This window comes from Populus trichocarpa, chromosome 13 (assembly GCF_000002775.5).
Source record: "Populus trichocarpa isolate Nisqually-1 chromosome 13, P.trichocarpa_v4.1, whole genome shotgun sequence".
Lineage (NCBI taxonomy): Eukaryota > Viridiplantae > Streptophyta > Magnoliopsida > Malpighiales > Salicaceae > Populus > Populus trichocarpa.
Window position 1 is genome coordinate 11642304 of NC_037297.2, and position 144179 is coordinate 11786482.

Here is a 144179-nt window from a genome sequence, read left to right on the forward strand (position 1 = left end):
AATCTAACCTAGATTGATTTAAATCTTTTTTTTTATTCTTTTTTCTAAATTAAATGTTTTTTTGGTTCCACCATCCAACGGTTTGTTAGTTGGTCTTTTTTTTCTAATTTTTATATGAATTAAAAATGTATTTAAAATATTATTTGATTAAATTCCATTTTATTTATTATTTATTATTAAGGAAGATTATGGAGATTTTTTAACAAATTAACAAGATATTGTATTAATAATATATCATCCAATATATTATCATGTTAAGATTTTAAATGGATGTTATTAAGTATACATCAGATTTTGATTCCATAATTGAAAAACAAATTTGCTAATAAACACATTAACAACATTTTAAAATTTTTTTATATTTTAAAAAAAATTAATCCAATCCGCAACACGTGGGATCAGTGAATATACTACTTTACATTGGGATCAAAAACAAAACTCAACCGTGAAACCTTGACCAAACGAGTCTTTTCCTGCAACTCAATAAAGGGATCATTTAAAAATTTTAAATTTTTGTTCTTATTATTTGAGGGCCTCTAACCCCCCCCCCCCCCCCCCCATTTACCATTTTACACTAGGAAATACTGAGTTGTTCATGATTTATCTTACTATGTTAGCATATTTGCTTCTATATCTCACGACTTCCATAATCTCTGAGGCTTTCAACTCATCATCAAATTCTAGAAATATTTAATCTTCTTGGCATTCTTAACAATGGGCCGCAGGAAGGTAAAACATGAATTGATTTCCAATGAATCTGCCAGGAAAGTGACCTTCAGGAAGAGGAAGGCTGGCCTACTGAAGAAGCTTGATGAACTCGCAACTCTTTGTGGGGTTATTGCTTGCGCTATTATTTTCAGTGCCTATGATGATCAACCAGAGATCTGGCCTTCCCCCGCAGAAGCATTGTTTGCGTTTGAAGAGTTGAAGAGATTACCATCAAGAAAGCCAGGAAAATACATGGTGGACCAAGAAGCTTTTCTCAGCACAAACGTATCCAAGCTGAATCAGCAACTGGAGAAACAAAGGCGGAAAAATCTAGGGCTTGAGTTGGAGTTAATGATGGCCGGCTGCAAAGAAGGTATGGATTTACATGATTTAAAACGCATAAAAAACCCGTCTGAATCAATTCAGTTTCTGGAGGAAATGATTGCGTCTGTCACCTCTGAGATCGAGCATGCTGAGAATGAGAATAATGCTTAATTGTTGGTGGTTTAGGGAATGGATTGATTAAAGACTAAACCTTTCAGATTAAGGCTGTTTTAGAATCTTGTTTTCCATAAGAGAACTCTCAGCAGTTCATATGCTTTGCTCATCTTTATATTTTCTCCTTCTGTTGAACTGTGACCCTTTCATCTCATCTGGTTGAATATATATCTTTAATTATAGCAACCCTTGACATAATATGATAAAAGAAGAAGAAGAAGAAGAAGACAAGAACTCTAGTTAGGTTGTGATGGGAAAAAAAAAAATGTTCTGATTGAAGAGGTGACCTTCTGTGATAAATTATTGGAAAAGGATTGGATTCCATCGAAATATATGCCGATTTTTTTACGAGCTCAAATCTGATGATGATGATGATGATGCCATACAGTGATGTTGCGGTGGCCAAGAATGTATAGCACGAATGCTTTATCTGTCATGAGCATTATTTATATGGAAATTAAAGCAATTATCTTCTTAACAGAAAAATACGATGCATACAAATTCTTCTGACCAAGTTGCCTAAATTGAGAGATTGCTATTATTATTTGTTTATCATTTCGCGGTCCAATTATATTTTTAAAATTTTTTATGTTTTTAGATTATTTTTATATTCTAGTATTAAAAATTAAAAAAAATTAAAGAGGAAACAACAATCTTGGCTCTATAAATTTATCAATGTTTCATTTCTACTCCCATGAAAATTACCCTTAAAGACATTGAATATAACTTCATTTGAGCAAATGCTGCAAAAGTTATGAACGGCGTTTCAAAATGACTAACTTACAAGAAGCATTGAAAATTGCCATTAAAAAAATAATTGTGTTGTCGCGATTATTGCCTTAAATAGGTTTCAATTTTGCCATTTACTACCTAAATTACTAACAAGAAGCATTAAGAAATAACAAGAAGCTAAACTTTTTCTTGATATTTTTATTTGTTTTTCATGTTTTTCTCTCTTTTTTTCCTCTCAAATTCCCATACATATTATATTATCTTGCAAAAACAATTAAAAACATTTAATTAGGGATAACATTACAACTTTTATGAAATTAGAAGGGTGACAATGGAGAATTGTTTTTTGATTCATGTGGATATCCGAGCCAATTTGCGCGTATCTCGACTAATTCTACGGGCCCTGAAGTTAACGACCATGTAAGCTTTTAATGACCCGAGGAATAACATGGGTGAATCTAATTTTTTTTTTTTTTTGGAGGGGGGGGAGGCATCATTTTGTAAGTTTTTTATTCATTAGTTTATGTTACTCGCAAGACATTGTTATTCACTACTATCTAATTTATCCCATTCCCTTTTCATTTGGGAAGATTCTAGGTTAACTCTGTGACGGTTGATATTGGTAAAAAGTGCTAGTGAATATATTGTGTAGTTAACTAATTGGTTATATGTAATATTGATTTTATTTATGTAAAATATATTTATTATTAATAAAAAAATTATATTTTTTATATTTAATTATACGTGAATAATGAATCTAGAATAAAAATAAAGTTTCAATGTTCATGTGAACCATTGTTAGATTTCCTAATTCTTTTAGATGTACTAGTTTATAAATCATGTTATGTTATGGGTTGAATTAAAAAAATAATATATAAAAAAAATATTTAGACTATAAAAAATTATTTGATATTATTATTAAATTTAATCTATTACAATTAGAATTTTTGCCTAGTATTGTAGGGTAATTAGGTATTTTTCCAGGCCTGGAAAATGACAAAGCACAGCAATAGTAAGAGATAAGGAGAAAGTCCAATTGCGGCAGCCTACGAAGAAAAGCTAGCCCACTAACTGCATATTTTTCCCACTGCACCCTGGTGGATATTTACTTGGTGGAGGTGATGTTTATTTTTGTGATGGTATTGTTTTTTTAAAAGATATTTTTAAAAATTGAATTTTAAAAAAATATATATTATCTTAATATATTTTCAAATATCTGTTTCTAGACCTATTTCTTTTTTTTCCTTTATTTCCCTGAAAATCAAATGAACCTCTGCAAGTACCTGATTCATTGAACCAAACCAATCAGAACAGTAATATTTTCAAGGTTCTTTATTTTATTACGGATATGCCATCTTATCCACGCAGATCAATCACAAAGCAATAATGGGAGGATTATATTTTTCAGAGAAGATAGATTTATTTATCAGAATAAAAATAAAAGTCATTTTAAATAAAAAAGAAATATAACCAAGTAACTAATGTAGTTATTATTTTTATCTTACATTTAAGAGTTTAGATGATTGTGTTTTACGAAACTCAACATCTACAACCAATTTAGATTTTTTTTTTAATATCGGTATAGTAATTAACAAGTTTGATTTTCTGCCTCCACATCGCTGGTAGAAATTCAAATTAATTTTTGAATATAATAAAAAAATTATGTTAATGTTGCAAATATCATGTTTTTTTAATTAAAAATATACAAAATTCAACATTTATCACCGGTATAAGATTTGTTTTTTTTTTAAAAAAAAACTTACATTGGATGTGTGGTAACGGTTGTTTTTTAAAGTACTTTTCATTCCAAAACATATTAAAATAATATTTTTATTTTTAAAAAATAATTTTTAATAACAATACTTCAAAATAATTTGAAAATATCAAAAAAAATATTAATTTAAAGCAAAAAATAAAATAAATTTTTTTTTAACCTTTTAAAAATATTTTCAAAACATAATGGAACACAAAACCTAATAGTGTTTAGGTGATTGCGTTTTACAAAACTCACATCTATGATTATGACTAGTATAAGAATCTTTTTTTCTTATTTTTTTACAAAAAAATCTATAATGACTATTATAGAGTCTTTTATTTTTAATATTTGTACAGTTTTAACAGTTTGACTAAAATCTATTTAATCTATAAAAAATACATAATTGTGGCTTTTTTTATTTATGTATATTGTTTTTATCAGCTTTATCTGTTTATTTCGAGTTTTGATTACAAGATTGATATTTATATTTTATAATCAAAATTAATTTTTTTTCAATTTCTTCTCTCAATATTGAGTTAATTAGGAATTATGTTTCATAATTTATTTTGATTTATTTTCTATACGGTTATCTTGGTCTATGACGTGGGTCATGGATTTGAAAGGTTAATTAGGGTTGACTTGAGTTTTTTTTATCAAATTTAAAATATTAAGCATAACAAACATTTTGTTCTTGAAGATAATTGTATTTTGACTGAGTTATTAATATTCATATAAAAATGGATATAAATTAATATTAATATAAAATAGAGTTAAGGTAGACAAAAAACTTTAAACTCAGCCAATCAAAAATCCTTCAATTATCAGCTAAAAAAAGAATAAAAGAAATCATATTTTCATACAATATCTTAATGAAATTCTATATTATGATCAATAAATTCAGTTTAATTCTATATCTACACATATCAAAATATTGGGTTTATTGGGAGATGGGATAATTTGATAGTTTTTTAAATGAGATTAAAGTTTTTTTATGGTAATATTAGCAATTACTTTATGAATAAATATGTATTAATACAATATGCATATTTAAAAAAAAAACAGATAACTCATTAATATTCAAAGAAAATAAAATATCTTTTTTATTTTTTTAATGTGAACTTTTATATAATTGTTTTTATATATATTATCATTATTATTATTATTATTATTATTATTATAGATGCATAAAAAATGAAACTCTCTCCTCATCATATAAAACCCTTTGACATCAAATTTGGTTATTTTTGTTGTCAAAATCATAACAAAAGTTTATCTCACTTCTATCATTTTTTAATGAGTTTTCCTCTTCTCCTTCTAACCTACGGACTACCAAATACATTTTCATACCAAAATAAAAATTATTGTGAATTTGATGTTAGCCTTTGCTTTGTACTTTTTAGTATTTTATCTTTTAAGTAAGTATTTTTATCATAATTTCAAACCATATTTCATCTAATAAGACCATAGAATGATGCAATTAAAAGGGGAAATTTTTGAAAAAAAAAAAGAAAAGAAAATCAGGTGTTTCAATTTTCATGTGAACCATTGTTAGATTTCCTAATTCTTTTAGATGTACTAGTTTATAAATCGTGCTATGTTACGGATTGAATAAAAAAAATATTTATGCTATAAAAAATTATTTGATATTATTATTAAATTTAGTCTATTACAATTAGAATTTTTGCCTAGTATTGTAGGGTAATTAGGTATTTTTCCACTAAACAGGAGGCAAATATCTATTTCATATAGGGCTAAAAGGCCTGGAAAATGACAAAGCACAGCAATAGTAAGAGATAAGGAGAAAGTCCAATTACGGCAGCCTACGAAGAAAAATAAACATCACCTCCAATTTACTTGGTGGAGGTGATGTTTATTTTTGTGATGGTATTGTTTTTTTAAAAGATATTTTTAAAAATTAAATTTTAAAAAAATATATATTATCTTAATATATTTTCAAATCTCTGTTTCTAGACCTATTTCTTTTTTTTTTTTTCTTTATTTCCCTGAAAATCAAATGAACCTCTGCAAGTACCTGATTCAGTGAACCAAACCAATCAGAACAGTAATATTTTCAAGGTTCTTTATTTTATTACGGATATGCCATCTTATCCACGCAGATCAATCACAAAGCAATAATGGGGGGCTTATTTTTCAGAGAAGATAGATTTATTTATCAGAATAAAATAAAAGTCATTTTAAATAAAAAATAAATATAACCAAGTAACTAATGTAGTTATTATTTTTATCTTACATTTAAGAGTTTAGATGATTGTGTTTTACGAAACTCAACATCTACAACCAATTTAGATTTTTTTTTTTAATATCGGTATAGTAATTAACAAGTTTGATTTTCTGCCTCCACATCACTGGTAGAAATTCAAATTAATTTTTGAATATAATAAAAAAAATTATGTTAATGTTGCAAATATCGTGTTTTTTTAATTAAAAATATACAAAATTCAACATTTATCACCGGTATAAGATTTGTTTTTTTTTTAAAAAAAAAAACTTACATTGGATGTGTGGTAACGGTTGTTTTTTAAAGTACTTTTCATTCCAAAACATATTAAAATAATATTTTTATTTTTAAAAAATAATTTTTAATAACAATACTTCAAAATAATCTGAAAATATCAAAAAAAAATATTAATTTAAAGCAAAAAATAAAATAATTTTTTTTTAACCTTTTTAAAAATACTTTCAAAACATAATGGAAACACAAAACCTAATAGTGTTTAGGTGATTGCGTTTTACAAAACTCAACATCTATGATTATGACTAGTATAGAATCTTTTTTTTCTTATAACTTTTATCTTATATTTAGATGATTGTTTTTTACCAAACACAACATCTATGAGTCTATAATGACTAGTATAGAGTATTTTTTGTTTTTCTAATATTGGTACAGTAGTTAACTAGTTTGATTTTCGTAGAAATTCAAATTAATTTTAAATATAATAAAAAAATACATTAATATTGTGGATTTTTTTATTTAAAAAATGTATACGTGTTGTTTTTTAATCTTAACTTTTCTGTTTATTTAATCTTGGAGGTTTTTCTTTAGCAAAGAATTTATGAATTTTATTTTTATAAATACATCATGGAAATAAAAATTATTTATATAGAATATGAAAAAAAATACAGCAATCTCTTTGAAAGATCATCAAGTTTTAAAAACATATTAATTTTTTTTTTAGGAAATTCATTTATCAAAATATTTATTTGTTGGACCAAACAATTATGAGAATCATTAAAGAATATTTTAATAAAAAAATATTTTCTTAATTATGTTGTATATGTATTAAAAATATAAGAATAATACATTAGTTGAGTTTATTTTCAATGTAATTATGTGATAAAAAATGCAACGAAAAACCAAAAAATTAAACTTAAGAAGAAAAATGATTACAAATCTTCACTCAATAATTTTATTTAAAAGAATATCATGTTAATATTTAAAAGATATTTTTAAATATGTTAAAAAAATTATTTCAAATCTTTGAAAAAAAAGTAAACATTCCAAAAAAGTAAAAATAAGCTAAAAAAAAGAGTTCAGGTGCTTGAGTCTAGTACATTGAGAGATAAGAGCTTCATGTGCTGGCCTGCAAAGCCAAGCCCGCGTGCTCAGATCCTTTCCATTTTATTATTTGAATGAAAGGGTAGACAATGCATTTTTCAATCATTTTTACCCGGCAACCCTAAAATCAATAAAAAAAAATCAATCAAATCTATGAAATAAAAATCAAACCTAATCTAACTTCTCTGTCATGTTTAGAGAAGAAAACCATCTCTATTGAATTCTCTCTAAAAGAGGAATTCGTTAACACCAAAATCTTCATTTGTGATTGTTGGATTGTGGTCGAACGATAATTTTCTTTCTTCTTCTTCATTTATCAACATGTTTCTCTATCTTTTCTCTAACACAGGGATTGAAAAATAAATAAAATGAATTTTTGGATCAAAATAATAATTCTAAAAATTTTGAGATCGACCATGAATTTTATTTGTGTTTTCATTTTAGTCATCTCACTTTAAATTTTATTATTTAAATAAAGCATTTAATAGCTCTTTGTTAAATTTTAGTCTCATTCTTATGAATTGTATTTCTAATCCCACTAAAATCTTAATCTTGCAAAATCATAACCTAGAGTTTGAGATTTCCCATGAAGCTCGAATATTTTTTTTTATTTGAGGAAACTTGAGATGTTTTGTGGATCCAGGCGAGCGAGTAAAACCTTGATTGTTCTAAACTCTTATAAAAGATGCACGTCCTAACTCGAACTCAAGATCTGCTTTACAGATATCAAGCCTTTTATCATTATGTCACGCCTGCCCTTGAGAAGCATGAACAACTTTATGCTGAAACTTTATGCTGAAACAATTTTTAATCAAGGAAGATCAATCAATACACTATTGAATTTCGGAAAAAAGACAAGAGAAGAAAGCAACTTAATTTGGAGACGAGAGAAATAATTAATTACTATACTAATTTGTGTTTAAAAATAGAGAGCTCCACCCGCTGCTGATGCACCTGTAAGTCAAAGGCCAATCACTGAAAATATTGGAAAGCAACCGCCTCCACTCAGTACCTTCTGATGCAGACTTTCCTTGTCCCATCGCATAATCTCCCACCCTCCTTTTTTATTTCTGGACCTTCCTCCTCAAATTACTACAATACCCTTGTAACAGTATTTTCCCGTATTCGCACAGAAAAAAAATTGATTTTTAAATTGATACAGTGAAAAAAATAATTCTCACTATATTACACAAACAGTAATTATACATATATTACATGCGCTATCTTTTATATTACACAATTTGGGAACACGATACAAACTATATTTTATAAAAATTTAAATTTTTATAATTAAAAATTAAATTTTTAATTAAGTTTAAACGCCACCACCAATCATAAGCTTCTTATTTATCTATTAATTTGTGATTTTTTTAGAAAAAAAAATTTAGGGTTTAGATTAGAGTTTTTATTGATTTTGCCTAATTAAAGATTAATTAGATATAAAACATAAGCAAAAATTAATGACAACACTTATTTGACTCCTAAGTAATACAAATGTAATAGAAACAAAACGATTTGGTCGAAACAAAAATAGACAAACATGTTTTGAAATTTAACGCAAATCTGAATTGTTACGCAATTTTAAAGCACTAGAATTGAAATCCAGACCTAACAATATTAGAATGACCTTAAGTTCAATATGTAGTGTCCTGATACTTAAAAAACTACAGATCTCAGTTTATAGGTTTTTCTCTTATGCCTAGGTATTGAAACCCGTGTATGATTAGTTTGTAGTAGAATTAAACCCCAAATTGAAATCTCAAGAAAACGATATCAAAATAAACCCAAATTTAATATGTAGTGCAATTTCACCCTCATTAAGCAGTATATAAAATTTCAATTAACTTTGAGGTGGTTTGTTTAGGGTTTTCAATGAGTTGTGTTTCTGCGACAAAATTGCAACAAGTTTTGAATAACGTCTTTTATTTTTATTTTTTTTTGTCTTTTATGCTACCGATATGTTTAGAGACAGTAACAAAAAAATATTAATTTTTTTATACTAGGTTGTCATAGATGACACAAAGAAGAAGAAGAAGAAGATTGATGCAAACATTGAAAACTTAAAGAACACTAGGAAAATAAAAAGTTTCAAAAAGATATAACTTGATTTCGGAGCCTAGCTCTGATATCAACCGACGCAAACCTCGTGATCACATGGTCACGCAACTCACAATCAAGACTGAGATTTGATACTGGAAAGCCAAAAGAGATCTGTTATGAGCGTGATACAATGAGAATATGTCCCAAGGCACCAATACTATTGGAATGAAGTTGAATGACGCCATAAAACTAGTGAATCTTTGATAAGTCAGATTTAGTTCATTTAAGAACCAAAGAATACAAGAACCTCTCTCACACGTTAAACTAAAAAGTTCAGAAGTATTATTGATAAAAAAAAGTGTCGAAACTTAGGCTTACAAAAGTTTAAGCAATTTTAAAAACTTAACCCTAATGGATCTATCATTGTGGACTGAATTAATACACTCACAAAACTGATTCAAAACCTAAAACTAGCAAGCCCAAAACTTGATCCAAACAAGCCTTGAATCCCAGCTGAAAACAAAATATTAATTAAGTTTAAACAAGCCTTGGGCGATGACTGAAATAATAAAAATAAAACCTATAAATTAATTTTCTATGTTGTTGTGAGAAGAGAGGAAGATAACAAAATAATACAAGTCTGATATAAGGCTAATTTTTAGCCTACAATTCTGTCCAATGAACCTAAAAATTAATTTGTCATTAAATACCACCGACCCTTATTTCCTTATATGGATAGGATGAATAAGGAATCTTTGTAAAAAAAGAATTTTGGAACATTAATGAATCACTTCCACACTTGAAAATTATATTGCAGTCCATTAAAGATCCATGTAAGATTAAGAAATTCTCAAAACAAGCTGCCACATCTTTATAGGGAAATGATTTTTGTCAAATAAAAAATCCACAAGTCAAAAGAAAGTAAATAACAAAATTCGTATAACCTGTTTTAACCAATATCGTAAGGCATTCCTGAATTCTGACCCATTTGAAATTTTACCCCAACATATAAGAATACCTCTAAAATATTATGGTAAAGTTTCAGATCTATCCAACAGTTTGACTTGGAGTTATGCTCAATAGTGTAAAATTAGATAATAAAAAATTTTACATTAAAATTTGAATCTAACCTTATTTAAATAATTTCAAAGTACTCAATTCAATTAGTTGATTTTCATTGAGAAATTAAGATCTCAATTTAGTTCCTAATTTATATACTCATCCTTTATCCTTAGTTGGACATAAATATTTAAAAAAATTTCAATCAGGTAGTTTTGTTCATGCTCATTAAAATTTTTATGGAATTTTTAAATTAAGAAGGATCAAGTTGACAAGTGTGAGAAAAACCTAATTGATAAAAGCTATAAATCAAGAAAAAAGGTATATAGGCTAGGGACTAAATTGAGGTTTTTCCTTTATATTATTTACAGTTTGGATTTTTTTCCAAGGGATATTTAAATTGCCTTGGGATTGTGTTTAGGAAATAATTTTTCTTAAATGCATGTTAGCATTAGCGATTAATATATAGTTAATGTTAACATCAGTATTTTGTTAAATTCCAATCCTAAAAAATGAAGAATTTTATTTATATATAAACCAGGCCAGGCACTGGTTGCTGGCTGGAGGAAGGAAGGAAGGCTATTATTGGTATCATAAATTTTGTAATTGTCGGTAATATGGCTCCAAATAGAACAAGCTGTAGACTGTCTGATCAGCTGACAATGGTTGTTAGACATCAAGGAGTATGCCTAATCAATGGCTAATAATTCCTTTTTATTTTTACGTTTTAAATTTTTCTTTTTACTTTAAATTAATATTTTATTTTGATATTTTCAAATCGTTTTAATATATTAATATTAAAAATAATTTTTAAAAAATAAAAAATATTATTTTAATATATTTTTAATTAAAAAAATACTTTAAAAAACAATTTTACCCATCCTACCAAACATTCAATAGGTAACCAGTAATTGTCAGAATATTTATGTTGAATGACAGAAACTATATTAAATTCTACCCCCAGATTATTCCCTTACCACATAGGAAAATTGGTGAAAGGTTGGGGGACCCTTTGGACACCACTTCTAAAGATGCCTTTAAAATAATGCAGATCAAAAGAAACAAAGAAAAAGAGAAAAAAAATGTGAATATATATATATATATATATATATATATATATATATATATATATATATATATATATATAGAGAGAGAGAGAGAGAGAGAGAGAGAGAGAGAGAGAGAGAGAGAGAGAGGTTGCCTCCATGTTAAGGTCCTGGCAACTAGCCTAAGGCATGTAAAATAAATAATTTATAATTTACCATTAACAGGTAAGAAAAGTATATTTACTAGCTTTAATTAGATATTTCTTAATGAAACATGTTGGCAGCAAGCAGCAAGGGCAAAAAAGGAAAGAAAATAAGAAGAAGCTTGAGTTCTTGTGTAATTTGGATATTATTGATTATTCCGGGTGTCTTTAGAAGTGCGATCAAATTATATTTTAAAAAAATTTTAATTTTTTTTGTTTTAAAGTAATTTTTTATGCTTTTAGACACGTTGATGTTTTAAAAAAAATAAAAAATATTATTTTAATATATTTCTTAATAAAAATATTTTAAAAAATAATATCTACCGTGTTAACAAAAATACCCTAGATAAATATCATCTTTATTAGTCAAAGCTTGAATCTCGAATATTATGAATTTGAATTTGTTTAACTAGCAAGGACGAACGGATGGTGGACAGGTCATGGGTGGTAATAAAAAAGAAAGAATCTACACTCAATCAGAGTTAGAGAAATTTCGTCACAAAATCCCCTCTGTTCCGATTTTCTCTATCCTTTTAGTCCTCGAAGCCTTTCAAGCTAAGCAAATGTTCAGATGAAGTCTTGAATAATCAAGCTGACACAACAAACCTGGTTGTTGACATGCTACCAACACGTCTCAACTAGGGTTTTGTCTGTTTTTTTTTTTTAAAGACAAAAGCATAATAAAGAGGTCAAAGAAGTTGGGCTTGCTGAGTTCATAACATTAACGAGAAAGAATTCAGGTAGATGATTAGTTTACAGAATTACCCTCGTGCCTCAATTCACCGACCGATATCAGTAGGGTAAAATTTAACTTTTTTTTAATTATTTTAATATTAAAAATAACTTTTTTTAAAAAAATTACTTTAATATATTTTTAAATTAAAAATATTTTAAAAACAACTTTCACCGTAATCTTTTTTTTTTAATTTAACATGGATGTCCGGGTTAGCTTGCGCGCATCTCAACTAATCCTACAGGCTCTGAAGTTAACTGACCATGTAAATCTTCAGTGACTATCATATGAGTAATCATAAGGCTCGAACCTGAGACCACAAAAAAAACAAATCTCTTAATCCTAAACTCTTACTACTAGATAATCGTATAGATGGTTAACTTCCACCGTAATGCTTGTACAGAAAGGAAGGAGTGTGGATTCAATATTATGCAAAAAGAAGGGCAGAAAGTGAATGTGATGCATAAAGGGAGAATCAATCTGCTTTGGTGACCTTTTAGGCTAAAGGACTAGACAATCTCCATGGATGAATTAATAATGGATCTGCCTAATACCTTGAAAACGAGAGATCCTATTGAAAGAAAAGGAGGGATTGCTTTTAGAAAAAAACCTCCATCAGGTTCATTAATAATATGAATTGATTATTTTCAACTCAGAGAGTTAATTTGCACTTGTTCCCCTCACCTAGGCGTTATCTTCATCTTCATGAAGCCAGTCCCCACATCATAATTGCATAGGAAGACTAACACCAAGAAACACAGCCTCTTTCTCTCCCCATCGAAGAAAATCAAGACCCTGCACTTAGTAAGCTCGCAAATGTTAAAATGTGCCCACCAGAATCTGCCTCTATCCCCACTCATGTTCCTGTCTTCGTACTCCAAAATTAAGCGCCTCATCTCCAACCCCCACTCTTTCACCACCCACCACCTCCATTCCTTTCGTTTTTAGCTAACAAATTATTGTCCGAGCAGATCTTACGAACCCCTTCAAGCCTCTCCCTCAACTACCATCACACCATGACCATACTAGTAGTGGAAGTTCACGATGCTTGTGACCTTATGCCCAAAGATGGCCATGGTTCAGCCAGTCCTTACGTAGAGGTAGACTTTGATGAGCAAAAACAGAGGACCCAAACCAAGCCTCAGGAGCTTAACCCTATTTGGAATGAAAAGCTTGTTTTCAGTGTAAGAAACCCAAGAGATCTTCCCAACAAGACCATTGAAGTTGTTGTGTACAATGATCGAAAAGGCGGCCACAACAAGAACTTTCTTGGTTGTGTTAGGATCTCTGGAATCTCTGTGCCTTTATTATCTGATTCCGAGGCCATTGATCCCCAGAGATACCCTCTTGATAAACGTGGCCCCTTTTCGCATGTCAAAGGTGATGTAGCACTCAAGATTTATGCAGCACATGATGGTAGCCACCCTCCTCCTCCTCCTCCTCCGACAAATGCTGGCAATATTGAGACTGAAGCAACTCCAGTATTTCAAGAAATCAAGACCACCATGCTTCAAGAAGATGTTATTGATGATCACGAGAAGAAAAAGAAGAAGAAGAAAAATAAGGATAAAGAAGTGAGGACTTTTCACACTATAGGGACTGCAACTGCTGCTCCCGCTGCTGCTCCGGCTCCTCCTGTGTCTACCGGGTTCGTATTTCAGCCTCAAGTTATGAAAGAAAAGGCTCCTACAGTTGAGACAAGGACTGATTTTGCTCGAGCAGGGCCACCTACTGCTATGAATATGCAGATGCCTAGGCAGAATCCTGAATTCTTGTTGGTAGAGACCAGTCCACCGGTGGCTGCACGTATGCGATACAGAGGATGGGACAAGATGGCAAGTACTTATGATTTGGTGGAGCAGATGCATTACTTGTATGTGAGTGTGGTTAAGGCCAGAGATCTTCCTGTTATGGATGTTTCTGGGAGTCTTGATCCATATGTTGAAGTTAAGCTGGGGAACTATAAAGGAAAGACTAAATACTTGGAGAAGAACCAAAGCCCGGTGTGGACGCAAATATTTGCATTCGCAAAGGATAGATTGCAGTCCAATTTACTTGAAGTTACTGTGAAGGATAAGGATTTTGGCAAGGATGATTTTGTGGGCAGAGTTTTTTTTGATCTATCGGAAGTCCCTCTTCGAGTGCCACCGGATAGTCCTCTGGCTCCTCAGTGGTACATATTGGAGGACAAGAAGGGGGTCAAGACCAGAGGAGAGATTATGCTTGCAGTTTGGATGGGAACACAGGCTGATGAGTCATTTCCTGAGGCATGGCATAGTGATGCTCATGACATTAGTCATACGAACCTTTCCAACACACGATCGAAGGTCTACTTTTCGCCGAAGCTGTATTACCTTCGAGTTCATGTCATTGAAGCCCAAGATCTTGTCCCCTCCGATAGGGGCCGCATGCCAGATGTGTATGTAAAAGTTCAACTTGGTAATCAGTTAAGGGTCACTAAGCCTTCGGAGATGCGAACCATTAATCCAATTTGGAATGATGAGCTTATATTTGTTGCGTCTGAGCCTTTTGAGGATTTCATAATTGTGTCTGTTGAGGACAGGATAGGACAAGGCAAGGTTGAGATACTGGGAAGGGTCATTTTATCAGTTAGGGATGTACCAACAAGACTTGAGACGCATAAGCTCCCAGATCCTCGCTGGTTAAATCTCCTCAGGCCTTCGTTCATAGAAGAGGGTGACAAGAAGAAAGATAAATTCTCAAGCAAGATCCTACTCTGTCTCTGTTTAGATGCAGGGTATCACGTCCTTGATGAGTCTACGCATTTTAGCAGTGATCTGCAGCCGTCATCCAAGCACCTGAGGAAGCAAAATATTGGAATCCTTGAACTTGGGATTCTCAGTGCACGAAATCTGCTGCCATTGAAGGGAAAGGATGGCAGGACTACTGATGCGTATTGTGTGTCCAAGTATGGCAACAAATGGGTTCGAACCAGAACAATTCTCGATACTCTGAATCCTCGTTGGAATGAGCAGTATACTTGGGATGTTTATGATCCTTGCACTGTGATCACCATTGGTGTCTTTGACAATTGCCACATTAATGGAAGCAAAGAAGATGCAAGAGATCAGAGAATTGGGAAGGTAAGGATTCGGCTATCAACTTTGGAAACTAATCGAATATATACACATTATTATCCATTGCTAGTTCTTACCCACTCTGGATTAAAGAAGCATGGGGAACTTCACTTGGCATTAAGGTTTACATGCACAGCTTGGGTTAATATGTTGGCTCACTATGGCAAGCCATTGCTTCCCAAAATGCACTATTACCACCCAATTTCTGTTAGGCACATTGACTGGCTCCGCCACCAGGCAATGCAGATAGTGGCAGCAAGGCTAGCAAGATCTGAGCCACCGCTTAGGCGTGAAGCTGTGGAGTACATGTTAGATGTGGATTACCATATGTGGAGTTTGAGGAGAAGCAAAGCTAATGTTCATCGCATGATGTCAATGCTTTCAGGGGTCACGGCTGTCTGTAAATGGTTTAATGACATTTGCTACTGGAGAAATCCAATAACAACATGTCTAGTGCACGTGTTGTTCTTCATACTGGTTTGCTATCCAGAGTTGATACTGCCCACAATCTTTCTCTATCTGTTTGTGATTGGGTTATGGAATTATCGGTTCAGGCCAAGGCACCCTCCTCACATGGATACTAGGCTTTCACAGGCAGACAACGCCCATCCAGATGAACTTGATGAGGAATTTGATACATTCCCAGCATCCCGGCCATCGGACATTGTGAGGATGAGATATGACAGGATGAGAAGTGTTGCCGGTAGGGTGCAGACAGTGGTTGGAGATTTGGCAAGCCAAGGGGAAAGAGCTCAGGCACTACTAAGTTGGAGGGATCCAAGGGCTACGGCAATCTTTATCCTCTTTTCATTAATCGGGGCTGTACTTATTTATGTCACTCTATTCCAGGTAGTGGCAGTGCTGGTTGGACTCTACGTGCTTCGACATCCCAGGTTCAGGAGCCGGATGCCCTCTGTGCCTGTCAACTTCTTCAAGAGATTACCGTCCAGAGCAGATATGTTACTTTGAGTTGGAAACTGCTATAACTTAAAACACCTTATTTGCTTGATTCTGGACAAGGAAATACGATCTAGTAAATAATTCCACCAATGTCATGACAGCAGAAGACAGGAGGAAAGCAGCTAGGGTACTTTCTGCCTCACACCCAATCCACAAAACAATCTCGCTCTTGCTGGATATGCATATCCCACATTTCTTCAATCCCATGTATGAAACCCAACTATTCTTTTTGCTCTTTATTCCAGATTCTGTACTGTCTATGAGCAATCATATTTTATACTTAATGACTGGTAAACAATGCCCCAAAAAGCTGGCAAAACAAAAGCGACGGCTACACAGTGTGAAGCAGTTTCTAATATCAAGTAATAGATTTGTATGAAAAAACTGAAGTGCTTACATATTAATCATTGCAAAAGAAAGGAGTGCCTTACACAATTCCCAAGGGATTTGCAATATGTAGCTATTCCTCAACAACATTGTAACATAACTCTGGCCTTTTACAAAACAAAAATTTCCCATATTCGTCAAATCTTTCATGAAAATCCTCCCACAAAGAATTGGATAAGTAAAACGCAACACATGAAGCTCACTTGGATGACATGGTCTTAAATCCAAGATGTATTAGTATAGCTACAGTAGTAAAAACGCTGACAATTAATCCTCCTAGGAGTGCCCTATCCACAACACCCCACTCCTCCGGAGCTCCTTTGGCCCATTCTTGCTTTTTCTGGGATCCCGACGCAATACCATTCTCCACCATTTTCTGTGCCTGATTTTTCCGCTTTCTTAGTAACCATCCAATGAGATTTCTTCTATTTTGATCTTCTCGAAGCACTTCATTCTGCAAAACATCACTTTGTTCTATAGTACTCTGTCCTCCACAGCTCTCTGGTCCACAAGCACAAGGTTCTGACTCTCCGGAACATGCACAGCTGTCACATGGGTCGGAACAGGGAGAACATTTTTCCTCGCTGAGCATTTTCTCGACGGACTTGGATTTCTGATTTATTTGGTTGAGAGTCTCAATCACTTCTCCAAAAACTGACCACCTTCCAACGGAGGTTATCTTAACAATAGCTGAAGTACCCAGCATGCTTTCTTGAGCAACTATGAGCACCTGCACGTATGCTTTTGTGTGGCCAACCTTGGGAAATGAAAGAACTAATCAGAAAATGAAAATAGGAGGCTGAATCATAAGCTAATAAAGTTCTCCATTCAATTCAAAAAAAGAAAGGAAAACAAAAGGAAGCAAGTTCTCCATTTGAACTAAGCTAGGAAAGGAAGGAAGTGAGGGTGGGGGGGGGCTCTCAAATTTAAAGAGAAGCGAGCAGAACATACGAAACATATCAGAAAAACATTTAACATGCAATCCTAGTAACCTTTCCATGACGCCTTAGAACCAGAGTGTTTCATTTAGATGCTTTCATCTTACCAAGTGAATTCCATCAGCGGCGATATCTGTTATCCATATTCTTTCCACTCTGCCCTCCATTCCATTGTAAGGAGTGAAAGCTTCAAACACAGAAGTCAATTCACGGCTTCTTTGCTTCACTATGTTACTTGGAACCTTCTTCATCCTTGCAGCAGGTGTCCCTGAAATCAGAAAGCAGATTTAAGATAGAAAATAACCACAAAGTCGATGCAATTACACACAAAGTCCATTATGGCACGGGTACCACATAAATTTTCACAATACACTCACAGTGAACAGGACATACTAGATGTCAAAGTGAAATAACAGAGAGACGAGCTTTCATAACAGAAAATGCTGTTTTTCATAACACAGCAGTCGCTCACGATACAAAAAGAAATAAATGCTGTTTTTCTTCCATGAAATATACAACTTTTCCCAATTGCCACTCATTGTACATTTGATGAAACCAAAAGAAAAGAATAAAAAAACAAGTACACTGAGCAGCACCAGGCTAAAACATAATTAGAAGGGTAATGATAAAATCTAAGCAAAAGGTGAAGTCATCAACAGCATACCTGGTCTAGGATAGAACTGCGAGATATGAACTTGAGCAAACTTGTACGCTTTAATAAGGTTGACTGTTTGAGAAAAATCTTTATCTGTTTCACCTGCAAAACCCAAGAAAAGTCTGTCATGTCAAGGACTATCCAGCTAAAACACCAAATACTTTTTATAGAGGGTGTTGTAAATGAATACAAACTCCTGACAAGGTCTTGGATCTTCCAACTGTTTTTTATCTCTCTATCACCAGTAAATAATTCCTCCAAGTAATGTCAAAACCACTCGTAAATAATCTGAAATAAGAATTGGGGTCCTTCATATCCAATATCATCGATACCCTCAATAATCAAATTTCTGCTTCAATTGTTCCTGAGTTATTCTGGAAAAATAACCAAAATAACAAAAAGAAAAGGAAAAAGAAAGCCTAGCTTCCACAATACTCCCAATGCCCTTGCCCTCATAAATTCCATGAGTCAACAATGTTTAACTTTGACCTACTCTTTTTAATTGAATTTTTTTGACAAAAAATTTTCAAAAATTAAATTTTAGAAACTTTACAGTTAATATTTTATTGCAATCTTTTTGTTAAAGATCAACTAATATAAAATTGAAAAGAAAAAAAAACTAATCAAAGTTATATTGACTTTGAAAGGTTAGAAAGAGTCAATTGTTACCGAACCGATGGAGTACCAAAAATTCTAGTGACATATATGATTTCACAATCTAGAAATTACAAATGTCATATCAGGATAATTCACTTGAGCAATTTCACTTGAAAGGGGCCAATAACTTCTATGTCATACTGTTCTAGAAATATACAATTAGCAAAGTGAGACTTAAATAAAAGTATGCAAAAAGGACCTAGAAGTGGAAATTGAGTTGCAAACTAACCAGGGAATCCACATATTATATCGGTAGCAATCTGCATCCCTGGAACTAGCTCAGTCAAGGTATCAACCACAGTCCTGAATTCATTCACAGTGTATTCTCGATTCATTGCCTGTCAACAAGAACAGTTATATCAACATAAGGGCTCTTATACAATGATATTCTCTAGTAGCTACCCTTACATAAATTATAGAATTACAGCTGGAATGACTGTTACAGGGTAGGTAGAAGCTACTAGCAGCACTAAAAAGAAAAGATTAGCAATATTGGGACTTACAGTCAAAATGGCATCACTACCAGACTGCACTGGCACGTGAAGAAAGGAGTATACACATGGATGGCGCAGAACTTCTGCTATCTCTTTCAGGTGCTCCAGAATAAAAGGTGGATTTGTCATCCCAATTCGAAGCATTGTGCTTCCATCAGAAGGAAGTTCAGCAACAATAGCATTCAATAAAATTGGAAGATTAACCCCAATGTCACGACCTGTAAGATTTCAAGAAATTCAATCTGTTCAACACCTTGTATTGTGAAGAACTAGTACAATTAACATCTCAACTTATTTATTTTTCTAAGCATGATAGATTTTTTCACGAGTCATGGAACAAAACTCCGTCTGCAGAGCAGCAATATTCTATTTCACTGGATGATATGAACATGGTAAATTTTATAATTATTTATCCTTATTAGTAAGCAGTAGATCTATTTCTCACTTATTATTTCTCTAGTTTAAGGATTAGAAATGTAAATGATCAGCAGCATCTTCAAACAGTAACATGGCAAAAAAGAGCAATGGTTGCTAATAGACCATTGAATGATGTGTAGCAAAATCATTTTAATAAAAAGTCCTGTAGAAACAAGATTTCTAAATAGAAAAAATTTCAGATCATCAACATACACAATAATAGAAACATCAAAATATTACCATAAGCTCCTGTATCTTCACTACTCAACCATATTTCCTTTACTCCATCATCTATAACTGTTTTTACACGCCCTGCCTGCAGATGGAATTTTAATAATAAAACCAAAAAAAATTCAAACAGCAGCAATATGTATCAGTTGTCCATGTCATGAACTTACAAGGCTATCGACAGTGTAGCTCCCTAAATGCCCACGGGCATGCTTTGTCTTGCAATAAGTACAGGCCCCCAAACACCCAACATTAATGGGAAGAATCTCAACAAATTTGTTCTTTCGCACCTGTCATGAGAAATAGAGCTGCTCATTAAAAAAAAAACCAACGTTAAAGAACCTCATTGAAGAAAATGTAAAATTTGCACCTTGGGGAGGTCAAGTGCTGGCAATGTCTTGCGGTTCAAAAGCCGCACTTCATGACCTTTTAAAGTCTCCTCTACAACTTCAACTACACGATCTATTTGCTGGACTCCAACTATACTGACTCCTTCTAATTCTTTCACGTTCCGACTTCCTTGAGGCACACACCCAGCCACCACAAGTGGTTTTTTTGCACTTTTACCCTTTGATATTAGAGTGTCCATGGCAGATTGACTTGGTGATTTTACAGTGCATCTGCATTAGGAAATATGAATCATTTGATACTCCAGTAATAAGAAGAAGTTGAATGAACAAATAGTGTTTTTCTTTATGCTAGAAAAAGGGTAGGATTCATACTGGCAAAGGAACACAGAACAGAGTACCTATAACTATTCAGCACTATGATAGCCCTGACAGACTGAGGGCATGAATTCTACCCCAGATCTCTACAGGCATATCCAGATAGCTAGTAACTTAGCCAATTTGAGACTTTATTTAAAAATTTGATAATAAATGTGTGAAAAAGATGAAATGAGAACAGCAAAGACAAAATTTGAAGTTCCACATCTGTCAATGCATAGACATTCAAAACTATTACAATTAGTCTATCAAACAATTACTTGTGGGCATCATCAATCACCAACCATGGAACAATATAACAGTACAAGAAACATATAGTCCACCTGATTGCAGCACAGTTCAATCATTCTCATAAAAATTAATAGATAATATGGGACAAATGAAGAACTCACGTATTGATCAGCCACAGGTCTGCCTCCTCAGGACTATCACTTAATGAATAACCAAATGATGAAAGTTGTCCGGCCATATATTCACTATCACTCTGCCACCATTATCAACTGTGAGAAAACTAATTAACAAGAACTAAAAAGGAGTTCACACTAGCAAATTCTGATACACAAAAACTGCTGGGGAATGGTTATATGCATAGCCAACAAAGAAGTGCTTAACTTATAGTTCAAGCTCAATAATCCATAATGCTAAGACAAGCCGGTATTTTTTACAGTATAACTACTAAAACACTTTATTTATGACTTAATTGCCATAAGATTACAATCGCAACAGCACCTGGTACTGCCTTTCATAGCAAAACACAGCAAAGCTTCACCTTTCCCATGGTAAATAGTTTCAGATCCGACCTTCATTAATCATAGCAAACTAGTAACTTATAGATCAAAACAAAATCCACCAAAACAGATTGAAAACTTTAGTTCTTCACAAATTGGAAGTTCAGTTTAATATCCCAAAATAAAAAATCTTGGTATCCATAAAAATTGCTCTCGATATTTCCAACAGAATTCTTCATGCAACAACCCCCCAACCCAAAACCAAGATAAGGTCCTAACTACTGGAAATTAAGCATCCGCCAAATCCGTGTAATATATCTCTTGTAAAGCATCAATAAACCACTTCATAAAATCTAAATGGAAAAGATTAAAGAATTCGAAAGAAAACCATAAAACTTGCCTGGTTATGGGAGCATCCAAAAGTCTTGATATATATTGTCTGGACCAAGACAACATTTTTTTTAAGGAAAAAAAAAACATAATAAGACCAACACATACTCATAGAAAAAATATAATGAACATGCATAAATTTAAACACAGAGAGAAAGGACCTGAGTGCCAGGAATCTTGGAAGAGATAGGGGTTTCAGAAAGTTGCTTGGCATGCAGTTTCGGCTTATTCTTGTTCTTCTTGAGGTTTACTCCAACTGCGTTCAGTGGCAACCTGAATCCAGGAGGAGACCCACTTCCATTACCAACCAGCAAATCTTCAATGTCTTCCATTTCTTTGATTGATTGTTTCCTCTCACCTGGAAAACTGCAGCAGCAGTGGCTTAGCGAGAGGTTTATGTCAGAGAGAAAGAGAGTAAAACTGGTTTATCAAATTTGGGCCCGGGTTGACCCGGAGTCATACCAGATTGGTTTATTAAGGCCTATTTTGAATGTAATTTTAAATTTAAGAGTATATTTGAGAGAGTAATTTTAAATTTAAGAGTATATTTGAGAGAGTGGTTGTAATTGTTTTTTAAAGTATTTTTATTTTAAAATGTATTAAAATAATATTTTTTATTTTTTAAAAATTATTTTTGAAATCAGTATATCAAAACAATCTAAAATATAAAAAAATATTAATTTTTTTTTTAAAATAAAAAATTTAATTTTTTTAAAAACACGAGGTAACTCATGTTTTCTAAACGCTCTCAAACCCAAACCAGCAAATTTACATTTCTTTCTTGCCCAAATTTGGCCCTAAAAAACATTGGCCGAATGTTTTTGTTGTCCAAAAAAAAATTAAGACTTTTTGTTGAATGTGGTTAAGTATTTGATATTTAGAATTTCAAAAATGCTATACAAATTTTGATAATTCATAATTAAAATATTTAGTTTTTTCTAAGTATAGAATAATCAAAATTTATCTAAAATAAAATTTATGAATATAAGGCTAAATTACAGCCGATATATAATATGTTTATGTCACAAGAGCTTTTAAAATACTTATTGTTATTGTCATAATCCATTATTTACCACCGTTTTAATAAGAAAACTTCAAAAAAAAAAAATTGTGAGTGAAATGATAGAAAAGTAAAAAAAATAGGGACCAAAATAAATATGAGAGTTTGAGCTTCCTTCTGATTATTAGAGATATAACCACTAAAGCAATTACTTTTTTTTTTCTTCTAAGTTGTGATATAATAACCTCGATCCCCCTTTTTTCTCCGCCACTCACATAACCATTTATGATAGCAGCAACTATAACAACAACCTATAAAACCTTAACTAGGAAAAAGAAGTAAAAAAACTTGAAACTTCTCATGTGATGTTCTCTTTTTTCTGGTAAAAGTAGACTTGATAGCCAATACATAAAGGAAGAAGAGAAGAAGGTACACCTAATCCAACAAGTCATGCTCTCCAACCCTTATCAATGTATGGATCCATGTGTCACTAGTAGCGACATCTCATGATTCTTACATGATATTATCCATTTTGTTTCCAGTGTTTTTTGAAAGACATTCGTAGCCTTTAAAGGTCTTTTTTAAACCCTTAATACATTGAATTATCTATTTCGATTATTTTTTAACTTGTTATTGGTTTTTGAATTATGATGAATTTGTTTTTGATTTGATTGATCTATGAATTTGTTCTTGTTGTTTTTACTTGGATTGTCAATTGATTTATGTTTTTCATAACTCAAAATTGGTCTAAGATTTGTAAATGCTATTCAGGCTTCTTCTCAGATATTGCATTAAGAATAAATGATTTTGTATTGCAAATATTAATGTAGTGTATATATTTTTATATTTTTACTTCTTGTATGATTTGCATTTTTCTCGTAACTCAAAGTTGAACTAGTAATTGTAAATCATAATTATATTTTTTCTTTTATGTCACATTAAAGGTAAGCAACTATGTATGTGAATGTTGATTTTTGTGTTCATGCCTATCTTAACTTGAAAATGATAAACTTTCTTATCACTCAAAATTGGCTAGCGGATTGTAAATCCTAATTAGACTTTTCCTCATATGTCGCATTAAGGGTAAACAAGTTGATTCTACATCCATAATCCTATTTTCATGTTTTTGACTTTTGATAGGATAAGTATACTTAGGCTAGATCAATATGATTCCATATAAACCCATTAAGAGTGAGTAACGACATCAGGCCCACTTCAATTGTAACCAAAGAAAACGAACCAAAGCTTAATTGATTATTACCATCCTTCCAGGTCCAATGTTTACATTCTAAAAGTGAGGATTAAGTCTTGTTGCCAAGCTCAAATCCTAAATCATTGTCTTATAATTAGTAGTCTTTTACCACAAATGCATATACTAGTTTAGGTAAATTTTAACAAGAGTATAATAAGTACTTTTATTATTAAAAACAAGCATAATATAACTTACTTAGCTTAGGTATGGGTATACCCATCTTGAGGTCTTGCTAAGCTAGTATACCTTATTATTACTCATAGTTCCCTCCATTCTTTTATCAAAAGGACTTTCTCCTTATGGTATTTTTTATTAGTTCATTTTGCCTATTGACAAAACTAAAAAATCAAGGGATTGAAGGCCCCTCTTCAATGCTATTGATTAAGGTATAACACTATCTAAATACTCTGACCAAAGGCTCCTCGTTCCAAAATCCTTAATGATTTTTCAAGTGAGAATAAAATAATCCATCTATTGGGATGAATTTGAGAAGGACTAAGATTGTAGTATCTCAGAACATCCCTTACAAATCCCTATAAAGAAAACGAGTATCCAAACTCATATAGACATATAGGGGTTGTAATTATAATATTACCCCCATCATATTTGCTGGTGACTTGAGAGATACAGTCACCAACTTCAGGGACGACCATAGTATAATCTTCTAGCTGACTAACATTGGTCCCAAGTCACTAAACTCTATGTGTTGTCCACAAGAGTCCTAGGCAGTCTTAATTGTCTCCTTAGGTTTGAAACCTCTCGAGGAACATCCTCATCTCTTCTTTTAGCAGAAGAAAGTTGGGCACCATCCCTCTCATATCTAAGACCAATTCTTATGATCAGAGATCTTCGATGAGTGGCTTCAGTTTCAAGCCTGAAATTGATATCACATTCAGGAGATATATTTCCTTTTCCTTTTTTAGAAGTCATAATGGTAGAAGGAAGAAAAGATTAAATAAGGTTTTATAAAAGCACAAGGAAAAAAGATTTGGTTTACCTAGTCAATAAATTCCTTTTTGCTGTTAAATTGCTCTTTTTTTTTTTGTAAAATATTGGAAATAACTAAGTCAAGAAATCTTGGAGAAAAGGTTTAAGAAAAGTACAAGAAGATGGAAAGATAGGAATGCAAGAAATATGACAACTCATCTGTAACCCTAGAAAGACCAAAAGCCTGCAATATTTAGTGTGCGTCATCGAGTGGTCTTTCCAAAATCCCTTTTCTTTTATCTAGAAATCTTTTTAGATCTATAAAGTCCTATTGTCTCTTTCCAAAGAAAGACAAGATGTCTATTGACTGATTGTTTCCCTCAAAATCTCTTAAGCCTTTAATACAAGATTACGCATTAAAGTCTTTGAGGGGGGGGGCAACTGATGAGTTAAATTTTGTTAAAGATTTCTATGAATAAAAATATTCTTAAATAAAATGGATTTGACAAACATGCCAGACCCAAAGTATTTGAGTTTGATAGTTAACCAAACGCAAGGTAACGTGGGTTTGACGAATATGCTAGACCCAAAGTACTTGGGTTTGACATTCACCCAAGCCATAAATAAATGTGGGTCTAACGAGCATGTCAGGCCCAAAGAACTTGGACTTGGCCGTCAACCAAGTGCAAGGAAACGTGAATTTGGTGAGTATAGCAAACTCAAAGAATTTAGACTCGACAATCAACAAAGTGCAATGAAACGTGGGTCTGAAGAACATGCCAGACCCAAAGAACTTGGACTTGCTAGTCAACCAAGTCCAAGGAAACATGGGTCTGACGAACATGTCAGACCCAAAGAACTTGGACATTACCAAATCTTAAGGCTATATGCCTAATCCTGAATGATCCTCTAAAATATAAGTATTCAATACATGATAAACCGTCATGCCTATCCATTTAAAATAATCATTCATATTTAGGTAATGATTTTCCTATACTTATAAGTGCATACAAGGTCTCTTAAGGGACCTACCATGCTTACTATCTCATTAATATATATATATATATATATATATATATATATATATATATATATAAGAGATATTTGCCTCTCATTAATATCACCGAAAGCAAATGACTTTCTAGTCTTTCTCTTCTCTGAAAACAACAAGGTTTAGGGGGTATAAATACCTTCTGAACCATCTAGGTAAAGGGTTCATAACTTTTTATCTTTTAAGATAAAGATACATAGATTTCAGAGCATTAATTAACTTACGATTCAAAAACAAACATATTTATTCCTTGAATTTAAGACTTTTTAAAATCATTTATTGTCTTAAGTTATTTAATACATTTCTCATAAATATACTGACTTTATTATCAGGGAGTGTCTTTTAAGTCCCCTTATTGGAACTATTTTTGTAGGTATTCAAGCTTTTACTATAAGCCTGGAATTCCTTAGATTATGAAAAAGAAATTCAAGCACTTGAATATATTAATTAACCATTATCTCAAATACTAAATAATTTTTTAATTATATATTTTGAATTTTAAAACATCATCATGGATGATCTATGTTTATTTTTCAAAGAACAAAGGGTTCTTGTTAATGCTATTGCCACTTGCTTTTTTAGCAAAGCCTGTGCGATTTTGCCTCATTAAGAAAATAATTTTTCCTAGTTTATTTAAGCAAAGTCGGCTAGGTTGCTTGAAATTATTTTGCTCTTTGTTTCATGTAGAAGTTATCATTTTTGGTTCAGTTTTTATCTATAAAAACAATTAAATAATTTTTTTTTCAAAAAAATTTAAACCAAAACTGAACCGAAACCGGTTCAAACCGACCAATTTTGGTTAAGTTTGGTTCGGTTTTTAATGTCAAGAACTGAAAAACTGAAACGGATTTCCATTTGCATTTGGAACTTATTATGAAAAAAATCAAGAAATAGGTAAATAAAACAAACAATGCTCCTGCTAGAAGTGGTGGGCCTTTTAGGACATTGGAATTCTGACAATTTTTCTAAAGAACTTATACAGAAGTTAAATTAAAAGGATTGTTAAGAATTTATGCAAATCTTTGTAAACAGATGGAGAAATCGTTCCCAAAGCAAGAGAGAAAAAGGGGATCAAAATTTTTCATTGAAGTTCATCATTCCATTAATGGATTACGGACTACAAGACTTTTAAAATAAGATGTAACATTAATAACAAAGTCTATAAAAAAAATATTTTAAATACAAAATTTTCAAGTAACAAAATTCTTTTAAAAACTCTCAGGTCTCTTTTATACACATTTAAAATCTACAAAAAATAAAATTTTATTGGATCAAATTTAAACATTTCATAAGAATTCTTCAACAATATTTTATTTTTCAAGATAAGCTTTTTAAGAAAAGAAGCTTTCAAGCCTTGTTTATCTACGTTTGAAGTCTACAAAGAATGAAATTATGTTAGATTAAGCCTAAGTTGTCACAGCCCAGCCCAACCTGCCAGATATCGTCCGTTTTGGGCCTTACCGTCATTATAGATTTGTTCTTGGTAGCCACGCATGATCCCAAAACGCGTCTGACAAGTCAACAACCAGCACTACTAATAAAGCTAGCTACCAAATCCTCACCCACCGATGTGGGATCTCTTAGATCTCAGAGATAGATGTAGGTATACTTTGACTTTGAAAAGTCTTTGTCGTTGATCAACTCGACGGCTTGGAGAGGCTTATATGAGCATGCTCACCTTAAAACACATTTTGAAGCCATGCGTGACTGTTAGGGGTGAGCAAAAAAACCGATAAACCGATTAAACCGAGAAAACCAAAAAAAAATAACCGAAAAAACGGAACCGAAAAAAAACAGAATTAACCGATTAAAAAATCACAAAAAAATTCCGGTTCGATTCGGTTTCTAAAGTCTGAAACCGATTGAACCGAACTGAACCGGTTCAACCAACCAGCACTTAAAAAAAAACAAGTATAAATATGACGTTTTCTAACCCTAAAGTAACATTCAGCCCCCCCCACCCCCCTCCCTTTGCTCTCTGCATATCTCTCCCCTCTCTCTGCATCTTTTCTCTTTGATTTTTCTCTCCTCCCTTTACTCTCTGCAACCTAAAGTTACAGGCTTACTCTCTTTCCGGACCTACTCATCGAAAGATGCCCAAGCTCTTTGATAGAAGAAGCTTCAAATGCGCAGTTAGGATAAAAGGTTGTTTGCAAGAATAGGCTCTGGGACTTTATCAAAGGTAATGATTGGACAAAGAGAAGTCTGCGGCCTCTGGTTTGACAACACAGTGAGATCTGTAATCATGCTTGTACAATGTTGATGTTAGAAAAGTAGTGGTCATGGGCTTGGCTCCTCTAGGTTGTGCTCCCCACTACTTGTGGCTACACAATAGCAGAAATAAATGGAGATGATGAGAAAAATTGTAGGGATTTTTTTGGGAATGTGAATAAATTTTGTTTGCAACTGGAATAATTTCGGTTTGAACCGGTTTGGAAGGGAAAAAAACCAAACCGAACCGAACCAAAATTAATCGGTTTGAACCGGTTTTCGGTTCGGTTCAAAAACTAAAAAAAATTTCGGTTTGATTGTTTATTTTGGTCCAAAACCGGACCGAACCGAAAATGCTCAGCCCTAGTGGCTGTCAAGAACAAATTCGCGAGGCACGTGGGCCAAAACGGACAATATCTTGCTAGTGGGGTGGGGTGTTACATTGGCCTGATACCAAACTGTAACACCCCATTCCATTAGTAAGATATTGTTCGCTTTGGCCCACGAGCCTCACGGATTTGTTCTTGGCAACCACGCATGACCCCAAATTGCGTATTACTAGTTAAGGTGAGCATGCTTATATAAGGCCCTCTCTCAAGTCCTCACCCGTCGATGTGGGATATTACAATCCACCCTTCTTAAGGAGCTCAACGTCCTCGTCGGCACCACCGAACAACCAGTGAGCCGGGCTTTGATACCAAACTGTACACCCCACCCCACTAGTAAGATATTGTCCGTTTTGGCCTATGAGCCTCACATATTTGTTTTTGGCAGCCACGCATGACCCCAAAACACGTCTGACAAGTCAACAACCAACACTACTAATAAGGTCAGCTACCAAATCCTAACCCACCGATGTGGGATCTTACATAAGCGACCCATAAAAGTTCTTCAACAACACTTTGAAGACAAATTAAAGGTACTCTTCAAACCATCAAATCTCGCTATGCAATACATGTATAAATTCGTGTTTTTACGAAGCACAAATGTTGGTTTGATTTCATAAATAAATCAAGGAAGAATCATATGATTTTTTTTTTGTATGAATATTTTAAATAGAGATTATACTTAGTCATATAATTTAATAAAATAAAATATTTTAACACGTGTGCATATTTTAATTTCATGTGCTTAAAATTATGTCTACAACAACCTATAAGGGAGAACTAAAGCAAATTCTAATCTATTTATATAATAAAATTTTAAGTTTTAAAATAATATATAGATAACCTAGCTATGTTTAAAAATAATTCTTTAATCAAATAGTAATAGTAATTTGTTTAATCTTGATATTTTTTTTATTATCAATTAAAAAACAACCTCATATATTCTACATGGAAGCATTAGAATAAAAAACAAATACCTAGAAACTCTAAAAAAAAAAAATTCATAGAACTTAGCAAGATTTAATGTGTGTTTCTTAAAACTCAATTTGGCCTATATATATATAATTGTTTTTTTCCTATATATTTTCATAGGGATAATTGATAGCTTTAGGAGTTGTCTTTGTGGTTAAGGAGGCTTGCCTTTTTAGGTTTGTTCTCTTCCTAACTTTTCAGACCATTCAAATGTTATTGTCAAATAAAAATAATAGGGTTGATCCATTGATTTTCTGTTCCTTATACATGCTCTAATCAACATAATAATTTATTAGTTATTTTCTTTTATATGTGGGCCAATCAAAATAAATTTAACATTTTTTTTTAACAAATGTTTAGTTATCTAGACATTTAACATTTTAAAACTATATCATTTAATATGTGCACTAATAAAGATGACTTGATTAATAAAGATAATTTATCATAATATATATAAAGCAATCTAGTAAAATTTTCAGTTAAGTTATTGCAATTTTCAGTAATATATGAGGGAATTCAAAAATAAAAAGCAAGCACAGAAAGGAAACCAATCGGACTGATAAAGGCCAGGGAAGCAATGAAGAATCAACTGTCTATCAATGCTGGATTATTATTTGATTTTACACCATTGTGTTTTTGTTTTTATTTAGCAAGCAGTTGGCTTTCTTGTCTTGCGAAAGGGATCATTAGATTTTGGAAAATGCTGGATCGTCTTTTATGATATAGAATGAAAAACAGGAAACTTTTGAAACAAAAAGGAAGGAAATGAAACAATGTTTTCACCAAAAGTCTGTGTTATTAAAATGAGAAAGGTTCTGACAGGTCCTAACCCTGAAACATCATTGGAAACTCACAATGGGGGCAAAAGAGAGGTTCCGACCGGTCCGAACTCAGGAGCTTCTCCTTCAACTTCCTCAAAAGCGGTCCTTGATCCCCCCTGATATCTTTTCAAAACACACTCACGGAATAAATCTGATCAAGAGCTTATATATATATATATATAAAGAAATTTATAATATGTTTCTACATCCAAAACAAAAATTATAGTTATATTACCAAGATCTTCCATTCATTCGTATAGCAAGATGAGGTTGATGTGCCCCGGATGATCTGAGCTCCATAGTTATCCGAAGATTTATAACTTCACATTTTATCATTGAACAAGAGCAACACGTGCTAATTAAACATATTTCAAGCACACCTGAAAACTGTCTATAGGAACGGCAAACTAAAACAAAGATTGCCAACTCATCATGTCATCAAAAGCATACATAAAGAGAAGAAAATCCCAACTAAGATTCTGGTCTTCCGAGTCAGAATAAGATCTTCATCTGAGTTTTTGCTGGATTCACATCATTATAGGCCTTATACTTTCATAAGCTTAATTTCTGTGGTCTTGTCAGGTACCGTAGGCATGGGTTTGCTCTGGCAATAACAGGCATGAAATGAAGGATGTCCACCTTCATTCAAACACAGTGACTAATAGTATTTGTAAATGCCATTTTGCACTAGGGAAAGAGCAATTGCATTCTCTGAGATATGTACTGACAAGGGAGAGTTTTAATGGACAAACGCAACAGTGACTTTGCAGTCGATTGAAGTTTCCTCTCAAGAGAATGTACATGTTAAGGCTACATATACAAAGATGAGTTTCTTGCCCCAATCAAGATAGCATTCTTTTACCATTTGCATATTTTAACAAACGACTATATACTTTGCTTCTTTTTGGTTTTTCTGTATAAACAATTATTTACCTTTTTTCTGAGAACAAGAAACTTTTGTGTGCTCACAACAGTCATATCACGCATGCAAAGGCAGAGACTTTAGACCTTTGCTGTCTTCTCTTCCCCAATAATCCATCTTGTCAACCAACTTGGATCTGTGGCGAAGGACTTGCATGACTGTGGTAAAATTCCAAGATCAGCACCAATGCGTTCGTAATCCATGAGGGCAGCTTCCATCTCTGCTTCAACACCAGAATCATCTACAAAATCGATTGTGCTCATGCGTAGAGCATTGGCATAGTGTTTCTCCTTATCCAGATCATGCTCAAAGGGTTCCATAGCTGGCTCCTGTTAACACAAATACTGTTCATTAAAAGGTGTCCAGTTCACTAGAAAATAAAGACCCTTTATATATATATATATATATATATATATATATATATATATTCATCAGGTTGCAAATGCAATTTCCACCGGTAGTACTCGTGAAAAAAGAAGCCTAGCCTGTCCTATTTGCCAAGTACTCTCAAGCGTGCTTCATCAAAGAGCTTATAAATCAATTTACCTGGCATAATTCAGTATAATGTTTATATATCTCACTGCTTTCATCTGGATCACCTAGTAGTAGGGTACCACCATAACAACCGCTGGCTTCATCAACTGAGGTCATTGTAAGGTACCTTGAAACCAAAAAACAACTTGACACTTGTCAAATCATTTGAGTTGCCACAAACTAAAGGGAAATTAAACAAAAAGAGGGTACAAATCATAGAAATTGCAGCTTCCCGATTAGCATGCATTTTCTATTCAATGACTATAGTTGCTGAATGGGTTAACATTCTTAATCAAGGAACATTATTCAAGAATTTATGCAGGTGTTTAGACTCTTGCTTCAATCATAAGCCATTAATAGAGCTAAACTTTGACTCATATCAAGCCAACTTGGGAAGCATTGCATTGCAGGAAATAAGGTCACGAGCAAGGTGGTCTCTCTGAGAAATGGGGAGACAATATATAAAAGTACCTTCGGAAGATATCCTCTTCATTGTTATCACCAACAGAAGAAAGCAAATTTAATTCCGAGTAACCATCAACATCAATCTCTTTACAAGATGCTCCATTTTCAATTTCACTTTTAACAGCCTTGGAGGCACTTCCACTCTCTTCATACTTTTTCTGGCCAAAGAGCCAATTTGGGGTTTTGAGCTGTATTTCACTGCAAAAAAAACACATGTTCAGTGAATATAGATAGCATTTGCAAAAGATAACGAGTACTACATCTTCCAGACTTTATGCCCCAAGCAACCCATTTCAGAGCAGGCAAGAGGCCAGTGCCAATCAAAATTACAACTAGAAATATGAAAGAACTTTATGATCTATAGACCATTTTTAGAATTTTCTCTAACACAAATACACTTGGGGTCTGAGGGATAAAGACTTAAATCAGCATAAACAACATCAGTTTGTTACTTTCTCCAATTCCAAGCTAAGCATAACACTGAAAAATCCTCAATTTGCTTTCTTTGTTTTGTATGCTTTTGAAATTCAGTATCCCTCAATAAATCCTGATATTCCTTTCTCTCTTCACATTTTCAAATCATTTTATGTCCCAGTACCAAACCTGCCAAGGGGTAGACAGGAGAAAACAAACCAATAAACCATGAAGGAAATGCAAACAGCTATGTTTTCACTACTCTAAAAGGGCCAAGGGAAACAAGCAGAAAGATTCCCGTCTAATGCAGTATAGGCAGTGCTGGAATAAAGAAATACATAAAATTTGTAACTGTAATGTGAGGCACAGCATATCCTGGATAGTTTGAAGGATCAGAAACACTTACAACTGATGATTTTAGAAAGCTGAACCACGCACAAAAAAATGTGTGCACATCAGGGCAAGAGCAGATGTGTGCCCACAAATGCACGCAGCAGAGAGAAAAATGACATAATCAGGCTGTAAGTTACAGCTCCAGTTAAGGGAAAACTTACACTGCATCAGGAGCCACACCTGAATTTCCTGTACTGCCACCTGGTCTGTGATCAGGTTCTCTACAGAGTCTTACATTCTTTATAGCACTACATGTCCGGTCAATCAATTTATCAAATGATGTCAACTTCATTCTTGAAAAGTCCTCCCTGAAAGCTGGAATAGGGGCAAGAGTTATTCCAACTCCTACAGGCTTAGCATTGGTTTCTGAATTGCTGGAAAAGTAAGAAGCAGTAAAATAATCAGAAGTTGATAAAATAGACCCTTCTGGTTGAGTATGCATATATGTGCTGAATTTGAACAAAACCAACACTGATTTTTTTAATTTACCAATTATCTGGAAAGGGGGGATCTACTTCTCCTCTCGCACTCCCATAGACATGAAGATAGTAGTCTGAATCCAACTCCCAAAGAGGAGATTTCCCTTCCTGTGGTTGGAAGTAACCAAGAAATCTGGAAAGCAGCAGACATTGTAATTTGAGAACACACTTAAGGAAAGAAAGCTATTGTGCATGTATAATGCACGGCAAAATAGTATTAATCACAAAAAATCTAAGCAAAATATTTATGATCATATACAAATATAACCAATATCAAAGTATTACTTCGCTAATAAAACATGGAATATAGATCTTGCTTTTTGTGTTAGATTTTTGGTTAAATGTAACAACCTATTAGTGGTTTCTGTATTCCAAGAATTCAGTCAATTTTTTCGCTTTAATGTGTTAGATTTATTTCTCTTAGCCCCACGTATGAAATATTTAACTTATTAAAACTAGAGTCCACAACTACAAAATAACAAGTATTAAGAATAGAAGCTATTCCAAAGAGGAAACATTTCAAATAGAATATGATTCATATTTGCAGGCAAAACACCAATTACTAAACAATAAAAATAAAATAAAAAAATTAAGTGTGTTTGAGCAATAAAAAACATAATGAAGTACTTTTTGTTATCTTTACATAAGTTTACATGCCCACTTACCATATAGTCTCCATAATCAAGTACTAGTGATAACACCTTGAAATAAAAAATAGCGTTATATTTAAAAAGCATCTATTCTCAGGCACTGAAAATTCACCTTGTTTGCTTAGCTATAAAGAAAGTAACCATGCACTCAAATCAAGTAGAAAGCATGATGGAAAGATCTAATACAGATTTATTGCATCTTGCTTTTCACCATCGGTGTATGTATTGCTGTAGTATCGCTTGATAGACTTAATAAACTCCCTAGATTGAGTTGTAGCTTTCCACTTTCCCTGCCTCTCAGGGAACACCTAAAACAAAAGATCGGGTTTTGATATGATGACCGCAGTTATGAGAAAATTAAATCATAAAAAAACTTAAGTTATTCAAGAGAAAACATACAGTGTTATGAGCAGCAGAGCCACCATATTGCTGGGCAAGAGCATCCCCCATGCTTCGATACATATCCATAAGAGCAGAAGCAATGGTACTATCAGGATCAACTTTGGGCATGTCTGTCAGACCCATTACAAGAAGTTGGCGTCCAAAAGCCGCTAGACCATAAGCATACTGGGCAACATTTGTACGATCCAAGCAGTCAATGCAGTTGGTACGTAGAACTCCACTTTGAAAACTTGGTCCTTCAGCACCAACCTTGTCTTGTTTTTTCAATTGACTAGAATCACTCTCCCTATCCCGATTAATCATAGAATTTAAATTTTCATTATTACTTCCAATCCTTGCAAGATCTCCTGAACTAGCTCTTAGATGTCTAAGAGAAGCATCCCTGTAGAGAATAAAATCAACTAAATACAAAATCCAGTCTACCTATTTTCGTTTCTGTCAAGGCAAACAGCCTTGACAGAAAAAAGATGGCCAAACATTATGCTTTTCTGCAACAGAGAGACTAAATTACAAAATGGGAAGAAGACGTCACTGGATTGCAGAACTTACAAGCACAAAAAGAAAGCTTTCTACTTTCAAGGCTTCTTAATGTCCAAGGTTACCATGCTTATAATTGGTTATAGTACTTTTTTTTACAAATGTAATGGACATATATTTAACTGCCATTGTTTGTAATCATTATAAATAATGAAAATCCCACAATCCACCACAGTACATGATCTTAAAGTATGACATTATAATGATAAAGCTGCTTCAAAATCTTCATATTGTGCACTAATCGTGAAGTTTAATGACCTTCAATTACTTATCCGCAACATGGCTTATCCCACCTTGAATGTTTCTTGTTTTTTTTTTCTTTTTTTGGGCAACAAATTCCTCCTAATCCTTCATAAGCCAAGGTTTGCGAATACTTTTCAAAAACCAAAATAAAAGGGGAAAGATGGATGACCCAGCATCTCAACAAAAAGGAATATCAAGCATTGGCAAATTAGGATTGAAGGTTACATGAGGACTTCTAATCATAAAGTATCATGAAAGTTTTAAGTAATTAAATAAATTCAACTAAAGAAACTGGAATACCTTCCGGTGCTTGTTCGACTAAGGTGGTCGGCTCTCCTCTTAACTGTGTTAGGTTTACCACTATAGTAAAAACCAGTCAAATCAAGTGCTTGACTTGCCACAGCACCTAAAACAGCCAAAACATTGGAAGACTTGCTTTGGAAACAGCAATAAAAAAAAATCAGTTCAAGGTGGTTATTAATTATAAAATAGCAGTTGATGTGAAAAGAAACAGATGTCTACCTCTTCGCAAACTTGTGAAAGTCCCAATGGATAAACTGAAGTTGTTTTTCTTCCGGGAGAATTGTGTTCAGATACCCAGCTGCACTGGCAAACTCACGCCTTAGCATCATTTCTCTAGGCCTTTTTTCAACAGTCTGCATTTGAGCATTTAAATGAATTCAGGATGACATGAACATTAGAAAAGACTTCCAATATGTGGTAAGCATGTTTGATAGAAGAAAACTTCTAAAATTAGATAAAGCACTGAAAGTTTAAACAAGAGAATGTCACAGATAAATAAATTTGTCCATGTGTGAAAGCTGAACATTAATTTTGACAAGGCTTACTATAATTCATAATTATCCCAGAAACTAAAACAGATCTGGAAATGGTTTCCATAACTTCAAGATCCTCCATAAACTGACACTTCCTAGGGAGAAAGTGAGAGCCAGTTAACAAGGACATGCCACGTTCATCTGCTTTATCCAAGAGTGAGAGAAGTATGATGGAAAGACAATATATTTTAAAAGGATTATTTAAACAGACACGTCATTGCATTCTCCTCTGAAATATTAACGCTGAAATCAATAAGCTTTTGCTAATTTTGATATATAATGAAGTGTGGAAATAAGCACTCACCATTTTAATATATATTTCCAGTTCAGGAATGAAATAACAAACTTGGGTCACCATTTCTTAATGCCCTTGTTGGTATAGATAAAACATGAAGAAAATGCAAGACAGCCATTTAATGACATTCTAGTTGATAAAGCTGCATTTCTTTAAAGTCCTGTAAGGAACAATCAGAAATACTATAAAAACACGCACACTTATATAAACGAAACTGCCAGGGGCAACTAAATATTATAAAAACAAGAAAACGAACTCTAATCCCATGCATTCCTTTGTAAATTAAATCAAGTGCAATAATTATTCAATTGTGTAAAGTAAGATAATGCAAGATCTATACAACAACCTGTTAACAGACTCTAAAAAAAGCCTTGAATATATTAAGCACAAAAATGAATTTGAAAACAACCTTTATCAAATTAAGCACTATTATGGGATTGCCGTATCTCTTCACCAAGTCTTCAAAATGCAATTTCGTCGCCTGGTAGGTAGGATCGTACTTTTGCACTGATATAGATTGGGAACTAAATATCAGAAGTCTTCTTTATATGAAGATAAATGCTAATTGATCTACATCACTGCAATACCCAACAATAAACTAATCAAATGTGTTGACTCAATGGCCTTACAGATTATATCAGGTTTAGGACTTAATTGTGAAGCTTCTTGTGACCAGAAAAGAGGAATCGAACCACGCATCTGCACAACAGAACTCATTTTCCCCTTGCAACATCCAGCATCTTCATCAAGGACAATTTGCTCAGTTTCAACGTCATTTGCAACTCTTCCCATATCATTAACCCCTCTTTTCAAGTAACTGCACTCAATTAACATAAAGTTATTACAAAAGGTTTGTCTTAAATTTCAAAATAGATTTTACAGTGTTTCAGCACACTCCTCTGAAATAAGTAGATATAACTTCAAAGAAAATGAGGACACAAAACAAATGAAAATCTCTGGTTTCCCACAGGCCATCACAATCATTCAAATAATACCCATCACAATGTAATGGCAGACTACATTAACACAGACCACAATATCGAGATTATAATACGGATAATGTCAAGAGAATATCAGTCTCATTATTCGATCTCTACACTTAAAACATAAGAAGACAAATGAAGCAAAATTGTCAAAATCGAATCAGCAAACCCAGTCAAATACTGGCTGAGCCAGGTGTTTGGACTGCCAACCTGACCAACCCGGACCAATTTTAAAAGGTTGACCATGAACGAATAAAGGCGACCAATTGTAACAGGTTCACCAGGAACTTATAAGGGTGGCAGCCAAATTAATCTGTCAAGACAATTACACTTGGTGGTTTTTTAATTCCTCTGCCCATGTGTCTGTTGAAAGGGAGGGCTCATCCATTTTATTAAGGAGGTAACTTCTTTTAGAATTGTTTTTAAATGATGTGAGACTTAGTTATTTTCTGGAGCATATACATCCTCAAAAATAGATAAACAATAGAATACATAACTTGCAATTATTATCCTCAACCATTCCCTAGGTTCCATCAATGATACTTAACATAATTAGTGGTTTAAGAGTGGTTTGTACTGAAATTAAGAATGAGAGAGAGAGATCTACCAATCTAGGATTATCAAGATAGAGTGGTTCACATGCACAAAATAAACATTACACGCATTTGTAGGGGAGATGTCAACTTGTCACACTTGTTAGCTGCAGTTCCCATCTGTCTTGTGAAGAATTTCGCTATTTATTTATTTGAGAGGTGGAGGCACGACTAACCAAGGAATTGTCTTAGAGAGAGAGAGAGAGAGAAGCGCTAACCAACCAATCATTTTTCAGTCAAGAACCCAAACAAGCAATTTCAATCCCTAATATCAAAGGAAAAAGAGACCATTAGCCTTCACTCTGTCGCATATCTCCTAAACTGACCACATCAAAATCAACTTCAACACAATCCGAAGGCAGCTTCTTTTTGGTAATTAGATACTTTCCCCAACATAGCTCATTGTAAACTTATGAACCAGTAAATTATAAACACACGTATCTCTAAATGTACACCAACAACAATAGAAACTAAGCCTCAATCCCCAACTCGTTGGGATCTCTCTGAATATGCTCTCAATAAAATTACAAACAGGATCCTCTAATTTTGGGACCACTGTCAGTTTAATTCCTGGCTTTTAAATTTCAGCAGTCAGATCCCCCATGATTATTTTATGTTCAATCCAAATAGATCGTCAAGATGTTGAAATATTAACATAAGAACAATACACACACAGACAAACATATATATTGTCTACTTCCCACACGCATGGACTTGTGAGTGTGTGTGTGTGTGTGTGAGAGAGAGAGAGAGAGAGAGAGAGAGCCACAATAAAAGCTTGGAAGCCTCTGGGCAGAATCCAGTGACATAAACCCATTTATTATGCTAGTAAAACATGAGACTTCAAGATGCAACTGAGCCTTACACATAGACAAACTTGTTCAAACCAAAACATACCGGGTACCGGCAAAATGTCGAGAGCGTCTGGAAACCAGTGAAACACTGAAGCCTCTCCCAAAGATTGACAACCTGATCTGTCATGATTAAGTATAGTAGAATTGGTTGAATTGCTTAATACGCATTACACTCAACAAAAATAAATTCATAAGCTATTATCAAGAAATCACATTGGATGAATGTATTTCTACAAGATAACTATGTATTTAGAAACAAAACCCAAATTATCAAGATATGTGTCCTACTTCCAAAAATCAAAATCATATGAGGTAAAGCAGCAAGGGATATAGCAGACCTGATAACTCAGATTCAACCACAGAAACAAAGTTGTTATTTTATCTTAAAAGAAACAAATTATAAAATTTGTCATTTGGGCTAGAGTTCTTCAAAAAGTATGTCCCAAGCATTCTCCAAATCTTCCAAAATTTACCGAAATTCATACTCCATTTCCATTAAGTACTAGTAATGCTTGCCCAGCACAAACTACATTACATCTAAAATTATATTTGAACCATGGCCAAATTGTTTCTTAATATAGTGGATATCAAACAAATAATCAGCAAGAATATGGTAAAGATGTGTGCATATTTGTCATTTGTGCTACATTTCTTCACAAATTATATTCCAAGCATCTCCAAATCTTCCAAAATTTACCCCTTTCTATTAAGTAACAGTGATGTTTCCAATTTTAGCCAGAAAGAATTACATAACGTCTGAAAATGGTTTTGAACCATGGTAAAAAATTTTCTTGAAATACAGAATATCAAACCAAATTAATTGACAAGCATATAATAATGTTGTGTGCATGGTTGAAAGAAGTACAACTTAAGAGAAAACACAAAAATAGAGCAATAGCATGTTAAAAAATAAATTATCTCAAAAAAGCATCTACAGGATTACAACAAGGATATATTGATGCATAAAATTTGTGTAAAATATTTAGCGTGACACATGATCATTGACAGATTAATTAGAGATACAACATATAAAAAGAATTGCATACCTGCTTAAAATTTCCATGCACTAATGCTATTGTCCAAATAGTATTACCACATCTAGACCGTATAGCTTGTGTTAGATATGCATTCCACACGAATATGTTATCATATGGCATCCTATCTCCACCAATTGACATCACATTCTTTTGCAAGCTTTGCATCACAGGATATGTATAGCTAAAGAAAAAATCTTTAGTCAAATCTACACTAGATAATAGCTTTTTGTACCTGCATTTGTGGCAACAGATAGAAGAACTATTCAGAAACTAAAAATCAGACTCATGCTAGACAAGGGATGAAACAGTACTAGATAAGACTGAAAGGAAATACATCAAAGCTTCAAAAGCATATAATGAAAAACAGGTTTTATGCTCTTGAAGTAGATTGTGTTTACTCTTATGCCCTTCCTTTTCCTTTTAATAAAATTCTTCATCCTCTTTATTTCCATCTCTAAGAACATTCATATTTTATGTTGTTTTAACTAGGGGTGAGTAAAAAAACTGACAAACCGATTAAACCAAGAAAACCGGAAAAACAATAACCGAAAAAACCGAACCATGAAAAAAACCGATTAAACCGATCAGAATATTTTTTTAAAAAAATTCGGTTCGGTTCGGTTTCATAAGCTTAAAATAAAAAAACCAAACCGAACCGGTTTAGTTAAGAAATAAACCAAACCGAACCGAAAAGAACCCATTAGAAAGTCCAAAAAAAGCCCAAAAAACAATACAATTTTCAGTTTTTAATATAAAATAATCAAACCAAACCGAAATCGAACTGAATCGAATCAAACCGAACCGAAACCAGTCGGTTGGGTTTCGGTTTTTAATTTAAAATAACTTAACCGAACCGAAACCGGTCGGTTGGAATCGGTTTCGGTTCGGTTTTGGTTTTTTTTATATATATTTTACAAAATTTCAGTTTGGTTGTTTTTATAGGTAAAAACCGAACCGAACCGAACCGAAAATGATCACTCCTAGTTTTAACATATATACATGCATCCATGCATACATACATATACATACATATAGAAGCCCAAAAGCACTGCTCTCAGTCAAACAAATAATTTAAAATGATATGCATGTCAATATTCTCTCAACTAAAGATTTTTTTCCCTGTTGATAAAAGAAGAAATAATTTAAAATGAAACAAGAAAGATATAACTACGAAGGCCGCACACCATTTGTGCTCTGTATTCACTAGATAGTAATAAATAAGGAAATGGAATGCATGTTTGTGTTTTCTTTTGGGGGATTTCTTGTTCTCCTACTCACTTCTTTTCCTCCTTGAATGTTATCAAGTGCTTTGAGAATTGCAAATTGATTATTATTGATCAGGGATTCTCTTGTACATTTCCCACATGCAAGGTTAGAAATATCTTCGGCAATTTCAAGGCTATTTTATTCCTCTAAACAAGTATTCTACTACATGATCTCTCACTTTTCCGGCCATAAACACCATGCTTGCTCGTTAGGATAAAGAAAACAGGAACCATTTTTCATTCATAAGAAACATTAAAGATTGATGCTACGGGAGGAGAGAAAGGGAGTCTACGTACTAAGAAGTATAAAGTAATACAAACTAGCACTTTTCACTACTGATTTGGATAAATTGTCCTTATAAGATTCTCTCAGATTTCACATTAAATTAGCACTTCCCAAATTGAATTGGACAATGAGTCTTAAAAAGCTTCTATAATAATTTTTTTTTTTGTAATTTTAAAATACATGCCTAATAAGTTCTTCATTTCAAGCTAGAAATTGAATTGTTTGAGTCATGCCAAAAGGCATCTTTTCTTAATGATAATGGCAACAATGTCCAACAAATTACCCACATAATGTTGTCTATGAGCTTAAAAATTCTGCAATCATGTAAAAAGCCACCAGTAAAGCTGGTTTTATCATTAGTCACTGATATCATCTGAAGCGTGAACGTGAAATAAGAATTTATTTCCATAAAAACTGTTTTACCTTTCTGGTGAAGTAGGACAGGAGAAGCTGCAAATAAGGGTGATAATTACCACATAACACACACACAAACAAATGGGCGGATGGGGTGGAGTAAGTGAATACCTTATCTCAGCTTTAGAATGAGCCAAATCAGTTTGAACTGATACATGCGGAATGGTAATCAATTGGCTCTCGTCTATGCCATATATCACATGACCACAAATAAATCCTATTTGCCGCCGCTTTGTTACTAGAATCAAATAATAAGACTCCAGAAACTTAATGCAACCTTAAAAAAAACACCAAAAGAACAAAACAAGTAAAACCACTGTCACAAAGAAGTCCACGCATCAAAAACATAAAAATACACAGACAAGAATTGGTCAACCAACACTAACCTGCAATCCCATAAGCCTTCACTACAAAGTTTAGTCCCCCAGTGGCACGATTCCCTTCAGCTATTCGCTGAAGCAAGTTGTTTATTTCTTGTGGAGAATAAACAACTAGATCTTCACTAATATTGAGATCAGACGGCTCTGATCGATCAATCTTCAATACCCGAAACAATTTCCTCTTCCTGTCACTCCCGACTAGATAAAATCTCTGATTAAGAAAAATAAAAAATATTTTTATTAGTTATGTTTTAATTTCTTCCGAAAACAATGAAATTCTTAATTAAACTAAAGATTCAAGAAATTTAAATATCAACCATCAATCAATTCAAATCAATTGAAACCGCCATTACACGAAACCCTAAATACTAAAAATCTCAAAAATTCTACCGTTTTCTAATTTAATCTTCAAATTCCAAAATCCAAGCACAAATTTCAAATCAAAAGAGATAAAAGAATGATTCAATTTTGTTACTTGTCTAGTCTCGTAGAGTCTAAATTTCTCGAGCGAGTAAGAATTGGGGTCGTTGGAAGGTTGGAAATTGGCGGAAGAATCGACGTAAGGAGGGAGTTTCGATTTCGAATTATCCGATTTCGCCATGGAAATGGCGGAGGGGTAGTTTAAGAGTTTAAGAAATGGACACGGCTGACTTGCTAAATCGCCATGGAGGTGTTTGTTTTGAGCTTAGCAGTTAGAGGAGGGGAGAGTGGGAATTCGGAAACGATAAAAGAAGGGTTCGTTTATGGCAAGTCTCCAAAATCTATTTATAGCTATCTTAAAAACGGAACACTGGTCAAAAACCTAATTTTTTTATTCATGCATTTCTTTTTATTTTAACAAAAACATGTATTTTAATGAGAAGCAAAGCAAAAAACTTATCATCATCATGAAAGCAAGTTTCAACTAAAAAAAAAAAAAAATCATGAAATCATCGTCTTCAAGCACCTAGGAAAAATACGAGAATAATAAATTTTAGAAAATAATATAAAAACTCTACCACTGATTGCTTGCTAAACATTAAACCATGATTCTTAAAATGAACATGACAATGAATGAGTTCTTACCAAGAATAATGGCCACATTGACAGCTTACTCATTATGGGAAAGACAGTCGTGATAACTTTCTATATTTAAAATTCCTGTTGCGTTTAGCCTAGCTTTATCACCCAAAGCTACCCACAAAATTTGCTGGGTCTTCGGAATGAAAATAATAAAGCACTTCAATTTTTATTGCTGACAAAAAAACAATTGATATTTGTTCTTAGAAAAGTTCATATAAAACATGAATAAATACAGGCACAGACTCCCCAGCCTCTATCAAAACTCTCTACAATCCCATGCTTCCTTTCTTTGTGCTGCCACATGATTTATTTAGGTTTATCTAAGCTTTGTTCACAAATGCATGCTGTTTTGCGTTCTACTACAAAGGTGTCTTTCTTCTTCAAGCTCCCTTTGCACTGCCACAACTTCCCATCCCTTTATTATCTTCTTCATCTTTTAACCATGCCCATGTATAAAGTTGCCCACTGTCTTGCCATTTATTGTTCCAAGATTGTCATGATTTTAAAGACTTGGAAATCTTAAATCTTTATATTTTAATGCCGTCAATATTAGCATTTTTCTTTATTATAAAAGCAAAAAGAAGAATTTTTCTCTCATAATTTCTTTGTTTTGATCATGTATTGTCCTTTCACCCATTTTTTTCCCTTCAAAAAATGCTTTCTTTCTTCAGCTTTATGCAGCTTAATCTGAACTTTTTCAGTTATTCTTCTTCCAATAATCAGCTTCTCTGATTTCATTTCCTGTAAAAGGCTGTATGGCGCTTCTTTAACACCTCACAGTATGCTTACATTTACTTTCTCAACAGATTAATTTACAAACAACATCGTTTAGGCAGCTTATTATACATCAGTTTTTTCCTTTCCATCAAATTTTGGGTGAAGACATTTTGTCATTGTCAATATAACAGATCTGCGTCTAAAACAAATACCTCCCACTTAATGCAATGTTCATGCTTCAGATGTTATGTTTCCAGCACAAATATACCTTTCATAAATATATCTATGCCTTCAGATATTTGGCCTTTCGATTTTAGATGCTTTTCTATGCGTAACTTGGACTGTTTCTATGATGCAGGATAACTGAGTCCAGACCACCATGTGTATGATAATTACAACCAGCACTATGTGTTCGAGCTACTACTCAATCGATGGCAGCTCTATAGGCACTTTTGCTAAAGAAGCTGGGAGCCCCTTTCTTTATTTGCATATGCTTTTGTTTATACCTTTTGTATTGGATTTTATCACTTTCGTCCTTTTTTTGTAGTGCAAGGACACACAATCATGTTGTTTATATATCTTTTCTAATTACCAAAGTGGCCGCATCATGCACTAACGATCTTCTATTTGTCTTTTGCCTTGCAATTTCAACTTCCAAATCTACCATGTTCGTTCTTACAAGAACAATTTACTTGTTGCTATTTTTTAAAAAAATATCCTCTAAGTTACCAATCTATCTAATTAATATTATTTGAGAATATATATAATATTTTTTTAATTCACATGAGATAATAAATCATCTCTTAATTACTTACATATTTTCATATAATTTATATTATACCAAATATTTATCCATCTATTACCCTTAATTAGGATAACATATAACAGGATCAAAACAAAACATTTTTTTATATAAGATAACTTAGTGATATCAAGTCTAAGAATCACTTACACAAGCGTCACATGAGTCTTTTCATAACAACAAATTATTTTTTCATATGAAACTCTCATATAGATCAATTCAGTGTACATATTATATAACAAACACCTATATCTTAATTCTAGGTGTTTCTTATACCTTAACTTATGAGAACAACTGTTTTTTCAATAAAAAAAAAAAGAAACATAATATGTACTAATTTCAACGACTCTAATTAATATCTAGTTTTAATAGAGAATTGACCGAGAGCATTTAGGAACAATGTTTTGATACAATAATAATTTCATAATTATAGCAACTTTATGATTTTCTTTACAAAACATTTTTGTCCCAATAACTTTATTTTTATTACTATAAATTCATTAAAAAATATTAAAAATAAATAAATTTTTTATTAAAAATTAAATCTATTTATATAAATAAAATCAATATAAAATATAACCAATATATGAGATTCAAAGCATATACAATAACATAAATAACCAGTCATTTCTTTTAAAGCACCTGTGGACCAGGTGAGAAAGAGGATAATGGCCCATAAAAAGTTTGTGGCTCTGGCAATTTCCTGCTATCGTATCACCCCCTTTACCACAACCAAACATCAAGGACCATAAACTGATCACATTTCAAGTCCCAGGGGAAGAGCAACGTTGTTTCATCAAGCAAAAAACAATGACCAAATTATATCTCTTGTGTGGCCATAACTTGATCTGTGCTCCCGCATTAACAATCCATCCCGGGTTTCGTCCCAGAATATGTAACATGTGTCAAGAGAAAAAAGTGAGAACAGTTGCAGTCTTTGCTGCAAAATCTGGTGGATTTTCACTCAACTCGGTAAGATATATATTCCTATGGTGATCTTTTTGAGCTCTTTATGATCCAATGAGGCAAATCCATGATTATTAGTATTATTATCAGATAAAAACACACTGGATAACCAATTTGACTGGCACTCAAGTTTCATTGCAAATTGCAATGGTGTATATTTGTTGTTTAGCTGCTGCGACAGCGTGCATTAATGGGACTAGAGTGGCAGTTTTTTATGATTTTATCAAGGGTGATAACTCTACACACTTTCCCTAATAAAAGAGTGACAACTCTACCCTTCTTGGACCATGCAAATGTGGAGAAATTCATACACTGCTCGTCTTTAATATCCTTCATCACGTGTCATGCAGATTCTGAACGGATGTAAAACTTGTGGAGGCAAAGGTGCAATGGAGTGTGCAGGCTGCAAGGTATTGTCCCTTCAACGTGTCTTGTCAGTGTTTTCATACATGGAGTTGATTTTGTAAAAACCCTAGGGCAGAGCATATTCCGAATTGCCCTGTTTGTGCTGCAAATATTTAACTCTTTCTTAACGAAAATAGCAGTAATAATAATAATTCCACTGATTTGTTGCCCTGATTGTGACTTTGTCTACACCTCCTAGCTACCCTTTTCCTGTCAGAGAATATTTCATTATGAATTCTAGAGGGATATTAGTTCTGAATTGTAACTCATTGAAATGTATGTGCCTTTTTTAGTCTCGTCTGAAATTCTGCAGAACTAATGATTTTTTTCTCTCCAGGGAACGGGTAAAAATAAAAAGAATGGAAATATCTTCGAGCGTTGGAAGTAAGTTTTCACCTATTTTGGAAGAACTTAATTAGTTGCTTATCAATTTATATGAAGGATATTACATTCAATTTTTTTTCTTTTACCTGTTTCTGAGGAAATTTAATATGGTTTCAGATGTTTTGATTGCCAAGGATTTGGCTTGAAGAGCTGTCCTAGTTGTGGGAAAGGAGGGCTGACGCCAGAACAAAGAGGGGAAAGATAATACTCACAGAAAGTCGAGTGTTCTCAAGTTACTGTCGTTTAAGGAAAGGAAAATCATCTTCATTGATTTAGCTTGTACCAGCCTGCACCATCATGTGCGCAAATGCTTTTCTTATTCAAGATTCAGCAATCCTAATGTTTTTCAGAAAAATATATATATCAACAGACCTACTCTTGAGATGGTTTTTTTTTTTTTTTTTTTATGGCAATTAGAAAATTCCATAATGTTGTATATTGCAGATTCTATGACCATAATATTTTATCTCTACTGGGGCTGGAAATTGGGGGTGGAATTGGAGAAGGCAAAGATGTGCTTAGTGCTCACAGGAGGGAAGTGCATCATTCGAAACAAACTGTCTGTAGAATTTGGTTTATAATTTTCTGGCTTACTGAATTCTGTTGCACTGTCTCCTGAGGAGTACAACTATCCCAATCACTATTGCACAACAAAAGCTATTCCAGAAACCAGTACTAGTGCTTGTTGGATGTCATTTTGATGAAGCAATAAAATGTCTTAACGATGATCAAAGTGAGATGCAGCTTCTTACACAGATCTGAAGAGTAAGCCATCGGCCACCATGGAAAGCTTAACACAAAGATCCTGGAAAGCGAGAAGTATGGCTACCATCTTGAGTTGCAGATTAGTTGAGCTTCACCAGCCTCAACTTTCAAATCAAACGCCTTACTACTTTTATTTTTATTTTGTTTCAACTGCGCCTTGAACTATTTTATTAAAACTATTTGGCAGCTTATGATGAAAAATTTAGACACATTAAATCAAGAAAGTGATAATGAATACCAGTCAAGCAGTACACATACATCTGAAACAAATTTCTGACTACTTTCTGGTTAGCGCCACTTTCTTTCATTTACAGCCAGTTTTTCCTGTATGAAATCAAAATCTTCTTGGTCTAATTGAAATCAGACACATCTGATTTACACAAGTGTCCCATGTTTAAGCTGGAGGAAGTATAACGAACCACTCTTCTGGTGAATCTCTGTTTTAGTGTCTGCGGAAAATCTTGAAGCCAAGGTTGTGGCTACGAGATGATAGACATTGTCTGCGTTGTCATCGATTACATCCCACCACTCTACTCCTCGTAATCTCCATCTGCTTGATCATCACTATAGTAATATTCTCGCTCAGGAATTTGAATGTACCCAATGCTATTTCGCAAAGCTAACTCCTTTGTCATCTTTCTCTTTTTATACCTTCTCCAAACAGATTGTATTAAACAAGCAGCCCATGTTCTCCATTGGTGAGAATAGTACCTAAAAGCATGCTGCAACTTCTTGCTTTGCAGTCGCTTGAATTGATGTGCAAAAAATTTAAGGTCTTTAGCTTCAAGTGCAAAAGCTTCAACTTCAGAAAGGGCTTTCACAGTTCGTGTTGAAGAAGGCAGGTTTGCACTTGATATTGGCATTAAGGCCCAAGTGAGTAATTCCTCACCACAGAAGTCACCGGGTCTAAGGGTGATGGAATTGAAGAATCCAGACCTTCCTCCATTAGTGGTTGAGCTCTCTAATTGTCCTCTAATGACAAACAACATCTCATTTACTGGATCACCCTCTCGAACTATGTAAGTTCCCTCGGTACTCAATGATGACACCAGGCGTTCACATATGGCATCGAGTAGCTGGTCGTCCATTTGTGAGAAGAATGGGACGCGACGAACAAGGGCCAGAGATAAGTGTCGCTGAATTTCTCGTCGGAGGTCCAAAGGCAATGAATGCAGTATCGATTCTTCATGAACTCCTCTAGTAGCAAGCCATTTGTGCTGAACAAATCGGCGAACACGTTCTTGCAAATCTGGAGGTAACTGGCGATGCCTCATCCACTCTTCTGTATCCCTCCGCTTAATCCTCCACTCTTCAACTCTCACCGTCATAGATTGCAAGTTGGTCTGCATGTTGCCAATTAACTGTGCCGAGAGAACTAAACCAATAATGCATATGAGAATACAGAACACATTCTCACCCAGAAATGTGCTCGTTTCCAAGGTCTGACCATATGAGCTCAGATTTCTTAAGCCCCACCAGAGACAGTACAAGAACTTCTCAATGAAACGTGAGGAAGCAACATCATTGATAAAAGCATCAGCAAATATTCCATACTTAAACGTGAGAGTGTCGTTACGTGCATCACAATTAGCAGGAACATCGGTAACATTCCTCCAATATTGGCGTTCAGGATTTCCCAAACTATTACAGTCTAGATAGCTATGGATGCAGCCTACAATTCCTGCCTTGTTCTCTTTCGTACATTCTGATTTCCAGCAATAGAATTGCCTCCCCATTGACAATGTATACCAAGAAGCACCTAATGCATGGCTGGCCAGCATGTAAAGAATTAGATTGTATCCAGCTCCAGCCCAGGCAGCCTTGGCAACAAAACCTGTAGATCTTACGATCCTTTGATGCAAAGGAAAGATAAGAAACATTCTGGGAATGTATTGAATAAGAACCATTAGCGAGAGCGTGGTGTTGGCATGGTCAGTGCTGTTGTTTCTTGTGGCCGGAATTACTAACCAGATGACAATCTGAGGAAGCGGAAGCGCAGCAGCCAGATCGATGAGGAAATCAGACTTGAGATAACGCATTGCAATCTCCTTAGCATCAATAACAAGTTCGCCCCGTCCAAAAACTCTAGAACTAGGAGCAACAAAAGCTGTACGAAACTTCATAAGAATATGAAGGGAGAAAAACATGTCTGCTATGGACCTAAAATACGTGATCAACACAGAAAGTTGTTTGTCGATGGATAAGCAAACATAAATATAGTCTGAATGGATAGTCATTCGGTCTCGGTTCTGAGGACCAACATAAGGGAGGTAAAAGTAGAGAGGGTCGATGAAGAGTGCAATGATGGAAGTGAGAAGGAAGACATGGTTCCAATACATTACAATCTCGCTGTCCGGATCCAGTATCTGGTACCGCCATAGGATTTGGAGAGGGTTAGGATCTGTTGTGCTGGTGGCATGTTGGTGGTGGCGCCTGAAGCGGCGGAACTTTGCTGTTGGGGTGTGAATAAGTCTATTCATGATCTAATTCCACGGAAGTGTAGCAGGACTATTGATCTGATCCCAAGATGCGTGGAGGATTGGCTCCTTTTCTGTTTCTTGATCATTGATGTCTATTCATTCATCAAAATATATACATGTAGACACAGTGGGGGAATTCAAAGCAAAATATTGATATTTGAATACAATTTAAACAGGATCGTTGCATAGGAGAGGGTGGCTGGAGGGTAATTGGGGGTGGTGGTTTTTCCTCTTCTTTTAGCAGGTGGTGGTGGTGTTTGGACAAAGTAGATTTTGGTGGGAAAGGAAAGAAAGAGCGTGCAACTAGGAGTCAAGACTAGAAACTCGGGAAAACAAAGTTAAATTTGGAGAAGAGAGACGTTATTTATTGATTTCCTACCTAGCTGAGACCCCCAGGGAGAATGTACAGCAACAACATGATCAGAGCAAGAGTTGTGCCTCCGTGTGTTTCTACAAAGTTTTGTTTCTCTTTCAGCTTGTTTGAATCAATTCTAAACTAAAAAAGAAAATTGAATAGTTGAAGATATCGTGTTTCTTATGTAGACCTAAATTATTAACCCATTATACATCTGAGAAGAAAACATTCAACATCAAATTCATTCAAAAATAGGGAAATACATAAAAGTATGTATTTTGCTAATACAATTGACTACTCTTTGTCATGTGCTTTATAAACCCTACCACGCTCATATATCTCCTCTAGCAAATCTTAACATTGTGCTAGGCAGATCCTAAAATCTTTAGGTCCATAATCTCGCTCTTGATCAGCAATGTACTGGCAGATGAGGCCTTGCGAAGGCTACGCCCCTGACGATTTTGTCCATTTTAGCAGATTAAGATAGCAGCAGCTGCCAAACTTGTATCATTGATATCCATCCAGTGCTCTAGTTACCTTTGTTATTGGCGTTAAACTTCTTCATTGTCCTTTTTTTAGCGTGGCTGCATCATTACTAGCATGTTTTTGTAGTGTTGCGAGACGAGCTCGTTCTTTTATAGCAAAAAAAATGAGCTTTCTCTAACTCCTTATTAGCATTTTAGGCTTCATCGAGTTTATCCTTTAGGCTCTTCACTTACCCTTTGTAATTCTTCTTCAGCCCAAGCTCTAACTATTCTTTCCAATCCCATGTCAACCTCTAGCTTTCAGTACTTGAGCCATAGTCGCTCAATGGTAACCTTTCTATCATGTGCATTACTGTTTGGCTGCAGTTCGCTATCTTTGTATGCTTCAGTGTATAGCTATAACATGAAATGCTAAACAGGAAATCTTGTCTTCAAGATGTGTTTATTTAATTAGTAGGAAGAATATGGATTTTGATTTTCTCCCCTTTCCAGACATTGAAATCGATGAATGGTTACTTAATTGATGTGCAAGTCACGGTGACATGATTTTGCTACTGTATTTTCACATGCTATTTTACATAAAGACAATATCTTCCTGCTCTAATATCTACTTATTTAAGTTATTTTCATTTTGTAATTTTACTCCACACAGTTATCTGTCAACGGTCCAATCCTCTAAAACTTCAATTCCCAAGTCGAGTGGGGTGATTATATTGTAATAAAGCTTTTGTGATCAGTGGTGGTATTAAATGATTCAAGCAACCTTTAGCTTGAAATATTAGAGAAGTGGAAATATCGCAAGTTTCCTTTGAATGTTCGTCATCAAATGATTTTAGTCTTCGACGGAATGTTGAAAAAAAAGAAAGAAAGCTAAAGAGATGCAAGGTGATTTTAATCCGTTTAGTACACAGTAATGGGTGCATGAAGAGAGGATATATAGACAATCATATGATGATGTTCAGCAGATGTTACCATCAAAGAAAGTCAAAAGGGGAAAAAGTAAAAAAGGAGTTCCCAGTAAAAGCACTATCACTTCGAAACAATCGCTATAAGTAATGGAAAACTAAAGAAAATTGAAACAGTCGAGGTTTATTTCATATCTAAAACAACTTTTGTAGCTCTAAAGACTCTTTAAAGTTGTTGGCTTAAAGGAATTAATCATGTTTTTAAAATCTGTGATTCATCAGATATCTTAAAGACTTTTAGTTAGTTAGTTCTACTAGTATTACAATATATATATAATGCTTTTCCCTCTAAAAACTAAAAATTCCCTTCAGAAAGAGATGCCGAATAAACCTTTAAGAAGCCTTAAAAAAGACTGTAACATAAAATGGTTTTTTCTTAATCAATTATATCAAAATTAATATCCTCTCAGCTGCCAGTAGCGCCCTCCAAGGATAGGATATGGTTACACGTCATGCAAACCATATTGGCTAGGAAAAAGCCTAATTAACAGATGACTTTAATTATGGAGAAAACCTCTCTCTTCTTCCCCTCAAATTTCCAAGAAACCAAGTTCCTTTTTTTCCCCTATTCTGGGACAGAGCTTGTGGAGAGAATTCTTCAGCATTTCCTTCTTTTCCTTAGGTATTTATGTTATATTTTCTTCTTACGCATGATGATTTCTTTGCCCACGTTGCATTTGAGATGCGCATGCACATTTAACAATGGTGAATTTGTTTTTTTGAGTTTATGCTCTGCAAAAATTAATTGCACTAGTTGATTGCTTCTTCAGCCAAATTAATTTATTTATTCAGTTTGATTGGCAATACCATGCATGGATATAGAACACAATCCTGTAGAGATTTCTCAAAGAAAAAAAATATATAATGGAGGTCATGTTTCATAATTAAGATCTTGATGCAGGAATTCAAAAGATCAACTACACTGTATTTTACAATCTTTTTTCCGGCCTCGCACCTCTTAACATTCACCATGTGGGGTCTGTGTCTTCTTCTCTACAATCACTTCACACCCTTAGGGCCAAGTGGTGTGTGTCCTGATTATAATATCCTTTAAATTCCCTGGAATTTGCATCCCAACATTATTATTACGTCTTCAGAAATCTTGTTTAGCAATTTTATTTTGTAGTGTGCTTCGAGGAAGTACTGTCATCAGATTCAGGCTTCTTTAATTTATATCAGGTGCAATCCTAAAATTCGAGTGAACCATGCCATATTTGAAGAATCACGCTACATTTGCTTTAATAATTTGGATTCGGACCCCATTTCTGCACTCTAGTTGAAGGTTCAGATCAGTTTTTTTTTTTTTTTTTTAAATTGCTTCTCTGCAATTTGGTGGTTCTGTTAACCAGCTTGAAGGTCTGCTCTTGTTTAGTTTACTTGTGCGTGGAGAACTTTTTTTAACAGGGTGCCCTTTTTAAATGCTTGAAAATGAGAATTTGCTTTCTGAAGGAGTTGTTGTTACTAGTTGAGGTTGCATTGTTACCATGGATTCCAGTCATGAAGGGATTCAGATGCTACTGACTGCAGAGCAGGAGGCCCAACAAATGGTTGCTGCTGCTAGAAACTGTAAGGGGATAATAACACAACCACCATCAAAATAGTTTGAAAAATCTCCTCGTTGTTTTTTTTTTCTTTATTCCTTTACACTTTATTGCACCACCAAAAATCTCACGTTGCTGTTCAGTGAAGACAACAAGGTTGAGGCAAGCTAAAGAAGAAGCCGAGAAAGAGGCAGCTCTTTATCGCTCCAATATGGAATCTGAGCACCGAAAGAAAGTAGATGAGGTATGCATATATACACGTTTCCTGAGCTATATTTATTTCCATAAAGAATACGAATTACAGTTTTGTTTGGATTTGTAAACCATGTAGACAAGTGGGAACTCTGGCTTCACAGCGGAACGACTTGGAGAGGAAACTGAAGAGAAGATTCAGAACCTGAAGAAGTCAGCCTCCGAGGTCCAGTCAGATATTGTTGACATGCTCATCAAGTATGTTAAGGCCGCAAAGTGTTGATGCTTGAAGGAAGGAAGGTTAGTGTGGAGCTTGGACCATGACCTCCTGCTTTAAAAGAGAATCACCATGCAAAAAATATTTGTTATCCGGTCTCAGGTTCAGAGCAGTAGCCTGCAACGAAGAAGGGAAAAGAATGCCTTTATGATTTTTATTTTTTATTTTTTGAAACATTAACTTAATATTCGAACATTATTCCTGTGTGTAAAGCTCAATCTTCCCCTTTTTAACAAATAAAATCTAATATTTTTTGCTGTTAGGTTTTTGACCCTGACATCGGCAGAAGTGGTCGGTAGAAACGAATGCAGGAAAATTGTAGCTTAATATTCTTTACCTATGAAAATAAATAAATAAATAAATAAATAAATCTCAAACCAAGAAAGGACAAACATTTTCCCATCCCCCTCCCAGTATAAATCTTTCCCAAAAACTGTTAGCAAATACCCCATGAAAAGACGATCAGTGTTTTCCATAGAATCAATTGTGCATATCAACTGAACATAGTGTGGCTAAAAGCAAATTATTTACAGTAAAGACTAAAAGCAACATGTTCCGGGCAAATCTGACAGCCGCATTGAGACAGCAGTTTATAGTGTCTTGCCTCTCAGATTATATTTCCGAGTACAGAATCCCCAGAGCATCTGATTGTTGCATCAGCTAAGCATCGAGGGATCACTTCAATAGCAGCGAGGGAAAGTCAACTACCCATATGAATAGTGTGGCAAAATCAAGAATTATAAATGTGAGCACTTGGCCCTCTTCCCGCTGTTAAGTTTTAGTGCTCCATGCAGGTGGAAAGCTTCACCTTGACCCCCATTCAAGGACCTTCTCTCCAGGCAGCAAACAGTAAGCTGTCTGAGTAACCTCTCAAGATGAGGTCGCAAGCAGCTTTGTGCATCCTTCACGTTGGGACCTGTTAACAAAATCATGGCATTTACAGCATCAGCCACAATCTCACGCTGTGACTCCTCAAGAAGATACCCAGCTGAGCTCTGATGTGGTTTTTCATACGCCAGCAAGGCAACACAATCCTGCAAAAGCAAGGGAATATCAACAGTAATTTAGCTATAAACTTGATTTCTATGAGACAGGAGACATCATTAAACATTAGGGCTAGGGGCACGATTTTCTTTCCTCCCTAGTTATGTGTGAAGGAAAAATCCCCATGCGCAAAAAGACAAAAAGAACATAGTGCTTGACAGAAAATCTACTGAGTACCTGAACTAGATCATCAAACCCAGGCAGCTTAAAGAACTTTGCCAATTCAATCCTTCCATAATGGACAGCCTCCTCTAGTGCTCCAGCCTACATACATTATACAAAGTTTGCATGATAAGACATCCAGTCAAGTACTCAAAAGACATGAAATCACGATCATACAGTAGAACAGTTAACAATTCCCATGGAGAACCTAATTGTGAGCTATACAAGGAACACTGGTTGATTGGATGAAAAAAAATCATTGAAAATACATGCATACAACAAAAATAAAATAGTTATAGTAATAAGCATTTCATTATTATTATTATTATTATTATTATTATTATTATTATTATTATTATTATTATTATTATTATTATTATTATTATGAAGAAGAAGAAGAAGAGGCAGAATCAAGTTTCTAGATATGTTGAAGCAACTTTCAGAAAATATACATCCATGCAAGTCTGTATTCATAACTATGAGTTAAATATTTTCTTTATTAGAAAATAAGACTAGCAAATTAAACAGGGAAATAACATATACCCGAACTAGTTCAATAAACTTTTGACTGTGAAGCAGAAAGCAGGTGGCTGATTTTTCATCCTGCAAAAAAAAAAAAAACACCTCACATGTCATATTAATAAAGATAGAGATCACATCAGATAAAATTTATTGATCAACGATGATAGAACATCCAAATTTTGTATTGACATAATGAAAACAAATGCAAGTTCATAATTCAGAACTTAAACTAACACGAACTCATAATAATGATCTCATTTTTTACTGTTATCTAGCATCAACAATCCAATTTAGCAAATTGGCTTTTGGGCACGATGGGATGATGTAAAATAAACCAGATAGCACACATAAATCAAAGCTCATGCACCTCCCAACTCTTTTATGCATTGGCAAACCCATTCCAACAGGCATCACACAATGTGAGCTTTCAAGTAAAGCTAATCACACAATTGCAATTAATACCTATCTGCTCAAATAGAAAATTGAATGCCACAGAAAAAAAATCACATGAACAGAAAAAAACATGATGAAAACCATGTGAGGTTTAATATTGAAATCTCATGACAGAAATTTCAATGACGTGCTTTGGCTGTGCTCATAGATTTTTTTTAAAAAAAAAAATCCTTAAAAAACTGAGAACAATAATGTCATAAAAGGACCAGCAACAATGCAAGGCTAATAAATAATTGAGGATGCCATAAATTTAAGTCCCTACAAGTCCAGGTTAGAAGAGTGAAAAGAAAGGAATTAAAGGTTGCTTTAAAGCTCACGAGATTATATTATTTATTAACAGATATTGATTTAATTGGGAGCCCTTTTAGTCCTTACAACAAAGACAGATAACTATTGTGGCAACAATTGCATGAAATTCGCTTTCATAATCTACGGAGGGTTGTATTAGTTCCCATATACACAGAATGGGCAAGCAACCAATAGAGGACAATTTATATTATGGACCACCAATCACGAGGGAAATATTGACTCATCTAGCATCCATTCAAGGAAAAAGTCATATTTTCTTCTACGTGATTGCGAATCATGCAACAATAACATCTAATGTTTTGAAATTATACTGTAGCGAGGCAGGACAGGGGAAGCTGGGTAGATCAGTGGGAAAAGGGTCCTACAAAAGTTTCCAAAACAAATTTGACTTGAGGTTGATTTAAGCCCCAACCTTCCCAGATGGGGGACTTAGACCTTTGAATCTAACTGCCAAACCCAACTAGAGGTGATAAACTATGCAACAATTATGTCACAGTTGTTAGCCAAGCTGTCACAATGGCATCATGACTATCTCTATTTAACAGGATAATATTGGACAATCTAAATGTACTGAAGTCATGGTGACAATAATTATAATGAACAGGTCATCTAGATGATTATAAGAAATCAAAGAACAATATTTGAAGAAACCATTAGATTAGGAGGCGTGGACACACTTGAAGTTAATGGTTATTAGTACATATCAAGATTACAGAAAATTCACAATGAAATCTTGAATGTCAAAGTCATCTACATACTATGTACATATTAAATAGAAACACGAGACTAAAAACAGCAACCACGCTGTAAATAGTGTTCACCTGAACAATCTGGGGATACCACTCACGAAGTTTACTGAGTGCAGAATCAATCTCACCATTTCTGATTAGCTTCAAAGGAGAAAATAAGTCAGCAAAAACAAATACCATATTCACAATGAAGAAAAGAAACAATAAATAAATAAAAGTGGTTTAAATAGAATAGATATTCCACACGTGTCATAATAGATTGAAGAATATGAACAACGATATCCAGAAGAATGATGATCATCACAGTTGAAGTATTTCTTGAAAGACACCATATGAGAAAAAATTTAACAAATCAGATCCTCTTGAATTTAATCATGACCATCTTAGCATAGTAGAAAATGCTCAACCTAAATGAGGAAACTTATTCTTGCTGCAACCTATCCTTCAACATTTGTGTATACATGGCTGATCTCAAGACTCATACCTACATACTTTTGGAATTGCAGCAAGAACCCATCCCCAATATTTCCAATTAACCCCATGGAATAAATCCAAATAAAGTACAACTCATGTACCAGAAAAGCCTGGTTATGTTATTCATTAGCTGTTACCAGCATCCAATACCACACATCTTTATCAGGTCGTTACATTGCTTGCACATGAAACACGCACAAATCTACTCCTTCCAGATAACAGAGTTAAATTAACATATAGACATCACATTCTCTGAAGCTGATCACCCTCCAGACCCTACCCCAACTGAGCTTAGCACCATTTTCAATGTTTGTGCATCTCAGAAGCACTCCAATATATTCCTAAAAGAATGTCAAAGGGTGGAATACCAAGTATGGGATTCACAAAAGAGAAGCACTCAAAACACACAAGGTGCCCAACGAATTCATAAAACAGCAGAACCTCTAATTATAACAGCAATGATTTGAGAATGCATCATTTAGGGGATCATAAACCGTAGCCACACAAGACATCAATACATAATATCCAAGTGAAACTCTAAAGATGGTAATGAGCTTTTGATCAAAATATCCCTCCAGAGTATCTTAGTTATTCATAATGCCACTTGCATTTGTCATATACTCAACGCAGTGCATAAAGAAACTAAAGCCAGCCAATATGAACTATTAATTTAATATAAACAGCCATTGGCAAACAATTTCATACCTGTCGAAGAGCTTTCCTCTGTGCTAATGCATATGCAATGTCCTGTTCACCAGAGCCATTTTCCTGAGCTATATATATAGGAGGGATAGTACTTCTACTAGCCACATCAAATGCATTGAGTGTCTCTTCATAGCCATTGTGTAATAAGTACGAGCGAACAAGTCTGCCCATTAAATAAAAATAAATAATAACTCAATTATCCAGAAATAATGATAATAGATGATGATTATTGGTAGCGGGCAAGATCAAATACTGTGATCAAGTTTAGCAAGTCTACTATTATTTATAAGGGTAAATTACAATAGCCCCCCTCAGGTATTGTGAAATTACACAAGCCATCCAAAAGTTTGAGGATTTAACAGAAACCCCTTCCACATTTAAGAAAATACTACAAAACTCTCCTGTCATCCCTAAATGCCCTTGATATTTTCAAAATCATCCCCTTTCAAGGAAATTTTAGGTGCAAAAGGGATTTTTGTAACGTCTTCAAACATTTGAGCAGCTCTTTAGGTTTATAAAATCTCGAGGGTTATTGTAATCTACCCTATTTCTAAATACACCAAAGGGCTTTTCAAACTTCTTTCTTTGGTTATTTTATAAGATTTTAAACCAAGGCCACTTCAGCCATGCCCCATCACAAAACCCAAGGTCAAAAATTTCAGATAAACAAAATTAAAGACTGGAAGAAGAAAAGGAGGAGCTGATGATAACAAGAGACAAACAAAGATGAACAGCTTGCCTTGATCCATTCATTAATTCCAATATCAGTTTCCAACTGACTCTTTCATTGTTGAGGTATGGACATCATATTAGAGGCAAGTAAAACTCCAATTACAAGCATATTTGAAAGTTACACAGACCTAAATTCAGAAACTTTTTTATATATATAAAGGAGACTCAAATCTAATGTAGACTTACCCATAACTAACAATTGGCGGTAAAGATATTTTGTCAACTTTCATTTGTTGCTTCATCGTTTCTTGTCTTTCATATTCCTAAGCAAGGATACAAAGTAGTGGTCAGTCTATTGACAAACTAGAATGACTTCAACTTGCGTAAATTAGTTAAATTTGTAAATTCTGTTTTAGCCTAAAAAGTCAGACAACTAAAGCCAGGTGATGAAGAAACCATTCATCTAGAGAATTGTATAAGCAGACCCAGAATGATAAGAAATGGCATGCAACATGTGGATTGTGCCAGGATTACATTGTATTTAGCCTTGTTTCAAAAAAATTCATGAAGTGATATTGTAAGCTGTTTGCTGTATCACCTAAAAGAAATGAAACACCATGTTACAGCAAGTCAGCAAGGTTAAACATAAGATCAAAGCAACAAGTGTCCCTCAACACTAAACTTCCATCTTCTCATTGTTTGTATTATGAACACTCATAAAACAAAGTGATAGATTAATTTCTTCCAAAAGGCAAGCTATGGAGAAACAAATAGAAAGTTATATATCAATATAAGAATACACCACCAAGCACCATTCCAGGTAAAAACCTATGACCATTGAATCACATAACTACTTGGAAAGTGAAGGTCATCCATTGAACTTTATCGCCTACCATACAAAACAAACTTGACCTTCCCAGGCTTAAGCAATGACCTTGCACAGAGAAGAAAAATTTTGCAAACCCACTTAACCAGAAAAAGAGGAAAAAAGTCTATAAGAATGAAGCAAAAGAAAGGATATCTTGCCTTAAGATCAAAAGCAAATGGTTTCTTCCCAAAGTTGACTTCAATCCTGCCAGATTAACATGTATCTGGAGTTATCAGATCCTCTAGCATAATGGTAATGCTAGTACAATTAGCAAAGGAAAGGAAAATAAAATCAAAATGCAGTTAAATTCATTTTTCCATATATATAAATAATTAACTAGAACCTTGCATAGAGAAAAAAATTTCTAGGTGGCAAGAGATGTTGGTAGCACAAGTTCAACAAACAAACAGTGTCCACAAGACATTATTCTATATCTGGATATTTAAATCTTGCACAAGAATCGACAAGCTGTCCAAGAATAATACTAACTAGTTAAAAGAGGTGCGACATACTCCTCATTTTGGCTGTGAACAGCAACAGTCGGAAACAGCAAACCCTTCATGTCCTTATACACTGCCCTAACTAATGCTCCATTTTTACTGATATCAACACAATGAGAACAGGTAATAATGAGAGGAGAAGTAACAGAAGAAGAGTTCACGAAGTAGAATTATCAATCACTCAGAGCAACAAGAGTTTAATTTTAGCAATCCATAAATCATTGTGAGCCAACTTACTTACGTGAAAAAGAATTCCTGTGAAGTATAGTTGATACCAGCACCAACTGTATCATTGGTCGTGAAAGTTGGTCCAAATGCCTCCCCTGTTCCAGGTCCACGATAAAGATTGCCATCATCCCCATGATATCCATAACTGTTTGCTTCCCACCTGCCCAACCAATAAAAAGTGGAAAGAAACAAATAATGAATCACAGTATTACTATCATTAACAAGTCATTGCAATTCAAAACTCGCACAAAGTGCGCAAGAACGTAAACCCACATTTCCAATCAAGCACTTGTAATAATTATACTTTCAAAAGAACATTTTTACAGTATAAGAACCCTGCCAGTGGAGCATTCTGAAATGGAATATTTGACTGCATTTCTAATACACAAATAATTTCCCTTTTCTTTCTTTATATTTACATTTTCTAATGAACCAAAAATATGCCAAAATGTAATCTTAGAAACCCAATTCATTAGCTTCCGTAAGTAGCAACTAAAAATCTCTCAAGAACCAAACAAAAAGCCCTAATTGCATTCCCTCACTGACTCTACATTACAATCAAATTGGTAAAGAAAGAAAAGAAAAGCCGTACCCAGGCTGTCTCCTCATCTTGAAAGTATGATTACTAAAACCAATAGCAATCTGTCCTTTATCACCAGCATTCTTTACATAAATCTCAAAATAATAAACAAGCCGTTTTTCCGGAGCCGGTCTATCGGCTTGAATAACACCAACATCATGACCATGAAGATTGACACTTGTGTATTTAACACTCAATTTATCAATGGAAACCACAAGAAACCCTCCAGAACCTTTCACTGTGTTTAACTCCGTCGGTTCAAGCTCTGTTTCTCCGCCAACTGGTGATGAGTACTGCCGTGCTACGTCTATGAAGTATGAGCCTGGATCTTGATTTACGTTCTTGGAACTCGAGTTGATGGCGGTGTTGTTGGTGGTTGCCGCGGTAGTGCTGGTGGTGGTCATCGTTTAGAGTTAGGTTGATGGAACATGTGAGGGGTGGAATTTGAGTTTGTTACAACAAACGAGAAATGCCTGACGAGAGAGAAATCGTTTTTACTATTATTATTTTTTTTTTAAGAGAGAGAGAAGATTGTGAAGAGTGGGTTGTTTATACTTTAAAGCGAAGTTTGTTGATCTTCTTTACGTCATCTTCTTTCTGGAGATAACGGAAGCTGTTATTATGCTACCTAATTTGTTGATCTTCTTTTTTCTTTTTCTTTTTCTTTTTTTTTTATTATTATTATTATTTTAACAAGAACAAAAGTGAATTTATAGTTGATCTTTGTGACAAAGCAATATTTACTAAAACAAAGCTTTAGATTTTTTTTACGGATTAAATTTTATAATTTATTTTAATTTATTTTTTATAGTTTTATGGATTAAATTATGGATTTATTATAGTTTTTTAGATTTAAAGTTTAAAATCAACACCATGATTATAAAAATTTATTAAATTTTTTTAATGGATGATATTAATGTAAAGGTGTGCATTTGACCATCTAAAAAAAACTTAGTACAAGTTAAGATAAAAAAGGATCTAAAGGTACTTTATTGTCAAAAATAAAATAATACGGCTTAGTTAGCATTTAGATTATGCCTTTTACCTTTATCTAATTACATGCAATTTTATTTTCTTGGTGAAAAAATAACCTTTTATGGCTAACCCAAAGAGCTGGAAGGACTTGAATTAGGATTTTCTAGGTTGCCCTGTCACAAGGAAAGTTTCAATTTTAAAGTATGTTTATGAATAATAATAATAAAATCAATGTCACAGTATATCCTAACAATCAAAAACTCCTACTCGAAAAGGAGGAGAGTAAGATGAAATATGCAAGAAATTATCGGAGTTGGAGCATGTCTTCGTAGTTATTATTAAAGCTTTTGATTCAGCATAAAAGTTTTAAACCAAAAAAGAGAAAATAATATTAAAGCTTCCCTTAACAAAGTAATATAATGATTGAAGAAAGAGTATAGAATAAAATGAGAAAAAGAAGAAGTTGGGAGAATAGTAATTGTAGAAACTAAATTTTCTTGCTTGCTATATTTCTATTACAATGTTATTTATACAATGAATTCTTCACTTCTAACTACCAACCAACTAACAACTTGTTAACTAACTATAAACAACTAACTAACTTGCCACGAGTTTATTCTTTATTAACTAACTCCAATTGTTGCTGCTATAATACATGTTATATTGCTTATTGTTGTTGCCTTCATATTTTGCTAAAAGTGTATTACTAATATTCTTTCAGCTAGTCAATTGGTTTTCATAACAATACTCCCTCTCTATAATATTATTTTCCTTAAGAATTGAAACAAAAGTCAGGGAATTGGCCAAGTTTTTTCAAGTCCTCTCAGGTAGCATTTTCCTTAAACAAATTGGACTATTAGACCAACCTCGTTACCACTGCTCAACTATCCTTCTTCATAAGCTTCATGTTTTAGATAGTTATTAGGTTGATCTTAACTTTCATATACTCATCAATCATTGGTAAAGTTAAAAACATAATTGCATTGTTACTCAGTTTTTTCTTAAATAAAGAAACATGAAAGGAATGATGAATTATATGATAACTAATAAATTTTATGTGTGATTTTATATGGACCATAAAACTTGAGATTCAACTTAAAACTCTTTCTTAATGTCACACTTGTTTGTTTATAGGGTTGAAGTTTTAAATAAACAAAATCTCATTCCCTTGAATTCTCCATTTGTTTTACCTTTGCCAACTATTGGCTTCATTATATACTTAGCCATTTTCAATTGCTTCTTTAGTAATTGATCATGGCTCTCCTTTAAATCATCATTTCCAATGCAACCACTATTACAGTTTCTTGTATGGTTAATCCCTTTTCTAGGTGAAAGATATCCATACAAAGCTTGGAAGGGACTCATCTTGATAGCATAGTGAAAATTGGTATTGTACCACCATTTAGGTAAAGATAATTAGTTATGTCACTTTTTTGAATTATACATTATCATACATCTTAAATAGGTATCCAAACATTAATCCATCTTTTAGTTTGATAACATTAATGTTAGTGGTTAAATTGTTAGTTAGATATGCAAAACTAACTAACAATTTAACCACTAACATTTTGAACACCTCCCTAAAAAATAAGTTGGTAAAGACCTCATCTATATCTATCACAATAGTTGTTGGCAGCCCATGAAATTTGTAAAAATGATCTATGAAAACTTGAGCTACTTCCTGAGCTGTAAATGAATGTGATAGAGTTATGAAATGTCCATACTTGGTGATTTTTTTCAACCACCACTATGATTGTATCATTCCATTCTGTCTTAGGCAATCTTTCTATAAAATCCATAGTGATATATTTACATGTTTCTTTTGATATCAAAAGAGGTTGTAGAAAACCGAGATAAATTATTCTCTTCATTTTAGCTTGTTTTCAAACATAATATTCTATTACAACCATTTCAACTGGTTTCTTCATTGAAGACTAATGAAACATTCTCTTCAATTTTTTTGTAAGAGTTTTGAGTCCCTACATGACCTCTTATATATTAGTTATAAGTAGCATTTATTAATATTTCCCTTAGATTTTTTTTTGTGCCAATTATTATTTTATTCTTAAATTTTAGAACTCTTTTTGCATAAGTATAATCTGGCTTATGTTTATAATCTTCTCAACAATAATCTTTTATATATGAGAATCATTTTCATAAGTTTCACTAACCTTTTCATGCTATATTGGTACTAATATAGTGAATGCTCTTAAATTAACATTGTTGAACCTTTTTCTTTCATATTTACCAATATAGTGAATGCTCTTAAACTAACCTCATTTCTTTCATATTTAGTTGTTGAACCTTTTTCACCACTAGTCCTTATAGATAATACATCTACTACAATATTATCTTTGCCTTTCATATATAAAATCTGATACACAAGTCCTATTAGTTTAGTTTTTTTTTTTCTATATTGGAGTATGAATCTTTTGTTCTAATAGATGTTTTAGACTCTCGTGATCAATTCTAATTATAAACTAATCATGCTCCAAATAATGCCTCCATCTTCCAACTCTCATTAATATAGCTATATGCTCATTTTCATAAATTGATAATCCTAAATGTCTTGGACTTAAGGCCTTGGTAAAGAAGACTAATTGCCTCCCTTCTTGGCTAAGGATTGCACCTAATTCATTGGTATAATCATCAATTTCCAACATAAAAATACTATTGAAATTTGACAAGGCTAGCACTAGTGTTGCACATAAAATTTCTTTTAGTTAGTCAAAAGCTTCTTGAGCCCTGTCATTCTAATTAAAAATGTTCTTTAATAAATCAATTAATGATTTATCGATAATATTAAATTCCTTAACAAACTATCTATAATATCTTGTTAAACCCAAGAAGCCCTTTAATTCCTTGATCGTATAAGTAATTGACCAATTTTTAACAATTTTTATGTTTTTTAGATCAGCTACGACATCTTTAGTTGAAATAATATGCAATAGGTAGTCCATTTATTGTTCATAAAAAATATTAATTGATTTGTAAAGAAATGATTGTTTCTCCATTTTCCAACACCAACTTAAGATGACAGATATGTAGTTTTAAAGTATAATTATATATTAGTATGTATCAAATAATACCAATACAAATCTTCTCAAGAAAGATTCTATCTTATTATTCATTAAACCTTAAACTTGCAGTGCCCATTAGGAGTTTAAAAGTTATCTTTTCTATATATTCGTCATATATTTTGACTTGGTGATGTCCTAACCTCAAATCCATCTTAAAGATAAGTTGAGAGCCATGTGATTCATCTATTAAATCATCGATCAATATATTCAATTGTCTATAGTCTACACATAACTTCAAATTATTGTCTTTGTTCTTAACCAATAATATTAGAGAAACAAATGGGTTGTAATTGTGTTTAATATTTTCATTTTGTAACATCTTTTTTACCAATTTATCTATCTTTTTTTTATGCATGAAAGAGCTTTCATATGGCTTGATATTGATTGGTTTAACTTTTGGTATCAAGGGTATCTTGTGATCTAAACTCCTGAAAGATGGAGGATGTTTTGGTTCTATAAACATAGATTGCTACTCTTCTAACAATGTCTTTGCTTTTGAATTTTATACTCCTTTTCTTAGTACTTGAGAAGATTTTATGGAAAAATTGCCCTGCAAAACCATATAATGATTCTTTTAAACTCTTATGTGCCCTAGCTACTACTTGCACCCTTGCTTCTTCCACAATCCATTTTAACTTAATCATGTTGCCATCTTTCTTGAATTGTAATTTCATTTTAATGAAATCAAATATAATTGGTGAGTAAATCATCAATCAATCTACCCCAAGCATCATATCACATATACCGAGTTTCAATATCCTCAAATCAGTTTGGAATTCATATCTTTGCATAGACCATGTAAACTTGTGATTATGAGCATCACACCTCATTATACTTCCATTAGCTACTAACAATGCTAATATAATGGTTTTTTTTTAATTATTTCATTGACTTCTTCAAGCACTTGTGCATTAATGAAACTATGTGTGCTACCACCATCAATCAAAATGATAATGTTCTTTCATTGATAGCAACCCTTAATCCTGTTTATGGTATTTGCATAACTATTTATCGGTGCATTTAAGAAAAATCCATACTCTTTAATTTTGTCATCCTTAGCTATCATTTCATTACTGTCCTTTTCAACTACATCTATAAATTCTTTATTTTTTGTTTTACTTCTATCATATGCAACCCTCTCTTGTTGTATTAATGCCCAAATGTATAATTCTCCCCAAATCTAAAACATACCCTAACCTTTTTCTCTTTTCATGTAAGGTTCTAGACTATTATTTTGAACTATACAGCACCTCTCTTTGAATGATTAAGAGGTTTAAAATAGGAACTACCTATTGGTTTACCCAGACCATATGAAAGATTGGTTCTTGGTATAAATTTGTTATTCTTAGCCAAAACATTGTTTCTTCTTGCCATTTAACTTATCAAAAGCTTGCATTAAAGTTGTTGGTTTAAAAATCTTAAGTATAGGGTTAATGTCATCTTTGAGTTCACTTATAAAACTGCAAATATAATATGATATTGACATGATATTGATAGTGATGGATTCAAGGCATTCATCAAAGATTTGAGTTTTTCAAATCTTTTGAACATACTCTTCTACTCCTTTATCTTGCATAAACTTGTTGAATTCTTCCACTATATTATCTCTAAGTCAAACCTCATACAAATGGCTCTTATGAACTCTTCTGGATTTACTAAATCATCTTCACCTAGTAAGAAGCCTTCATACCATAATTTTACCTTTCCTTCTGGATATAAAAAAATTATCTTCACCCATTGATGCACCAGAGTAAAGTGCATCATAAAGAACTTCTTACATTTTCTCATCCAAATCCTTGGATTATCACCATAAAAAGTAGATAGTTCAGCCTTTAGTAAGGCCATATTGCACACAATCTTGTGGAAATTATGGTTTCCCATTATTTCTCCATAATTGCAACCTCTATAATTAGGAATCACCCTATTAGGACTTGAGATGATTCCCCCTTCTTTCTTTGCCGCTTGATTAGCCATAAACGACTTCAATGTGGTCATCAATACTTCCATTTGTAGGTTGATTTGTCTAGTTCTTCTATTTCGTTTGAACCATTGTTTCTGATTCTCAACTATGAAATCTTGAGGTTCTTGATGAATACTTTGCATTTGTTCATCAAGTCAAGTTTCTTTATGTGTTCTTCTAAAGCTTTCACCTTGTTATTTTCCACCACATTGCCTAACAATGCACATTTCACTATTGGCCATGAATTGATGCTTTAATACCAATTTGTTACAGCTTCCCTTGACAAAGCAATGTAATGATTAAAGAAAGAGTATAGAATAGAGGAAAAAAGTTCGTAGAACGGAATTTTATTACTTGCTTTACATGAATTCTTTCCTCCTAACTTCTAACCACTTAACTACTAACTTGTTAACTAATTACTAACCTGTTATACTGATTTTTGCAGCTGCCTTCATTCTTCTGATAAAAACTTACTACTGATATTCATCCAGTTATATATTCAACTAGTTGTCGTCACAAAAAAACCACGAATAGACCATTTTCTAACAAACCCAATATTGAAAGACGAGATTAAAAAAATAACTAAAAAAAAAACTTGTTTGAAGCCGGGTTAACTTGTCAAACCGATAGTTAATGTCATGCACCTCATTAGGTTTAATCTTTTTTTATATAAAATAAATGATCATAAAAATGAGAACTAACAAAATTTTAGGACGTTCATCCATAATAGCAATAATCTTATAGAATCCAAACCAAAACATATCACGAAAGCTGATTAAAAATTAACCAATTTTAAAGGATAAAATTGAAAATAAAAAGGCCATGAAAAACTCAACAAAACCCACGTTAAAAAATCATTAAAGAAAAAAAACCTAGGCAAACGCAATTGAGCCTAATTAAAAAAAGCTAGGCACGTGGGCCTTTTTGCCTGAGCCTACATGCATGACTCTATTTTAAAAAAAAAAAGAACTTAAAACTGCAATAATAAAAGATCTAACTTTTGGATCAGGCTTAAATATTTTCAGGTGATTCTACAATCAGATTTCTTATGAAAAAGTCACTGCGTCGCTTATTAAATCTTTAAAAATCAGGTTTCAGGCTCGGATGATGCTATTTGGGTCAATTTTGTTATTTTTCCTAGATATTTTTAGATTTTATGTTTTAATTCAGATTTCTATTTTATTCTTCTTATCCTTTCATATTTCTATTTGTTTCTCAATAAAGATAGAGTTTTTATTCTAACTTATTTAAAGGTCTTGTAAACCTCTTGAAGAGGTAACCACAATATATTTTATTTTCAAATAACAAAATTACAAATTTAGGGTTCATACTTGCAACTCTTTTCACTTATTAAATTGCTTCTGCTTTATGTGTTTTTTTTTGTCTTATTAGCTTCCTCTTATAATAGTAATTGTCTTTGTATCATGTTTGGTTGATGATGTATTAGACAAAATAAAATACAAAAAGTTATATTTTACTATATATTTTACCCTTAATATGTATTATTGTCAAATTTACATATAAAAGAATATATATATATATATATATATATTACTTTAATTTATATTGAATTTTGAAATTAACAATAGTATAACAACCCTAGTTATAAAACCTATATTGGCCTAGTGGATTGACTTGGAATGATAACAATCTAGGGCTGGACCCGTTCAGGTTTAAGAAAAACTAGAGGAAGGATTGACCTTTCTTGACTCAATCAAAAACATAGGTTGACCCGCGACTTAGTCAACCTAATCAAATTAACCCCGGGTCAAAAATCTTTTTTTAAAAAAACAATTTGGTCAAAGGGACATCATTTTGATTTTTTAAAAAAATTAGGATTGATATTCCCGACCCATGACATGGACCTTATCTCAGGTCGAGTTATAAAATTATAATAATAATCACTTTTTATCCATATATGTCTTAGTTAAATAAGTTTATTATTAATAGTTTTTTATATAAATATTTTATGAATAAAAAAATAAAAAGTATTATCTTTAAAAAACAGCCCGTGTATACTTTTTGTTTAAATATTATATAAATTCACTCTAAAAATCTCTAAAGCAAATTTATTTTGATGTTTTTATCCTTTCAATAAAATATAGTTTGATTTATATCTTATTACAGTAACTCCAAGTTACCTTAATGATTCCATTATCGAAATGCAAAGTCAACTCTATATTTTCTTCTTGAAAATGGTGTTGCACAAGGTTGTTTACTAATTACTACTCGAGTACTTTAAAAGCATGCTCACCTAACTGTTTACATGTTTCATCAGCTTTTCTTGATTTGCATTTATACTAACTTCTCTCCCTTTTTTGCTTGCCATTAATGTTTCCTCCAATTTCTTTTTTTTTGGTAGTATTAAATCCTTTATACATGTAATGAATGCTTGATTTTGGGTTATTCAACCAAGATTTCAATAGCCTCGATTAGGGATGATTATTTTCACTTAAGTTCGATTTTTATCAAAAAAAAAATAACCAAACCAATTTTTTTTTTAAAAAAACTGAAAGCGAACCGAAACCGGTTCAAACCGACCGGTTTTGGTTCGGTTTGGTTTTTTAGGACAAAAACCGATTCAAATCGGTTTGGCTCGGTTTTTTTCAGTTTGGGTTCAGTTCGGTTCGTTTTTTTGGTTTTAAGCTTATAAAACCGAAATCAAACCGAACAGGCCGGTTTATTCAAAATTTTAATCAGTTTTTTTTCACAATTCGGTTTTTTCGATTATTTTTTCTTAATTTTCTCGGTTTTTTTGTTTTTTTCTCACCACTAGCCTTGACATAAAGCAATATAATTAGAAGTAGGTTTCATGAAGTGATAAAGATAAACTAGTGATTAAAATAATTTTAAAATAAAAATAATATTCCCAAATCCAAGTAGTAACCAATGGTCTATACGTGTAGTCTCTCTCTACCAATCAAATAAATGGTAAAACTTTCGAGGAAGAAAAATCCTTAAGAAAACCCTAGTTTTTTTTTATATTATTTATAAAAAAAAATGAGAGAAACCTTCTACCAATCAATTCCTAAATGTAAACTTGAGATGCTCTGTGAAATTTGAGACATGTTCTTCATTCAGAACATTCTTCCATGGAAAATCCTCCCGTGTTTAATCTCTCTTTCTTCAATTGCTCAACCTCTGTTTTGCTACAATGATGCTGGCAATAAGCTCCATTGCTTTCAAAAGCTTTCACAAGCTTGAAGAACAACTGCTTCATACCATTATCACCTTTATGTTTCAGCATTTGATCTTTATAAATCAAGAGAATCCGGTGAGCTCTCTTTCGAAAATGCCCCAACACAAAATCACCGCAATCACCTGGAGAAAACCTGAGCATGGCAAGCATGGCCTCACAAGATGACATGAACACCTCATTGTTATATTTTGAGGATCTCTCTTTAGAAGAGTACACAAAACTAATAGACTCGTTCAGATAAGGTTTATCATTCAAAATCAAATGTTGGATGGAGAGAAGAACCCTCGATATATCGGATCGTTCCGGATTCCATGATTGCTGTTTTCCTCCTAACCGAAACCTATACCATTGATTAAGACTCAAGAGGTTGAGAGAAACCCTTCCATCTTGATGCAAACAAGGGCTTAAATCAAAGTCAGGAGCATGGTAAAAGATTTCAGGAGGCTTAGCTGGGTACTCAGGAGGGAAGAATATGTCAAAAAAGAACAAGCCATAACAGTATGGAGTTCCTTCTAAACCAGCAATGCAAACCCTCATGAGATCAATTCTCGACTCGTAAGTTGTAACAAAAATCGAACTATGATCTGAAAAAACAGCCGCCAATGTTTCCCAGTCCTTTTTTATCTTTTCAGAAAAGCTGCTCCTGGGATTTGCATGCTCACCAAATCTGGTGGCTGAAAGCATCCAGCTACAAAGTCTTTGTTTGTGCCTAAATTGATGGTCATGAGGAGGATATTGAAGCACCCTGAAGCTTTTGAATCTCTTGAACCTCCTGTCTACATCATCTTCTATCTCCTCAATTCCTTCAACATATGTTTCTTCATATTCTGTAGCATCCATGATAATTAGATCGAAGCAGCAGTAAATTAACGCAGGCTTTAGTGGGAATTAATTATAACTTGAGGGCTCCTTTATTTTTATTAACCGGAAGAGATCTTAAAGAAGCTTTCAGCATTGTAGTGTTTGATGAACAGTAGACACCTTCCAATGTTAGTATTCATCTTCGAATTAACTTCTCCCGTTAGTATTAGATTTTATTAAGGAATTAGGGGTGTAAAAAAACTTTCTTTGTAATTGTTTTTAAAAGTGTTTTTTGTTTGGAAATATATTAAAATAATATTGTTTTATTTTTTAAAAATTATTTTTAATATCAATATATTAAAATAATCTAAAAATATTAAAAAATATTAATTTGAAATTAAAAAAAATTTAATTTTTTTACAAATACTTTTAAAATACAAAAATAAATAAACCAAATCTCAGTTGGCGTTAAAGAAAAAACATTATGCAAATGGACTTCCAATTGGCATTTTGTTCGAACGTGTTTTTTAAATTATTTGATTTTTTTAATTTTAAATTATTTTTTTATATTTTTAAAATGTTTTGATATTTAATTTAAAAATAAAAAAATATTATTTTAAATAAAAAAATAATTTAAAGTTAAAATAATTAGATCGAAGCAGCAGTAATTAACGCAGGCTTTAGGTGGGAATTAATTATAACTTGAGGGCTCCTTTATTTTTATTAACCGCAGGAGATCTTAAAGAAGCTTTCAGCATTGTAGTGTTTGATGAACAGCAAACAACTTCCAATGTTAGTATTCATCTTCGAATTAACTTCTACTATTATATTTTCTTGAGGAATTAGAGGGTATTAGGGAGTGTAGTTGTTGTAAATTTTTAAAATATTTTTTATTTGAAAATATATTAAAATAATATTTTTTTTATTTTGTTTTTTTTAAAATTATTTTTTATATTAATACATCAAAATAATATGAAAATATCAAAAAATATTAATTTAAAATAAAAAAATAAAAAAATTTCAAAAATTTTTAAAAATACTTTTTAAATACAAAAACAAACAGGCTTTTAATTTTAGTTTGCGTAAAATAAAATTATCCAAATGGAGGTCCATTTGGCATTTTGTTTGAACGTGTTTTTAAGATTTTTAGATTTTTTTAATTTTAAATTATTTTTTTATATTTTTAAATCATTTTGATATGCTAATTAAAAATAAAAAAAAATATTTTAAAATAAAAAATACTTTAAAAAAAATCTTTATCATATTCTCGAATAGATTCTTAAGTTGTTTTCGTTTCTTTTGATTTTGTATTACAAAAATTAATTTTTTTATATATTTTAAGAATATTTTAATATATTAATATTAAAAATAAAAATAAAAATATTATTTTAATAAATATTTAAATAAAAAATATTTTAAAAAATAATCTTAACCATCCCTTTAATAACCTTCTATCTTACCACCTATATTTATGTAGTGGACCTATTTTGTCTGTGAATCGGGCCCACCGTCATTTTTAGCCTTCTGGTTTGTTTTGGGCTTTTGATTTTCTTTAACCCAAAAACATGCGCAAAATGTAATTATAATTACCTTGTTCGAAAGAAAAAGATAAATAAAGCAAGAAAGACAAGGTCCAGGGCTCGTAGCAGCCACTAGGGTTCCTATCGGTGTAGCTGTAAGGATTTCCATTTCTGCAATCTCTCCGGACCAAAACTAAAAAAAACCAAAACCCTTTTGAGAGAGAGAGATGGCGATGATAGAAGAAGAACAAGTGGAGAAAGAAAGGCCAGTTATATTCAGAGATATAAGGCGTTATTATTGTGATTATTGTGGTATTTGCAGATCTAAGAAGTCTCTTATCACTTCTCACGTCCTCACTCATCACAAGGTTCGTCTTATAACATCTTTCTGTTTCTTTTGTTATATGTTTGTGTCTGTTTAGTTAGTTTTGGTAGGCTTCAACTTGTATTGTTGGTTTCGCCTGTTAAACTGGAAAATATGTTTTTTTTTATTCTTTAATCGAATTAGGGCCAAGATTGTGTCTCTGGTCAGTTTTTTTACTGGTTAATTGTTCAGATTTTATTAATCATTATTCTGGTATTTTGTTCTTTGTTTATGATTCCGTGGTTCTTTTTCTTATATTTTATTTGGTATTAATTTACATGATCTTAAAGTTGCTTTGGAACCTAATTCTTTTGTGGGCTATTTAAGAACATGGCTACTTTGAAATTGAAGATTGGTTAAGTTGAATTGCAGCCTTACCATTGTTTTTTCTGTTGCTTAGGAGGAGATGGACGAGGAAAGTGTTGATGGGGATGAGGGAAAGGAGGGAGTCAAATCCAACACATGTGAAAATTGCGGTGCTAGTTTTAAAAAGCCTGCGTATTTGATTCAACACATGCAAAGTCATTCTCTTGAGGTATTTGACCATGATTTTTACCTTTGTAGGTTGCTTGCACACATGGTATTGCTTTCTATTTGATTTATTTGTTCAAATGATTTTCTTTTTTTGACGCTGCTCAAAGTGGGTCTTTTTGTAGCATTTGCACCAATTGAATAGTAAGTATTTTGCAGGAGTGCCATTTTAATTTAGAAAAACATCTGAAAGTTAATGCGTGAGCATTGGATCCCACTCAGAGAACTCCAAAATGCGAGAGGCTTCAAGTTTGGACTTGAATGGACTAGTATCAGGCTGGGAGACCTCCTGAGAAGCTCCATCAAGCGAGCCTCAATCACGTGCCTGTTGAGTTTGAGGTTTGAAGGTTTTTGTTTGTGTCTATTGAGACTATTTTTAGTGATCTAAGAACTTATTGCTTCTAATGTTTTTTTTTTCTTTTTATGTTTTTCTGATTCTGCAGAGGCCATTTAAGTGCTTGTTTGATGATTGCCATGCCAGCTATAGAAGGAAAGATCACTTAACTCGCCACCTTCTCCAGCATGAAGGGAAACTTTTCAAGTGTCAAATTGAGAATTGCAATCGTGAATTTGTTTACCCAAGCAACTTGAAAAGGCATGTTAGAGAACTTCATGATGAGAGTTTTCCCTCCTGTAGTTTTGGAGGTGAGAAGCAGTATGTTTGCCAGGAGCCGGGATGTGGGAAGGCATTCAGATACCCATCAAAGCTGCGAAAGCACGAGGATTCTCATGGTAAGTTGCTTTATTTTCACGCATACACTAATATCACAGTTGATGTTTCTTGAAATGAGGAAGAATTATTCAGGATTGGGAATTTCGTCAATTTATCCTACATGCAGTTTCTGATTATTATCCTCTCTAATGCAGTGAGCCTGGACCACGTGGAGGCAATGTGTTTAGAACCAGGCTGTATGAAACATTTTTCAAATAAGGAATGCCTGAAGGCCCACATTCAGTCCAGCCACCAATACATTAACTGTGATATCTGTGGCACAAAACAGCTGAAAAAGAACATCAAGAGGCATCTCCGCACCCATGAACCTGCCAGTGATTCAACAGAGAGAATCAAATGCCATTTCAATGGTTGTCAGCACACATTCTCTACTGTAAGATGTCACTAATGTTATATTATCCACTTTTCTATTTTTTGTAGTATTTAATTCTGATAAGTGAGCCATTATCTGCTTACCCGGAATCTTTTTTTTTTAATTTGGTTTTTCCTATTTGTGTGCAGAAAACAAATCTTAATCAGCATGTGAAGGCAGTGCACCTTGAACACAGGCCTTTTTTGTGTGGATTTCCAGGTTGTGACATGAGATTCTCATACAAGCATGTGAGAGATAACCATGAAAAGTCTGGTTTGCATGTCTATACTCCTGTAAGTTTTATGTGCAGGTCTTTCAACACATTTTGCTCATCAACGTGGAAATCTGTATTGCTAACATGTCTAGAAAATTAATTGGCATTCTGAATTGGATTGCTTTTGGATCAGGGTGATTTTGTGGAGTCTGATCGGCAGTTCAGGTCAAAGCCAAGAGGTGGGAGGAAGAGGAAATTCCCAACCGTTGAAATGTTGATACGCAAGAGAGTAACTCCACCAACTAAATTGGATGAGTGCCACCCGTGGTTGCATGAAATTGAGAGAGAGGACCAGTAGTGAATCATGCCCTACCTACCTGGATGCACCTGCATTCTCTGTTCCTCTTTCCACTGATCTCCATTTTAGCTGTTCATATGGAAGTTGTAATGTCTTTGGCATATTATGTTGTTATCATCTTTAGGATAATGGAGGCATCAATAGCATGGAAGGCGTTGTGAATGGTAATATTGTATGGTAATAAATATGTAAATTGCAGCTCTTTGTCCTCTATTCTTCCTTTTCGAAAGGCGCCTATATTATCTTTCTAAGTTGAGATCGTGATGCTGTTTAGTTTTAGAACCCGAATAAATTTTAAAAAAATAATAATTATGTTAATGTATTTCTAAATAAAAATATTTTAAAAAGTAATCTTTGCTATATTTTTAAGATAAATTTTAAAAAATAAAAAAAATATAATATTATTTTAATATATTAAAAAAAAAAACTATTTTTAAAAACACATTCTAAAACAATTGTAATAGAGGATCACTGATTGCATGGGTTCATCGGTAGAAGTTGAGTTGCCCTCACGGACATCAAAGCTCTGTTCCATCCATGGACGGAGTTGCAGTGTATGGTATGGCCATTGGAGGATGCGAGGACCATATGTAGAAAGCAAGACTTCAAATGAAAGGTTCCGGGAAAAAAATTGAGGGTCCTCATGAATAGCCTCCGAACTACAGTGAAATGTGAGTGACTTGGCACACTGACCTCTGGTTTCAGTTTCACTTCCAAGCATGAAAAGTTTGTAGTACACTCGGGCGGACATTAGGGTCTTCAAAATTCATGTGTTGAATGTTTTGCTTGATGTCTGGTCCAAAAATCCATTGCCTCGTCTTCTTTCCAAAGACATGCCACAGTGGAGTCAAAATTCAACATGAATATTATCGCATATTTACAGCGTCGTGGCGATTCGTTCATTCTCAAGTTTGGTGTCCTGGAAAGATCGGGAAAATAGGGAAGACAAGGATTTCTTGTTTTTTATCAGTGTAAAAAAAAAATAAGAGTCGTCACCTAGTATTTTGATCACTAGGAATTCTAACTGGTCTCAAAGATTGGGTACTTCTTTTTCTGTGTTTTTCTTATCCTTTGTTTTTGCCCTCCCTCATGTTCTTTCTCCGTTTCTCTGTTTTGCTTCTGTTTCTCCTCACTTTCTCTCTTCTCTATTCTCCCATGTTTTCCTCTATTTTTTTCTTTTATTTTTTTGTTTCTCACCTCTCAAACTGTCCCTTGTTTCTTTCTCTCTATTCTCTCTCTGTTCTTTTTCCTTGTTTTTTTTGCCCTTCTTCTCTGGTCTTTTTTTTTTCTCTGGTTTCAAAAACAATCACTCCATTTCAAACCGTCCCTTGTTTCCTTCCCTATGTTCTCTCAAACTATGTTGTTCCCTTTCTATCAATGTCCCATTTCTATAATCTCCTCTTTTCTTTTCTTTTCTTTTTCTCCTTCCAAAAACCTTTGTTTCTCGTCTATATCTGTGCCAAAATTCCCCCCTCTATTTCTAGTTCTCCCCCTGTATTTATAGGAAGCAGGGGAAGAGGGCCACCTTACCCTGTCCAAGCGCAGGGTAAGGAGGTGTGGGGCGGCTTCTGCACAGCTGCCCCAGGGCATGGTTCCCTTCTCTTTTCTTTATCATGTTGGCAGGGTATGGTGGGTATGGGTGGTGTCAGTGAGGGGTTAAGTTAGGGGAGAGAGTGAGCGGGAAAAGAAGATTTTAAAAATCTTCTTCTTCATTGCCTCTACGCACGCAGGGGAAGAAGAAGAACAATGTCATTCAAAACGGCACTGCTTTGGTTTTTTTTTTTAAAGAAAAGGAAATGAATGTGGGAATAACCTAAAAATAGGTTATGACAAATATGCTGATGAAAACACTGCTAAAAAGACATAATGGGTAGTGGTAGTATGTGGGACAATGTCAAATTTAGTAGTAGTGGTGAAATCAACAACATTGGCCTATGCGAGTAGTGACCTGATGTGAGTTTGGTCTTGGACGATGGGCAGTCCAAAACAGGTAGCAAACATAGTATATTCAATAACATAGACTAATAGTTACGCATCGGTGTTGTGGGTAGCAGTTACAACATAATGGTGGGTGGTTATGACAATTACAACAAGCCTAAATTGTAGGAGAACATGGTCAGCACATCGGAGCATGACTAGACAGACATGGGGTATGGTTAGAGATGATCTTTGATGCCACTAAGATCATGGGAAGATGGGGTAATCTGCCCATTAACTTGCTGGAAGAAAGGGCCACTATATTCACAGGGGAATATAATGGACAAGTTGCCCAAATAGTACTGTAAATGGGGGGTTCCTTTGTAACTTTCATATGCTTATTTATAAGTAGGCTAAAAGGGCCTTGACTGTGTAGCATGTAAGTTTTGTGTATAGCACACATATACATATTTGTGTATTTCCTTTGTTTTTTATATTAATAAAGTTGAAAATTTTTCCTGTATATATTGTGTACTGATTAACTACCTCTTTACTTGTGTGGTTCCGCTTGCCTACAACATGTGAGAGTGGGAAGAACCTCTTGGGTGTGAGAGACATTTAGTCGTAAGCAAACACGAGTGTAAAGTGTGAGGAAAGGATGAGTCTAGTAGGGAGCTGAACTGTCATATAGGGTTGGAAAATCTCGATTAGAAATTGACCTTGTGACACATGCCTTAGTACACTTCAAAAACAAAAGGTGTCTTTCAATCAATAAACCTTACTATAACAACATTTGTTGCAACACAATTTAACATTTTAACAACACTTATGAAAGTTGCTAAAAGGCTAGGTGTACTTACTATATCATCATTTATCATAGCAGTATCCGCCAGTTACTGGTAAAAGTCAAAATACATGCAACTAAAGATTGAATTTGTCACAACTATCTTAAAAGATGTCATTAAAAGCATATTTGTTATGGAAATACTCTAAAATGCATTACAAGGCAATTAAAATAACATAAACATAATTATACTCTTTACATATATCCATGTTTATCTACGTCTATGATGACGAGTTATGGGATGACATCATTAATAGTATGGCTTCCTAATGTCAAAGTCATCTTATCCTCTGACATAACATTTAGATGTAATGTCTCTCTAAACATATTAAGTGTTGTGTGACTCGAGTCAAACCAGCAAGATGCATAATAATGAGTAAGTGCATTATCTTTGATCTTACGAAGATTAGCAAGGTCCTCTTGACTATCCTGTTTTATTTTTCTAAATCTAATTTTCAGTAAATACAATTATTAATCCATAAATAAAACACAATTAGCATCACATATTAACTTAAAAATGTTAATATTACTTACAACATTTTGAATTCGTTATGCATGTGGTTAATACTCTATGTTATCGCATGGAAAAACCGGGTTAGTGTGATAATATATCGCGTTATACAACAATATCACTATAATATCCCACATCGGAGGGTGAGGATTTGGGGGAGGGCCTTATATGAGCATACTCACCTTGACTAGTAAGACGCGTTTTGAAGCCATGTGTGGCTGTCAAGAACAAATCCGTGAAGTTCGTGTGCCAAAGTGGACAATATCTTGCTAGTGGGGTGGGATGTTACAACCACTTTATGTATTTATCATTTAAAATAATATGTTGCACCTACAAAAAGATCTCATATCTACATGCATCTTATTGTGCCATGCAGCGTGTTGCTGGTACTTATATCATTTAGAATATGCTGCTGCCATCCAAATTGTCATATCATATGATCCGAGCAATACAACTCTATAATTTCAAAAAATATAAGTGGGACCATTACTGTCCATAAGTCACTGTCATGTGTGCATATAGGAGGAGTAACTTAAAGGTCTTCCTCCGAGTATGAATCCCATATAACCTATACCACCATTAATAATGCAATTAACTATAGATATATTTTATTTAAAAATAATTAAACTGATAATTATTAATAATGAACTAATAATGGAAATACCTTATTAGGATTTAAATCAAAGCCATTATAAAAGTAAAAGATCTCAAGAGACTTAGCTAAATAGTCAATAGGAAACAATATGTCAAAAAAGTAGAGTTCATAACAATATAGAGTTTCTTCTAAACCCACAATATAAGCTCTCATGAGATCATTCATTGACTTGTAAGTTGTAACAAGAATAGAACTTTATAGATTAGCCTCTAATAATTTTTGTTCTTTCTTTATCTTTGTATACATGGATCTAACATATTCTTTTCTGATTCTATATTTGAAGTGATGGTCAGAAGAAGGATACTAAAGTACTGTAAAGTTTTTGAATTCCCTGAACCTATTGTCTACTTTATTTTCTATCTTTTTTTCTTTGAAAATGATTTTCTCATTATTTCATATCATCCATGACAATAAAATTGATTAAACTATTAGAAGATAAAAAGAAAATTGTGTTATTAAGGTTTCAAATAATCAAATATTTTGAGAGAGTTAATTTGTGTTAGTATTTGATAAGTTTTGAAGGACAAATGATGCATATAGAAGGGAAAGGGTTTGTTGTTTTGACGCAATTAAACTTGTGTGTTTTTTAATCATACTTATCCAAGAAACTTGAATAAGACTATAATAGAGATGCAAAATATATGCACACATATATAATGCGTTTAGGTTTATATCTAAAACATTATATGTTTTTTTAACTAAGAAAGAGAGGAAAATATAGGTAACAAGTTATCATGAAAAAAAAAAAACTAATTACACATAAATAGGAATAACCTAGCATACTTAAAAGAGTTAAAGTTTCAATGATGCTAACTTACTTAATTATTAAATAATAGATTTTATTTGATTATTATGTAATGTGAAGGACTATTGTTGAGATGGTCAACAAAAATCATATATGGTATTTATTGTCATATTTATATTCCTATTATATGTAGACTCCCTATTATAGATTAGCAATAATATAGATTACCTAAAATAGATTAATAAGACTTTAGACAAGGTTGCATCTTTTTGTCCAAAAAAATTTGTCAAAAGAAGAACATTTTCTTCCTCTTTTTACATGTATTAGAACTTAGAACAAAAAAGGTTTTTAAGTTCTCAAAACTTGAAATTCAATTTTTCAATCATTAAAAGTTATCAAAATTTATTGTAGTAAATGATATATTGTGATGCATTGTTTGTCCAGGTGAGCTACATATCATCCATCCCTTTAAAAATAAAAATTAGACATTTTTGGGCTTTTTTTAAGTGCACAAGCTTGATCTACCAAACATGTTTGGCTTTTAAAAAAAAAAAAACAAATTTAAACACATGAGCCTGGCTGTGCAAACAACCATAGGCTTGCATCTATTGGCCCTTTTTTTTTAAAAAAAAAAATTGCTAAAATAAAATTGTCTTCAAATGAAACAATTATAGTTCTATTTTAAAAAATATAAGATGAAATCATACTTTTCAAATATATCACAGGCTTTTAATGTTAATGTTAATTATTATTTTATGAATAATTATATATCAGCCTCATATGAATAATTGTTGTTATTTTAATATTTCTTATAAGTATAACAAATTTCTCAAATTAATTATTCCTATATTTTCGCATACAATGCATAAATTTATCAAAGTATAACTTTTTTATTTTTTATTGAAAATTTCTTTTGAAATCCTGATTTTTTTAATAAAAAATACATGTTTTTGTATAAAAAGAAATATATAAACAAAAAAGTTTGTTTTAGCTTGAGAAACTTTTGACTAAAAATCACAAGAAAAAACATTTTTATCGTATGATAGTTTCTTGAAAAAATTTTCATGTTGAAGAATTTTTATTATTATTATGTTATGAAAATAATTTGGCATTTATGTATGGGATGGATTTACTTCGAGCCTTTTTGAAACCACATCACATGCTGAATTCAATACAATTCATAAATAAATTTGAATTTAATTAATAATCTATTATAATTCTAATATTTTAAATAAAATAGTAGATCACATAATTGAATTTAATTATGCTATTTGAAATACATGTATAATTATCAATCTTGACCCTCTGAAATTCCATTCATATAAAAGAGGCAAAAACAAATTAGAGAGGACACCCTTTAATTCAATTCAAATAAAGCCTGAAAATTATTTTTCAAAATACCCCTTTTCTTTCATTCTAAAAACTCTACAAAGCAACTTCTCATTCTACGCCAAAACCCCTGCTCTCTTTCACAACTCTTGTTCTATCACAATTTTTTCAACCAAAGCTTTAGCCCAAGAATATAAATATTTGTGGTATCATTATGAATTATTAAAATTATTAAAATTATGTTACTCATTGTCTTGTCTATTTGGTAATGTGATTTGTGTTGATTTGATATTTATTTCATTTAAGTTTTATTTGAGTAAAATGCTAGGATTTTTATTGGAATATTTCTAGAATTTTGTTTCTCAACATTCCAATGAAAAGATAATTTGATGAAAACTTTTTTTTAACAAATATATATTTTTTGAATTTTTTTTTCAATAAATGTTTTTTTAAAGAATTAATATGAGATAAGTCTATTTTTATCTTCTTATAAAAAGAAATGATTTCTGAATTAAGGGCAAAATAATCAAGCTTTCTAATTCAATTCATTTCCATGTGTATTCCAAATAATGTAATTGAATTTAATTATGTAGTGTAGTATTTTATTCAAACCATAAAAATTGTTATAGGTTATCAATTCAAATTTTCTTATGAATTAAATTTAATTCCACATGTAATTTGCTTATAAACAAGGTATAAAGAAAGCAATGGTGTTAAAAAAGATGGAAATGGAAAAGAAAAGGTGGGGTTTTTGTTTTTTTAGGGATAGAGTTATTGATGACATAAAGTTACTTTGTAGGGTTTTAGAAAGGATAAAAAATGCCAAGCATTTTTAAAATATTATTTTCAATGTTAATTTTATAAGGAAATATCGAAGCCCATCTAATTTATTTATTTTTTGCATATTTTTATGAATTAAATTCTATTTAGAATTCAAACCAATACTCTCAAAATAGTTCTAAACACAAAAAAATGATTTAACTTGTAATTTAAATTCAATTCACAGAATTCCAAATAGACTGTACATAAATTAAGTACTTTTTTCATAAATAGATAAATATTATTTATGGACTGAAATTAAAACATGTATGGTGGGGATCACATAACCCAACTTATCAAAATCATATAATATAGATATTATAAATCATAGTAAATTAAAAAAAAACTTAAAAAATAAATATTACAGACCAAGTGGCAGGTTTAAAATTTTAAAACTCGCTCAACCTCATTCAGCTTAAATATCCTATATCAACAAACTTAATTTGTTGTTATATATTAAATATTAATTCTAATTAAGCTTCAATCTATATATATATATATAAACCAACCGGAAAAAATTATAATAGATATTTATAATATCAGAGAAAAATTTAGTCTAACATAATATATTTATTGCTCAAGTTCAAAAATATTAAATAAATAAAATATTAAAAATTAAATTGGATATAATTATAATCACATACCCGATCCATTATATCATGAACCCTGTAATTCAGCCAGTTACTTCAAGTCCATAAGTATATTTTTTTTACTCAAACCAGCCACCAGTTCTGAAGAAGATGGCCTGCATAATATCTTCTTCTGCAGCTCTTTCAACTCGGTCACTTCTCTCCACGGACTCAATCCCAACTCAATCATCTCGCTCAATCAAACCCAATTCAATCTCATGGGTCTCTTCGTTTCCCTCTATAAACATCTCAATCAACAACAACCCATCCTCACTCAACAAGGTATGCACTTTCTTCTTCAATCTCTCGTTACCCTCTGTTTGTTTTCTGAGAAAGTCTTTGAAAAGGGAAACAATTTTGAATAATATGTTGAGTCTCCCATTTTTCTGCTTTTCTGTGGTTTTGGGTATTTCTTAGAGATGTTTTTGTAGTGGAGCTAGTTATACTTATAGAGAGATGGTTTAGTTTTTTCAATTCTTGAGATGCGGGGTGTGATTATATTTTCTCAATGAGTGCTAACATTTGAAGAAGAAAAGAAAATGAGATTTCAATGTGATATGCATGAGTTGCTGATGCACAATCTGCACTATTTTAGTGAAAACTGAGGATAAAGGGAAATGGAAAAGGTCTTAACTTTATGATTTTAGTGACCCCAAGTCCCAATTTTTAAGTTTTGATATAGTAGTAGGAGCAGGTCAACTCCATCAGAAATCATTTGATTTTATAGAAAATTAGATTGGTTGTGTTCTAATCTTACACAACTTTCGGTAGTAGAAGATGAAAGAACACGCTAGTTTCTCAATGAATTCTTACGGCTGAAAAATTGTTAGAAAACAGTTATTACTTGCTTGTAACTTCTCACTATTAGTACGGTAGCTGACACCAGGAATGCTCCTGATCCTAAAGGACATACTCGTTGCAGTGATATATAATGTAGCTACCCTCGTTTGTGTAATCATCTTGTTCATTTTTTCTTTATTAAACTATGGCTACTGCTTTATATTAAAAAAACAAAAACAAAAACAAAAGAAAAAAGCATGGCACTTGCTTCTCCATGTTGATGCATTAGACATTGATGCCTGTCCTAGTACGGTGAAGGCAAAAGAATATTTTAGTAGTTCTTGTTCCTAATATGTTTTCATTTATAGTTCTATTGTTTTGTAGCTATTCAGGTCATGGCTTAGATGTGATTTGCAGCCACCATGGAGAAAATGCTACAGATTAATATCCTATCAATCGACATTGATCTTCCTCTTTTCTGTTTTTGCGAATGAAATTTTGATTCATTGTTTCACCTCTGAATTTCTCCACAAAGCATTAAAATATGGTTTTTGTATTAATGCATCTACCTTTGATCACCTTAAATAGAACTCAATGCTATTTATGATCTTCCCTGGAACTGTATTTCGCATCCTAACAGTCAACAGAAGAGTTACAGAAATTTGAGGTTTAGTGTCACGTGTGATAGTTTTTTGTGGTAATTATTATTGTTGGTCGTGCATTACTTTTATGGAATCCTCTGAATTGCTTGAACCTAGAGGTTCCCAGTCATCTTTAGAGCAGAAATTAGTGTTGTTTCAGATGACCTTTCGAGGAAGAAACTTTCTCTGATATTTGTTACTGAAATCTGCAGAATTCTTTCATTCAAGCTGCGTGGACCAGAAGATCTCGAGGTGAACTTGAGAAGAAACCTAACAAAAAATCTTGGAAACAGAGGACAGAAATGTATATGAAGCCATTCTTACTAAATGTTTTCTTTTCAAGGAAATTTATTCAGGCAAAAGTGATGCACCGAGGAACAAGTAAAGTGATATCAGTTGCTACTACAAATGCCAAGGATCTTAGACACAGTTTACCATCACTCACAGATCACAATGCCTGTAGAATTGTAGGGAAGCTTATTGCTGAGAGATCCAAGGAAGCTGATGTGTATGCAATGTCATATGAACCTCGAAAGGATGAGCGGATTGAAGGTAAACTTGGAATTGTTATTGATACTATTAAGGAGAATGGGATCATATTTGTTTGAGCATATTATTACTTGCAGGTTTTGTTGTTGTAAATGACATTGGAATCTAACAATGATCTTTTTTCTAACATGTCTAATAGAAGATTTCCCATGGAATTCTCTGGTCTTCTCTGCATTAGCATGCTTGCTTCATTGATGTTCAGTTAAGGAATTTTAGCTTTATGCAATTGAATTTTCAGTTGTTACAAACCAAATCATTACTCGGCTTAGTCAGACTTTTGGCTTCCATAAAGTTCTGGAAATGACTGCACCTGCAGCGTGTTTACTATTTAACAGAAACACTTGATCCAAGCAATTGTCTATGGCTGAATTTTGGTGTTTTAACTTGTAGTCTATACATCTTGAACGTTATTTGAAGCTTTCCCCTCCATAGACGTGTTACTTTTCCATCCAAAGCTAACTCAGTATTTTCTTTTTGAAAATGCAGATGCATAAGTTCGCTACTGTTTTAGAAGTCTGCTAGCTTACTTTACTTTATTCATCTCATCAGCTTTACTTGGATGTGCATTAATGTCCAAGCCTCTTCTATTTCGCTTCTTGTTCTGCAGCATTAAATCCTTCATACATTTTAATGAATGGAGAATGATGCATGATGAAGTTACTACCTGGTGTGGAATTGTTCAATGGAAAGAATTAGTCAATCTAATATATATAAGCGGCAAATTTCATGCTGTTTTTTCTCCTGTTTTATGTTTTTCATTAGTGGGGCTTTTTCTCTTTTTTTTAATTTTTCCATTTCATCCTTGTTTATGATGGAGCCTATTAGCCAATTCAGAAATTCAAGTTTTAGGTCCTGAAGAAGAATATGTTTGGGTTTTATTAGCTTAATGTCATCCTGAATAGTGTATTTGATTAATGACCTTGGTGCTGTTTTTTTTGGCTTAAAAATCAACACCCAATCGAATTTCTTGCGATCTCCAAACGAACAGAGTAAAGAAGAGAAGAAAACCTGAAATCACAAGCAAGCACCTGAATGCATATTAACAAGGACACCAAGATCTTCAGCTACTAACATAAGATTTGCGCATTTAATCAGGCACCCGATTCTTGTATCAGAATTCTAATGAAGATCAATAGGAGGTATAATCCCATTCAACCAGAGATTTCAATAGCCTTGATATCAGGTTTCTTAACGTCCTCCTTAGGCACAGTCACAGCAAGAACCTCATTCTCCCCCTATTTCTCCGGCTACTACGCTCGACACGATGCCGTGTCTTATTCTTGTCTTCCTTCTCCACATTCCTCTCCCTACTTATCTGAAGCACCTTACCATCCTTAATTTCCACCCTCACTTGCTCCTTTTTAAGACCAGGAAGATCTGCGTTGAAAACATGGGCTTCCGGGGTCTCCTTCCAGTCAATGTGAATGTTGGGAAATGCTGAGTTTTCATGAGAGACAAGTGAATTAGATGAAGGAAAAGAGAAGTCCTTGAAGGGACCCCAAGTGAAGGGATCAAAGATGGTGCCTCATCGGCTGTCAAAGAAGCATGGAATCATTGCCATCTTTTTGAACACTGGCTGTCTTGTTTGCTGCTTTTTGTTTATGGTTCTGGATGTCGAGGAAAGGGAGATAGGTTTGGTATTTTGTAGGAAGTAAGGAGACACCTGGTACTATATAGGACAATCTCTTTATGAAATGATGGACCAAAGTTTCCTATGTAGTTTTCATAGATCTAGATAAACAGAAAACAATTTAATGGACAACAATGCTTAAGAAAGGAAGGAGCATCTACGAGATACTAAAGCTACTAATTGCCATTAGATCCAAGACTTTTTTCTCTGAGGCCATATAATTGTTTTGTTCCAAAATTTTCTTTTTTTAGTGCAATCCTCTTTTTATTTGTTTTGGGTTTCATTTGAGGCTATAAAATTTACCTTGTATTACTGGTTTATCAATGAAATGTCTTTTTTTATATAAAAAAAAAATGTGGTATTTTGATATTAGCATTATATGTTAAATAATAACGTGGATTTTATAGGGCAAAAGATCTGCTCACTTTTTACTAAGCAATTTAAACAGTAATTGATAAGGATGAGTAAAAAAACTGAAAAATCAAGAAAACCGAGAAAACCGATTCAAACCGAAAAAACCGAGCCAAACCGGTTTGAACCGGTTTTGGTCCTAAAAAACAAACCAAACCGAACCAAAACCGGTCGGTTTGACCCGGTTTCGGTTCGGTTTCGGTTTTTTTTAAAAAAAAATTTGATTTGGTTATTTTTTTTTATAAAAACCAAACCGAACAAAAAATAATTACCCCTACCCCTAGTAATTGAAAAGAATATTTAATTTTCTCCCTGTTGAATATTATATGGAGGCTCCTCAACGCTAATTTTTTTTTGAATGTTGTTCAAGAAAAAATGTTTCATAGCCTAATAAATCAACTTTTTTTTTTTTTTTAGTATTAGGATAAACATAGCTCTTGGTTGACAAGTGCTCATAATCAGGAACCTATTGATAGGAATTAGGTAGATTTTTAGAACAAACATGAACAATTTTAAATAGTTGATTTGATGGTTAAGAAAGTTTATTCTCCTTTTTAATTGTTCAAATTTTAAGGCCAATATCTAGAAAATTGTATTCCTTTAAATTATTGGGTCATGGATGTATCCTAAAAATCATTTGAAGAAAAGAGAGTGTATATATATATATATATATATATGACTAGACACTTGTCACTAGGAAAGCAAATCCAACATTGCTCTTAGGGTACGATTATGAGTGTAGTATGGTGTGGTTGAAATTATATTTTATTTTAATTATAACGAGATGACATGTTCGCGGGTTTATAAAACAAATGTTGTATAATTATACGATAAAATTTAAGAAAAACTACAAGATAAGGTTAATCCTATCAGAAATTTGAGAAAAACTACAAGTGACTAGACACTTGTCACTAGGAAAGCAAATCCAACATTACAAGATAAGGTTAATGAAAGATTATTAACTTTCTTATCAGAATTTTTGTTTTGGAGCTATTTGGTCTAACAATGAAGAGTTTGTTTTGCAGGTAGAGGAGAACATTGTGATTACTAACTCTGCACCAATAACCACTAATATTCCGTACCCACTAACTATACAAAATGAAATATTTCAATATTAGGAATAGATATCATATATATATGGGTTATGTTTAGCTTATAAGCAATGATTGGTTACATAATCCTGCAGTGTGTTGCATAAGGAACAAACTTGAGAAATTGTTACGTATTTATTATCAATTGTATGGTGAGTACGTTCTTGCTTATGATCAGTAGACAATATATGTTTTTGTTTGATTACAAGAAATTAATTGTTGTGTTTGCATTTTACTTTCTCCTTTCCTATTACGAATTTATCAAGTACAATTTATTAGAAAAAAGCATTGTCTAATAGCAATTTCAATCTCAGTGTTTTGTGAGGAAAACTATAGGACTTTTTCCAATAAAATAAAATAAAAAACCATTTAGAGAAATATTGAAGCAATCCACAGTGTTTTGTGAGAAAAACTACAACGCTTTCCTCATATGATTTAGCTTTATTGTAATTATAATTCTTAACCAACTCAATATTCAAAAAAAAATTGACAAAGATAATTTTGGAAAAAATCATAAAAAAAATCACATAGGAAAACACTGCAACAATTCACAGTGTTTTAAAGAAAAAAATTACAAAACTAAATTCTTAATCAGCTCAATATTAAAAAAAAAAAAACAATAGAGACAATTTCAGAAAAAAAAAATAACAAAACAAACACCAAAAAAAAATTGTAAAGTAAAATAAAAAATTTTAACCAGGTCAATATTTAAAAAGTAAAATAAAAAAATAATTTTGAAAAAAACAAAAGAAAAAATAAATGAAAAAAAAAAGAAAAAATAGGAAAGTTGAAAAAAAAAGTAATTTTGTAAAAACAAATTGAAAAAAAAGGAAAAAAAATGAAAAAAAAATGAAAAAAAGGGAAAAGTTAGAAAAAAAAAAGAAAGAGAAAAGCACCGTGGATTACTGTTGTAATCCATATTGTTTTGTGTGTGGGGGAACAGTGATTCCTCCACACCATTTAGAATATGTTGTAATTTTGAAAATGTTTGATTAAAAATATGTTTGTTTTAAAGTTTTAAAAGTTTTTTAAAAAATTAATATTTTTAATTTTTTAATTTGCTTTAACTTAATTTATTTTAATATTTTCATATCGTTTTGATATGTTGATATCAACAATAATTTTTAAAAAATAAAAAATATATATATTATTTTGATGATTTTTTAAGTAAAAAAATACTTTGAAAAACAATCACTATTACACTTCCAGATATGCATTAAATCAACCCATGCAACTATTTTACATGGATCATATTAAAAATTTATACTATAATCTGTAGTTTTACATCTACAAAAATTACTGAACGTCAATCACACACTTACTGTAAAGAAATGTAAATATGGATATGATTTATTTTTCATTATGTATTACAATCAATTGTAGTAAAAATAATAATGCACTGGCATAATTTTCTACGGATGTCACGTCATGGTAAAGATTTTTCCACAGGATGGATATCATATCATGTCAAGTAGTCAGCTATGTGTCAGCTTATATTAAGCTCCATCACATATTTCCCTACCACACTAACGTCAAGCACCATGAAGAATTATGCATCTGTTAATAAATAAATAAATAAATATTAACATTATTTGTTTAATAAATAAATAAGTTTTTTTCCTTCTTTTTAAAATGATTTTTTTTTAAATTCTTCATTTAATATTTTATTAACTAAAAATTAAATTTTATGATTTTTGTTTCTAGCTACGTAATTATATCAATCTTGTGACTTGAATTACAGGTTTGATGGATTGACTCGAGTCGACTTTTTTTAGTTATTTTTTAAATTATTTTTTTATAATTTTATTATAAAATATTGGATTGGTCGAGAATTGTTCTTCATAATTTTTTTATTTGTTTTTTATAAAGTTATCTCTGACTCATAACTCGAGTCACGGATTTGGCTGACTACGTGGATTGACTCGGGTTATTTTCTTTTTTTTAATTGATTTTTTTTTCAATTTCTTGTTTCAACGTTAAATTGATTGAGAATTGATTTTTATTTATTTATTTATTTTTCAAAGGCTTATCCTGGTTTCATGATCCAATTCTCAGGTTTGACAGGTTAACCTGGATTGACTTGGATCTTTTTTTCTATTTGATTTATTTTTTCAATTTCATACTTCTAACATTGGGTTCATTGTGAATTAGACTTCACAATTTATTTTGATTTGCTTTCTGTAAAGTTATTGTGATCTCATGACTATGGTTACGGATTTGACAGATTAACCCAGGTTGATACAAGTTGATCTAATATGTTGTCATCTCAATATTTGAAAAATAAAGATGTCGACTTCATTTTTTCTAGTTAAACTACTTGTTTATCAATCATCGAGTTTTTTATGGACTTGCCAAGTTAGTTGTGTCAAATCAGATCAACCCCACATAATTTAATATTTGTTTTTCTTTTTTATTACTATTTTTTATTTCATCATTCAACATTGAGTTGGTTAGAAATTAGGCTTCGTGACTTTTTTTATTTTCTTTTTATGAGGTTATATCTATCTCATGACCTGGGTTGTGGATTTGACAAATTATCTTGAGTTGACTTAAGTAGTTTTTTGTGTCATTTTTTAATTTAATTTTTTTTTAATTTCATCTTTCAACATTTGGTTGATTAGGAATTGACTTTCATAATTTATTTTGATTTACTTTCTATAGGGTTATCATAATCTCATGATTCGAGTCGTAGATTTGTTAGGTTAACCCGGGTCGATCCATTATATTGCACTCTTAATATGTATAAAAAATGTCATATAACATGTCTCTATATCAATATTTAAAAAAAAAAACAATGTCCAATATATATAATATTTTGAGTTTATGATTAATTTTTTTTAATAAAAAACACATTATCAATGTTTGGATAATTTTTTTCACATTATAAAAATTATTATGACCCGTAATGCAGGAGTAGGCTATGATATAGGATTTTTACTTGTTTATTTTTTAATAGAGAGGATAGTTTTGTTTCCAAAAAAAATTGCTAGTATTTTTTTGTTATATTAGAAAGGTTATTCTACAGAATTTCAAAATCACTCTATGTTAAAGAATTATCTCAACCCAAAAGCTTAAGTTGTTAGGTAAGGTCCCAAGATATGATTTATATTATTCTCTAACACACTCCCTCAAGTGAAAGCCTTTTGAACTTGTGCTTGTGCTTAATTTTTATCAAATAAATAGGGATAGTGAGATTCGAACTCGTGACCGCTTGGTCATCAAGACTCTGATACCATGTCAAAGAACTATCTCAACCCAAAAGGTTAAGCTGTTAGGTAAAGTCCCAAGATATGATTTATATTATTCTCTAACACCTTCTAAATATTATTTAAAAAAAAAACAAATTCTTAGCAACAATCATGATTATCTATTTTATTTCCCCTTTTCATTTTTGTAGTTTTGGTAGAAATTTGATTTTTTATTCTTTGGTATCAATGAAAAAAATTAAAAAAGTAAAATTAGAAGTAAAAACATTGTCATTCTTTGTTTACAAGAGTACCATTGAGCAACTTATTGGTATTAAATAGCTCAATTTTGATTGAGATCTATGTTGAAACTTAGAAAAGTTTGTATATTGATGTTTAGTTTAAGTAGATATAATTTGTATAATATAAGGCTAAAGATTAGTTTAATACTATGGGATGTAACAAAGATATGTAAAAAATAATTAGCACAAACATAAAAATCAGAAAATAACTTTCTAAGTTTAAAGATCAAAACTATAATCTTATGAACAAAGTATTCATGAAATAATTATATACAAAATATCTTAAATAGATTATAAAGAATTATTATATTGCAGTCAAAGATTGTATTCTTAGTTGGTAGGGTTTTATTCCTCATCATTTAATACAAACCAATTAAGTGCAATCAACCTCCTAGAACTCAAACATCAGCACCTTAATTAGTTCCTCTACTAATCAAAACTCATGAACTAGAAAAATAAACTCAAAAACTCATTGTCATTCTTTTTATATATAATTTTTCAAAAAAATATTTTCAGGAAAATATATATATTCTAAAAATTTCTCAAAAGAACTTGTGATTTTATTTTCTCTAAGGGAATTTTTTTAAAAAAAGAATAAGATACAGTCTAGAAATATTTTGAATGAGTCATGAACCTGGTTTTTAAATATTCAAAACAAATTAACACCTTCTGATTTAATTTGAGAGAAAATCAAGGGTTTAATTGAAAATATAATTGAAGAAAAATATCAAAATTGATTAAAATTGGAAGGATTAAGGAATCAAGGACTAGAATGATGAGTTGGAAATCCTATTTATTCATCAATAGACTTGATTGAAGCAATAATTTTGATTTAATAACTAATCAAATCCTAATTTAAAGAAATTACAGTTTAGGAACGAGGATGTGAAAGGGAAAGGACTTGGAGGTGCTAATGGATTTTGGCCAGGGATCCAATTGAAAGAGAACTTTAGGGTTTTGTTCAATTTGACCTTAATCGCATGAATCATAAGTGTTAAAGGACTATAGTGAAAATGCTTTTAAAATTAGGTATCATTATAAACACCTTAAGCAATGTATTTATACCCTTTTGTCTTCTTCCCTGGCCATTTCTTTGAAAAGAAACCTTAACCTTATCTCTTTTTCTCTCTCTCTCTATAAGAGGCTCACAACATGATTCATTAACATTGTTTGAAAGACTAATTCATTAACATTGTTTGAAAGACTATCACATGTCATAAACCTCAATTAGGAGTAACTTACTAGTGTGCAATCATTCATCAATTGTTTCTAGAATAAATAAGCCACAACAAGATGTTATTCTAGCATCACTCAAGAATGACAATATGATCTTAACCTCATTTAGGATAGAGTTTAACTCAACCAATCTCTTTTCACCTTTAAGTCTAACCTCTAGTTTTAAGGCGACCTTTGGACTATAGGTTTCCATTCACCAATATAGGTAGACCATTAACACATAGACATATTAAATATATTAGGAATAAAAGGATAAATAACAAAGTAATTTACCTTAGGTATGATATTTTAGGGTGATAATATCTTTTATATAACATAACTAGCCCCCTGTCTATAATTCTGAAAGACTAGTTATGGTTTCTAATGACTATAATATTACGTGGCGGCTTTTTCACATCTCATTCTCTCTATAGACCTTTCCCCCTATCTTTATGCAAAACTTAGAGAGAGAAAAAAGAGTGGTCATCATGATGTTAGGTGTGACAATTTCTCTAAGAAAAACTTGAACTTAAACTCTAGAATGACTAAAGAAAAACATATAAGAAATGCTGGAAAAACAAAGGAAAGAAAGGTAGAAGAGTTATTGCCCAGTGTGTAGATCATCCTTGTAACCCTTGTTTACATTAGTTTTTGAAACCAAAATTATAAATAATTAATTCCTGCTATTTGCCTTAATTACCTTCCATAAAAAACATAAAACCTGACATTTTTTGCCTTAAAAATATATGTTTTTCTTTGAAAATAAACTATTCAAGAAACGAAAGATGAATGTTCAAACATTTTGTTCATAGAATGACTTTAAAAATAATCTTTAAAGGTGTAATAAGTATTTTTTACAATAAATCCATGCCATAACCCAATCCTAACCAAGCCCTAAGCCCTAAGACTTGAGATTCAAGCCCATGTCATGACGAGTTAAGCAAACAAAAGTGTATGACATAATCCTATAACCTACTAGCCCTAGGGCCTTTCCTTTATAAGAACTTTGGTGATATACATGTTCAATTTCAACTCTTTAATTGTCTATAATACAACTTATCAAAAATATTTTTATCTTTCAATATGCGATTGAGGGTTCTTAGGTTTACAAAACATGTCAACCTAGGGTTTTTTAAGATTAATTTCTCATTCACTCATAATATATTTAAAAAAAGTTAATGTTGCATGTGAAAGTATTTTTGTTACAAAATAAAACTCAACATAAATGGACCTCACTTGTACTTTGGCTTAAAATGTGCCTGTTGACTATGTTTCTAAATTAAATTTCTAACAATCCCTACATGAAAGGAAATTTCCTAACCATTATATAAATAATTGAACATTTGTAGAGTGATAATTACTTGGTGGAACACCATATCAAAATAAGTAGCTTTTATCTTTGAATCTTAGTTAAATATTATCGAATTTACTTGATTAATTAGTGAAGACGACGTTTTGAACTATTCAATTTTTTATGTAAACCAAGATAACAGTACTCATTTTAACCTTAAATATTTTTTAGTTTTATGAGCACTTTAAAGAATACAACATTTCATTATTCTAAAAAAAAATATTTATCACTCATATAGGTAATATTTTATTAAAAGTATTTTGTTACACTTCCCTTGGTAGACCAAGATATAAGATTATTAAGAGTAAGGCTCACCCTTATCACGTTATAGCTAATACCTTTTTTTATCATAAGAATAATAAGGAAAAATTATTTTGAGTGCTACTAAGAATGTTGCATCAGTTAGTTTTTCCTTTAAATCTAGATATTAGGATATCTAGTCAATTAGGTAGGGTTACCATCTTGATACTCTTTCTCCTTTACAGATTTTATGATCATTCTCCTCGATGAACTATACACAAGCTCTTCTATTAAAATTTTAGTGAGTAGATCCACAATATTTTTTTTTGACTTTACATAGTCAATGAAAATAACCTCATTCAAGAATAAATGTTTAATATTATTATGTTTATAACGTATATATCTAAACATATCATTCTACATGCTACTTTGTTCTCTTATAATTATTGATTGATTATCGTAATGGATATAAATTACTAGTTTGACTTAGGCCAACATGGAATATCTTATAAGAAATTCAAAGTCATTTGTTTCCTCTCCATCTTTATCAAGAGCAATAAATTTTGATTCCATCATGGATTTTATGATACATGGTTGTACTTTCAGTCTAAAGCTTCTCATAGTGTCTTTGTACTCTTTATTGAAGTAAACACATCATATAATATATTTTCCAATCCATTTAAGATATGGTTCTTGCATATAATATCATCATAATTCTATGTGTCCATGGCTTTCATCATAGTGAGATTAGATTTATTATTTGACAGCTTTGGAGCTCTTTTAGGCAAGAATTTTGTAATGTTAAAGGTGACTAGATAAAACATCTTCCGTGTTTACCTCTTAAAGTTTAATTCATTGATTTTTCAAGTTTTTTATATACTATGTATAACAGAAGGCGACAATGTCATGTTAAATTAATATTTGTCAAAACAACATTGGTTATAGTAACCATCTTTTCTTTTAAGTTAAAGTCATGATAGTTTTCTATACAAACTATTGCCAAAGATTTATAATTAAAATTTGGCTCTACACATGCAAGTACCAAACATATTTAAATTTGTAAGAAAAAAATCAACAATTTAACAAAATAATTGGAATTATGAGCAATTAATTTTTTAGTTCAATTTCTTATAAAATCATACTACATGCAAATATAGTTTTATAAAAACAAAAAAAATACAAGTCAATAACAAACTAAATATAAAAAAATTAAAACAAGTTACTAACAAACACATAATATATTAAAAACAAACTTGTAACCAAATACAATAATTTTTATAAGTTTAATAATTATTATAAATTATTTAGTATACTTACTTTGTATCCTTTGTTATTAGCTCTATTACTTGTCAAAGATTGTATGCTCCTCACTTAGTGCAAAAGAATTGATTGCAATCAACCTCATATGATTCCAACAACACTACATTGATTAGTTATCCTATTAATTAAGGTCCACATACTAGGAAGGCCTAAAAATCACTCTATAAAAAAACTTAGAACTTAAATTCTAAAATGACTAAAGAAAAACATGGCAAAAGTGTTGAAAAAACAAAGAAGAGAAAGACAGAAGAGTTAATGCTCAGTGTACAGAATATCTTCCTTTTATCCTTTTTTTATACTATGTTTTAAAACCAAAATTGATGCAAAATTATTTTTTGTTATTTTACCTTAATTACTTGCTATAACAAAATAAAAACATGATAGTTTTTTTTCCTTAAAAGTAGACATTTTTTCTTTTAAAATAAACTATTTAGGAAGAAAAAAATGATTGCATGGACATTTTGTTCATGAGCTTTAAAGGCCTAAAAAGTATTTTAAACCTAATCCCTAGACCCGTGCTCGAGCTATGTCGAGTTGGGAGCATGCTCACGTGTAGCCTAATCTCAAATTCTTAACTTTTTAACATTTCACTACATAAGCTACAAGGGAATTTTGTAATCTCTTAATGTATAAAGTTATTTGAGATCAATTTTTTATTTATTCATAATTTATTTTATAATTTATTTTAAATAAGATAATGTTTTATGTTAAAGTATTTTTTATCAAAGAACAATTTTCAACAGAACATCAACCCTAAAAGTGAGCTAACTTTATTTTTAATTTAACCTTTAATGTATCACTTAAATATGTTTTTAAAATAATTTTCTACGACAGAAAAGATCACAAGAAGAATTTTTTTTAAAAAAAAGGGCAGATAAATTAACAACTACAACCATAATCTTGTATATAGTATATACTTTGCGAGTGTCGGTGGTTTGGATATTGAATTTGTGAGAATATATAGATTATCCCAATTATTCATAAATATACAGTAAATCTCCAGCCACAAACAACACGCTGAGCTTAAAAGGAAGAGCAAATTATCATTGCTTACATGAATGCTAGCGGATTTCATTTGGAAAACACTGCTGTAGTGCCTTTATAGTCTCAAACAAGAATCATTGCAGTGTTGAGGTCTTGTTTACACATGAAACAAAAATATGTTCAGACCTTTTAATTGAAAATCACGAAAAAAAGAAGTCCAAATTAATATAACTTTGAAAATATTAGCCGTCCCTACTTATGAATGAGTTAATCATATGCATACTTGTTTGTTCCAAAGAAAAGCTGAAAAAGATGCTTATTCACATGATTTTGTCGAAAACAAAATTTATATTATTGCGGAAAAAAGAAGAAGCAAGAATCATTAAAACATAGTTTTTTTAAGAAATTAAAAAATATATTTTTTATTTAATATGATTTTTTAATTGTTTTGATGTTAAGAATAACTTTTAAAAAATAAAAAATATTATTTTGATTAGTTTCATGTAATTAATTTTCCAAACACCCCAAAAATGCATGTAATTTAATTAACTTCCCTACCACTTGCACCGAGGAATGGATATAGGAAAACAAATGGGTGAATGGGTGAATTTTTTTAATTCTTTTGAACAGAAGGGGAAAAAATAAATAATAAAATATCATAGTTTTAATTAACATTGCTTAAAATTGAGTTTTGGGCACCCTTGGAAAAACCTTCGTCAAAGAGAAATTCAATGAATATATTATTTTTTAAATTCAATCATTTGAATTAATAGAGTCCAGGGTTACAAAAAGAAGGGATTCACGGATTTAAATTCTTAAAAATGCTCATGTAAATCAATTAATCTAAATTAATAAAATAATATTTTTTTATTAAAATAAGATTTATTTTATATATATAAAAAATACTCATAAAAAACGACAGGTCAACCTGGTTTAATGGCTGTGCATGAAAAGACATTGAGCAAATAAAAATGGTGATAAATATATTTACGAGCCACATTTGGTGATATAATAAAATACGTGGATTTATTGATAGTCAAATTGTGTATTAAATTAAAAATATTATTATTATTGAATGGAATGGCAAGCGCAGGAGTAGTTGATGGAAAATCTGATCAAGTTGTCAGTAACGAGAAAGTGTAATGGAGGGGGTGGTGGTGGTGGGGGTGGAGCGCTGCCCTCTCCTCTTCCTCTTCTTCCCCGTCCTCTGTACCTTGAAACCCACGCTCTCTCTAATCTGACTTCTTTATGGGCCCCACGGCATGGCGGGAAAAGCGTGACGTGCGGGAAAAATTATTTTTGTTTAACAAAAAGATCATATCACGTGGAGATCTTCCACCAGCCGTTGGATCCTCTGTTTCTGTATCAGAATCCCACGTGGTGGGGCCCACGATCTCTGATGATAATGAAGACATTGACAATTCACGAGCTGGTAATTTTCGGGACAGGATTTACCCAATTAGAAAGCGACACCTGCACGGTAATTCCCATGGTTGGTTTGTCTGTGAGGATTCTTAGGTGGTGGAGTGGTGACGTCCGTAATCTCCTCCTAATTCGTGTGTTAAATTTCGTAGCACAAAAATGACTGACACGTGTCAGTGATGGCGTTTTTTACCGAAAAAAGGCTGCCAACCATCACCAATTTTATGCCCTAACGATTTTGATTTGTCAAACCATATAATGGATTTCATTCAAAAAAATGTTAATTTTTATATAAAATAAAGCTTTAAATGCTTGGATTTTTACTTTCTAGTTCAACAACAAGGAACGTAGTTGGCAGTGTAACTTTTCTAAGAGTTTGAATTCTTTACATAACAAATTTAATTTGAGTTTGGTTAATATTTTAGAAAAAAAATAAATATATTTTTTGAAATTTTTTAGTCAATTTATATTATTTTAAAATACGATAAATATGAAAACATATCTTTGTTTTCATAACTGTTTTTTTATTTCCAGATAATAACTAAACGAAAATTTAATGAATTATTTTTAATTTTATGGATTAATAATAATAAAAGAATATAGATATCTTGTTGTTAAAATATTAGAATACATAGGTTATGAAATCATTTCAAATGATATTTTACTTAATTTTGTATTTATTTGTTTAGAATTATTTTTTTATATTTTTAAATTGTTTTGATGTAATGATGTTAAAAATAATTTTTAAAAAATAAAAAAATAATTTTAATATATTTTTAAATAAAAAACAACCAATACCATACTCTCGTACCAAAATTCAGATCTAAGGGCAGCTATAATAACACCGAAAGGTTTTATTTTCATTTTTCAAATCTAAATTGTAAATAATGAGAGAAAATCCTGCATTATTTTAAAAAATAATCTGTTTTTCTTGGTAGTTATAACTACTGTACTAATACGAGAAACGAATAACTAGCTTTCCCATACATTCTTGACTGCCACCTGTAAGTCACTTGAACTTATGACGCCCCTCTGCTTCTCTCTCTCTCTCTCTCTCGCTCACTCACTCTTTTGTGATGCCTGTCTTAAATTCATTTCACGCTATCTTCCACAGCCATGATTATTACAAGTTGACAAAAAACCATCAACGTAACATTCCCAATTTCCCATTCTTCCATCTCCTTCAACAAAACCTTAAGCTAGCCTTCTGCTTCTCCTAAATCCACCCTTTACCATAACCCCATCTCCTTAACCCAGCAAGCAAAAAGAAAAAACACCATTACAGCTCTCTTTCCCTCTTTCCAAAATGGACCTGAGTGTTGTACCCTACCAACAACAACACCACCACAAATCTGAAACTGTCCATGACCAAGATGTCGACATAGTACTCCACACCAAACCTATCACCACCATGATCTCCAACCCCAAAGCTACTAAAGACCCTTGCAAAAACGTTGTCAAGTACAAAGAATGCATGAGGAACCACGCTGCTTCCATTGGTGGCCATGCCAATGACGGTTGCGGTGAGTTCATGCCACGTGGTGATGATGGCACTCGTGATTGGCTCACTTGCGCTGCCTGCGGTTGTCACCGTAACTTCCATAGAAGGGAAAGTAGTACCAAAAGACAGCACCAACAACAACTCCTCCTCTCTCCACCACCACTACAACCACAGCAATTTCTCTTGTATGGTGCGCCCACCACTAAAAACATGAACCCGGTTCATGATTTCATGTCGCGCCCTCATGACGAAGATGACGATGATGACGGTCTTGATGATCTTGATAATGATCGACGGTCAGAGACGCCTGAGAGAGGTGAGGTGAATGTGGTGGGGTCAGGAGGGAAAGGGTTTATGGTGAAGAGTACTTCTGGCAGCAGTAACAAGAGGTTTAGGACAAAGTTCACGCAGGAACAAAAAGAGAGGATGTTGGAGTTTGCTGAGAAGATAGGGTGGAGAATACAAAAACATGATGACATGGCTCTTAATCAGTTCTGTAACGAAGTCGGTATCAAAAGAAACGTGCTAAAGGTTTGGATGCATAATAACAAGAATGCCCACCGCCGTAGAGATGGTGTTCCACCAGTGTCTGCCGAGGCCCCTCCTCCTCCTCTTCCGCCTTCAGCTCCGCCTCAGCCTGTTGGAGTCTAGTAATTATTATTGTTCCACTTTGATCTTTAATTCCTTCCAGTGGTCTCTTTCCTACTCTCTTTTTAAGACCTAATTAATTATCACTACTATTTTTTTCTTTATTTAGTATGATAGTATCTTAATCTAGCGAGTAATCTAGTTGATGGACATGAAAAGGAGGCCAAAATGACATTAATCATGCTGATGATTAGCTTTGTGGATGTGTTTCTTTAGCAGTAATCTGTAATGTGAACCCATGAGTGGATACACACGCACACACCAAGAAAAATAAACAACGGAGACTAAGCTTTTAGTTAAAGATAATATGGTATGAACTTGGGAAAACATACATGCAGGGCAGGGAAATCGAACCAAAAGGAATTGTTGAATGTTAAGGCAAAAATATTTTATTCTCGGTGATTATATATGCATGATTTTTATAGTGACAATCTCCCCTTTGTGTCGAAAAGCATACATGGTTTCGAGCATGGGCAGTGTAGATTTTTGCCCTTTTCTCTTGTAAACCTAAGCTATTTCATTGGACTGGGAACATAGCATGGCTGTGATGTCAAATGGGGACAGTAAGACATTGAATTAGCGTTGTTGTGTTGGTCTAAAAGTGAAAAAGAAACCCTTTTTTTGTTTCTTTGAATGTTCATTCGAAACAGACACGAGTGAGGATGGGTTTAAAGAGAGAAGGGACCAAATCGGAGCAAAAGCCAATTCATGAGATTGGATGAGTAATTTAAAGTAAAATGGCCTTCCATACCTGCTGTGTGTGAAATCTTTGACAGGAGGAAATCTTATCCTATCTTCATAAAGTGTACAAGTTTAGAAAAATACAAGATTTAGAACTATGCTCACTAGATTAAAAAAGTATATATATGTACCTTGCCTTGCTTGTTAATTTAGGTTTAATTCTTTAATGGATATCCTCTCTCGTCATAAGAATTATTTTTATTAATGTAACACTTTGTTGTCATGAATTTATTTAAAATTCGATTGAGGAATAAGTTGGTGGTAGAAGTTTTCACTTAATCTATGCTACAAGAGAGTTTTTTTTATTTTATTTATTAACGGGAGTATCTGGGATAGTTTACAAATACCTCTATTAATTTTATGGACCCGGGAGTTTTTTTTTTGTAGTTTAACATGGGTATCTGGGACTACAGGGACTACAGAAAGAGTAAACATTTTAGTCGTAAACTTTTATCACTAGACCATCATCTAAATAGTTGACCCCTAAATAATTGACCCGAGAGTTTTTAGTTGTATTAATTAGCGCGTGTTTAATTATTCAAACATTTTTCAAACTGTGTATGAAGTAAAATATATTCACACTCTCAAACATTGATTACACTTATATGCAGTTTTTTTATACAATAGGTTCATTAAGGAATTGCATTTAAAATGTTGTTTCATAAACATTTAATTATTATTTTGTGTTTAAAATTATTTTTCTGTGCTGATATTAAAAAAAATTAAAAATAAAAACAAGGTTATTTTAATATATTTTTAAAGAAAAAGTACTTGTAAAAAACCTATACTATCCTTCGTAAATAGTAACATGACTCTAGAAACTTATAGTCGATGGAATAAAAGGAAGGGTTAAATGCTCTCATTTGTCCCTATGCTACATGAAGCATGAGAATCTCTCCTCAACTGTTGATAAGGCCCTTAGCACTCCATATGCGGACCTCACCTCCACTTCTTCCATCCAAGTCAGACTTGAAGGTTGACTAAAATTGCTCACATTTAACAAAACCTAATTGGCCGTAAAAAATCACTGCAGTTCTATATCTATTGTTACTGTTCCTCGGACAAGGTAATACTGTTTTTGTCTCTTCACAAAAAGAAACTTTGTACAGATTTTCAAGGATATTAAATTTTTTTATATGGTTTATTTATTATTTTTAAATTAGTCAAGGATCACAAAATTTAAACTTAGTGTCCAAAGGTGTCTTTGCATTTTTTCTAAAGTTTTTTATTTTTTTGTTATCATCATTTAAATTAAAAGGAAATTTGATATTTAATCAAATATAAAAATAATAAATAATTAAAATAAATAGTAACTCTTAAAATAAAAAATTTAAGCCTTGAGTCAAGGGGTGTTTTTGACTTTTTACAATGTTTTTTTTAATTATTAGAAAGGGTGTTTTTAGCTTTTCACAATGTTTTTTTTTTATTATTAGAAAGTCATTTTCGGGGAACTTTTGTACTTAGCTAGAAAAAAAAAACAAAAACAAACATGCGAATGTGGCACATCCAAGGGCGTGTAAGAGGTGATTGTGACTTTCAGATAATGTGTCCAGCACCTCCTGCCATCTAAAATGTCGTGTTATTAGAAATGTTGTCGTGTTCTCTTTATATTGGTGTGGCACATGTCTATGGTGGCGAGTTATTTTATCGTTTGTGGGTTTTTTTTTCTCTCATTCTCTAAAAATTAAAGTTTGACCCTCTTGAGTATTTTTACTTCAGTCTATTTTTTATTTTTTATTTTTGGTATTGGCTTTTTGTATAAGTTTTTTTTTTCAATTTCATCAATGAATCCCAATTTACCAAATATTATATTTTTCAATTTGGTCCTTATTTTTTGAATTTCTAATTTTTTATCTTAATCATTTTGTAAAAGTTTTATTGATTTTTAATTTCTTTCTTCAATTCAAATTGATGGTATTATATTTTTCAATTTGATCATCATTTTTTTAATTTTTTTTTCTTGATCCTTTTGTAAAAGTTATTATTCTTTTTAATTTCACCTTTTAATTACAAAATTGTTTTTTATTTTTTATGTCAATTTTGAGCCTTAATTTTTTTTTTTTATTTTTTTTATCCTTTTACTAAATTGATTTTTTCAATTTCACCATTCAATTAAATATAAAATTTATTTTGTATTTTAATTTTGATCATCGTCTACTTTTTAAAAATTCTTTTGTATAATTAAAATTTTTCTTTCAATTTCATCCTTCAATATATGATTGATTAGGAATTGGACTTCATATTTTTTTTTTTCAGATTGGGTACTTCGAGTCTAATGATTTAGATCACGAGTTTGAAAAGTTGATATTTTTTTTGAAAAAAAAATAGCTTTATAATTCTGTTTATTTTTTATAAGGTTATTCCAATTATATGATATGGATCGCGAGTTTGACGGTATATTTTGAGCTAATTCACCTCTAATTAATATGGTTATAGGTTTATCACGATGGATTTTCTATGTTATTTTTACTCCATTTTAAAATCTAAACATCATTAAATAACCTGATATCGTGACAAATTGTGGGTGTCATCCAACATGGATTCCACTCTTCGTAGCCGAAGTCAAACATCAACTTTAATTATTTTGTACAAAAATTTAAAATAATTAATTTCAGGTATAAAAATCATGAATTTACATCCTGAATTTTCTAAGATACAGGTCGAGGACCCGCTCCCATGTCTTAATTTCTGTTCATATAAATTTCAGTTCAGAAAATAAAGACGTGAATTTATGTCTTGAGCTTTCCGAGACTCGTGTCTTTAGTAAAATCTCGACACCGTCCATAGTTACGCGGGCCAAGATAGATCCAACATGTAACAAGTACCCAGCAATAATAACAATAAATGAATAAATAATATTTAATTGTCGAGAATAAATAATATAAATTGAACAAAAGTCTTTGAGGTAAAGGATATTTGGAAAGATTCGAGGGAGTACAAGCTCTCGAAGAAAACTTTTCAAAGATAAATTCAAAATAGACATAAAAGTTAAATTAACACGTGTTCCTCAATTGCAATGATAGAATGTTTTTGTTCCAATTACTGGTGATCTCTAAATTCAAATGTACCTTGATTCTCTCTTGGATTTTCAGCAAAAGATTTTACATAGTAGAACTAGAAAGGTGATCCTTGTTGCTTAAATTTTTTTTTTAGATAAAAAATTATGCTCAAATAATGATAATGTTTTAAAAAATAAAAAACTCAAGTCATTAATTTAAATATATTCAATAAACTTGATTAATATATATATAAACCAGTAGGGAAAAAAAATGAGTAATTGAAAAGAAATTTGAAGCTCAATTACTAATAAATCAAATACCAAAGAATGAATTAAAAAAATTAATTTTAAAAAATATAAAAAAAACTTGACTCTAACCAGCATGCTAAACTCGTGGCTTACTTGTGAGGGTGAGATAATTTTGTACAAAAGAAATTGAATAAAGTAATGGAGACCAACTCTCAAGCAAACAAAATAATAAAAGGTGAAACTGAAAAAATTAAAAACAAGATAAAAAAATCCAAGTTAACTTGGTTTAACTCGATTACCTTATGATCTGAGATATGAAATCAAAATAACTCTATAGAAAGAAAAGTGGAAAAACTGATGAAACTGAAAGCCTAATAATATAATATTGAATAATAAAATTAAAAAAGAATTAAGTTTTAAAAAAGAACATAAAGAAGACTGAAGTCAAACCACACTAATATTCAAAACTTGTGACCTGAATCATGAGACCGGATTACCCTATAAAAGACAAACTTGAAAAATTACAAAGTAGAATTCTCAATCATCCAAAATTAAAAAACAAGACAAATAACAATAAAAAAAATGATGAACAAATCTGATATAAAAATCAAATGAAATAAAACAATGAGGGATAAAATTAAAAAAATAAAATAATCAAGAAAATGATAAAAAAAATAGCAATTAAAATAATAAAGATCAAATATAATAGATAAAAAAATTAAAGAATTAAATTGAAAAAAAATTCTAATTTTATAAATTATTTCAAATAAAACAAATAGTAATAAAAAGAATAGAAACCAAATCTGAAGGAAAAACAAATTGAAAAGTTGCTTTGAAAAATTGAATGGTTTAATGCATAAATTGAAGAGAGAGAACATAAAGAAAAAAAAGGTTGTCGATTTTTACTATGCTTAAAAAAATAAAAATATTGATTTAACCCTAATCAATTTGATAATGCTAAGTAAAGCTCGTGAAAAGACCATTTTACCTCTTAATTTGCACTTTATTAACTTGCACTGTGGAGGAAAAAAAACATCATTATACAGTAGTAATTCATAGTGAAATGAGTCTTGATCTACAATGTTTTACCGATGTTTATTACTTTTGTTTTTTTTATAATTTGATTAATTAAAATGAAAAGTGCTTGAGAAAAACTCTAAATGTCATGTAATCTCTAATTAGAATTAGAATGGAAAGAAAACTTAGAATGAGTTGAACAAAAAGGTCTTCAGAAAAACTCTAAATGCCATGTAATCATGAAAACAAGATAAAAAGAATAATATCTTTATTAATTCATAAAAATACCAAAAATTCCTAAAACAAAATTAAACAAACAATCTACTTATTTTAGCCCTAGACCCAAACTCTAATTCTTAATAAGGAAATAAAATCATAATAAATATTTATACAATCCATCTAATATTTGATTATTATACTATATAAGATAAAAGAAAAATAAATAAGAATTTTTTAAATTTTTTTCTAAAAAGCTCCTAGAATAGTTTTCCTAGATTGGAAAGACCTCGTTATAGAGATCAAAATATTTTTGTCTCAATCTCATAGATTTTCAACCAAGGCTCCTTAGCTCATCTTCTTTCTTTGTTTTAGGTGTATAACAATTGTACATGTTAATTTCAGTCATTTCATGTTAGATTTTGCATAAGAAACATCAATTGGCAAATTATCTTTTTTTATTGGATTTTAGAGTAATGAATTGCAAATCTTAAACTTGCTTCATTAATGTGTGTTGTATCAATATGATCCTTGAACAAATATACCTTTATGACAATAGTAAACTTGTAATTAAAATGATCAATATAGACTAAACCAATAATTTTCTTTTGCTGAGCACCTTTTATGTTCTCTTTGAATTCAACTTCTAGCTTGTTAATGAAGACATCATCATTCATATTACTATCATTGTTTATGCTATAATTAACATCATAATCATTATTAAAATAAATATCATAAATTGATAGAAAGTATCTATCCCTATCCATCTCATCATAAATGAGATCACCAAAAGCCACACTCTTTTTATTTTAATATCTAATTCGCTTGAGTCTTTTAGAGTTTCCAGTTTCCAGCTTACCGCTATATCCTTAGGTTTGATGGCAAATGACCTCTAGTATTTAAAGTAGCATGGTAAGTGTCCAACATTGTTCTTCTTGAGATTGAATTGTGGAAAGATTTTTTCTTTGAATAGTCCAAGGTTTGAGTATGCTTGAAAGGAAAAAAAAAAGGTATCCTTCATCTTTCTTTTCATCTTCTCTAATTCATAATTTTTTTGCTTTTTTTGTCTTGGTGGGTTTGCTCCAACTGATCCCATTATGCAGATGCATAACCCTTTAATTGGCAACAATCAACTTCATTTTCATCCTTTTTGAGATCTCCTCGTACTTAAAGATTCAATCCACCTCATTTCTTCAATCAAATTTGCATGAAATGACTAGTTCAATTGTCAGTGAAGATCATTTCTCATGACAGTGAACTGAAGATAATCAAGTTATATGAAGACTATATAACATCAAATGTAAATATTTTGACGATAGATTCACTAACTACTTTCTTTTGAAATAAATGATAAATAGCTTTAGATCTATTACATGTCATAAAAGGGAAAAAAACCATTACATTTTGTTAGAAAAAATTGCTAGAACCCATTCAGGAAGCATCATAAAAAAGACAAAAACTAATTAGTCATTGCATTATGGAAGAAGGAGACTCGTGGGGACTTTCTGGTAACTTCGGCAAACGGTTGAAGACATGACAGGTTTTTTTTTATGAATCCCAACTAAAAAAGACATGTAAAGCCTACTGCACGATAACTGTGTTTTGAATTTAATTTTTTGATGGGTCTCATAGCACAAAACTAAGTTATTTTAAAAACTAAACATATTGTTGGTTGTGGTTCACCGTTAACATGAAAGCACAATTTAAATTTGATTTTTGTTTTTAATTTTTATTTTATTTTTAATTATTTGTTTTTGATGTTTTCAGATTGTTTTGATATGCTGATATCAGAAATAATTTTAAAAAATAAAAAAAATATTTTAATGTATTTTCAAGTAAAAAATACCTTAAAAAATAATCGCTATCACACTCCAAAACATATATTTCATAGAATTATTATCTCTCTGGTCACCAAAAATTAGAAAATGCAAATGACACAAAGGACATAGTGGTCCTGTTATATATTAGCAGAAAACAAACAACAGGCCAAGGTGGCTTAGAGTGTGTTTGGCAGTATGGTAGCGGTTGCTTTTTAAATAACTTTTCGTGCTGAAATACATGACAATGATGTTTTTTTATTTTTTAAAAATTATTTTTGACATCAGCACATCAAAACGATCCAAAAAGTACAAACCACATTTAATTTTAACAAAAAATAAAAAAAATTTAAAATTTGATGAAACACAGTTACAAACATAATGCCAAACGATCTCTTAATCAACGCCCTGAACCACAGGAATGTGAGGTCATGGAAGCAGCTTCTCTCCTTACCTTTACAAGCCATACAGGTCTTTCTTCTCTTTCATGGCTTCCACAACTGCCACTCAAGCTCCGTTTTCTCTCTTTCTTAGGACCCAAAACGGCAGTGGCCACCGTAGGAAAAAACATCTGTCGATAAGAAAAGCCCCATCAGGAAGAACAGGCAACAGAGGGAGAGCTTTTGGTGTTTATGCAGAACAAGGAAGCCCAGAGAAGCCTCAAAGAGCACCACCAGGGGTTGATACAAGAATTCATTGGGACAACGAAGATGAAGGGTGGGTTGGAGGAAGTAGTACTAGTTCAGAGCAGACAAAGCAAGCAGAAGATGAGCAGAAAGATATGTTGGGAAAGAGGTTTGCTGATTTGCTCAATGATTCTTCTGATTCTCATTACCAGTGAGTGTTCTTGAGCATCCTTAATTCAAAGGGAGTCAAAAGACTTTCTTTTTATCACTTTTCGATTGAATTTATTCATCTAGTTGCGTAGTCGAGTGTTTAGTTCTTAGACATAACGTTCGATATGGATGTTTAGATTGAAAATGTGATTCATTCTTGTATTTACTTTGCAAGTTATGGATTTAGCAAATGTATTTCTGTGTTCCTTCAATGCACTTGTTACTTCATATATATCCATAAAACCAGAGTAAGTAGCACTAACATGCCAATTGCAAATGATCACCAGGTTCTTAGGCGTATCAGCAGATGCTGATATGGAGGAGATTAAAACCGCATACAGGAGGCTATCAAAGGAGTACCATCCAGACACAACTTCACTTCCACTGAAATCAGCTTCAGAAAAGTTCATGAGACTAAGAGAAGTTTATGATATCTTGAGCAATGATGAGAAACGCAAATTTTATGATTGGACACTAGCTCAAGAGGCTGCAAGCCGGCAAGCAGAGCAAATGAGAATGAGATTGGAAGATCCTTATGAACAAGAAATAAACAGATATGAATCTGTACCGGACATGGTTGATCGTCTTGGTGGAAGAAACATGGGTCTAAGTGATCAAGCAATGTCAGCTCTTACGTTTGATATTTTTATCATACTCTTCTCAATTGGTTGCCTCATTTTTGTTCTCTTCTTCAAAGAACCATATTAGTAATTTAAGTTACACAGCATAATTGTAAAGTATTTATTGCCAAGATGCTATGATTTTGTACGGCACATGGCTGAAATCCAGAATTATTATTGGATTGGCAAAATATGATTCTGGTTGTGCAAGATATGTGCTTGACTGTTTGTTGTCATCTTGGAAATTTGTTCTCAGCAGTTATGCCTTTAATCTCAAGTTACCATTAAAATAGTTTAATGTCGATTAATCAGACTTCAAATTATGGTGAAAAGACTCAAGAAAGTATTTTATGTAAAAGCAGGAAACCCCCTCGCCAATATCTTTATTGATGTTAAATTGTTCTTTTAATATCTGTGAACACATGCCCCATTAAAATTCTTGAAGCAGGCATATAAAATCATGATGGGTGGAAAACCTTGTTACTAATTGAGTGGCATCATGATGAGATTGACACAGGAGATTCTGCAGGAGCTGAGCTGTAAGATACAGAGTTCATAATGTTGAACTATCTTGACAGGACAGGCCAGCGCAAAGATAACACGACTGTAATGCCTTGGTGAGTTCCTAGACCTTCAAAAGGCTTTGGCTGCCATGTTCGAAAAGAAAAGAAAATATATAATTATATGATGCAGACAGAACCAAATCTTTATAGAATTTATATTCTGAAAAAGGAAATTAAAGCGAGTGGCATCATTTCTTCCCTTGATAAGGATCATATGGAGATAAGAAAGTAAGAATATAAATAGTGAATGAATACTGCAGGTTGCAGTGCCGAATGGAGCAGTAAAATATGGGGAGGGGTGTGAGGAAGAGGAAGGGAGGGTGTGAATACTGAATAGAGAGAAGGAATTCATTTCTTCACCTGGTGAACCATTATGATTCGTCTCCTGGATTAAACTGGATCTGTAAGGCGCTCTATAAAGAGATGCTTGTTCATGACATTCTATATATCTTATATTATTATTAATGTCGAACTATAAAATACATGGAATGCCATGAACACCATCCATCTACAGCAAACAATTCTCAAGAACTTGTGAAAGAATAAACGGATAAGAAATCATCCCCATAAAGAGATCGTTGTTCATGGCATTTCATCTACCCTGTAACTTGAATTGCCACAGAAGACATGAAGTGCCATGAACACGATCCATTTGCAGCGATTCCAACCACCCTCGTGTTCATTTACTAATATTTGAAGCTAAACATCCAAATATATGGTGACAGAGAATAAAGAAAAGAATCATGCCCATGAAGAGCTCGTTGTTCACGGCCATGAACACGATCCATAGACTGGATGAATAGCCATGAACACGATCCATCATTGGTGATTTCAACTTTGATTACTCAGTAAAAGAAAAGGAATATAGTAATAACTAGATGACTAGGAAAGCATTGAAAAATAAAATAAAAGGTGATGGAAAAAGTACAAACTTTAGGCACTATTTATAGCATTTGTGTGTGTTAAAATTGTGGGAATTAGATGCATATCATGCCAGCTTTGATTTTTTGCGACTAAGGAAATAACACGGTGCACTATCTTTTATCATAATTTCTTTATTGTATCATTTCCTTAATTGTTTAGATTTTGATAATAAAAAAATTGATATTTTTTTGAAATTTGATCAACACATTCTAAGGACTCAATTTTTTTTATTATTAGTGTTGGTGTCCGGGTTAATTTGCGCGCACCTTAACTAATCTCACGGGCCCTGAAGTTAACGACCATGTAAGTCTCCAATGACCATCATATTAGCAACCACATGGCTCAAACTTGAGACCACAAGAGGAACAAACCTCTTGATCTCAAGCTCTTACCACTAGGTCACCTACTATATGGTTTATAAGGACTCCATTCTACAATGAAAACTAGCTAAGTTTGATTTCATGTATAAATTAAACCTGAAAGTTTTTATTTTTCTTGTTGTTTATGAATTATTTTTTTATTTAGATTAGAATTTTCAAATTGATTATGATTTTATTAACTAGAATATTTGTTTTATTTAAAAACATGTAGGCTATTAAAAATAAAGATTTCATATTATTCAGATAATTGATATTAATAAATTTTCAGTTTGAGTTTTTTTTCTGTGATTTAGAATTATAATTTTAGGGTTTAAAAAACTCTAGTTTCTTTATTTGTAGTTTTTAGTGATTGAAAAATATAATACCTATTTGTTTTTGAGTTTCAAAAATGTTTTTGAAATTTTTTGAAAAAATTTTATGTGTTTTAAATTAATATGTTTTTGGTGTTTTCAGATCATTTTAATGTGTTAATATTAAAAATAATTTTTATAAAATAAAAAAAATATTATTTTTATATATTTTTAATTTCTAAGTAAAAAATACTATATAACAATAACCACAACATGACAATAAATTTCCACTTGCATTCTTATTTTGAACAGGCATTCGTATACTCGCATACACAAATCTTATCCATCCATTATGTGGGATAAATCTTAATAAATGGATAAGATTGTGCAGAGAAATTTCCTTATTTTTTTAAAATGAGAATCATATATGTGTTAATATATATGATTAATTGTCTAGTGATTTGATTATATTATTTATAAACAAGTGGTGATAACGGTATTAAATATTTTTACTATTTCTTAATTAATAAATGACGTGGCAAAGGAAGGAATTTGAAATCATGGGATATACCTTATCACATTTAATGAGATAATTATATATAATTATGAAATTAAGTGCTTGAGAAATCCCAATTGCATGATGTCATATCACTAAATAAAGAATTTTCATAAAACTTTAATTATCTCTAATATTATTCTTTAGCGTAATCTCGTTTGTATTTTGTCATATGTTTATTTGTATTGTTTTTATTGTGTTTAAATCAGAATAGTAATATATCTCAAACCTATGAAAAATACTTAATGCAGATTTTATAAGATTCTTTTAATATTTTTTCCTAACTTAATATCAATGTTTAATTTTTTTTATTGATAGATATTAAATTATATATATATATATATATATATATATAAAATATAAGTTAAACAAAATAATATATATTATATATAAATTAAAAAATGATAATTGTTTGACCAAGATGGTGCATTATAGTCATGTCTATGACTTGAGTTGCAGATTTAATGGTTAACACATGTTGACCGGATATGATTCAAAATGTTGTCATCTTAATATTAAAAAAATATATATATCATCCTGATTTTTTTAAGTAGACCAATGTTTTTAGCGGCATCTGAGTTATTTTTGACCCCATCAAATCAACTAGGTCATATTATGACAACTCTCACACAAGTTAATTTAATGCCTAGGCTAAGCAAGCAATTGAGTCGAGAGATTTTGAAGTTGACCCAGCAAGACCAGGTTTAGTGATATTATTAAAAAGTTCTCTACAACGTGCCTATTTGTTTTACGTTAAAGAAAACAACATAGCTGGGAATTTGTTTTTAAATGGAGTTTGGACAACATCGTCTCATGGTATGGTTTTTTCTTAATAATATCATGTTTCGACTAGATCAACATGATATGTTATGAGTTTATACTATTTGTTTAAAAAAAAACACTCTTAAAAGAATAATATAAACACCTCAAATTTATACATGTACATGAGAAACTTGTCTAAACTAAATTTCAATCAAGCAAATTAAAAGAACAAAAAATATTATGGTAAAGCTTATTGTATATACTCCATAGTTTTGTTTATTAATCATGCACTCTAAATGAACCTAGAGCTCTTACCTTTTAATGTTTTTCACTTCCAAGTTTGTCTTTCTTAAAAAAAAAAAACAATTTCTCGTAATTTTTTGCTTGTAATTTATTTTGTAAAGGCATTTATCAAGTATAGGATAGACAAATCTAGTGATAAATGTTATACCCATTTTTTTACCCCAAATATTTTTTAAAAATATATATCAAAAAATATTTCAAAAGAATATTCACACAAAATACATGTGTTGCTAGTCAATACAAATTGTTTAGATTTTAATTAAGTATGGCATCATTTTTTTTTGAAAGACCAATTGCAATTGAAGGAATTGAAGGACCAAGGACTAAAATTATCAAATTGAAAAAATATGTAAAGTCCTATTAATTCGGTCAAGGGCTTCAAGGAACAATTTTCCATTTTTATGACTAATTGTTGCTCTAATAGATAAGTTTTTTAGATCTAGGAACTATTATGAATGAAATGATAAATTAGATGGCTTATTTAAACTTGGTCGCAAACTAAATTGGAAGGAATTAATTGTTTGGTGTGACTTTTGGGCTCGATTGAAAAATAAAAACTTTGAATGTATTAATGTCAAAAACACACTGACATTCAGGGACCATTATGAATCTTTGGAACCAAAGTAAAGTGATGGGCACGAACACGTACGATCCATTTATAACAAACAATCTAATTATCTCAATCACAAACCATGAAAGTTGGCGAGATATGCACCTAATTGCAAATTTTACACATACTGCAGGTGCTATAAATAGTGCCTAAAGTTCGTGGTTTTCCCATCACCTTGTCTTCTATGTTTCAGTTTTTCAATCCTCTGATAAAACACATTTTCCTAGTTAGTCTCTTACTGACCAGCCATGGAAAAACAAGTTTGAGATCCATGCTGTGAGGTCGCCATCAATGGATCGTGTTCATGGCTATTCATCCATTCTCTGTACTGTACAGATCAGTCGGAATGAGGCGGCTGAATTGCCATGAACAACGATCTCTTCATGGACAGGATTTCTTTGTGACCTTGTATATGTTGATGCCTAGCAAAATATTGACTCGTATTTGGACGCAATGGTGGCTGAAATCGCTATAAATGGATCGTGTTCATGGCACTTCATGTATTTCTGCAGCAATTAGAAATATGAAATGCCATGAACAACGATCTCTTTATGGGGATGATTTCTTATCTGTTTATTCCTTGACAAGCTGAATTCGTCCTGTTTTCTTATTTATAGCAGGATTTTGTATACTCGCAGGCGCAAAATTTGTCCCTTGTCCCCGTCTATTACGTGGGATAACTTTGCTGGACTCATAAAATTTAGATCGTTTTTGTTTAATAATTTTTTATTGTTTTTAAATAGTTTTTTATCTTCTAATATTAAAAATAAATTTTAAAAAATACAAAATAATTTAAAAAATAATGGTTACGAAAAAATCAAACACTATCTTAAATTATATTTTAAAATATTATATATGGTTTTGAATAGAAAATATCGCGTCCTCAAATATGTTTTTTTTCTCTGCGTTGTTATACAATAGACTTCCTTATAATTTAAAATTAGTATCATGCTTGTTAAAATATACTTGTATATAAAATTAAATGTTGAGATATTGTTGGTTTATTTTATATCTTTTCTAAAAAGATTTCCAATAAATGAAAAGAACACATCTGTCAATGAGCTGTAATTTAATTGACATTAGTACCCCGTCATTCTAGAAGATGTTCGGGGTTTAAATCTCTTATTTATAAAAACTAAAAATAAAATACTTTTTTAATATTAATCTTGCTTTCTGCTATTTTCCCATTGAACTCTTCTAACCTGTCAATCCATGGAGAGAAGGAGCAACAAAAATAATGCGTATATTTAGTTTTTAACTAGCATATTTTTCTATGCTATATTGCGGGTCATAATAATAAAAAAAATTTAGCACAAGAAAATATTTAGGTATTAATAACATATCTTTTTTTTAAAATAAATTTTAACTATAAATTAAACGATATTTTGATCTAATACTGAGATGGAAAAATATTTGATCTACTTGAATTAATTTGGGCTAACCTGCAAAACATGCGGAAATAATTTAGAAAAACACAAATTGACAAGCTCGATCATGAATTAACTCAATGTTGAAGGATAAAATCGATGAAAAATAACATTTAATTAAAATGAACAGAATGAACTCGAGTCAACTAAATAAACTCGCGATGAAAGTTATGCACGTCATATGGTTCAATACATTTTTTATTCCAGAGATTATTTTTTATTTAATTATATGATAATAAAGCGCATGGAATTTTTTGTATGAAACAATATATTTTTTAAAGTAAAAAATCATGATAGACACATGGGAATGAGATATAAAAGATAGATTATTAATAACAAATGATGAAATTGCTTCTTTTAGGTTTGAGTTAAGAAAAACAAAATAGATTATCAATAACAAATGGTGAAATTATATTTTTTTTTTCAATTGAGGGACATAAAAGCATTAAACCAAAAAACAAATACTCAGGATGTCATGGGTTAACATGTTAAACCTGCTACTCAAATAATAGACTCAATTGAGTGTAATGATTTGCTTTATCAATTTTTTCTAAAACCAATAGAAAAAAAAAGAGAGGTGTGGGCCTAGTCATTAAAAAAATAGCCCAACATGCATGCCAAGGCATGTCTTATTTATTTTTTTTTTTTTAAAGAGACAACGTGTATCCTATTTTTTTCTTAAAAAAAATAACACACGAAGTGTCATTTGTTTTCTGCAGATCCCAACGACATGAGTCGCCAAAAAATCAGGGGTTTATTTTTTTCAATTTAAAATCTATTTTTCAACACATCTTTGATTCAAAACACCCCTCAAATACTTTGATGAACCTATCCATGGCCACAAAAAAACCTAAGAAATAGTTCAAAAAACCAAAATCAACTCGAAGCCAAAATAAATCATATAGTCAGATCTACCTCCTCAAACAAGGAGAAGGAAAAAAAAACATCTAGTTCAAACTTCCCTCGTGAAATAGAATCCATTAACACTAAAATCAATTATTTTTCTATCTAGAAACATCATCATCAAAAAATTTCTCTTTTTATGCTAAAATCTAGCAAGTCTCTTTATCTCATCTAACAAAAAAAAAAACTGAAAAATAAGATAAATGAAGTTTGGTACTAAAATTGAATTTCAAAAAACTAAAAGGACTGGTTATCTAATAGCTAAAAAAAATAGGGAACTATACTGAACTTTTCAAATGAAATTCTAAGACATCATCTATTTTACCCGCTCTTTGCACTTTAATCTTCTATCTTTCAATTCAACTATTTTTTTGAAAATAAATATACAATTTGATGCTAATTTGGGTTCAAATGGGTTCGATTGTGCAAAAAAAATAAATACGATATTCAAATTGAAGATTTTTTAAAATTTAATTATTTCAATTTATGGTGATTTGTGAGATAATAAAAATTATTTTTTTTAAAGTGTTATCTCAAAATTTAAATTAAAAAAAATACCTTTTTAATTATTTGGTCATCCTTCGTGCGGTAGGACTGCATAATTGTATTAATAAAAGAGCAAATCTTGACATCTATTCCCTAATCTCATTTGACCTATTATTGATTTGTATCCGTTAAACATGTATGCATATTTAACCAACTATGTCAAACAAGGGGTAAGTAAAAAAATTAAAAAACTGAAAAATCAAGAAAATTAAAAAATAAATAATTGAAAAAACCGAATTGTAAAAAAAAACCGATTAAACCAATTAAAATTTTAAAAAAAACCAGCCGATTCAGTTCGGTTTCAGTTTTATAAGCCTAAAACTGAAAAAACCGAACCGAACCGAACCCAAACCGAAAAAAACCGAGCCAAACCGGCAAAAAACCAAACCAAACTGAAAAAACCGAGCAAAACTGGTTTGAACCGGTTTTGTCCTAAAAAACCAAACCGAAACTGGTCGGTTTGAATCGGTTTCAGTTTTTTTTAAAAAAATAATTTCAATTTGATTATTTTTTTTTATAAAAACTGAACCGAAATAAAAATAATCACCAATGTTATAAACTGTGTCAAGCATAGCTATCTAGTCTATTATTATTAATATAATATAATATAGAATAAAATAGAGAAGTCAGTGGCATATGTTCAAAGAATATTGATAGAAGGAAACAAGAAACAAGTAACCCGGCCCATTCATATTTTATATAAACACCTTCTGTTTGTTTGTTTGGGATAGTGTTTTAATTGGATTTAAAACAAATTTTATTTTTAAATATTTTTATATGTTAATATTAAAAATAAATTTTAAAATAAAAAAATAGTTGGTATGAAATATTTTTATGTACATCTCTTTTTATTTCTATTATTAAGATTAGCTTCTCATTTTAATATTTAATTAGTGTTAACAACATTTTTTTTATTTATGAATTCATATATTTCTTAGTTTATTTTATAAAACTATAAAAAAATATCTTTTTATTTTTTAATTAAAAAAATTATAAAATATAAAAATATATCTTTTTCATATTAGAAATTAACTTAAAATTCTACCAAAGGATAAACAATATGTCAATTAAAAAAATCATTATATATTAAAAATATAAACATTATTTTATTATATTAGAAATTAACTTGGAATTTTACTGTTATAAAACTAGTTCACTCTAATTCAGCAAGCCAAACAACCCAAACCAAAGCTACCGACAAACCGTTTAAAAACCGGTCACGAAAGGCTTGAACGACAGGTCGTTCATATAGACCCAGTCCAGTTGACCATCTCCTCTACATGGGATCAAAGGGTTTTTAGGAGGTTTTAAGCAGTTATTGAAGTTTCCTTCCTTCCTACCTTCCAAACCAATTCATCAAGAAAAGGCAAAAACCCTCCTCTTTGCAAATTCTCAAAACCCTAAATTGATCAAAACCCAACATGCCCTCTTCAGATCCTAAAACCCCGGAAGAAGCAAAACCCTCCTTTGATGATCCAGCATCAAAAGAATCCATAGAGTCATTGAATTCAACCAAAACCCTTGAAGAAACAGACCAAACGAATACACCCATGACTGGAAATGAAGAGGAAGAAGAGGAAGGGGAGTGTGGGTTTTGTTTGTTCATGAAAGGAGGTGGTTGCAAGGATGCATTTGTAGCATGGGAAGACTGTATTAAACAAGTGGAGGAAAAGAATGAAGATATTGTGGAGAAGTGCTTTGAAATTACTAGTGCGTTGAAGTTGTGTATGGAGGCTCATGCTGATTATTATGAGCCTATTTTGAGGGCTGAGAAGGCTGCTGAACAAGAGGCTGTTAAGCAATTGGAGAAGGAAAAGGAGGAGGAAGCCGCTGCTGCAGCGCAAAAATCTGAGTTTAACGAGAAAGAAAAGTGAGCTTTTTAGGTGATTTTTTTATTTAACAAAAGAAAACGAGAACTTTGAGATTTAATTTTGTCACAGATATGGGAAAATTGGGTTAAAGGTAATTATTTGATCATGAGACATGGAATTGCGTCTAGGCAATGTTGTTATTTTTTTATGTAGAATAAATGGATTGTGATTATTCACTTGAATTTTCATTTAACGATAATTTTGTATTTTATATTGAGATAGTCATATGTTTTTGGCATGCTTATTGAATGTCAAATCTGTGGCTTGTTATGTTTTCCACTTTTTTGTCTAATGTATGTTGAAGTTATTAATGCAAAGCTCTGTCATGCAATAAAATAGCCTGCCCTTCTGCTTTTCTTTGTGTTCATTGCTTCTAAACATAGCAAAATGTATTTAGGAGAATCTAGTTGCGAGGTTCAGCTAAGGGTTAAGTTGATTTCCTAAGGAAACATGTTTTCCTATTAAGATATATGAATTGGATTACAATTGAACTATATTCATTGTCAATGGTTACAAATTGGGTATAAGCTTATAAGCTTATAGGCTAAAGCTTTACGAGTTATTACAACTTTGTTGAACTTGTAGGATATACTGTGCTTGTTAACTTTTAATGTGTACACACACACACACACACACACACACACACACGTATGTATGTATGTATTGATTATCTGGTTCGTTTCCTAAAATTTTAGTCTCTTTACCTGCAAGGTTCTCCTTTTGTAGTTGATGATGCTCCTGATTTGATGTGAGGGTATATGCTAGTGTCAGAGACTATTGAGTTTGATCGGTATAGTAGATACTAGCATTTTCTCAAGCATAGAGTTTTTACAGTCTGTAACAAGTAACAAGTTTGCAATGTAACTAACTCAGATAGTTCTTGTCGCATATAGATTCAAGATTTATCGATGTAGTTGCTTAAGATTTAGACCTTTTAGAATCGGACAGTCACCAACTGGTTTGTTATTGTCAGCCTGGAAGGAATGGATTCTTCAATAAGTAATCCGTCTGTGACAATCCAAGTCTGATCCTAAATGTCTTTGATTTGGATTGCCACATGCTGGTTTAGAGAAGGAAGCTGAGTGGTAGATATTGTTTTCTTAGGTTAGAGTTTCATGTTCATCCCGAGCATTTGAACTCCTTTGCTAAATGATTTGTCATTATTGTCTTGATCCCATTGACCATCTGTTCCTATTTCCACCATCACAAAATCCATCCACTCAAGCTGCAGACCCACAGCTATTGCCATTATTCATTTTAATGCTTCAAGTGGAACAAAAACATTCATAACAGAGCCCTATAAGTGAAATGCTCAGTGGTTTGGTGATGCTTTAAAAGCTTTATTCCACTGCTAATAGAGAGTTCATTCAGTGGATCAACATGGCTGCATTCCCTCAAAGAGGGCTGACATCATTACAACTGACTCATGAAGATATAAAGAGAGAATGTATACAGTACATGGATGGGTAAGACTGGAGAGAACCAAAACCAAATCTCATCCATGTTCCGATTGAAAGGCATGGAATCTGAAGGCAGTGAATGTGATGCTTGGCAAGATGAAGCTCGTTACTTAGGTACATCATTTTCCTTCTAGGTTATGTGTTATGTGATATTGATGATCGAATCTATGTGAAGATTATTGAGAGAATACTTGTTTTAGGTCATGTTAAATGGGATTGAACCTGTATAAATGCTTCTGATTGATTTGAAACTGATGGACTAGTGATGCTATATATCCCTATCATACACAATGTACCTGCTATACAGTTTGTTAGTGTAATTACTATACTGTTACTGGTTATATCTGTAGTTTCTGAAATTTGATTTAATAAATCAGTGATAAGATTGTAATAAATTGTTTGTGACTTGTATGGAATGCCTTGCCAGTTCAGCATTAAACAGTGATCTTCCCTGTGATTGAGATTTAGGTTCTGTTGTGTAGGCAACTTTGCATTTTACTACAAGTGTTTTTAGTCTGTGTATTTTGATTGAGATCTGTCTTTCCTGCTGTTTAAATATTTTGTTATTCAATGCTATTAGCATTTGAAATACTTTTGTCCTACCAGTTTTGCTTGTGTTAGATCCATATAGGTTTAGAGTTCAAACATATCATTCTTCCTATTGTTAACTAGTAATTAATCCCTGTAATTGTAAAAATAGCACATCACTGTATGTTCAAGGGCACAAACAACCGAGGCTGGTAATTCTGTTTTCTTTCTTTCCTTTATGAACTTTGGCCTTTGACTCGCCGCTCTTAATAGTTTTATATTATTTTGAAAGGTTCAATGTTTAATGTCATAGTCACATAAAAGCATTCTTCAGGCATGCTTGTACATAAGAAAATAATGTGACTTTCAGCTTCGTCATGTTGTTGCACTTCTAAGCTTATCATTTTTTTTAGTTTCCATATTTCATTTCGAGTTTTCAACCATTGCAAGTGGTTGAATACCAGCCAGCAATACATTATTAATCTTTTTTCATGGATAAGAATAGCAAGGGGCAACACATTGGATCAGGTGGAATGGAATCTGACCCACAGTCCAACAGGGAGGAGGCAAACAAATTGCTTGAAAGTGATTTGGCCATTGCTAACCGGGCGGGGAAAAGAAGAAGAAGAAGACGAAGAAGGAATTGCAAGCACAGGAGCATATTCGAGGATTTGAGCACACGAATGGCCTTTATGGAAGTCACTTGCGAAGCACAGGTGGTAAAACGCCTTCTTCGTAATGGATGTTTTCTTCTCTCCAGACACAACAACGCCTGAACCTCAGAAAGGAGGTGGGCCTTCAACATTTAAAAACCCATTTTGCAGGCTGCAAATGGCACATTCATTTCAAGGCACTCTCGTTGCCTTTGTGACTAATGAGTGGGAGCGTGTCCGATATGCAGGAGGACCATCTTTCCTCCTACCAAGATTTGCTTTCACACTGCAAAGATAGAAAAGAAGGAAGGAAAAAAAAGGGAGAGCACAGGTAGGCAAAAGCGGCCTTCAATAATTTGGTGACTGAAGCGATGAGACATTTATTACACACACAACCGTTACCCTCCAGACGCACATGGACGTCTTGGGACGACGAGGCCCCAACCCAACTTAATTAATGTCTTGACGTGTGTTCCTTGATGAGACATTTCGAGTACAGCAGATGTTTCCAACAAACTTAAATAGTGTTTTTTTTTAAAAAAATTATTTCAAAATATTTTTTATATTTTTAAATTGTTTTGAAAAGATTATTTTAAAAATAAATTTTAAAAAATAAAAAATATATTATTTTAATATCTTTCTAAATAAAAAAATATTAAAAAAAAAAACAATAACAAAGACAAAATATAGTTCGGTGGATGTCATAAAATTCAATTATAGATTGATTTATTACAAGCAGCCTGAAATTAGAACTCATGTATACATGTAAAACACCGAAAGAAGACTTGTATGTTCTGCCACTCAAAGCCAACACAAACTTTTATCTAATCACGTGGATCAGTAGGTTTATTATTATTATTATTATAGGAATTTACTGTAGAAATTAATACATTACAAGATCTAAAACCGTAAAGAATAATAATAATAAAAAACATAAAGTAATAAATGAAAAACAAACAAGGAGAAAAGAAAAGAAAAAAAAGGAGGAGATAGCCTTTGTAGGAGAGATAAGAGGGACTTTAACAGGGAAGTTTCGGAAAGTCTACATGTGCTATTGACAGTCGTTGTCTTTTTAAAATATTATCCTATAATTAAAACTTGTAAGATCATTTCCTTTTCATTGAGGCTGATGGGGATCATGACCTTGGAGGGTATTTCAATGGCAAATTGATCTGTAAGTAGGTTAGGGTTATTCTGTCATCACCTACGAAGAAGATGACTACTCATTCCCTTCCATAAGGCACTTTTTGATGATAATCCTTGGATTAGCAAGGTCGAATTCAACATGAGTAGAAGAGAAGAGAGCAGAAAAGGAAACCTTGGTCCAGAGAAAATCCCACGAGGCCAAAATAAAGAGTTTTTTTTTATTAAAAAAATAGCATAGTTACAAAAAAGATTTTGGTAAAATAATAAAGTGAAAATGTATTTGTGAAAATAACATTGTTAGTTGAGTAGCGTAGATCTCACCTACTCAATCTATTTAGTCATTTTATTTAGATGTTTAGGTATGATCAACATGTCTAATCTAATTAAAATTGATAAAACTCTTGGTTTATATATTATAACATTTAATAAATATTTTACTTTTATATTATTTATGATGATATTTTTTTTTGTTATATATTCGATGAACTTTTTAGTGTAGGGTTGAAGAGTTATTGTCGCCGTTTGTGATGCTATTAACGATGTGGTGTGCATCGCTTTCTCCACTTGGTTCTCATTGAGTTGTTTTGAAATTGACAAGGTTGAGTTAGCTGAACATCTAAACATTGATTTTATGTGCACAACATTAATGGTTTTGATAGTGTAGGTCCATCTATGAAGTAATTTATTAGATATATTTGTTCGATGTATTTAAATGTTATAGGAATTGATGAATTGAGTTTGTTTAATTATAATTTGATTTGAAATCAAATAAAATTGCAGGAGTGATTCAAAACACTTTACATTTATAAATACATGAGCATAATAACTCTAGCTATGCCGAAAGTGAGATATGCACTTCTCAATTACCTATGCTAAGCTTCTGCCTATGCTAATTTGCCAAGAGAAGAATAACATAGGTTGACATGGTTATACTATAGACTATATAGAATGGCTTCTGTATGCGTGTGTAGAAGCATTTTGATGTATAAGTGTGGACACCTCCACTCCTTGATTTGAAAGAGAGGAGGGGAAGAGAGAAGCTCTCCCTTGCTAAAACAAAACAAAGAGAGACCGAATCTGACGTAAAAGAAGAGCTACCTACCAAATCCAGCCCCTATCTGTAACCACTTGTGTCTCTCACCAACTTGGTCAAATCCACCCCCTCTCTCCCCTTATCGATCGAGTCTCTTGGTTCTTCCCTCGTTTCTCTCCTCTCCTGTTCCTCCTACTCTACATATAAAATTATAAATCCTCTCCTCTCCTCTCCCCCCCACTCCTTTCAATTTTCAACCAAACTCCCCCTCTCTTCTCTCCGTCTGTCTCCATCTCTTCCTGTCAAAAGCTTGTTTCTCTGTCTGTTCAATCAGGTAATTACCACCTCCTACTTGTTATCTGGTTTCAGAAGGGTGAAGCGGCCCGCAATTTATCTGTGGGGCTGAGCTGAAGCTAGCAACCTTCTTGTATCTCTCGATATCCCACCCCGTATCTTGATTTCAAAGAAGATCACAGGGATTATTGCTATTGCTGCTACTATTCATGGGTCGCTCACCTTGTTGTGAAAAAGAACACACCAACAAAGGTGCCTGGACTAAAGAGGAAGACCAGCGCCTAATGGACTATATCAGGGTCCATGGTGAAGGTTGCTGGCGTTCTCTCCCTAAAGCTGCTGGTGAGTGGTAATTAACAGGTTGTTCTTGTTTATCTTATCTAGCTATTCTCACCCTCTTCAGCTCTTCTTAATTCTTGCTTTCTGTGTGTTTATATAGGATTGCTTAGATGCGGCAAGAGCTGTAGATTGAGGTGGATAAACTACTTGAGGCCTGATCTTAAAAGAGGGAATTTTACTGACGAAGAAGATGAGATTATTATTAAGCTCCATAGCTTGCTAGGCAACAAGTAAGCTTCTATACTCCTTGAAAGTTAAATCCAAAAACAAGAAAGAAAACGAGTCTTTTTTCTGGGTTTCATGCTAAAAGAGCAAACTTTCTTTCATGTTTCTGGTGATTCAATGGAGTAATTTCTTGATCAGTCATTTTAATTATGAACTGAATTTTAATTACTCGCAGATGGTCTTTAATTGCTGGAAGATTACCAGGAAGAACAGATAATGAGATAAAGAACTACTGGAACACACATATCAAGAGAAAGCTGATTAGCCGTGGCATTGACCCACATACACACAGACCTCTAAATGAGAGAACCACCACTGCAACCATCAAAACTACCACCTCTGCCACCACCAAAGCCACCCAGTTGGACTTCAAAAACACCCCACCTCAATCACTAGCCGAAATCAGTCTCTTAAAAAGCCAGCTTGATTTCAAATACAACAACAATTTTCATAGCAGTCAGTACTCAAGTTTCAATCCCAAGAAAACAGAGACTACTTCCGTTGAAGAAAATAACTGTACAAGCAGTAGCATGACAACTGATGAAGAACAACAACAACAACAACAGAAGAGGGAGAGTCATCAAGATCAAGATGTAAACTTGGACTTAACTATAGGGCTAGCTCTCACTCAGACTTCTTCCGCCAACTCGGCCGAGTCAAGACTACAACAACCAGTCTCTTCTTGCCAGATATTCGGTAGTGTGTTAACTCGGCCCGTTTGTCTGTGTTGGCAATTGGATGGTGAAAGAAGGGAATTGTGTAGGAATTGCCAGAATCAGAATCAGAATCAGAGCTCAAAAAGTAATCATAGTAAATAATGGGCTATATTATAGATGTTATTAGTACTGTCAGTAGATTTGATCTTGGTTCCTTTGGTTAGATGTGAAATAAATGCTTTTGTTTAGGTACCGTACCAACACCCGCCCCTGTAATCAGAAAGGCAATTAAAGAAGAAGATGATGGGCTGCTGTTTAGCTATACCGTGGGCATGTAAAGAAAGAAAGAAAAACAAAACAATTTTTACTCTTTGCAAAATGGGTTGCAAGCTTCTTGGATTCTCTTTGATCTCTTTGATGGATATAATCATTCAGTTTTGGCGTTTATCTGTGACAAAGTTATCGCAATGCAACTGCCACTGAGTCGCTCAGCGGGTTACAGTGATGCCTTGTACTTAAGATAGTTTTGTATTTAAAAAGAGACATTTTACATTAAAATGTTGTTCCCTGCGACAATTAAACTTAAAGAGTTACTTTGGTATTCGAAATGAAAATATTTAAGAATTTTTTTTTTCATTTTTTATATATGTGTATTATAAGTGGAGTTTTAGATTATTTTTATTTTGTATTTGGAATTTTTTTTGTTAATTTAAAATTATTTTTATTTTATAAAATATAATTAATAAATATATTGTATTTATTTTTAATTTTTTTTAATTTTTTTTTGTTAAGTGAAGATATTGAATCATTATTCAAATAATTTTTAATTTAAACCGATTTTAATTTAAAGTGGCTTGCTTTCCGTTTGCATCGCAATCCAGTTTTGCCATGACATGTGTTTTTATTATTATTTTTTTACTAAAATTAAAAAAATCAATAAATATGGTGTCAAATCAACTAAAATTATTCAAATTTTCCAATATTATCATTTTGTTTCTTCTTAACTCTTTACAAGGGATAAGAAATACAATAAATAGAGTTTAATGAAGATATAATGCGCAAGCTAAATATTTCATATCATGTGCTCATAAATATTGATGCATATGTTTTTTTCTAGAAAATAAATATTTTTTAATTATTTTTAATTTTTTTGTTTATGATGTTGTTGGTCCTTTAGAATTTTAACTTATAACAAATCTCGTTGTCATTTGTTTTCCAATTTTATCTGTATCAAAATCCAATGATACTTAATGATTAGCTGTTATGTGTTGTTATTGAAAATCTCGGAAGGAAAATCCATTATGAAAAAACCCACACATAAAAAGATTATTAGTTTTTTGATCGAGGAAGTCTCATTGGAAAAATGTTATGTTGAATGTTTTCATGGTAGAAGATGATTTTTGTTTGAAAAATTTCTGCCCCGCTAACAATTTGAACTTCAAGACGAGTTTTTTCTAATTCAAAAAAACCGAAGTAGGTGCTTTTTGAAAAAACAAATATTCTTCTAAATTATTCATTTTGAGTTTAGGATTCTATTTTTATTTATTGATATAATTATTTTTTTATACAAGGAGTTGTAATAGCTTTTTAGTATGTAGATGAGACATGGATAAATAAAAATAAAATATTTTATTGTTTTTTTATTATAGTTACGAAATTATTTGTCTTTGAAAATTTTAACTTATAATTAACAACTCCATTATTATTCGTTCTGACTGCATCAAATATTTAGTTAAAAATAAAAACATGGAGAAACAAGATAGGATGGGGCTAGGGAGTATCAATTATGAATATGATCATTCTTTTTTATCTTGGTATTGCTAAAACATGACAAACAATAAAATGTTACAATTGTCAAGAATCATCACTACAAACCATTGATGTGAGCGTGGACAGTTTTAGCCACCACCTTATCCCCAAAACTTATAATTAACCTTTTAACAAAAAAAATTTAATGACAAAACATGCATAAAATCTTAACATCTGCTGGTGATTTATTAGGACTATGAACAATTGATTGTTTGTATAATCTAAATTATTTGAAGATTCATGGTGTGAGTGTAGATAATTTTTTATTTTTTTTATAATCGTGAATGTCCGAGCTAATTTATGTATATCTCGACTAATTTTCTGATGTCCTGAAATAATAACCATGTAAGTTTTCAGTAATTTAGGTTTGTGAGACTCGAACTGGTAACCTTTAAAAAATAAATCCAGATTTTAATTAATTGAGTTACACTTCTCATAATTGTAAGTATGGATAATTAATTTTAAAAAATAAACCAACATTTAATTTTATAATCAAAATTCATTATGTCAAATCGCAAGTTAAAATCCAGATTTAATTGTTGTTTTTTATGAACACATTCAATTAATCTTTGAGTGGACTTAATTTTCTTTTTAAATAAAATAAAATAAAATCATCCTCCTGCTGCTCGCCACGCCAATCACATTTGCAATCCATTCCTTGCGTGGGTGAATGGATATAAACCGGCTTTCTACCATTTTACCCACCTCTTGCGTGTTTCTTTGAACAATTTTTTTGTGTTCATCAATAAACAACACAGTTGACAGAGAATTTCTGATCATATAAATTAAATATATAGCAATCCAACTTTGTATAGCATTTTTTTTTTAAAAAAAAAACTTTATGATGAACAGGGTGATGTCTTGCATGATCCTGCAAGCAATGTTTCTAGGGTCAAAAGCACGCTACATTATTTCATTTTGTGGACTTTGCTAGATCTTTAACAAAAAATGAGAGAAAATCAAGCAAATAATTTCCCTTGACATCATTGGCTTTATAGTTACCAGGTTTCGATTTAAATAAACTATGGATAATCTTGACTTTTAATTGAATCAATTATGGTTTTTTAACACATATACTTCGGATTTTCGTAGTCGAAGGTTGACCGGAAGCAAGTAATTAACTAACTAATAATTGGATAAATTGAGTCCCTCAGATTTTTCTTTCCTTCCTTGAACCGGATATTGGACTTTGCATTTTAGTTCAGGGGAGAATTCCTTTTAATTTCAAGGGACCCTAGCTATCTCATCTAACCAGACCTGCCAACCAGATCCCAATGTAAATGGTCAATCTTATTCCAAGAAATTAACATGAAATCTCACACCTGCACCGCACCTATCACACGAAAAGTGTCAAGAGAAGAGACACCACTGTAAAATTGAACTACACCGATGGAGTTTTTCGTCCACAGAAAAGCTGTTCATCCATCGGTAAAACTATCTCCTACAAATTTACCGAAGCAATCGTGTTGTTGGCTAGAGTTGTATCGGTGATTTTATATTTGGTGATAATTTTATTATCAGTTTAATCACTGATAATTAGGTCGATATAATATTATTATTGGTGATAAAAATATGTGACAATCAATTCTTGTCGGTATATTGATCGGTAAACATTATCGGTGGACTTGTGATAGATAACCTGTTGGTAATACCCGACATGATCACTGACAACCATTTTTTATTGGTGATTTCGTCGGTCTATATCAAAACACTTAGCAACTCTTTGTAATTCTACAAGGAAAATTGACATGGTGTACCGACATAATAACAGACAGAGTTTTATGTCCATTGATAATTCGTCGATGGTGTACCAATTTTTTTTAATGCTATCAAAACAGTTTAACATTAAACACTATTAAACAAAATATTTAACTTGAAAAATACATTTAATATTATTAATTTAACTGTAAAAATTAATTACAAATGTTTATAAACATTAAAAAGAGGTTGCAAATGGAGGTGAAGGGAGAGGGGAGGAAAAAATCTTGTGGAGGTCCATAAAAGGGAAGATAATGACTGGACATGTATGCAATTATCTTCTCCAACTGTTGCCTTTTTTGTTCTTTATACTTTCCTTCATTTCATCCCACAGAACACTAATTCATTGTTCAACCAGCTCATAAACGGCCCGTGATGGCTAACTTGTGCCGAGTTGTCGGGTGTCTACGGTCAAGACACTACAATCCAATCTCATATCTCGGGCCATAGTCATAAGGATATTATAAATCTGATTTCTGTCGAGTCCACCGGTTGCTCTAACCTCCAACCACAACTATGCATCGTATTATAGGTGGGTTACAAAGTTCTTTCCATGTTTGGCATGCATGTCAGCATTATATTGTTCCTACACAACAAAATATACAATTCAAAGATATGGATAAAAAAAAAATTAGTCCAAATAATATACACAAGGTTAAAAAGTTGACTTACAATAAACACCCTAACTTGGTTGTCCACGAACTATTGCATCTTTTTTAATATATCCTCCCCTCATATATGTGTTTTCATGTATAACTTCATCGGAGTTGGAATGTGTCCAAGCTATGAAGCCTACAAAATAAATCCTTAGTTAAACGTTATCATAAATAATAACTATTATTTTAAGAAAACACTTAAAATTAAAATAGGCTCTCATACTAGGTGTTTTGCATGATTAGTAAAGGGAAACGACCCGTCGGTATGCTTGCTGATGGAACTGTGAGTCTTTTATTTCTATTTGAGAACCTACTCCATGAATACCTTCTAAAATCCTCCAACATGAATAACTCTAGATATCTCTTCCAATTGCTCTTAGTGATGTGGGGAGATCTACAATTCTTTCACTTCTCAAAGTTATTTGACTCAGCATATCTCTTAGCATAAGTGTGCATGTCATACCAGAAATCATGCAATTTGGTTCAGAAATTCATCAAACAAAAATATATAACAAAAAAAGATTACAATTCAACAAAGAATTTAAACATCAAATGTTAAAACTTACTTAGTTACACTGTGATTTTCCCAGACTTGCCTTACCACCCTAGAGTTTGCCTTGTTCCACCAAAACATTTTCTTGTAATAATTTTTGTAAAATAATTAGTTTCTATTTTTTAAAAGAAAAACATCTTTTATTAATAACTAAAAGTATTGATAATATATATACTAACATTAAACTTCCCTCTCCAAGTCTCAACCACAAGCATCTATTTAGGATGCTCTTTAAACTGGCTTCATTGAAACAAATGAATTTTCATTAATGATTTTATCATTAATGTTATTTTTCACACAACTTTCATATTTGTGAACCTAAGAATCAATTATTTAATGACTGATATGCATAAATACATAGCAGTCATGAATTTTCATTCCATACAATCTGTATTTCTCTAAATTCACTAATCTAGCTATTTTCAAAGTATATCCATAAAAAATCGTAGACTTTTAAGTCATTCAGAAAAAAGAAATTATGTTTTTTTATCTAAGACAAAATTGGCTTTGGGCTTTTCCACACGTACTTCATCATTACGTAACTACATATTTTGATAGTCACAAAACAAAGTTTACATCTTCATCGTAGTACAACATGTAAAAATTTAGGCACATATCAATTTTTTGGTATCCTAAACCAAAGAGTTTCATCATGAATTATGCTATCATAACGAGTCTCTCTCATACCATAATCAGACTAGATGGTTGACACGTGCAATGGGCGATAATTTATTATGATTTTGGCATCCATCCTATAATGGTTCATCAAAATCTCTTAGAAGTTCAAAAGACCTAGCTGCATTTAGATTTGGTTCTCCATCTCCACGTGAACCTTCACTTGAATAACCATGATTTATTCTCATTGCTTTCATCACCATACTCCTATAACAATTAATATTACCATTTATAACTTCATGTATGTTGTTAGAAATAAATGTTAAGCCAACAATCATTTTTAACATGGTCTTGTAAGGAACATAAGATTCTCCGTATGTAAATCAACACAAGTATTACTCAACAAATTTTTTTTTCTTAAAGATGCATCATCATAACATCTTATTGGTGAAACTTCTTGTTTTTACACTTCACACATAGACATCTAATTTCGCCTCCACTAATATTTTTTGGATTTGAAAGTATAAAATTAATAAAACTCTCAACCCCTTTATAATAACCTTCCTTATACAATCCTTGAGGTGAATCTCGATACATCCAAGAACGATGATCCATTACATAGAAAACCTATATAGAATAATAATGGCAACATTTTTTAAGAATGTAATAATCATTTCAAAATTAAACTTTGATAATTAAAAATAAATTCACAATTTAATAATCAATTATTGATTTGGTACAAAAATGTAATGATGAGTCAAAATATTAAATAAATAAATCCAATGAATAATAATTCATTGGTACCCAATTAATTATCTATCATTTTATCAATTCAAGCTTATTCAATCTAAATTAATATCATTTAATTGTTATGAATTTCACAAAGAAAAATCAATTTCAATTTTACAATTTCATGGCAACAAGAGTGTTGTTTCTAGCTCATTGTGCAATCCAATTATTTTAGCGACAGGAGAAAAAGCTGTAGTTGCTGACCTTATTGGAATGAAAATATTTAATTGGATGTACCATTTGCGTGGTTCCACCTTTCACCACAGCAAACTAGTATAAGATTTTGTCTTAACATGAAACATGATGGTAATATGGAAAATACTCTTGATCGTTAAACTGTAGAAATTAACCAGAAGCATCATGCCTCTAGTTCAACTGACACCATGTCCTCCCTCCTGCTTGTGGTTTATCGAATCAACTGTGCTATGTGCCCAACAACAACCCAATAAGTCTCGAGAATATAAACTAACCAGGGAGTGCCTGTGTTCTTCGCCAGCCCTAGACCGACCGTGGTTTAGTTTAGTGCTTTCAGAGATCTTAGAAGTTCTAAACCACAGCTGATACGAGAATATTTTACTTTGTAGAACTAAAAAAAAATAGCTACAACGTGTTTGTATGGAATCTTATTACATGGTCCACATAGCATGCCGGATCTCTCTCCACCTAAAAGCACCATTTCACTAACTTGACGCATAATTTATTACTCTATGTCTCCTTGTGCCATGTGTGAGATTCAAGCTAGCAAGGGATTGGCCCCTGATATCATTTGGGCATGATGCATTCAGGCATGTCATGTAATAATAATAATAAAAAAAAAAATATGACCGTCTTGTATAAGCATTAAACTATCCGAGTCCATGGTGTTTTTTTTCAAAATTTACACAACAGTACGCCGGTCAGTTGACAAAAGAGAGAGCTAATACTATTCCATGACTCCAAGCGAACCTCCTGGCAGCAGGAGCTTAAACCTAATTAATCAATGCACTTAAAGTGCTCCATGTGGCAAGGAATTTCAGAACCACATGGATCTGATCACTTATTGGAGAGAGAGAGGAGACGAGAGAACATGTGACATGTTTGGGAGGTAGGTAACCGAATCTAAGATTAAAAGAAAGGGAAATTGTGAGATACGAAAGAACAGTTTTTGTTAGTTAGGGTCTGGTTGTGGTGGAGGAGGTGGGGAAGAGGCGCAAGTCACAGGAGAGAAAGAAAGGGAGGGTGTCATGTGCTGCTGTGCCCATACAGTGAGGTATGGGATTCCTGCATTAATGGGAATGGGATTTTAGCCAACCAAATATTTGTGACCCCATCGCTTTTCTTCTAACAAAATGCCCAATTGGCCACAAGTACCCAATGCTTTCTGCTACCTAAGCTTGCTTTAATTTTGCTTAGGGAGATTTATCTGGTACAAAATGGGTTATTATATATATAAAAAAGAAACTTTTTCAAGTAGAAATGTGGTGTTGTTGATGTGTAAAGAATAAGAATACAGTTCATATTCATGCACATCCATTTATTGTGCACGTTAATTGGTTCGTGTGGTGGGGTGTTTTATGTGCCCTAGCAAGCCTAATTTGGCGAGCAAGCAATATCCAGGCATCCCTACAAGCATGACCGAACTTTCTAACTTTGCATGGATGAAAAGAGTTTTTAGTCTGCCATAATCCCCTTTCTGTGCTATCCTTTGCCTTCTCTTTGCTTGTCAAGGGTAGGAAAAGTGTGCAGAATACAAAACTTTATTAGAACTATAAAAGATATTTAAATCTCCTTTAATTAGGCTGCCCCCTCTTGCTGGATAATTAACTAATCATTTTTTTTAATAAAATATTTATGTTTGAAGCCCTCAGCGGCAAGAAATTGTTTCTTAAATACAACATTAAAACAGAAAAATAAAGTTCACATGTACCAAAATTTCAAGTGGAAAATTTTCCAAATAAGCCAGCCATATATAGAAGAGATAGAGATCAAAGGAAGTCCCTTAATCTTTATATTTCTTTCACATTCAAAAAGCAAAAAAAAAAAAAAAAAACTATAAACAAAGTCAAATCTCTCTATAGCATGACACCCTACCTTATAGACATATAGCTTAGGCACATGGTAGAAGCAATGCAAACATATAGCTAGTAATGATCTGTTAGAGCTCAACTTTGACATAATTGATGATCATTTTTTTATATTGCCATGTATCTAAAGTTCGATTTGTTAAGCTACTTGTACGTAGACAAACAGTACTACATCAATAAATAAGAAAACAAGACATGGAATGTTTCAAACATGTAATGATCCTAGATAGGAAGGAACAAGTGAACCTATTCATGGTTACAATAATAGTAAATTTTCATTCAAAAATAATGGTAAGAAAATTGATTCTTGTCTATAGACAAGTATATTATCATGATTAGTGACCCTTTGACCTTAGATATCTATGAATGAATATATTTTATACTAAAATTCATTTCCTCATAAAACTCATGTCTGATGGGTCGAGCAAAAGAGGACTCGTTATAAAAGCTTGATAAAAGTCAAAACTCATACTAAGAGGGTTTGAAGAGATGTCAGACCTAACTCTTTTGGGCTCGGCTGCACGCCAAGCCCAAGCGCTTGCGGGTCTGGCAAGATGATATGCTCAAAAGTCCTTGAACCTAGGATTTCTCCGCATCCAAGCACCTAGCATGGGAATCTATGATCATCATCTCTCTATACCCTAGTTGGGCAAGAGGTTATCTAAGAGTCATGCATACGTCAATCAATATTAATGTTGATTATAAGAGTTGATCTTATCGACATTAATATTATGTACAGAATGATGTTGGGTCGTCGTCTATAGACACGTGTTACTCCCATCAACATTAATGTCATGTGAAGAGATATTTACATCAACATTAATGTTGATGTAAGGGTCTCTCTCCCCACTTGGATGAAAAGAAGAAAAAGACTTACAGCCCCTCAAATAAGAGGAAGAAAGTTCAAGGTACAAAGGTTATAAATACTCTCTGAATTACTCAAGTAGGTGGTTCACAATCTTCACCCTCTTATAAGATATTCTCAGCATTTATCATATATGAACTAAAAATAAACATTCTTGTTCTTAAAATTTAATACTTATTTACTATAACTTCTCACTATAAAGTTACTAACTTAATAATCAGAGGATCTTTAAATCCAATAAAAGAAACTATTTTGTAGGAATCCAGACCTCTGTCACCAACCCTTTACACCTTATTTTCTTGTTCCCTAGCAAATTGAATTCCAACGCATCATCAAATATAATACTAATATCTTATATGTGCAAATTATGTATGCAATTTAAGTCAACAAAGTCATTATTCCACGTGAGACTATCTAACTGTCATGTAGAAGGAAACAATTTTTATAATCCAATTGGTACTATGGTAGGGGTTCTTCTTCTTCTTTCCAATAAATAATAATTTGCTAGCCTTTAAAGTTTGATCAGTGGAAGAGTTAGTTTCTTTACATGGAGTTTTAGACACCTAGACATTCAAAAGATAGAAGTCATCTATCCTAACAAGAAAAAAGAAGCATACATAACCAAAATATTGCATAACACCAACGAAATACTTTATCAGCATTTAAACATTGATTCTGTTCAAAAAACATTTATCGACGAAATCACAAATGAAAAATTGTTGTCGAACAACATGTCATTGGTGATTTATATTCTATCGGTCATTCCATCGGTAATATAATCACCAATGGATTTATAGATGGAAATAGCACGTCAAACAAAAAACATTTACCGACATACATTTCATCGGTAAATCCATCAGTGATTATGGCATATTACTAACAAAAAAAATCGTTGGTAAGTTCACCGGTGATGATATGTATATTATCGACAAAATTGAATCGTCAAAGAGTTTCATATAATAATGGCAAGTCCTATAATTGTTTTCAACTCTCTAGAATTCTTTGAGAAACTTAGTATGTCGATCTTTTGTTAGTGATTCAAATCATGTTAGTAATTTCATTAATGTTGTATTTAATATTTTAAAAAATAAACAAAAAATTAAAAAGAATAAAACTAAAATAAAAACCAAATTTTTATTATTAATTTAAAAAATATTATTGAATACAATTTATCTAGTGGATAAAAGTTAGAGGAGGAGGCAGAGGTGGATCTTCACCGGAATTAGGAGGGCAATGAGGCTGACCACATGTACCAATGAGGGTTGACAACAGTTGCTTGAGGACATTCATTTTATCCCTCAAATTGCTCGTCTCAGCACTAAACTAGGTTGTTTGAGCTTGAACCTGTTCTCATACAATCGCCTAGACAACTGAAGATTGCTTGCTCAAACCTGATTGTAAGGAAACAACGGTCAATACACTATGGCTCGTCCGTATATCCTCGGTCATAGTGTTAGAGATATCGTAAACCTGATTTCAATTGAGTCTACTGGATGATCCAGCCTCCAACCATAAATCTGGATTGAGTTTTGAATGGGTCAAAAGATCATCCTCGTATCTCTCCTGCAATTGGGTGTTATATGTTTCTTGAAGAAAAATTAGCAAATTTTGAAAAATAATAACTTATGAAAAAAATTATTAAAAATCCAACTTACCGTGAATTTCTAAACTTGGTTATCCACGAGTTGTTGCACCCCTTTCCAACAATCCTCATTTTACATGTGGGTTTCAACAAATAGTTCTATCAATCTTGGATCACCTCCAAGCACCATAGCCTATAAAAGAAAGCTACTATTAGTTAAGAGTTTTCATATAATAGAACAATAAAAAAAAACATGTTATAAAACAGAATCTTACCATTCGTTTTACATGTGAAATGAACAAAATGGACCTGTAGGTGTGCACAGTGATGGAACCATAAATCGCCTTGTTCCGGTTCTCTACACCAGACTGCGATCGCTACACAAAACGCTCAAACATCACGTGCTAGATATAAGCATCCCAGATAGCCTCTAAGACATGCGGAAGTCTGAAATCCCTCTACACGACCATGTCTTCCCAACCTAGAAGACCTTTTTTTTTTTCTTCATATTTCTCTGTTTTTTTCACCTTGTACTAGAAATCACGTAACCTGGTTTGTAGAAAAAAAATATCGGTTAAGATTACAAAAAATAAAATTTGAATATTTTTTTATAAAAAAAATCATATTTTAAATTCAATCTTACCTAATAGCGTTGTGATTCTCTCACACTCTCCTAGCAACAACGTTGGCAGCCTCCTCCCAAAAACATTTTCCTTGTATATCAATTTTATAAAATAATTAGTTTATTAAAATTAAAAAAAAATTGATCAAATTAATTAATAAAAAAATTGTTTATGTATATAATAACCTTGAACTTTCCAAATCAAACATCAATTCTAGGCTTCCATTCAAGATTTTTGAAAACTTGACCCCAGTGAAACAAAGACACTTCTATCAATTATTTCATCACCGATGTTATCGTGCAAACAACCTTCACATTTATAAACTTGAAATTTCATTCATTCATTAAATTAAATATTAAAAAATTATCCATTATTGTTTATTTTTTTCATCGTGCATAGATGGAAAACAAACTTACGTGTTGTGATCGGGCTTCCAGTAAGCAATATAATTCCCAGTATATACATCATACTGATAACCCCCTCCACGAGTCGCCTCACACTCAATGAGCCTGTGTCCAGGGTGGGTGACTATGCTTGAGGTGACTGGTCATGGTAGACATCAAGTGACTCATAGTCATCAGATACACTGCAAGTAGAATCAGCAATCCTCATGTCCGTATTACTCTCTAGTGATCTTCTTTTCATTATCCGAATAAATTAAGTATAAAAAAGATAATAATATTATCATTATATCCATTAAAAAAAATCAGCAACACCTCCCCTATACGAGAGACAATCTAAAATTTTATTACTTGCAAATACGCATCAATAAATAAATTCACAAACCAATTGAATTTATGACTAATATTTAATTGAAAAAACATTCCGAAAATTCAATCAACATCTTAACATCCTAATATATTTTATAATTATTGCATGTTATTGATATCTATTGATTCTTTAGCTATATATGCATGTTGGCACAACTAAATATAGTAAGATAGGCATTTTTTATGAGATGAAGAGAGCAATGAATCACCTAAATTGTGGATATAAAATATTAACTTTCTTAAAAATATAGAAAATTGATTATAACAACAGGGAGTTCATAAGATTATGAAATAATTATGATATGGTATTAATGGAATAATGCATATGTAAGCATTGATAAATGAATTTTCTCATACAAATTAGCATCCTTAAAATGGTTCATCAATATTTGTTACACCAACGAATATAAAACCAAGTATTAGGCTAGTTCATAAACAATATTGACGCAATATCAAAGGGAAGAATTTTTCAGTATATCATGCAGGGAGCCAATATTCTTCTTTGTTTTCTTTCTTTTGTTCCTAGTACATAATGTCATGTTATAGCACAATTCCATAAGCCAAAAACATACTACCTAAGATGCATAAGTTCAAGACATGCCAACAACTATTGTGATGGACATGAGTCACAGTTCAACCTATCATCCATAAACTACTAATTAAACAAAAATAGTCATTAAAATACTTTTTTAGTCTAACAATTAAAAAGTGAGATTGAGGTCAAACAAAAGCAATTGTATTCCAATCAAACTAATTAATCCATCCAACCAAATCAAAGATCAAAAGTAGCTTTGAAAACCCGAAAATGTCAAGAGATTTACTTGGCGTGGAGGCTTCTTATTTGTCTGGCATGGAGGAGTTGAGGAAGAAGAAATTAAAGGAAAGAGAAGGAAAGGGAAGATAGAAAGAAGAGATTGACAGAGAGAGAAGAGAAGAGGAGAAAGGGAGAAAACAATGTTGTGTTTTCTAAAATTATGAATTCTAGTCTTTTATTTATTGGATTTTTTTATCGATAAATTTGCTGATGGAGGGAATATCATCTCAAGTTTACATATTTTCTGGACGATATTCATTTCAAGCTTCTCCATATGTTGGGTTGGGTATGCAACTTGTTACAACATGTATCTCTAAAAAAGTGACTAGTCTTTATCAGTGCATCACATATCACTTTTGGCAATAAGTCTCGATAAGCAAATGGAATGAGTGTTATCATAAACACGTGGTGATCATGACTTTTTATTATATACAATATGTCATCCTCTAAATTCACTAATCTAAGGTTTGAAGCATATCTATCAGAAAAATACAGACTCATAAGTCAGTAGTAGATAAGTAATTGTGCATTCTTGTCTAAGGTGAAACTGGCTTTGGGTTTTATGACCCGTGGCCTATCATAAACCAACTTTATATTCTTATGGTAACAAAACAAATGTATATTTATTCTAGCCTTCATGTTGTTCTTTGTCTTCCATTTCATGTTCATCATGATGTTAAAATTATTTTCAAACATGTTCTTTTCGATATACATGACATATAGACTATAGTGAAGGAGATTAATCTTCCAATAAAGAAGCTCTCAAAAAATACTTTACTTTACTTAATTGTAAGTCATACTTTGTTTACTAGATTGAAAAATCAAACACAATATTCTTATATTGCGAGGCTACATAATACAATTCTTCACTTGATGGTACTGTTGGTGCCACATCTCTTTAAACTCTTCCGATAAAGAAGTTTTTTTTTTTTTTTTGTACTTATGATCGATAAGTAACAACCTTCAGTGGCAATAAAAAGAAATATTTTACCAATATATTGATGAGTAAACTAATACCAATATACTTTTATTAAAAAAAAAACAAATTTCAAAATATGAAATGTACCCATTAAATAACACATTATTTATTTCATTATAAAATACTCAAGTTACAAAACCAAACTCAATTTCATCAAATAACAAACAAATATAATTTTTTAAAATCTCAAACAAACCCTAACATGTACTAATCATACATTCATACAACAAATTTCTATAAGAAAAAGCTATAAAACAAGTAAACATATAAACAAACTACATATACTTCAAAAAAATGCTAAGAGATTAACATAAAAAATGGGTTACAACAAAAAATACGTAGGTTTGCATATTTTATATGGCGAATCTTTAAAAAAAATTGAACTAAAACAAGGATATTAAAAGTCTAAGTGTTAGGGTGGTGGAATTTGTGATGATAAGAGCTTGATTTGTGACAAAATAATTGGGAGGAGGGTGTTTTTATTTCTGCAAAAATAAAAAGAAAGAAGAAGAAGAAATGGGAGAAGGGGGGTTGTCTGGTAGGTTATTACTTATATATTACCTATGAATATTAGCAATAACTATATTTCATTCATAACTCTGTCTGTAATATTAACATGTCATATTTTTCTATGGAAATAACGAGAGAATACCTACCTAGTTTTTTTTATTCCTTGATATCCATCTATAATACCCCCAGTATTCACCAACAAAAAGTTTTTATTAGGGAATACCAACAAAAATAGTGATGTTATGTTCTCTCATTAAATATCACTGAATTTTACCGATTATAATTTTTTTATTGATATTTCTATTTGTATTTATAATTTTCTAATTACAATACAGATAAAAATCATACCGATAGCATGAAGTGTTATTCTCCTCTAAGAAATATCAGGTCTCTTCATTAAATAATTTTAAAATAGTAGGTTTAATGCTAATGATGTTGATTGTACTTTTATTGTCTTTGATTCATTTTTGAAAGCCATTATCTTTGAATTTTTTAATTAGTATTTGTAGAATGATAGAAGTTACTCTTGTTATGTCAATAATGACTCATAGCTAATTTCAAGGGATTGATATGGTGGGTAAAGATATTTTTTCAATTCCTTAATATTTTAGATTTAAACCTTTAGGTTAACATTTAATTAAAAGAATTATTAAGTTTCTTTGAATACACTAAATTGAGGGTTTTTTTAAATCATTAAAAAATACATATTCTGGATTGATGAGTAAACTAATACCAATATACTTTTATTAAATAAATAAATAAATAAAAACCTATACACGCGGATGGGTAGCTTATTTGCTACTCTTATAAAACATGTAATAGATTTTATAAGATTATTATATATTATATATAATATAGACACAAAATTTGTTATCGGCCAGCTGCCTCACGTAACCGTGGGTCCTGCTGGGAGAATTGAAAATGATAAGAACTTCGAAATGGATAAACTCCTAGCTGCTTAGCTACTGTAGCAAGAGAAATGTATCACGAGGTGGGTGGAGGTTGGTAGATAAGTGATGCTAGAAATTGCAACCATTTCCTGTCTCTTGTCATCAATTCCTGGGGTCTACTTTTTGGTCACTTTCTCCTTTGTCCGTATGCTTTACTTCTCTTTATTTAAAACTTCATTTCTGTGGTGATATCAGTCGGATTTATAGATATATGATGTTAGGGCAAAAGAGGATGATGATAGAGTAGATGAAAATATCGTCTAGAAGATCAAAAAAGAGAATTTTGTACACGATACCCGCACCACCTCCACCCTTGTGTGTTCATTTTTAGCTGCGACACCATCAACGTCAACCCCATTATAATACAATAAGCTTGGAATCACATGGTGCGAAGAAAAGCATCTCTTGAAAAGCGCTTAGTCTGCACTGTAGATTGGTTTTATCTACTTGAGGTGGCATGCATGTAAATTCACACTGCGTTCGAAATTCAAATGTTAGGAGGGGAGAAGGGAGGATTTTGAGATAAAAACAAGAATATTACCAGCAAGTAGGGACAAGCAAGCTAGATATACATATAAATTCTCAAAAGGGATAAGCACCAGCAGCTGCGAAGAGACATGCCATGGCACTCAGAAAATGAAAGGTAAAGGTGGGTAAGCAGAGGTTGGTAGGCCTTGTGAGTTGTGACGTTGGAAACTACAACTACCTTTGTCTTTGGTCATCAATTCATGGATCTACTTTTGGTTTTTTCCATGGCACATCTTGCTTTTCAGATGTGTAAAAGGAGGGAGTTGCCTTTGCATCTAGAAGGCCTGCAGGCAAAAGAACCCATGTTACTTCTACCAAACTCTGTTGACCTACAGCCTCCCTCTCAGGCTGTCTGTCACTGTCAAGCTTCCATGCTGTGTGTATAATTCACCTAACAGTCACATGCCGAGGAGAGAAAATCCTTGCAGTTTGCCCTAGCTGAGAGATTTGATGGCGGCAAATGGCGATTGTTGAGGGATCACATTCCCACTGGGAGAGAAAATCATAATGTCAAACAGAGAAAAAGGGGGAAGGGAGGGCCACTAATATAAGAGGTTGGAGTCAAGGTTGTCTTTTTTTACTATTTACACGCACACACACCCAGTTGTTTTCAGCTATAGATCACTGTGATCAAAACGTACACAGCCATTGGAAAGATGGTCTTCAATTAAAACACCATTTATTAACTAATTAAATCTGGCTTCTAGTGCTCTAGATAGGTCAACTCGTGCCTGTTATTAAAATCAATGGCCAGGCTAAGAATTTTCTTAAAGGAGACAGGTTATCTTTTTTTATAAAAAGTATACCATCAAATATCCGAATTTAGACCTTATCAAGATAAATCTTATATCATATCGATCTTAGCACAAATAGAAAAAAAAGCTGTGAATTTCAAAGAAAATCTAAATCAAATTTATTTTCTATTAGAATATTATAGATTCACAGTCCAGTTGACCGGAGTTTTTTTAAAAAAAATTTGATGCTTTTATATTGAATTCATTTGAAATTAAATTTCATTATTTTTTTTTAATCTGCTTTATATGAGGTTATCCTCATCTCATGACTCGGGCTACGGGTTTGGCGGGTTAACCCTGATTGACTCGATTTGTTTTTCGTATCCTTTTTTTAATCGATATTTTTTTTAATTTTATCTTTAAATATTGGGTTGATTGAGAATTGAGTTTCATAAAAAAAAAGTTATTTTTCTTCCTATCAGGTTATCTCGGTTTCGTGACCCAAATCGCGAGTTTGGCAGATTAACACGGGTTGACTTGAATTATTTTTTAGGTCATTTTTATAATTGATTTTTTTTCTTCAGTCTCATCCTTAAACATTAAGTTTATTGGTACGTAATTGACATTGGGTTTATTGAAAATTAAGTTTTGTAATTTATTTTTATTTACTTTATATACTCATGACTTGGCATGCGGATTGACAAGTTAACTCGAGTTGACTTGAATCAATCCAATATATTTTCATCTCGGTATTTATTAAAAAAATCATTTTAAATATTTATTTTGATTCAAACTATTTTTTTATTGGTCATCTAAATTATTTTTCTACTAAAAAAATATCAACAACATCTAAATATTTTTTTACATTAAAAATTTAATAAAAATCACAGCAAATCGCTATCCAGTAATATATTTAGTAACTGTAAGTCAAGAGCAGACAAGAAAATCCAGTAATTATAAAAGAAACCAAAGAAAAGGACAACCGAAGGGGGAAAGAGGGAGAGCATTAAAATAGAGGATTGAAGGACATTGGTGACGTGGGGTTTTCATTATTAGCAAGGATGAAATCATTAGATTTTTAGGACCTTAATTAATTTATGGGCCAATTTTTATCAAACCAAAATAATGAACGTGGGCTTTTTATTCCATCCAAACTTGAGCTCGTAGACTTATCTCCGCTGCTCACGTTATTTGATGGTATGATAATTAATTTTTTTTTATTTTTAAAAAATTATTTTTGATATTAATGCATTAAAATAATTTAAAAATATTTTTAAAATTTTAATTTTTAAAAAAAATCCATTTAAAAAAAAAAAAACATGTTCGCACAGCCTCTAAAGTGCTTGATTAAGTCATGAATGATCAAAATGCCAAATCAAAAAAAGGAAGACATCTTTTCTCTGCCCCAATGGAGTGTAAAACCAGTAAAATTTCTTGAGTAACACTTAAAACAACCAGCTAAAAAAATGTTTCAGCCATCGATGGCAGCAAAATCTAACACTGTAGTCTCATCTTTCCTCCCAGCAAAAAAGGCAGCATTCTCCTTCATCGTTACATGATCTATCTTAAGAATATGAACACCGATATATGCAGACTTGCTTACATTCTCCACCCTAATCCATTGAGAGCAAGGAAGACATCTTTTCATTGGAATCTGCATTAAAGAAAAATAAGTGTCTAGTCAGTAAAGGAAGAAGAAGTGAAATCAAAGTGGACGTGTAATGGTTGTTGTGATCAAACAACTTGTATGCCTCTGATGGGTGCCACAGGTTTTGGCAGCCTGAAAATTGAATATCTTCTTCTTTGTGGCAGTTCAACTCGTAATGGGCTGAAATCCAGAATGGTGGTCAAAGAAACAACAACAATGCCAATGCACAAATCAATCTAAGAAATCTCTGAAAAGGGAGAAAAGTCGAGCGCAGTAAAGCCCAAAAGAGCAAGGAGGTCGGAGCAACAGATATAACAGAGGCAAAAAAATACAAGACATAGAAGGGGAGGGGGGCTGTAATGAGCTTAAAACAAATTCTCACCGATTTAGGAAGGAGGAAAAAAGAGAGGGAGGAATAAGGATTACATTCGGGGGAGAGAAAATAGCGGATTTTTATGATCATCATGATTTCAACAGACATCATGCAGGCAAAAATGAAAATCAATGGAGGTTTTTTTCTTTCTTTTTATCCCTCTGACCGATATTTAATCAAGTTCAAACATACATCATCTAACCTAGAATCAATATCAACGGGAGAATCGTCATTGTCCCCAAGAAAATGCATCAAGATCAATATATTCATTTGTTTTTTGAAAGATCAGATTTTAAGTGATGGGGGAATCCATGGGGAACCCTGTTGACATTTTTTTTTATTGTCTAAAGCAACACTATAGAGTGAGTAATTTACATGAAAGCAAGGTTAGCAACTTGTTTATCATTGCATGCCCATCTAAATAATGGTGAAAAAATGCGTCTGTGAAACTATGGCTATATGTTTTTTTTAGGGTGGTAATGTCTGCGATCACATTCATCATAACAATCATCATTTCAACACTCAAGATCACAGTTCAAAAATGGAATGAATCATTGTCGGTAAAATAGAGTATGTGCATGGACAGTCGTGGCAACAACAGTGTTATTTGATGAAGAAATAGATTAAAAACAAAAAGGAAAATGTACAGAAAAACCTCCATGGACCCGCTGCAGAATGTTTTTGTTTCTTGGTGACTGACTTTGATTCATCAGGGGATTCAGGAGAAGAGACAAGTTGTTACTGTCTTAAAAGAAAAATAGTGTGGTGTTTTTACTGATTCACAATCATTGTTTACCATCTTCCGTATCATTATGGATTACATAAGTGAATTTTTTAAAATTTTCAATTTGATTTTTATTGAGGTTTTATTAGCTCAAATTAGCACCCAATTGCATGTTTTTTAAGAGATAATTGAATTGAAAGAAAGAGACTAAAATGAAAAACACAGGTAAAATAGATGGTGTCTTTCAATTTTATTTGAAAAATACATTTGAGTCCCTCTATTTTTTTTAACTATTAGGTGACATGTCCCTCTAATTGTAGAAAAAACAATTTCAGTACTAAACTTCATTTTCATTGTTTTTCAGTTTTTTTTTGGTGAGAGGAGAGAGAGGGGATCGCCGGATTCCAGCCTAAAGAGAGAAAGTTTTCGTTGCTGCGATTCTAGCCACCAAAATAATAAATTTTTGTTCCAGATGATTCCATATGATGAAGGTAGTTCAAAGTAGGTGTTTTCTTTTACACCTTGAAAGCGCCTAAAAAAACATATCTGAGTTCGAAAACATTTTGGGTTTCTGGTTGATTTTGAATTTTAAAGCGGTTTTTTGCGTTGTTAGAGGTTATGGATTGGTTTAACATTGTTATTAATTTATATGTGTTTTGGGTTGAAAATAGACTTAAAAAAAAAAAACAACCACCTTGTTTTTTCAACCACCATAATAATTGGAATATAGGGATTGTAAATGACACGTTATCTATTTTTTTTCAAATTAATCAG

The 144179-nt window shown here is 32.2% G+C and overlaps 15 protein-coding genes and 1 pseudogene across 25 annotated transcripts; 10 read left to right on the top strand and 6 right to left on the bottom strand.

Moving 5' to 3' along the window:
- The first annotated feature begins 551 nt into the window (after positions 1-551).
- On the top strand, positions 552-1392 carry LOC18104407 (agamous-like MADS-box protein AGL80). Its single transcript, XM_006376172.3, has one exon. The coding sequence runs from the start codon at positions 715-717 to the stop codon at positions 1201-1203; it is 489 nt and encodes a 162-aa protein (XP_006376234.1). The 5' UTR covers positions 552-714; the 3' UTR covers positions 1204-1392.
- An 11495-nt stretch (positions 1393-12887) lies between these two features.
- Positions 12888-16694, top strand: LOC18104408 (FT-interacting protein 7). The gene has a single exon (XM_006376173.3). The coding sequence runs from the start codon at positions 13369-13371 to the stop codon at positions 16417-16419; it is 3051 nt and encodes a 1016-aa protein (XP_006376235.3). The 5' UTR covers positions 12888-13368; the 3' UTR covers positions 16420-16694.
- An 86-nt stretch (positions 16695-16780) lies between these two features.
- On the bottom strand, positions 16781-22477 carry LOC18104409 (uncharacterized). The gene is made up of 11 exons (XM_024583853.2): positions 22191-22477; positions 22040-22078; positions 21304-21395; positions 20557-20806; positions 20357-20476; positions 20199-20274; positions 19551-19759; positions 19277-19385; positions 18400-18492; positions 17843-18003; positions 16781-17554 (listed from the first exon to the last, which is right to left on the bottom strand). The coding sequence occupies exons 1-11, from the start codon at positions 22359-22361 to the stop codon at positions 16997-16999; spliced, it is 1878 nt and encodes a 625-aa protein (XP_024439621.2). The 5' UTR covers positions 22362-22477; the 3' UTR covers positions 16781-16996.
- Positions 22478-30604: 8127 nt separating this feature from the next.
- LOC18104410 (phosphatidylinositol-3-phosphatase SAC1) lies at positions 30605-43378 on the bottom strand. 5 transcript variants are annotated; one of them, XR_008057112.1, is made up of 18 exons: positions 43107-43378; positions 42638-42842; positions 42363-42528; positions 40296-40518; positions 39293-39369; positions 37449-37636; positions 37229-37326; positions 36211-36344; positions 35989-36123; positions 34906-35290; positions 34693-34814; positions 33867-33989; positions 33539-33751; positions 32577-32768; positions 32118-32232; positions 31583-31900; positions 30885-31288; positions 30605-30765 (listed from the first exon to the last, which is right to left on the bottom strand). XR_008057112.1 is itself a non-coding variant. In XM_024583756.2 (16 exons), exons 1-16 carry the CDS (start codon positions 43230-43232, stop codon positions 31652-31654), a joined length of 2751 nt encoding a protein of 916 aa, XP_024439524.2. In that variant the 5' UTR covers positions 43233-43378; the 3' UTR covers positions 31387-31651. The 5 variants fall into 5 exon arrangements, 1 of the variants encoding a protein (XP_024439524.2); XR_008057110.1 differs by having other exon boundaries at positions 30605-30772; XR_008057111.1 differs by having other exon boundaries at positions 30605-31253.
- A 2508-nt stretch (positions 43379-45886) lies between these two features.
- LOC18104411 (protein PHOTOSYSTEM I ASSEMBLY 2, chloroplastic) lies at positions 45887-47349 on the top strand. Its single transcript, XM_006376176.3, has 4 exons — positions 45887-46184; positions 46529-46588; positions 46921-46967; positions 47085-47349. Exons 1-4 carry the CDS (start codon positions 46023-46025, stop codon positions 47170-47172), a joined length of 357 nt encoding a protein of 118 aa, XP_006376238.3. The 5' UTR covers positions 45887-46022; the 3' UTR covers positions 47173-47349.
- Positions 47350-47943: 594 nt separating this feature from the next.
- On the bottom strand, positions 47944-50428 carry LOC18104412 (cyclic nucleotide-gated ion channel 18). The gene has a single exon (XM_024583341.2). It carries the CDS (start codon positions 50210-50212, stop codon positions 48263-48265), a length of 1950 nt encoding a protein of 649 aa, XP_024439109.1. The 5' UTR covers positions 50213-50428; the 3' UTR covers positions 47944-48262.
- Positions 50429-52512: 2084 nt separating this feature from the next.
- Positions 52513-54289, top strand: LOC18104413 (V-type proton ATPase subunit G). 2 transcript variants are annotated; one of them, XM_024582975.2, is made up of 4 exons: positions 52513-52639; positions 53467-53583; positions 53702-53802; positions 53890-54289. In XM_024582975.2, the coding sequence occupies exons 2-4, from the start codon at positions 53502-53504 to the stop codon at positions 54031-54033; spliced, it is 327 nt and encodes a 108-aa protein (XP_024438743.2). In that variant the 5' UTR covers positions 52513-52639; positions 53467-53501; the 3' UTR covers positions 54034-54289. The 2 variants fall into 2 exon arrangements, with proteins under 2 accessions (XP_024438743.2, XP_006376240.3); XM_006376178.3 differs by having other exon boundaries at positions 52523-52639; positions 53483-53583.
- A 189-nt stretch (positions 54290-54478) lies between these two features.
- On the bottom strand, positions 54479-61845 carry LOC18104414 (ran-binding protein M homolog). Its single transcript, XM_024582974.2, has 10 exons — positions 61306-61845; positions 60727-60873; positions 60498-60584; positions 60144-60189; positions 59364-59440; positions 58446-58608; positions 57339-57407; positions 55777-55836; positions 55249-55335; positions 54479-55061 (listed from the first exon to the last, which is right to left on the bottom strand). The coding sequence occupies exons 1-10, from the start codon at positions 61695-61697 to the stop codon at positions 54765-54767; spliced, it is 1425 nt and encodes a 474-aa protein (XP_024438742.2). The 5' UTR covers positions 61698-61845; the 3' UTR covers positions 54479-54764.
- An 8484-nt stretch (positions 61846-70329) lies between these two features.
- Positions 70330-71394, bottom strand: LOC18104415 (putative ubiquitin-conjugating enzyme E2 38). The gene has a single exon (XM_006376180.3). It carries the CDS (start codon positions 71345-71347, stop codon positions 70382-70384), a length of 966 nt encoding a protein of 321 aa, XP_006376242.2. The 5' UTR covers positions 71348-71394; the 3' UTR covers positions 70330-70381.
- A 1517-nt stretch (positions 71395-72911) lies between these two features.
- On the top strand, positions 72912-75582 carry LOC18104416 (transcription factor IIIA). The gene is made up of 6 exons (XM_006376182.3): positions 72912-73196; positions 73593-73727; positions 74167-74455; positions 74591-74829; positions 74958-75101; positions 75216-75582. The coding sequence occupies exons 1-6, from the start codon at positions 73056-73058 to the stop codon at positions 75378-75380; spliced, it is 1113 nt and encodes a 370-aa protein (XP_006376244.1). The 5' UTR covers positions 72912-73055; the 3' UTR covers positions 75381-75582.
- Positions 75583-82869: 7287 nt separating this feature from the next.
- LOC18104417 (uncharacterized) lies at positions 82870-85542 on the top strand. Of its 6 annotated transcripts, none has more exons than XM_024583293.2 (4): positions 82870-83111; positions 84463-84802; positions 84939-85000; positions 85286-85542. In XM_024583293.2, exons 1-3 carry the CDS (start codon positions 82941-82943, stop codon positions 84992-84994), a joined length of 567 nt encoding a protein of 188 aa, XP_024439061.1. In that variant the 5' UTR covers positions 82870-82940; the 3' UTR covers positions 84995-85000; positions 85286-85542. The 6 variants fall into 6 exon arrangements, with proteins under 6 accessions (XP_024439061.1, XP_024439063.1, XP_024439060.1 ...); XM_024583295.2 differs by having other exon boundaries at positions 84942-85000; XM_024583292.2 differs by lacking the exon at positions 85286-85542 and having other exon boundaries at positions 84939-85245.
- Positions 85543-85739: 197 nt separating this feature from the next.
- Positions 85740-86589, bottom strand: LOC18104418 (17.3 kDa class I heat shock protein-like; annotated as a pseudogene).
- Positions 86590-98965: 12376 nt separating this feature from the next.
- On the top strand, positions 98966-100298 carry LOC18104419 (zinc-finger homeodomain protein 2). The gene has a single exon (XM_006376186.3). The coding sequence runs from the start codon at positions 99257-99259 to the stop codon at positions 100100-100102; it is 846 nt and encodes a 281-aa protein (XP_006376248.1). The 5' UTR covers positions 98966-99256; the 3' UTR covers positions 100103-100298.
- Positions 100299-107538: 7240 nt separating this feature from the next.
- LOC18104420 (NAD(P)H-quinone oxidoreductase subunit T, chloroplastic) lies at positions 107539-108829 on the top strand. Its single transcript, XM_006376187.3, has 2 exons — positions 107539-107974; positions 108261-108829. The coding sequence occupies exons 1-2, from the start codon at positions 107625-107627 to the stop codon at positions 108679-108681; spliced, it is 771 nt and encodes a 256-aa protein (XP_006376249.2). The 5' UTR covers positions 107539-107624; the 3' UTR covers positions 108682-108829.
- Positions 108830-117101: 8272 nt separating this feature from the next.
- On the top strand, positions 117102-118083 carry LOC18104421 (uncharacterized). The gene has a single exon (XM_006376188.3). It carries the CDS (start codon positions 117279-117281, stop codon positions 117729-117731), a length of 453 nt encoding a protein of 150 aa, XP_006376250.1. The 5' UTR covers positions 117102-117278; the 3' UTR covers positions 117732-118083.
- A 4445-nt stretch (positions 118084-122528) lies between these two features.
- LOC18104422 (transcription factor MYB8) lies at positions 122529-124441 on the top strand. The gene is made up of 3 exons (XM_006376189.3): positions 122529-123184; positions 123282-123411; positions 123582-124441. The coding sequence occupies exons 1-3, from the start codon at positions 123052-123054 to the stop codon at positions 124222-124224; spliced, it is 906 nt and encodes a 301-aa protein (XP_006376251.3). The 5' UTR covers positions 122529-123051; the 3' UTR covers positions 124225-124441.
- Positions 124442-144179: the final 19738 nt, after the last annotated feature.

Coding starts and splice junctions, on each gene's coding strand:
- LOC18104414 (XM_024582974.2), bottom strand. CDS start 61,697: ATGACCACCACCAGCACTACCGCGGCAACCACCAACAACACCGCCATC. Junction 60,874..61,305: donor AAGATGAGGAGACAGCCTGG/GTACGGCTTTTC, acceptor TTGGTTGGGCAG/GTGGGAAGCAAACAGTTATG. Junction 55,062..55,248: donor GGTTTGATGATCTAGTTCAG/GTACTCAGTAGA, acceptor TTGCTTTTGCAG/GATTGTGTTGCCTTGCTGGC.
- LOC18104411 (XM_006376176.3), top strand. CDS start 46,023: ATGACCAAATTATATCTCTTGTGTGGCCATAACTTGATCTGTGCTCCC. Junction 46,185..46,528: donor GTGGATTTTCACTCAACTCG/GTAAGATATATA, acceptor CGTGTCATGCAG/ATTCTGAACGGATGTAAAAC. Junction 46,589..46,920: donor TGGAGTGTGCAGGCTGCAAG/GTATTGTCCCTT, acceptor TTTTCTCTCCAG/GGAACGGGTAAAAATAAAAA.
- LOC18104417 (XM_024583293.2), top strand. CDS start 82,941: ATGGCCTGCATAATATCTTCTTCTGCAGCTCTTTCAACTCGGTCACTT. Junction 83,112..84,462: donor ACCCATCCTCACTCAACAAG/GTATGCACTTTC, acceptor TGAAATCTGCAG/AATTCTTTCATTCAAGCTGC. Junction 84,803..84,938: donor AAAGGATGAGCGGATTGAAG/GTAAACTTGGAA, acceptor CATGTCTAATAG/AAGATTTCCCATGGAATTCT.
- LOC18104410 (XM_024583756.2), bottom strand. CDS start 43,232: ATGGCGAAATCGGATAATTCGAAATCGAAACTCCCTCCTTACGTCGAT. Junction 37,327..37,448: donor TCCTAAACCTGATATAATCT/GTAAGGCCATTG, acceptor AATCTATATCAG/TGCAAAAGTACGATCCTACC. Junction 34,815..34,905: donor GCTCTGCTGCTCATAACACT/GTATGTTTTCTC, acceptor CTTTTGTTTTAG/GTGTTCCCTGAGAGGCAGGG.
- LOC18104415 (XM_006376180.3), bottom strand. CDS start 71,347: ATGGATGCTACAGAATATGAAGAAACATATGTTGAAGGAATTGAGGAG.
- LOC18104420 (XM_006376187.3), top strand. CDS start 107,625: ATGGCTTCCACAACTGCCACTCAAGCTCCGTTTTCTCTCTTTCTTAGG. Junction 107,975..108,260: donor TCTTCTGATTCTCATTACCA/GTGAGTGTTCTT, acceptor AATGATCACCAG/GTTCTTAGGCGTATCAGCAG.
- LOC18104407 (XM_006376172.3), top strand. CDS start 715: ATGGGCCGCAGGAAGGTAAAACATGAATTGATTTCCAATGAATCTGCC.
- LOC18104419 (XM_006376186.3), top strand. CDS start 99,257: ATGGACCTGAGTGTTGTACCCTACCAACAACAACACCACCACAAATCT.
- LOC18104413 (XM_024582975.2), top strand. CDS start 53,502: ATGGATTCCAGTCATGAAGGGATTCAGATGCTACTGACTGCAGAGCAG. Junction 53,584..53,701: donor GGTTGCTGCTGCTAGAAACT/GTAAGGGGATAA, acceptor GTTGCTGTTCAG/TGAAGACAACAAGGTTGAGG. Junction 53,803..53,889: donor ACCGAAAGAAAGTAGATGAG/GTATGCATATAT, acceptor TAAACCATGTAG/ACAAGTGGGAACTCTGGCTT.
- LOC18104421 (XM_006376188.3), top strand. CDS start 117,279: ATGCCCTCTTCAGATCCTAAAACCCCGGAAGAAGCAAAACCCTCCTTT.
- LOC18104408 (XM_006376173.3), top strand. CDS start 13,369: ATGACCATACTAGTAGTGGAAGTTCACGATGCTTGTGACCTTATGCCC.
- LOC18104409 (XM_024583853.2), bottom strand. CDS start 22,361: ATGGAAGACATTGAAGATTTGCTGGTTGGTAATGGAAGTGGGTCTCCT. Junction 20,807..21,303: donor GACCTGTGGCTGATCAATAC/GTGAGTTCTTCA, acceptor TTCCTAATGCAG/ATGCACTGTAAAATCACCAA. Junction 19,386..19,550: donor GTAGTGATGCCATTTTGACT/GTAAGTCCCAAT, acceptor TCTTGTTGACAG/GCAATGAATCGAGAATACAC.
- LOC18104412 (XM_024583341.2), bottom strand. CDS start 50,212: ATGAATAGACTTATTCACACCCCAACAGCAAAGTTCCGCCGCTTCAGG.
- LOC18104422 (XM_006376189.3), top strand. CDS start 123,052: ATGGGTCGCTCACCTTGTTGTGAAAAAGAACACACCAACAAAGGTGCC. Junction 123,185..123,281: donor TTCTCTCCCTAAAGCTGCTG/GTGAGTGGTAAT, acceptor GTGTTTATATAG/GATTGCTTAGATGCGGCAAG. Junction 123,412..123,581: donor CATAGCTTGCTAGGCAACAA/GTAAGCTTCTAT, acceptor AATTACTCGCAG/ATGGTCTTTAATTGCTGGAA.
- LOC18104416 (XM_006376182.3), top strand. CDS start 73,056: ATGGCGATGATAGAAGAAGAACAAGTGGAGAAAGAAAGGCCAGTTATA. Junction 73,197..73,592: donor ACGTCCTCACTCATCACAAG/GTTCGTCTTATA, acceptor TCTGTTGCTTAG/GAGGAGATGGACGAGGAAAG. Junction 73,728..74,166: donor TGCAAAGTCATTCTCTTGAG/GTATTTGACCAT, acceptor CTGATTCTGCAG/AGGCCATTTAAGTGCTTGTT.